Source organism: Phyllostomus hastatus, unplaced genomic scaffold, assembly GCF_019186645.2.
Source record: "Phyllostomus hastatus isolate PE091 unplaced genomic scaffold, TTU_PhHast_1.1 phas_scaffold_55, whole genome shotgun sequence".
Lineage (NCBI taxonomy): Eukaryota > Metazoa > Chordata > Mammalia > Chiroptera > Phyllostomidae > Phyllostomus > Phyllostomus hastatus.
In genome coordinates this window covers 14,035,161-14,177,383 of record NW_025334035.1, presented here as the reverse complement: position 1 = coordinate 14,177,383, position 142,223 = coordinate 14,035,161, and the positions used below count along the sequence as shown (strand labels likewise).

General features: G+C 50.4%; 3 protein-coding genes and 1 long non-coding RNA gene across 8 annotated transcripts; 2 read left to right on the top strand and 2 right to left on the bottom strand.

Moving 5' to 3' along the window:
- Window positions 1–34,584: 34,584 nt before the first annotated feature.
- On the top strand, window positions 34,585–46,392 carry MED9 (mediator complex subunit 9). Its single transcript, XM_045824091.1, has 2 exons — window positions 34,585–34,869; window positions 44,742–46,392. The coding sequence occupies exons 1-2, from the start codon at window positions 34,661–34,663 to the stop codon at window positions 44,956–44,958; spliced, it is 426 nt and encodes a 141-aa protein (XP_045680047.1). The 5' UTR covers window positions 34,585–34,660; the 3' UTR covers window positions 44,959–46,392.
- A 1,163-nt stretch (window positions 46,393–47,555) lies between these two features.
- Window positions 47,556–49,320, bottom strand: RASD1 (ras related dexamethasone induced 1). Of its 2 annotated transcripts, none has more exons than XM_045824084.1 (2): window positions 49,005–49,320; window positions 47,556–48,746 (listed from the first exon to the last, which is right to left on the bottom strand). In XM_045824084.1, the coding sequence occupies exons 1-2, from the start codon at window positions 49,288–49,290 to the stop codon at window positions 48,202–48,204; spliced, it is 831 nt and encodes a 276-aa protein (XP_045680040.1). In that variant the 5' UTR covers window positions 49,291–49,320; the 3' UTR covers window positions 47,556–48,201. The 2 variants fall into 2 exon arrangements, with proteins under 2 accessions (XP_045680040.1, XP_045680041.1); XM_045824085.1 differs by having other exon boundaries at window positions 48,590–48,672; window positions 49,005–49,298.
- A 205-nt stretch (window positions 49,321–49,525) lies between these two features.
- LOC123809188 lies at window positions 49,526–54,602 on the top strand. The gene is made up of 4 exons (XR_006783974.1): window positions 49,526–49,653; window positions 51,039–51,368; window positions 52,093–52,152; window positions 54,187–54,602. It is a non-coding gene; the product is annotated as an uncharacterized LOC123809188 (long non-coding RNA).
- Window positions 54,603–54,742: 140 nt separating this feature from the next.
- PEMT (phosphatidylethanolamine N-methyltransferase) lies at window positions 54,743–128,827 on the bottom strand. Of its 4 annotated transcripts, none has more exons than XM_045824086.1 (7): window positions 128,646–128,826; window positions 113,683–113,790; window positions 72,610–72,725; window positions 60,309–60,454; window positions 58,227–58,338; window positions 55,298–55,372; window positions 54,743–55,029 (listed from the first exon to the last, which is right to left on the bottom strand). In XM_045824086.1, exons 1-7 carry the CDS (start codon window positions 128,811–128,813, stop codon window positions 54,972–54,974), a joined length of 783 nt encoding a protein of 260 aa, XP_045680042.1. In that variant the 5' UTR covers window positions 128,814–128,826; the 3' UTR covers window positions 54,743–54,971. The 4 variants fall into 4 exon arrangements, with proteins under 4 accessions (XP_045680042.1, XP_045680045.1, XP_045680044.1 ...); XM_045824089.1 differs by lacking the exon at window positions 128,646–128,826 and adding an exon at window positions 128,303–128,325; XM_045824088.1 differs by lacking the exon at window positions 128,646–128,826 and adding an exon at window positions 120,282–120,433.
- Window positions 128,828–142,223: the final 13,396 nt, after the last annotated feature.

Below are 142,223 nucleotides of genomic sequence, written 5' to 3'. Positions count from 1 at the left end.
CCTCTAAGATTCTCAACTGCAGAAAAAAGATAAAAATCCTCAGAATAAAGATGTACCACAGGCTCACCCTAGAGTATGCCCATGCCCCTTCCTGCATATGAACTTTCTACTTCCCCCTACACTCTAAGTGTCCCCTGAAGACTTGCATCCGGGGGAGCAGAGGGCAGCGGCAGCTCAAATCAGACTAACCCCTTGATCCCTTCTCTAAGGCCCCTTTTCTCTGACTTCCCAGTGAGCTAAAGTAGTCCCACCTTGGCTCACTTCTTTCCTAGAACATTTCTAAGGAGCCAAAGCAGAGCACTGCTTAGGCTCTCCTGTTGCTGCTTCTACCCTAAGCCCTTCCTTTGTCTCACTGTCCCTGGCTTTGGCTTCAGGCTTTTCCAGTTCAGGGCCAGCCTAGGCCCTGGTCTCATGCTGTGAAATCTTTCCTGCACAAAGTCAAGAGCCCACACACTACAGGCCGGCCTGAGGCAGACCCGTTCCTGCTGCTACCTGTCTGGTAACACGGTGACTGCCATGACTGGCTCAGCCATGCTGCTGTGCATGGGCACTTGGTGATTCCAGTTTGAGCTCTGACAGATGAAAACACTCTTAGGAACATTCTTGGACCTGTCTTTTGGCACCCAAGTCGTACATCAATATCCTCTGCAGAAATGCCTTTTCCACTTAGCAGAGCTGGCTTGTGTTGCTTATAACCAAGGACTTCAATGGATACAGGGGAGGAAATTGAGGCTCAGAGAGGTTCAGCCCCTCATCCAAGGTCACATAACTAAGGAGCACTTGGCCCAGAGCCTGTCGTCACAGCCCCTAGTGTGAGGACACCTGTGCATCTTAACAGTCCTCTCAGGACTGCCACATGCTGGGCAGCAGTGAAATCTTAACCCCCATGCCCACTAGAAGCTGGCAAGGCTTGGAGTAAACAAGACAGGGAACTGCTGCCCCCATGCTGTCCTGGGCTCAGGTTCCTGGTGTGGGCTGGAGGCAGGCTTTCCAAGGATAGAACCTGCCCTCTCCTAGAGGGACACATGTATCTCCCTTCCAATGAGAGCAGAGTGGCACCGAGGTGGCCAATGGAGAAAGGGTGCCCCAGCCCTGACATTTACCCTCAACCTCTCATGAGACTCCTCAGGGTGGGAAGGACATTTCCTGTGGCTGGTGCACATGTCTGGAGTGCAGCCCAGTCCCACTCACCACCTGGCAGCCCTGGGCCAGGGAGTTGTCCCCACCCACTCTCCACCACATGGGGCAGGACAATGAATGGCGCAGGAGGAAGGGCCAGAGGTAGTGCTGCTGCAGAAGGCTTGAGTGACGGCCCAGCCCGTGTCAAGTAAGAGTGCGGGGTTCTTCTTTGCAGGGGGACGAGTGGGCCAGAGGCCAGACACAGAGGTCCCTCCTGGGGACTGGCTGCACGCCTTGCACTGGAGGCCTCTGTGAAGAGCGCTGGAGTCAGGTTCACTCCTCCAGACTTTGGGGGACCCAGTCAGTGTGTGGCAAGGTGTGCGCTGGGCTGTGTCCCTCCTGGGGCAGGGGCACCCACGTGGGGCTGCAGTTAGAAGGCACGATCTCTGAGCAGCAGCAGCAGCAGCAGCAGCAGCAGCAACAGCTGAGAACTTGCTAGAAATGCAAATGTTCAAGGTGTTAATGAGTCAGAAGCTCCGCAGGTGAGACTCAGCCCTTGGCATTTTAATGATAAGCTCCCAGTGGTTCTGAGGCACACTCCGGTCTGATGGCCACTGGCATGTGCAGCTGTGTGAAATGGACAGAAGTGTAATCAGTTCCATCCTACAGCCAAGGAAAAGGAGGCTCAGGAGGTTTGAGCCAGTGGCCTAAAGCTGCACAGTTACTAAGAGAGACTATATTAGTTAAGATTAGGTTCACCCATGACTAATAGAAATAAAATTCCCAAAGAACCACAAGCTAAACAAAATATTTTTTTCTTCATGGTCCAAGATTGCTGCTGGAGTCTCATCTAGTATGTTCACATCCCAGGCAGCAAAATTCAGATCAGGGAGGAGAGTCATGCCCTGCAATGTTATGTGGACTTCAACTTACATCCTGTTGGCCGTAACTCAGTAAACAGCTTCACTTAGACGAACATTCTGGGAAAAGGAAGTCTTTGTTCTGACCATGTCTGCAGGCAAAGCCTGGGACTCTGCCACCGCTGAAGAATACAACGCTGGGAAACCACTAGGCAGTGTCTGCACCATCAGTGCAGCTGGGAGCCAGGGCTGGAGCTGGTCACATCCCCGCCTAAAACTCCATCTCTGTTCACATATTGTCCTTCTCCGCCCCCTGGAGAAGTCCCCCAAATGCCAGATCTTGAAAGTCTTCTTGCCCCTGCTGTATCCCCAGTGCCAAGAACAATGCACAAGTAGCTGAAGATGGAAATTGTCACTGAATGTAAATTGTTAAAAGATTACATTAGATAATTTATGTACAAGAAACTCACTTGAGGTTTGGCACACAGTAGGGACTCAGCATGTAGTTGCTGCTATTTATTAAACACTGCTTTCCAGTCAAGCCCAGCTGCAGCCCTGTTGCCTGCTCTGCCACCCCCAGGTTTGTCTCTTAGACTCTAAGTCCTGCCGCCAACCTCACCTGCTTGCAGGGATTTGCACCAAGTCCCAGTTCCTCACCTTGGCACCCTTCCTTGGGCTTTTGAGACGATTGGCACTACTCGTCACTGGGTCTTGAGAACACTCCAGCCACAGCCCAGGTGAGCAATTGGATCCATAGAGAAAATTCAAGAGACCTTCCCTGTTGAAACCTGAAAGTGTGCCTTGAGAACAAAGCCAGGCTTCAGCTGTGGTGTGGGTCTGTCATCCTCCCCCATTTCCGGTCTGGGCTCTCCCATACATACAGGTTCCAGGAGCCTGGGGCCTCCACTTGCCGCACATTGGGTGCCTGCCCTGTGTTCCCTGTGGTTGGGTTTGCAGTTGCCCCTAGTTAGCCAAACTAGGTCAGGCTGGATGGAGCACACAAGAGCTGTTTGCACTGGCTGCTTTCCCTGCCAAGTGGAATCCATGAATGCAGCCCCAGAAACCCAATTCAGCACAAACCCTGACATCTGGATCAAGGCAAATGGGCCTCACTCAGATGCGTACAGCACGTCATGGGGCTGAGGAGCAAGCAGACAGTAGCCTGCACGTTGTTCGGTTGCAACCATCCTAATTACAGGAAAACACTAATTTCACAGGAGTTTTCAGAGGGGAAGCCAATCTTTAGAAAGAATTGTCCTCATTTTTTTCTATACAGACAGAGAAGTCTGTGCAGGCTCATTTTACTGATTGATAACGTGGACCCTGTAACTCCTGAATCTCATTTGCCCGACCTACCCACCTCCCAGCTCTCTTGTGGGAGCAAATAGAGATGAGATATCTGTGGAAGTCCTCTGTGAACAGCAAAGCACATGCCGCCCCACGGTATTCCTGTGCATCCCACCCTGGGCACCTGTGCTCAGCATTGTCTAAGTGCCCGGGGCAAGTGTTGTGGAGCAGTACCTGGGTTATTCGGAGTCCCTAAGGACCTGGTCACCTGGAGCAGTACCGAGAGTCCCTAGGTACCTGAATCGGGAGCTATGTGAGATTCTTTGTTGCCCAGGAAGCTTACAGACTGGTAGGAGGAACAACTAATTTGCTGTCGTCAAATAGTTGCCATTAATGTGTAAAGTGTCAAAGTAGTAGCTGGAGTTTAAAAACACAGGGAGGGCTCTAGGCGGACTGCGCAATGGTAGAAACAGTGGTCACACCTCTTCATAGGAGCAGGGCCCTGGTGGACCGTCCCTGTGCAGCAGCTTCCTCTGTCATCTCTGGGTGCACCCAGATCTGCTCTGTCTTTCCGACTCCATCAAGTCCACTCCTGGCCCTTGTGCTATGGCTGGCCTGGCTCCCACCGCAGCCCTCCACTCTTGGCCCAGCCTCAAGCTCCTCTCGGGGTGAGGATCTGCTTAGCCTCATCCTGGCCCACCTCTGCCGGGGCAGCGGGCCAGTGCCCATGCTGGACACAGCACCAGAAAGTGCTCTGCGAGGCCCAGCAGGAGCCCTGACAAGGGGAAGCAGAACTTGGACTGCTCCTTCATTTTATGAGTTTAAACCACTATTAAGATAGTCCCTTTGGATTTTCTCCATCTCATTCTCAGCAGTCCAATACTCCTGCTAGCTCTCTGGAAACCAGTTCCAGGATGCCAGCCTGGCTCACAAAACCACAAGCATGTCGTCTGCGAGGGCTGCCCTGACTGGTGTGTTCAAAGGAAGCTCTGAGCAGCAAATGGAAAAACCTGTCAAGTTACGTCCAAAGTTTAGTAAAATGTATTTATGTTGAGACCTATTGTTTTTTCAAAGTTCCTTTATGAGAAAAAAATTCCAATTTTAAAAATGAGAAGACTAGATGCACAGGGAGGGGTGCTGGCTGTGCGTGGCTTTTCATTGGGACAGGCTGTCAGCACCAGCAGGGAGGCTGGGCTCAGTTTGGTGAGGTTGGCACAGGAACCTGTTTGTTTTGTTTGTTTCTAAAACAACAACAACAAACAAACAAACAAACAAACCCCTCCCTCCAAAAACAGAGTCTATTCTCTCTCATATAATCAGTCCCCTTGGGCTTAATCCAGTCAGCACAACCACCCCTGAGGCTAAGGTGGGAGGAGCAAACTAGAGAAGAAAAGGACAGCAATGGAGCGAGGATGTCAACCATCCGAAAGTCTCTGGTCCTCAGAACTAGAGGGTGGATGACATGCAAGCCCGCCCTGGACTCTTTACCCAGTGTGCTCACCCAGCTGTGAGTCAGCTGCTCCGTGGAGCTGTCCCCCCTTTCCACAAGGCCTTGCCTTGGAAGGAGCAAGGGTGGGGCAGCAAGGGGCCTTCTCTCCCCCACAACACAGACATTAATAAGCCACTAGTGTGTCTCAGTCACTTCTGCTGCTCTTCCCTCTTCAGTGAAATTCTGAGTCATTAACGAGGCCAGAAATGGAAAATGAGGACAAAACAGAGAATTCACATCCTGCTCCCAGAACTGAGCCCTCGAGGGCAGTGCTCAGCAAATCCTCCTGTCCCGGGGCTGTGGTGGGTCCCTGCTGCTCAGCCCCCTGCCCCCCAAACACGGCCTCCATCCACAGAACAGGGGTTCAAAACCACTACCAGCTCAGCAGGTCATTGTGAGGGTCTTGGAGGTAAACTGCAGAGGGTTTTATGGAGGTGCGTCTAGGAGTCAGGCTTCCTTGGCGAGCAGTAAGGAAACCAGGTCTGCTCTGTGATTTCAAATTTGTAACACTGACCAACTCTAAAACAGACTGATCAATGAAACATAATTTAAAAAATAAAAATAATAAATAATAAAAAGAAAAATAATTTAAAATTTTTCCTCATATCAAAATAAAATAAAATAGATGGGATTCTGGGAGTCAACCTGCTGATTCACCAGGTGCCCAGGAAGGGGTAATTTCATTCAAGAATATTCAGAGACTATCTTTTCTCTTTTTCTTTTTACCATTTCCCCCCTCTTAGGACATCTGTTCTTTCTCTGCAGAGATGGACACGTTCATGGGTCTCTACTCTATGAGCCTCCAAGCCCCGAGACCTAGCAGCAATGCTCAAGAACTGTGGGACATCATTGCAGAAGTCAGGCCTGGACTGCTTGCTCAGTGGCCTCAGTGAGCTACAGAAGCTAAACTCGGGCTGGGGGAGGGGAGCTCAGGGCCCTGCAGTTGATTCTACAGATAATAAAAATTTCACAGAAGCCTTCCTGGACTAGGCCTTGGAAACTGGTTAGTCACATGCCCTCCATTTCCCAATGTAGAAACTGGCCCAGGGCATTACTCTTCATCACCATCATCACTGTAGAGTAAATGCCTGACAGAGAGTAAGCTTGTGATTGTAAGGCGGGCGCCTGACAGGGGCTTTTGGTTGTAAGGTGGGTGCCTGACAGGGGCTTTTGATTGTAAGGCAGGTGCCTGACAGTTTTTGACCACCGAGGCATCTATCTAAAAGACAGCCAACTCCAGGAAGCACATTGCCAGCTGTGTGATTCACTGACTAGCTACACAACTAGATAAAGTTCCCTTTAAGGAAGCTCTGGATGACCTAGGTAATTCTCACTCTTATGTTTTGTATTCGTCAATGAAGAGTGAACCTGTAACACACTGGGCACCCTACCTTCAACCCCAATAACAGCAGAACCCCAGGTTCTCTCTCTCCCCCCTCTACCTGTGACCTCGTTGTGTGGCGCTGGCACACCATGTACTCTCCAGAACCTGTGAGTAATAACCTTGTTTTTTTCAAAGTCCCCTGATGGCTGTTGCTGAGGGGTGTCTCGCCATCATAATAAGAACCACAATGGCAGTCTAGGCACAGTGATGACTCTGAAAGGGACTATGTCTGCGGGGGCTGCCACACGTGGCCCAGGCTCAGGTGAGCACCCAGAGTTCTGTTTGGCATCGCAATTGATAGGCTGACACTAACACAAGATAATCACCACAACCAACACCACTGTCAATCACCACACTCATTACTACCATCTCTACACCAGCATCCCCATCACGACCACTGCCAGCATTACCCCCTCCATCACCACTGTGCCCCTTACTGAGCACTCACTGCATGCGGGCACAGCACAACACCCCTTACACGGATTAATTCAATTAATCTTCACAAGCCCTCTGACATAAATGTGCTTATTGTTACCCCCAGTTCACTCTTGAGACAATGGATGTCATGTGTGTACCCAGGCCCCATAAGTGATGCAGCTGGGTTCTGAACCCAGCTGTCCAGCTTAAGGATCTGTGAGCATCTGGACAAGACATCACAATGAGAGGTAGCTGAGAGATTGGAGCAAACATTTTTGACCCAGTTTTCAGAAGGACTTTTTACTGCCCCACACTCAGCCTTGTGCAGCATGGCTCAGGGGAATGCTGGGCAGAGAGGGAGGGGCTGCCACTAGCCCGCTGTATGCTGCTGGCTGCTCGGCCAGAGCAGAAAACTTGGTGATATCAGACAAGAGTGGATTTTCTGTCCAGTTCAGTCCAGTTCTGTGGCTACCCAATGCATGGGGCTTCAGTTCTGCTATCAAAGGACAGAAACAGGACAGAAAAACAGAGTCACAGAAAGTCAGATATGGATATTCACTCCTCAGTAACCCTCCAGACTCAGACCATTAAATTTGGTTTGCCAGTTCTTTTTTCTCCAGCGAGAACACATAATGCTGTAGTGCACCATTTGAGGTTAAAACATACCACACATGCACACACATATACCCCTTTCTTTATGAAAAAGGCCATAAAACAGTACTAAAGAATTTCTTAAAAATAAAGAGTATCCCCACTACCACCACCAAATAACTATTTGGGGTTTGAATATGTATTACCTTTCAGTTTTCCATCCCCATAGCTGGAAGATTTTATGGGCAGAAATCTAGTCCCACTCCTTCATTTGACAAAGACTGGTCTTCAAAGAGAATTTTACATGGAGGGCGTGGAGGTGATACCTCAGCAGTGTCTCCCCGGCTTCAAGCAGCACCTTACATTTCACAGACGCAGTCCAGTCTCAGGGGGAATTTTGTTGTGTGGGCAACATCATCCAGGCACCAGCATGTAGCATTTTCTGTCATGTCCAGTCTGGTACCAGAGACCCCCTGGACCCCACTGGTATCCAGGGGGTCTCAGCCCAGCCAACAGGACAAGAAAGGAAGGAAGCATTGTAAAGATTAGGAAGCAAGAGACAAAACCATCATCAACTGCTGGCCATGAGGTTGACTATCCAGAAAATTCAAAAGAATGCACTAAAAACTCAGAAAATTAGATTTAAAACAATTTTACTTATTTATTTATTTGTTTTTAAAGTATATTTTATTGATTATGCTATTACAGTTTTTCCAATTTTCCCCCCTTTAACCCTCCCTCATCCCTGCAACCCCGCCCCCAGCCCTCCAGCATTCCCCTCCTTAGTTCATGTCCATGGGTTGTACATACAAGTTCTTTGAGTTCTCTGTTTCCTATACCATTTTTTGACCTCTCCTCAACTATTTTATGCCTACCAATTATCCTTCTTCTTCTCTATACCTTTCCCCCCATTCCTCCCTTCCCGCTTCCCACTGAACTCCCTCTGTGTGGTGTCCATTTCTCTGATTCTGTTCCTGTTCTAGTTGTTTGCTTAGTTTTTGTTTTCGTTGTTTTTTTTTTCTTTTTTTTTTTTAGGTTCAGTTGTTGATAGTTGTGAGTTTGTTATCATTTTACTGTTCATGTTTTTTTATCTTCTTTTTTTTCTTAGATAAGTCCCTTTAATATTTCATATAATAAATGCTTGGTGATGATGAACTCCTTTAACTTGACTTTATCTGGGAAGTACTTTATCTGCCCTTCCATTCTAAATGATAGCTGTGCTGGATAGAGCAATTTTGGATGTAGGTTTCATGACTTTGAATACTTTTTTCCAGCCCCTTCTTGTCTGCAAGGTTTCTTTTGAGAAATCAGCCAATAGCTTTATGGGGACTCCTTTGTAAATAACTCTCTCCTTTCCTCTTGCTGCTTTTAAGATTCTCTCTTTATATTTAATCTTGGGTAAATTAATGATGATGTGCCTTGGTGTGTTCCTCTTTGGGTCCAACTTCTTTGAGACTGTCTGAGCTTCCTGGACTTCCTAGAAGTCTATTTCCTTTGCCAGATTGGGGAAGTTTTCCTTCATTATTTGTTGAAATAAGTTTTCAGTTTCTTGCTGTTGTTCTCCTTCTGGCACCCTTAAATTGGGATACTGGAGCATTTCAGGTTGTCCCAGAGGTTGGTAAGTCTCTCTTCACTTTTTTGAATTCTGTTTCAGTTGAATGTTTATTTCTTCCTTTTGTTCCAAATCATTGGTCTGAGTCCTGGTTTCCTTCCTGTCACTGCTGGTTCCCTGAATATTTTGCTTTATTTCATCTTGGGTATCTTTCATTTATTCTTTCATTTTTCGACCAAGCTCAATCAGTTCTATGAGCATTTTGACTACCAGGGCTTTAAAGTCTCCATCAAATAGGTTGGCTATCTCCTCATTGCTTAGCTCTCCTTCTGAAGTTTTGCTCTGTTCTTTCATTTGGGCCATATTTCTTTGTCTTGGGCACGTGTTAAGTTGTAAGGGGGCAGGGTCTTAGCTATTCACCTGCACAGGGCAACACTTCTTGCTAAGCTGCAATGTTGCCCGTGGGGGAGGGGCCAGAGAGGGAACAGTGGGCTCACCTGCTCGGCTCTAGAGCACTTTCCAACAAACTCTCATGTGAGACTGGGAGTTTCTCCCACTGTGGGAACCACCATAGTTCACAGTCAGTTGTGAGTCTCAGTTTTCTGTTCAGCCAGCCCCCCTGCACTGTCCGGCCACCTCTCTGTGGTTTATCTCCATCTGCCTGCCTTACTGGACTGGTTGTTCTGTTTGACTGTTTCTTTAATTCCTTGGTTGTCAGAGTTCCATGAAGTTTGATTTTCTGGCACTTCTGGTTGTTTATTGATTTTAGATTGGTCGTCATCCTCTTTTTGGTTGTGCAAGGAAGCAAAGGGTTTCTACCTACACCTCCATCTTGTCCAGAAATCCAAACTTTCTCTAGGACAAAACAATTTAAAAGACTTACTGGCAATAATCAATTTTGAAAGCATGAAAACAGACCCAGCAATTATGTAATGGTCACAGACATCTGAGCAGTGGTGGTTCTTACCGGATGCAGTGTCCCTGTGCCATGCAGCCTAGGATCTGCACGTCAGCTGTGGTGGCTCTCTCAGCAGCTACCTGCACCTCATATCCTCCTTCCCACACCTGCTCTCTCCAAACTAGAAGACCTGGGAGAGCCTCCTTGCTCCTTGGAAGGTGGGCTGAGAGGAAAAGGGAAGACCCACGCAGACACACTCAGGGCCCCGTGGGCATAACAGGGTATTGTGCAGGCATCTCTTCCTACCTTAGGAGCACTAGATTCCCTGGGACAAAATCTGTGCTGCCAGATGGCAAAGCAAGTCTTTTGAGAGCAAGGATGTCAGCAGCAGAAACAGGGACACCTGGCCCCAGATGGCTGCTGGGACTGTAAGGGTACTAGGGTGAGGATAGTGACTCAGGACTTGTCCACGGAAACTGACTGTAAACAAGCAGAAGGGAATGAGGCTCTGTCTTTTATAACCTGCCAAAACTTCCCCTTCAGGAAAGCTGGCACAGAATGAGGGAAGAACCTCTTGGGAAAAGGGTTTTCTAAGACACCTGTTCCAGCTGCTGTTGCTAGAAACAAACCACTGCAAAGCTTAGTAATGCAAAGTAATCCTCCTGTGCTCATGGTTTGGGGGCAGGGGGTTGGGGGAGGGTGCGGGTCAGGCGCCAAGGCAGGCATAAGGGTATTGGCTCAGCTCTGCTCTACCATGGTGGGGCCTCAGCAGGAAGACACAGATTCTGAGTGACTTATCGTTGCCTTAACTCACCATCTGGTGGTTGATGCTTGTTAGTGGCTGGGTAGGACCTCAGCTGGGGCCTCTCCATGGGGTGTTTCCACCCTGGCCAGTCCGGGCTTCCTCACAACATGGCTGTAGGTCCCCAGGCTGTGTCCCAAGAGAACCAGACAGCAGCTATACTACCTTTTCAGTTTTTTAAATTCTGCTAAAAACACATAATGTAAAATTGACTATCTTAATTATTTTTAAATGTACAGGTCAATAGTGTTAAGCATATTCACATTATTGTTAAACAGAGTTCCAAAAATTTGTATCTTGTAAATCTGAAACTGTACCTATTAAACATCAGCTTGCCTTTCCCTGGACCCTCCAGCCTCTGGTCATCACCACTCTACTTTCTGTTGTAACAAATCTGACTTCTTTAGATGCCAGTGGTTCACGAGGATTCCAATTTCTGTACATCCTCACCCACATGTACATTCTGGGTTTTTTTTAAATAGTAGCCACCCTCGTGGGTATTTTGCTTTGCATTTCTCTGATGATTAGTGATGGTGAACATCTTTTCATGTGCTTATTGGCCATTCATATACATGTTTGTAAAAATGTCTATTCAAGCTCTCTGCCCATTTTTTAATTGGGGTATTTTTTTATTGTTGATTTGTAGGAATTCTTTATGTATTCTGATTTTAGTCCCTTATCAGATATATGATTTGTAACTATTTTCTCCCATTCAGTAGGTTACCTTTTCATCTGTTGACTGTGTCCTTTGATTCACAAAAAGTCTTGTTTTTTGTGATCCTATTTGTCTATTTTTGCTTTTGTTACCAGTGCTTCTCTTGTAATATCCAAGAAATCATTGCAAGTCCAATGTCATAAAGCTTCTGCTTCTCCTTTATGTTTTCTTCTAGGATTTTTATTGTTTTAGGTCATACCTTTAGGTCTCAATCCATTTTGAGTTAATTTTTGTATATGGTATAAGGTAGGGGTCCAGCTTTCTTCTTTTCCGTGGTGATATCCAATTTTCTCAACCATATTTGCTAAAGAAACTGTCTTTTCCCCTCTGAGTAGTATTGGCACCCTTGCCAAAGATCATTTGATCATATGCTTTATTTCTGGTGCTATATCAGCTTTTATGACAGACAGCCTTAGAAGACACATTGGCCTTACTCCCAAACCCACTCAGGCTCAAGGGAGAAAATATAGATCCCACCTCTTGATGGGAGAAGGGTCAGAGTCACAATAAGGAAGCCATGTGGGATGGGAGAGATTGTGGCAGCCATTTTTTGGAAATCACAAACTGCCATGACACCTTTCTCCTGTTACCTATCTCCAACCTGTCTTGTAAAAGGTTGTAGAAGGTAATACAAATACATACTCCCCAAATGGCTAACATGAAAAACAGTAATGTCAAGTGCTGATGAGGATCTGGAGCAACTAGAAACTCTCATGCTGCTCATGTAAGTCTAGAGTGGAATAACTAGCTTAGAAAAGTGGCAGTGTCTACTAATGCTGAACACATGCACACCTGTGGCCCAGTGACTATATTCCCAGACCTCAAAGGGGCACCAAAATCATATATAAGATTGTTAGTAGTAGCACTACCTGCAACAGTCCAAATCTTGAAACTTCTTAAATGCTCATCCATTGTAGAGTGGATAAATAGAGGGATAGTCACATAATAGGGCAATTTATATCAATGACAATGAATGAATTACAACTAGTCACTGGAAATGGGTTAATCTCACAAAAATAATGTTGAGCAAAAGCGGCCAGAAAAAAAGTAACTGCTCTAGCATTCATTTATTTAAAATTCAAAAGCAGCCAAAGTGGTGTTAGAAGTCAAGAGTGTGGCTCCTTGAGGAGAGCTGGGACCGGAAGGGAACACAAATGTGGCTCTTGGGATGCTCGTCACGCTCTGTTTCTTGATCTGGGTATTATGGGTATGTCTGTTGTGCACAAATTTACCAAGCTGTACCTTCATGTCTTATGAACCTGTCTGCATGTGTGTGATATTTCAAAATGAAAAACAGAAATATTGTGGGAGGGCCTGCATGCTCCACAAAGGGACAATGTCAGGTGTGAGGATCAAAGGATGTCATTTGTTCACTTAATGTTAATCAAGTCCCCACTGTGTATACATCTGTGCCATATACAATGGAACAAAACAGGATTTATGGGCTGGATGTGAATACCCATCAGAGAGGGAAAGTAGGAGTTAGAAGTATACATGGGCTGCCAGGGTTCTCAGAGGAAGCTTACTACAAACTACAAAACAACATACCAAGTGTTATTATTACAATTGTGTCCATATTAAAGTTCAAAGATTCACTTGAAACATTCTATATTCCCTTAACTCATGATACAAAGAAAGAGGAATTTACCTAAATCCTTTATGAATTAAAAAACTGTTTTCTTCTTGTGCCATCTCTTGGATTAAACTAGTGCAAGGAATTTCCTACCCACTCTGTTAAATAATATTTCTTTTGGTGTTTCATTAAATTATTTTATCTAAATTTCATTCAGCCTTGGCATTTACTGATTAAATCCCTTTTCCACACAGAAACTAGCTGCTTTAGATTTGCTCCTCCTGCCCCTCAAAGTGGTTGTCATTCCAAAAGCCTCTGTTTCAGCCCTCCTGCCGCAGGCTCCATCTCAGCCTTTCGGAGCCCTTCCTTCAGGCGGCCAGGAGGACTCCGTGCTCCAGAGGCAAACACACTGTGACAGAAAGATGGAAGAGCACTCTCCAAGTTGTTCCCAATGCCTGGCCTGACTATGTTCATCAATTTCTCACAGAGCTGCACATTCATCAGTTAATTGCACAACTCCTAAATAACTGTTAGCTTCTAGCGGTGAATATTATAGTTTACTTGAAGATTATGCATGAGACCATTTTAGAAGCTTTATGAAATATGTCTCAAGACCAAAGGAACATTAATCTGCAGATTCCAGTCACCTATTGTTCAAGGGTGGCTTCCCCTCCTGCATCTTCCACTTCTCCCACCCCCACTGAGGGCATCGCAGGCCTTCTGCTCTGCAGTGCCAGAGAGACTTGAGGTTCGAGGTTTGGAGTGAGAGGTGGTTGAAAAGGATCTGGGCTGCCAGGCTGCACCCGCTGGAAGGTGGTCAAAGCTTTCATCATGGCAGGCATAGAGTACAAGTGGGGCTGAGGAGACTTGCAGTACAGCACAAGAGGGGCCCGGATCTGCCCCTTGCTCTGCTTAGGCCCAGCTCAGTCCTCAGGTCCAGTCTATCTCTGAGTTTTCTACAGGGTGGCAGCAATAATCTCTAAAAAGAGATTAATAGCTCTTCGCACAAGAGCTACTCCTGCCCTGGCCAGGTTGCTCAGTTGGTTGAAGCATCGTCCAGTACACCAAAAGTTGGCAGGTTCGATCCCCAGTCAGGGCACATACCTAGGTGTGCATTCAATCCCCATTCAGAGAACATACAGGAGGCAACTAATCAATGTTTCTCTCTCACATCAGTGTTTCTCTGTCTGTTTCTCTCTCTCTCTCTTTCTCTCTCTCTCTCTCTCCCCATCCCTCCCTCCCTTTTTCTCTCTCTAGATTAAAAAAAAAGCTACCCCTGAAGCTGATCCTGATGCTATAACTGTCGGTTGGTCTGATGTCCAACCAAAGGGGTCTGAGTTCTTACGTCCCTTGCCCTCATTAGGTCATGGTTGCTGTCACTGCTTGTCCACCATTATCACTGGGCACTTAAGCATCAGAGCTGGCTCAATAGGTGCCTTGTTTCCAAACATAATCCTCTCTGTCCCCATTTTTGTGTCAGCTACTCTAGCTCCTCATAATAATCAGGATTGATTATCTCCAACCAACATACCAACTCCCTTCTCTGACAGCTGATCCATTGGCATTAAAAATTGAAAGTGCACAGGTGGTAGTCACAGATTTAAGTTCAATATAACCCTCATCATGGCCCCTAGTGTACACACCACTTTCCCACTCTCACCAGGAACCATGGCCTCCATTCCCACGGAGCCTAGGATTAGGAGGATGAGAAACACAGATGGAAATGTGGACTGACAGGCACTATGGTGAGAGGGCTGATTTTAGTTCCATCCATCAGGTGTCAGACATATATAAAGGCTCACCTTAGCAATAACACAGGCTTGGTTCCAGACCATTGTGATGAAGTGAGTCACCATCTTCTTGCTGGTGGAGGGTCTTGCCTTGAATTTGTAAAAAATGAAACAACTGTGAAGCACAATAAAGCAAAGTGCAATAAGATGAAGTATGCCTGTATTTTGACATTTGGAGACAAAGTACCGTATTCCACTGCACTATTGAGCCAAGTGCTTCTGGATAATGTAATATATGGTAAGGCCATGGCTCCCGTGTCCTGTGCCCATCCTGTTGCTGAACCTCCTCTGTCATAAGCATTTCCTGGCCTAAGGCACTATTGGATGGGACAGCACGCTGACAGGGAGATTAAGCACTCAATGGTCCTTCAAATAAGAGTGTGGCAGAAGCGCGGTGGTCATGCGGAGGGCAGCATAGAAAGTAGTCAGTGACATCACACTAACTACATGTGGGGCCAGGTGGGTACTGGGATTATCAGGGGACACTTTGAAAAGAATGTCTAACCACTATGCTGCACACTTGAAACTAATACTAAATAAAATGGAATGTAAACTGTAATTAAAATTTTTTTTAAAGAATTTAAAAAAAACCCCGCCCCAGCTGGTGTAGCTCAGTGGATTGAGCATGGGCTGCGAACCAAAGTGTCGCAGGTTTGATTCCCAGCCAGGGTACATGCTTGGGTTGCAGGCCATAACCCCCAGCAACCACACATTGATGTTTCTCTCTCTCTCTCTCTCTCTCTCTCTCTCTCTCTCTCTCTCTCTCTGTCTCCCTCCCTTCCCTCTCTAAAAGTGAATAAATAGAAAATCTAAAAAAAAAAAAGAATTAAAAAAAACCCCTCTGTATTTAGAGAAAGGAAACAGAACACTGGGGAATTGCCTCTCCCTCCAGACAGAAAGCTCTGCTCTCAGACAGTGGGCCTGGGTGCCTCCCGGGAGTGGCTCTTGGTCCTGAGCCCGCTGTGGGCCCTGTGCTGGCGGGCTGGCATTTGTCAGCCCTGGAGCCGAATCAGTTTTAGTGGCAGGGACCATGCCCAGTACCCACAGCAGCACCACGGTCTTCCCACCCATGGGCCAACTGCGTCACCCTGGGTGACGCTGGTGAAATCCCAGCTGACACGCACAGGCTGAGTGTCCCCTGTGTGCTTGCTGTCCCCTCTTCAGCAGACGCCCTCCGCTGGGCACCATGTGGGTCACAGAGACCCGTGTGAGTGGGAGCCACTCCCACAAATCTGACTCTGTCCCTCCTTCCCAGGCTTCCTGGTCTCCTGTCTTCCAATATTTTCCAGATAATCTCAAAATTTAAATTTCAGATGAACCCTGCCCACAGGGCCCCTCATCAAACAAGCAAGCCGTTTTCCACTGCTCAAAAGTCTATGTGTAACCTTAGAGATGACAGCCAGGCTTATGCTCAAGACTCCACCCACTGAAGGCCTTCCCTTTCCCACTGTCCTGCAAGGTCACTGCTGAATGTGACTCTAGCGAGTGGCTGCGCATTTTCAACTGGCACCAGCACAGCATACAGACCAATGTGCAAACATGGCTGGGGTTTTCTTCTGTCAGGTAGTCCTGAAGACCTCCTCCCTGCCACACCAGGAGGCTGTAGGTATGTACTGAAGGAGAGATAGGTGGAGGAGAGATTGCAACAGGTGGAGAGATAGGGTTCTGGTCACATATCCACATCATTTACTTGAGACCCTGTGACTGCTCAGTCCTAAACCTGAATTTAGCATTTTTAAGTATTTGATTGACCATTCTGCACCCACCTGAGATTAATGCCAAGCTCATGATGGTCATCTGGCCACAAAGTCTCTTAATGTCCCAGGTTCCAATGCTTCATCTCTACCATGGCCCAGAAAAACACCAGGAGCAGGCACCTGCTGGGGAACGAGTGTCCTTGTTTCCTGGGACTGTGTTGCAGCTCTCCTGTCTGTGCTTCCTGGAGACTCCACACAGCCCCTTTCCCACCACACTGTCTCTGGACTCTTGGGTCAGGGCTAGACTCGCTTTCTCCATAGCCTCGTTCTTCTGTAGAGCCTGTTCTTGCTCTGGGTTCCACTTGAAACTAGTAATTTCTCAATCACCCCAAAATGGATTGCAGCAGCATTCCCATGTTCAGGATGTCTGGCCTGCAGAAGTGAAAGGGTGGCACTGACTGAGACTCTCTGTGGGCAGGGGCAAGCGGGGCAGCAAGTTCTAGCCCTCACCTTAGGGTAACAGTCCTGAAGTGCCAGCCTGCTGGGCCTCTTCAAACTTCATCAACACGGCAGGACCCAATTCTTCAGTTTACCCAGCCCCCCCCCCAACCCCGGCACATTCATGTCCCACTGGGGAGTCCAGGGTAGCTGCCACCTTCCCAGGCCCAGGCAACACGGAGTCATCAGTGTGTGAGTCAGCATGATGCTCGTGGAATTTCAACATGATCAGCATCCCTGGAGACTGCAGTACAACAGGGAGAAGGGTTAATAATACAGGTAATGCAGTGAATGAACATACCTGGTGCTCTTCCCATGTGCAAGCTGACTGTATACCAATGCGGACTGAGAAGAATGTATTTACCAGGTTACGATGTCTACCAAGTGCTAGAGGCTGAGTTGATCTGTTCCAAGGTATGGTGGTTGAAACTGATTTGCTTACTGCTTGGTTAAATTTATTGGTGTCCATCATCATCCCCTGATCCCAGGATCCATCTGGTGTTTCAGGAGCAGACAGGTGAATTGGATGGAGATTTCCACACCTGCATCTTTGATGGGTGTATTAATCTCGGGAATTCCTCCTGGGAGGCAGGATTGCTTTGGATTACTGTCTTGGCAAGGCACCCTCCACCTGACCCTTTGAATTGCAGTGGCTCTTACTGCACAGAACAGGGGAACAATTTGATTTCTACCCATATCTAAGTATGTCTATGCAATTATGTAACCAGGAAGGGGAAAAAGGGGGTGCAGGGTGGTGACTAAATCCGCTGTGAGATGGACTTTGGCCAGACGTGGCTTCCTTTGGCCACCACTCCACCCAGAGGACTTCCCAGGGTTTCTGGGGCCCTAGTTTCAGTGTCAACTAGAACTTGACTCCAACAGCAACAAACCCGGGCAGGCCCCTTGGCCCCATACCGTCACCCCGGGAAATAGCTGAGGTGTTCTTCGGGCATTCTTGCAGACCCTTCCTCAGGACACCTGGCCTTCCTTCCCTTTCACAGGCTGTGACTCAGATCCAGAAACGGGTGAGGGACTGTCACTCCTACTGTGGCAGCTGCCTTCAGCTGTATGTCCACCAGTTCTTTATTTTTATTCATTCATTTTTTTAATTGAACAAGTCAAGTAACACCTGTGTGACTTCCACCACTCTCGGTCCTCAGAATGCCCTGCTCTCTTGGCCACCATCATGCATCCTGTCATCATCACAGGCTGAGGTGGTCAGGGTGACTTGGGGTGGTGAACACATGATCCAGTGCACAGATGGCGTGTTATCGAGTCGTACACTTGAAATATACATAATTTTATTAACTGATGTCACCTCGATAAATAAATAAATAAATGAATAATCCTTCTCAAGGCTTCAGGAATCTGCTGAGCCTGCCATGGAAAAGCTTGTGTGCTGCTGCTTGCAGAGGGATGTTACCTGGGTGCCCATCACACTGAGGTCCACAGGGGTTGTGGCCAGGCAGAGGGGGCCGTTACTTTTCTCTCCATAGTTTTTCAAAGGCAGTACTGTGTTACCCACGGATTTTTGAGACTTTGATAAAGCAATAGCAGAGGAGGTGTATGAAAGCAAGGATTGGCCTGTTCAATACTCAGTGGGACCACCAGTCCTCAGGCTGGGAGATAGCAGGGCTGGACTGTCATAGGGCGTGCCTTGCTCACCTGCTTGTCTGCCATCCCTGTGGCTGGGAGCCTGCGCCCAGTGGGTAAGCCATTACTAACTGGTGCAGAGCCATGCGCAACAGGGCAGCTCGGAGGTGTGGGTGTGTAGGCAGGCAGGTAGGTTTAAGATCTGATGCCTTCGCCCTTGGGCAGAAAGTGGTGCTGGGGGAGCAATAATAAACAATTTTCCTTTTTAAAAAGTTTAAAAGACTGAAATGAGATTTCAGGACAGCTTAAAAACTAGGAATCCGATTCAGACTTCCGGCAAGATGGAGGAATAGGTGGATGCACCGTACCTCCTTGCACAACCAAGATTAAAACAACAATAATTTACAACAATAATTTACAGATAGAGTGACACCCAGAACCGATCGAGGATTTATCTGAATGGAAGTCGGACAGCCAAGAAGTTGAAGTAGACCCGTTCATCCGGACTGGTAGGAGAAGACGAGCCAGGCAGGCGCGGGGCTGGCGCAGGTCGGTGGCACAAGGAGGTCGGGGGAAATTTGGCGTGAAATCGGCGCGACAGCCATCTGGGGCGCAAGAACGCAGCGGTGGTCCCTGAGTATGCAAGCTGCGGCTGGTGGACCCAGTGAGGCAGAGATTGTGAACCAGGGCAGAGCTTGCAGCCCAGGATCCCAGAGAAGGGTCTGAGCCCAGGAGAACGGAACTACCACCATTGTTCCCTCCCGTCCCTGCTCCCGCCCCCACCCCCACATATAACTTCACAATCTAGCAACTGGGGTGCCCAGCCCCGGTGAACACCTAAGGCTCCGCCCCCCACTGTAACAAGAGCGACCAGACTGAAAAAAAAAAAAAAAAGGAGAGACAGGGAAAGACATGTATCCAACAGAGCAGATCAGTCCCCCAGGACTCATCCTTTTGAGTGACTAAGAAATAGCCAATCTATTAGATGCACAGTTCAAAACACTGGTGATCAGAAAGCTCACGGAATTGGTTGATTTTGGGCGCAATTTAGATGAAAGGATGCAGGTTACCATAAAAGAGATGCAGGAAGATACGCGGAGGAGAGCCAATAGTGAAAGGAAGGAATCTGAGTCTCAAAACAATACAGTGGACCAGAAGGAAGATAGAATCAACCAAGCAGGAAAGCATGATGAAATAAGAATTCAAAAAATCAAGGAAAAGCTTAAGAGCATCCAGGACACCTTTAAACATTCCAACATCTGAATTATAGGAGTACCAGAAGGGGAGGAGCAACAAGTGGAAAAGTTATTTGAACAAATAATAAAGGAGAACTTCCCCAATCTGGCAAAGGGAAGAGTCTTCCGAGAAATCCAGGAAGCTCAGAGAGCCCCAAAAAAGTTGGACTCAAGAAGAAACACACCAAGGCACATCATAATTACATTAGCCAAGGTAAAAACGAAGGAGAGAATCCTAGAAGCAGCAAGAGATAAGGGGACAGTCACCTACAAAGGAGTTCCCATCAGACTGTCAGCTGATTTCTCCAAAGAGACCTTACAGGCAAGAAGGGGCTGGAAAGAAATATTCCAAGTCATGAAAGACAAGGACCTACATCCCAGATTGCTCTATCCAGCAAAGCTCTCATTTAGAATGGAAGGGCAGATAAAGCGCTTTTCAGATAAGGTCAAGTTAAAGGAGTTCATCATCACCAAGCCCTTATTTTATGAAATGCTAAAGGGACTTATCTAAGAAAAGAAGATAAAGAAAAAGACATGTATAGTAAAAGGACAGCAAACTCACAATTATTAACAACCACACCTAAAGCAAAACCAAAAGAAACTAAGCAAACAATTAGAACAGGAACAGAACCACAGAAATGGAGGGCACATGGAGGGTTAGCAGCAGGGGCGTGGGAGGAGGAGAGAGGGGGAAAAGGTATAGAGAATAAGTAGCATAGAATGTAGGTTGAAAATAGATAGGGAGAGGGCAAGAATAGTATGGGAAATGTAGAAGCTGAAGAACTCATAAGTATGACACATGGACATGAACTAAAGGGGGGAAACGTGGGTGGGAGAGGGGGTACAGTGTGGAGGGGAGAGAAGGGGGGAAATGGGACAACTGTAAAGCATAATCAATAAAATATATTAAAAAAAGAAAAAAAACTAGGAATCCCAGAGGAAGTGAAAATAGCCTCATTTCAACAAAAACAGTCCCCCAAATCCTGTGAGGCTTTGAAGGGTGTCTGGTCCCACAAATAACCCTTACTATTATTGACCTTTTGTAGGAATTTGCTGTTTTTTTCTCTTTGGTTTAGTTTTTCTTTTCCTACACATCCTTTTATTGAAAACCATGTTGTAAGTGGTTAATATTACCTTAAAGGAAAAGCTATTCAGGGCAAAGTGCTAAGAGGATTTAAAAAAGCAAATTATGAAACAATAGGATCCCAAATTTGTTTAAGAATACACATATGCATTTAAAATATAGAAGGCAGACAGTGAAATGTTAAGAATGAATATCTCTAAGTATGTGCAAACAAGTTTTTATTTTCTTTTATGTGCTTTTTTGCATCCCCCAAATTCCTCCATTAAGGGGAGTGGGCTGGGAGGGGATGAGACAGGCATGTGGCAGCCAAATGCACTGGGAGGCTGGGACCCAAAGCAGGATGACCTCACACCTCTCACATCACGACCTCCGCTCTTAATGCACCTGGAACCAAAGTCTACACTGAACTGGCAGCTCCTGCACCCTCCCTCTGCCCCATCCCACCTAGTGTTCTGGACAGATGCACACAGGCCTTGTCCAGCCCCCAAAACTCTTGTTTGGTCCCCACGGACTGGACAGCCACAGCCATCAAGACTGCTGGACAGACCAGATGGGCAGGTGAAAGGGCCTGGTGTGGCCTGGGGCAAACTGCTTGTGGAATTGGACAGTTTTTTTCACACATCATTGCTGCAGCAGTGAGAAGAAAAAGCAAATGTAAAATGATGTGTTAGTTTACAGGGTATATTTTTGATCTTCAATGAACTGATTCAGATGTTTTACCCAGTATTATCATGCCATGCTTTCAAACTCTGCTTAAGTTCAGCTGGCGTGTTCAGGCCGACAGTTAGCAACCCCATCATCCACGGGCAACGGGCCTCCAACTGCAGCCTGTGAGCTCCCTGTGTCCCCGCACCCTCCTCCCCCCTTTCTTGGACAGAATAAATTTGGTGGGTATTCTGTGACCACCATCTGCCCATGATGATACTGTTCTGTCATTTATGCACGTTGTTCTCATTAAAAAGTGACTCATACTAAAAAAAATTCCTTTGTTAAATATGTATTCTAGTTGAGATTCTAAAATAATATTATTTTATGTTAAAATTATGTAAGAAAAAATTGTGTTAAGGAAATTGTCACTAAGGATGTATTTGAGGGCAGGTAACAGAATGACCTCTCCTCCCCACCCAATAAGAACCGTGGAGGTTGGCCTGCACAACTGTATGCAATACTGTCAGAGACCCCAGCTCATTCTCTACTTGTGCCCTGCTGTTTTTGCCTGTGGAGACTCGTGGTCCCGATGTGGTTCCCCATCTCCAGGCAAACCAGCAACGACTTGCTCTCGAGTATGCATTACCTACTTATGAGCTGCTGCATTCATGCCCTCTCCTCGATATCAGCCCTTAATATTTCCAGAGCAGGAAAAACAGTGACAGTGTGCTTTTTCTGTGAATGTAAAACCAATTAAAGTGCTAGGGAGGTAGTATAAATAAGCTGCAAACTCCCTCATCAGGGAAAGCAGCTGTCCTCTTTGGTGTCTGATTTCTTCCTGATGCCAATATCACATACTTCTTTCTATTTCTATGGCTGGTTCTCCCACCAGCTAGTGTGCGACCTTAGGCAAGACATTCACCTTCCTTGGGCTCCTGCTTCTCATCTGCCATGAAGAGGCATAGGAGAAAAGCTACCATAGACAGTCAGTCAGAGCACGGGGAGTCTCCCACATTGGTCAGGAGGGCAGTGCAGGGCAGTTCTTACACACAGCGTGTGAAAAGCTAGAAAGATGAATGGATAGGATCTGAACACCCAAAAGCTAGAAAGATGAGAGCACGAGTGCCAAAAATCTACAAAGATTAATTGATAGGGCCAGAGTACCCAAAAGCTAGAAAGATGAATGGATAGAGAAAAAGTCTTCCCCTCTCTATACCTATAAGAACTGGTGACAGCCTTGCAGACGCCACCGCAGCCTCAGACCAACCCATGACCAGTCCAGGAATGGCAGGACCAGCCTGAAGAGCACCATTACCTACTGTGGCCAACTCTAATAACTTTGACTCATGTTTCACCTTAGCCACCAGACCATTCCTTCTGCAGCTCCGGAGAGCACCCCTTCACCCCCATCTGCTAGGAATGTTTTATAATCTTCATGCTTTTGATGCAGTTCATTGGGTTCCATGTTTTCCCTACCCCTTCCAAGTCTAGCTGGTTTGCAGAGTTAAGTTTACGGTTATGAAATAAAAACTAAACAACAATTGTCCGAAAGAGAGAAAGAGAGAAAGAGAGAAAGAGAGAAAGAAAGAAAGAAAGAAAGAAAGAAAGAAAGAAAGAAAGAAAGAAAGAAAGAAAGAAAGAAAGAAAGAACGAACAGGGGGCTAGTGCAGGGAAAGGGAGCTCGTCTTTGAAATGGAAGTCCACCATTCTCCCAGGTTGCATTGCACCTCAATAAAACCTCTTTCCTTTTGCACCAGCACCTGCTTCACAAGTCTGGCTTTTATTGTGGCGGGAAGTGGAACCTCAATTTTGTTTTCTTACAGTTTTTGCGACTCTGGTGGGATGGCATGGGCCTCAGTAAGTCCCAGAGGACCTAGGCTGCGTTCCTAACTGCCTGTAGCAGGCTGACCCCAAGAGAGGGACTGTGGGGACTTACCAGCAACTTCTGGGAACTTTTCTTAATACCCTTCCTAACACCCCTGTGCTCCATCTCAATGTGTCAGCCACCTGAAACACCTGGTGATGAAAGAAAACAGGTCTGAGGAGCAGATGGACTCCAAGACTGGGTAAGTTGAACTGGAGTGCAGCCTGGAGGTCCTCTATCCCTGCCACTCAGGCTGTGTGCCGTTTGGGTTAGGTTAGGGTCACTGTAGTACTGGTTGGCAGGAGATAATAATAGGGGACTCACAAGTTGGAAAATTTTTAGTAAATAGTTAATGAGCCTATGTGGTAATGCATAAGTTAAAGCTATTGTTTCAGGAACTACAGGTATGGCCCACCACTCCAGAGACAGACAGCACCTCCTGGGGCACAGCTGGAGAATTTTGGCAAAACAATTCCAATTGTATGATGGTGTGGTAATTTAGGGAACTAGTTACAGGCCAATTTTCTCCATATACTAAAGTATACATAGGGCAAGTATTGTTACAGTAGAAAATCAATTCCTTCTTTGTCATTAGACCATAGCTGTAAATGGACTAATCTGCTTAAATTTAGCCCAATGGGTTCCCTTAAGGAGTCAGAAGAGAACAACTGATGATGGCGTGGAAGTACAAACCCCAAATCATAACCATAACACAACCCCAGACAAAGTCTATCAGGGAGAGACAGAGACGGCTAACTGCCTGGGATGAGAATGCTGAAGTTTTTCATCTAATTTTCCCTGAATTTCAAACCCCTTCACTGCACCTTGTTCTCTGCTATAAAAAGGCTGGCTTGGAAGGAAATGTAAGATGGTCCATTATGGTATGAATCCGCCGTCTTCTCAGATCACCAGCCATTTGAATAAAGCGCCCATAAAGATTCAATCCCTGTCTCTATGTATTGGTTCAGTATGTGACAGGCAGCATGAATGCCAGCTTTTCCAGTTTCAGTAAGACACTAAGACTTGCTTGTGAGCACTCCTGTGAAATAATGGAGTTACGGATACGAGTTTTGTTTACATGTTCCCACTTTGTCTGAACTTGTGTTATGGTTACGGTTTGGTGTTTGTACTCTCACACCATCATCAGTTGTTCTCTTTTGACTCCTGAAGGGAACCCATTGGGCTAAATTTTAGCAGATTAGTCCATGTACAGCTATGATCTAATGACAAAGAAGGAATTGATTTTCTACTGTAACAATACTTGCCCTATGTATACTTTAGTATATGGAGAAAATTGGCCTGTAACTAGTTCTCTAAATTACCACACCATCATACAATTGGAATTGTTTAGCCAAAAGTCAGGAAAATGAGATGGAATCCCTTATGTCCAGGCATTTATGACTTTATACAATATGGATTTGGCAAAGAAAGGGACCAACTTAATGATGCAGAGAAGGAAATTGGCTTTAAAATCCCTCCCTAATAGTAAGACACAGGAAGAAAAGAAAAATAAGAAAATGAGTCTCTTTAATGCTCTGAACCCAGGGGATGCCAGATTAGCAGCAGCAAGATTTCTCCCACTGTTAGATATCTGTGAAATAGGGTCCAGAGGAGTGACATATCCACCTCTGTGTGAGGAGAAATGATGTCCCACTCAAAGGCCTGGCAGGGCACCCAACTTGGCCAGGGGGCATCTCATTCCAGAGCAAGACAATTCCATTTGTGGCAATAACACCTTATAGGTGGAATAAAGCCAGCTCACTGACTACTATTGGGCCCATACTCCATTCTCCACTTCAGAGTTCCTGAATTGGAAGAATTCCAGCTCCTCATATAGAGATGATCCTCAGAGAATGGCGGATCTTATCACCTCAATTTTAGCCACTCATCATCCAAACTGGGCAGATGTACAGGCTCTCCTTGACATCTGGCTAATGGCAGATGGAAGGTGGCTAGTTTTAAATAAAGATAATGAGGAGGCTCATTGCCTCCATCAATAGAATCCCAATGTGATCCCCCAACCAAATCAGGGCAATTGCCTTGATAGAGCCCAACTGAGACCCAAATAGCAGGGATCTAGCCTTCCTAGGCCATTGAATAAATGCATATTGGAAGGGGTTAAGAAAGGAGTGCCTAAACATAGGAATGCCTGAATATAATACATGCCATTCAACAGAAACCAAACAAAAACCCTTATGAATTTTTTGAGATGATCTATCAGGCCTATCAAAAGCACATTAATGCTGACCCACAGGCACCAGAAAATATCCAGATGGTGAATGTGACCTTTATTGGGCAAAGTGCCCTGGATATCAGAAGGAAACTCCAGTGTGTAGACAGGACATCGGGAATGAATCTCTCCCAGTGGGTAGACATAGTCTTTAAAGTTTACCATGCCCAAGAAACAAAGAAATTAAAACAGGCCATGGTTTTCTTAGAAACAGTGCGGGGAAATCAGAAGGAGAGGCAGGACCTGAAAGGAAAAGGGAAAGACCCACTAGGTGCCAATCAGTGTGCCTTCAGAAAAGAGGAGGGCCATTGGAGAAAGGATTACCCAGAACTCAAAAAGAACAATAAAAAGGACAGCCCCAACTGCTGTGGCTTAGTTGGTTGGGCGTCATCCCACAAAGCGAAAGGTCCCTGGTTCGATTCCTGGCCACGGCACATGCCTGGGTTGCAGGTTTGGTCCCCCAGTCCGGGCACATAGGAGAAGCAACCAATTAATGTTTCTCTCCCTCTTTTTCCCCTTCCTTCCCCTCTCTCTAAAAATAAACAAAATCTTAAAAAGAAGAAAGAAAAATAAAAAGGATAGAAACCATCGCCAAGAAATGTTAGAGAAGAATGATGAATCTAACAACAAATGAGGAGGCCCAGGGGCTTCCCTATACATCTCATAGATATGGGAGTTACATGCTCAGTGCGAAATACAAAACTAACCAAGAAAAGTTCAGCTGCAGCGGTGCCTACTGGAGTGACTGGACGATTACAGAAACAGGCTTTCCTTCAGCCTCTAGAATGCCAGCTTGGGGATCAAAAATGTAACCTTTTGAATGGACAAGAGACTGACACTTTGAAGGGAAAACTAGTTTCAGCTCCTGCATTAGGATTGCCCAGTTCACAGAAACCTTTCAAATTACACATTCATGAAAGGCAGAAACTGGACTTGGGCTACTAACACAGACCCTGGGAGCTACCCCTCACCCCATAGCCTGTCTGTCAAAGAAACTAGATCACATAACGAAAGGATGGCTGCATGCCTCCAGGCAGTGGCAGCCACCTGTGATACCTTAAAGGAAACAGGAAGTTCACTCTGGAACAGCCTGCTACAGTACTGGTATCACACCAGGCCCTAATCCTATTGGAACAGAAAGGAGAGTGAGAGGGTGCATGGGAAAGTACCAGACTGTTTTATTAGGTAAGCCAAATGTTAGCTTATAAACCACCACTACCTTAAATCTGGCCACCGTACTGCTGGATTCAGAGGGAAGCTTAGACCTCCAGCATGATTGCTTAGAAATCACTTGACAGTGTTTGTTCCAGACTGTATCTATTGGGCCAGCTGCTAACAGAACCTGACAGGGAATTATGTACAGACGAAAACAGCTTCCTGCAGAATGGTCAGCGACCAGGTACACGGTCATCACCATAGACAAGGTGATAGAAGCCCAGGCTCTTGCCATAGGAACCTCGGCTGACAAGGCTGAACCAACAGCCCTCACCAGAGCCTTAGAATTGCCCTAGGGGAAAAAGGTTAAATCTATACTGACTTTAAATATATCTTCATGCTAGCCCATACCCATGGGGCAATATGGAAAGAAAGAGGGCTCTTAACTTTGGGTAGTAAGGATATCAAGCATGCAAAAGAGATTTTAAAATGGCTAGAGGCAGTGAATCAACTGAGCCAGGTTGCCATAATGCACTGCCCAGGGCACCATAGGGAGCATTCACAAACTAGCCAGGGAAACCAAACTGCTGATAAAGCAGCAAGACGAGCTGCCTGAGGCTGCCACTTCTCGGAGCTTTAATTCTCCACCTGGACTTGTAGGAATTTAAACCTCATTACACAGAACAAGATGAGGCAGGGCCCACGAATGGGGATTCTGTAACACTCACCCTAATTCTGTGTGGAAGATCCATACCCACAGTCTGACCTTACTCCTGGGGCTCTAGTGTAGCCCAATCTCAAACACCTATGTGAAGGGACCCATTATGGAAGGGATATTTTAATGAACCTCATTAGACCACCTTTGAAGGTTCATCTACCTGTCTGATGAGCCCGTACACCCGTTCCTGCCAGGAGATGGAGTCTTACTGAAAAACCTGAAGACCGAAGGTCCTGACCAGGAGTTACCCATACAACGGACCAGTCCCCATGATGTCCTGCTGACAACACACCCTTCCTTGAAGCTCACAGGATTCAAGCCTTGGGTCCAACACACACAGATAAAGCAGGTGCTGCCTGCGGAGGACTCAGATCTTGCTGCTGGTGTTGATACTGAGAAGGACAGCTGGGCCCATGCTCCTGCAAGAGCTTTACAGTCCCTCTTTCAGAGAAGGGCAATGTCTCTCAAGGCCAAGTGACAACGTTACTTTTTATTTTATTCGGTACTTCCTTGGCAAGTTTATTCTGCTGTCAGGTGGGCCACCCAAAGCCCCGCTCAGGGTTAGATCATGGGGATCCTTTAGTCTCTCCAGTTTTTTGATTCACTACAATCCCCTTGCACCACCAGGCACACCCCCCACAAACACTTGCCTGTTTGTCTGCACAACAGGTCTCACTTTGGAAGCCCATGAGCAACACCATCTGCTGAAACATGAAGCAGTCCACCAGCTCTGCTCGTGCAGTAGCACCATCCTCTAGACACCATGTACAGCATCTTTTGAAGACAGCAATCCTTCTCCCTTGCAAAAGGCTTCCCTCCATTCCCAACCCTGCTCTCCAGTATGCCCCGATCAGGAATCGAACCGGCTACCTTTTGGTTTGTGGGACTACATACAACCCACCAAACCACACCAGTCAGGGCAGTTGCATAATCATTTTAAACAAAAGTTTGCAACTGGAGTTAGTAGTCAAGAGTCAAAAGATTTATAATAAATCTAATAAGGGAAACAAAGGAACTTCTGGAAAAGGGAGGAACTGAAGAGTGAGGAAATGAAAAAAGCCACCATGAGAAAAAGAGTTTTTCAGAAAAACAGAATTTTAAAAAATGGATTAACAGAAAGTGTTAAGGTTGAGGCTATTAGGGAGCAGCTGGTGGACAGAAAAAAAAACTTGGCTAACTAATAATTTGATTGAAATGACTTAGTAAAGAGATAAGAAAGAATATGGTTATCAGAACAATAATGAACCATTTTAAATAAAAACTAGTTCCTGAAATGCATTGCCTATCCATTTACTAAAAGCTGGTGGAGGTCTGGCAAAAAAGAATAAGAACAAGGAATAAGGACTACAGGGAAATACTTAAGGAGAAAATGTTGAGTCAGAAAAAAATATAGGCAAATGCTCATGCTGAAATGCTGCAAATGAGTGCTTCTCAGGAATGAAACCACCAAAAGAAGTGAGCTGCAGAACCGGGCACAATGGACTGTCTTAGAGTGAGAAGAGCATAGCTGAAAAGAAGAAAAAGAAAAAAATCCAGTAAAGTCCAGAGAGAGAAGAAAAGTGATCCACAGGGTACATCTGAAGAAAAGGCTTTTGTCTTGAGGTTGAGCAATGAATCGTGGCTTGAGTGAGCCTGTTCCTGGTGTATGTGGCACTCCATTTGGCCTGAACAATGATTGCTGCCCATATATATTTAGCTCACAAAAATCAAAGAAGCATGTAGCTTTTCATCCTGAGAGAGGCTCCAGGTAATGACAGAAAAGGATGAATCACAGGTAAGAATATAGCTTTGATGAGAAAACCCCCAGTCATTCAATGACACGATCGGTTTAATGATTCCCTTGCTGCTTGTCCAACAGAGCAGTAGCTATTTTTGGAACCCAGACAGCAGAAATGTGTCACAAACATATTCTTCAGTGTTTGTGGTGTAGGTCCACTCAGAGTATCTGAGAGTTCAGTTCTTAGATGTAGTCTGGTTTTTGTATTTGTTTTTTTGTAACACTTTGTTTCATAAAGAATAATTATGAGGGGTTTTTTGAGAAATGTTTTTAAAAGCAGTAGCAGTAGTTGCTACAGTTTAAACAATGTTTTTGCTACGTGGTAGGCATTGTTTGAAGCTGTACATTAACTCCTGTAACCCTTACAGCAGCTCTATTAGGTGGGTACTATTGATACTACTTTGCAGATGAGGAAACTGAGGCAAAGGACAGTTAAATGACTTGTCCAAGGTTACACAGCCAGAAAGGAGCAGAGCTTGGACTCTAATGTACCAAGCTCCCTTGTACCTCACCCAAATTTGGAAATTGTTTATATTTTTTCTATTTGCTTCAAGTCCACTTATATTATATAAAAATATATATGTATTTAAAATATGATGCTAGAAAGTCACAGTGCCTGTTGTATTCCCATCCCTGTCCCATGACTTTGAGTGTTTTGCATCTGTCTCAGCCTGTCCAGAGTGACGCCATCATCAGGATGCCTGGGACACGCCCCCCCCCAGGCCCACCCCTCTTATGGCAGTCTCCACAGAACCAACGTGGCTGGCCTGGCTCTTATAGTTCTGGAACCCAGGAGTCCTTATGATGTTAATTGAATTTAGTTTTAAATCCTAGCTCTAGAAGTCATATCTCTCTATATGTATCCCCCTCATAGATTTATTATTTCCCTGATAAGCAGAAACCCCCAAGGCAGCAGAAGACAATAGTTGGCAGGCTAAAGATAACATCTTGACCTAAATTATGTTTCAACACCTGAGCCCTCTTCACTGACCCCCTGGCTACTTTCCCTTCAGACCAGACAGAAGAACACAGGGCAGACCTCAGAGCTTAAGAAATTATCAATTACCCTTCCCTCACATCTGACAAATCAGTTCCCAGCACAATGATGGAACCCCCATACCCACAGTGTCTTGTGGCTTTGCCCTATATAATCTGTAACCTACACAGCCTCGAGGAGTCCGGTCTTCACAGCATTGGCTCCCCACACTCGGAATTGGTCAATTGTCCAATAAACCTTATTTCTATACTGCAAAGTCTTGCATATGCACTTCTCCTGAACCAGTGTGCCAGGCAGACAGATTCAAGTATTGGGGTCCTGGTAACATTAATTGCAAGACACACCTTAGCAATAGCCATCAGGGAACTTTGCAAAAACAAGGTTTATTATAACTCCTGAGGGCACACAGCATTTCCAGGGTCACAGGGAGACACAGAAAGAGAGAAGAGAGAGAGAGAAGACCTGGGATCTGTCTTTATTGGGGTGGAGAGTGCGGTGTCTAGATTTTCAGTGGTTCACTCTTATTTGTTGAATTTAAAACATAAGAGCAGGAATTAAAGCACAGGAAGGGAAAGCAAGTAGTCAAACTGTCAATCAATCTAGGTTGCCCAGGGCTTTCTAAAAGGGAGACTTCAGGGGGCTCTCTATCTAGTTGTGCCGCCTGCAGTCTGTCCTTGAAATGGATGCCACAGCAGTGAAAAGCTCACCATCAGGCACTGACACTGCAGTGAGGTATACCCTTCACTGTAATTCCTTTTAAAGGTATTGTTACATGTGCATCTTCTATCTATGGATGATATATAGTGTAATTTTGCTGTGTGAAACATTTCCCTGAGTAGTAATATACTCTTATTTTCTTTGTGCAACTTGCTTTTTTCCTCTCTTTGCTGAGACTGAGCTCTATGCTGGCATGTATTGACCCCTCAGACTGTACCATTCAGTCTTGTAGCTGCTGGCCACGTTTGGCTACTGAGCACCAGACCCATGGCTATTTGAATTGATATGGGCTGTAGGCGTAAAGTACAGCTGGGTTTCTAAGATGGTATGAAAAACAGTAAAATACTTTGAATAATTTTTATATAGATTATATGTTGGAATGATAGTATCTTGGGTATAGTGGGTTAAATAAAATATATTGAAATTAATTTTGCCTGTTTCTTGTGTTTTTTTTTAATGTAGCTACTAGAAAATTGAAAACGAAGTATGTGGTTTGATTTACAGCTCACATTGTTTATCTGTTTGAGAGCTTTGATCTAGATCCTCCCTCTTAATGCTGTCAGTTTGGGTTTTGTTAGTCAGGGAAGGAGGAAGCCTTCAGTCTGAGCAATAGGACCTGTTTACTGTTCACAGATACTTTTCTAAGTGACTTATCTATAATAACCTGTCCAGTCCGCTGGAAGGCTGCATGGTTGCACTAGGTGAGGTGGTTTTGCCCTATATAATCTGTAACCTACACAGCCTCGAGGAGTCCGGTCTTCACAGCATTGGCTCCCCACACTCGGAATTGGTCAATTGTCCAATAAACCTTATTTCTACACTGCAAAGTCTTGCATATGCACTTTGGTGGTGCAACATCATGCTGCTGCAGGCAGGGAGCTGGCTCTACGACGGCTGGACTTTGTGACTGCCACCTGGCCTGGAAAAGCTTGTGAGAAAATGTGAATCTGCCCAAGGAAGCAATGACAAACAGCTTAATCTAATGACGTCTCTAGCATTATACAGTCCTTACATATCAATAGAACATCTGCTTTTTTAGCTTTTAATAAAACAGTTATGAACAGACACATATTTTTTAAGCAATTTCAGCTTTAATGAAACCAGCAGGGTTTTTTTTTTTTTGGCATCTGCTTACAGTGTTATGAAATCAGCTTTACTCTTTGTCACTAATTATATTAACTATTTTTAGGGCAAATTGTCAATGCAAATAGTCTTATTCATGCCTCCTATGTTTCAACTGGTTTTCTTGAGCTATGTTTATTTATACCTAAAGTATTTTTTAATTTTTCTAAAAAAGAAGTTTCTTCATGTTTTGTCAACAATAAAAGTGAGGCTTGTAATTAAGTTATAAAACCACTGAAGGGAAAACATGACATGCAATTGCCATGGGGATATTATTTTTTTAATCCTCACCCAAAGATGTTTTTTATTGATTTGAGAGGGTGACAGAGAGAAAGGGAGAGAAATGTCGATGTGACAGAGAAACATCCACCAGTTGTCTCCCATATATACCCCAACCGGGGATTGAACCCACAACCTAGGTATGTGCCCTGACTGGGAATCAAACCCTTAACCTTTTAGTGTATGGGATGACACTGTAACTGTAACAGTGGAAAATCATAATAATGGAAAATTATAACCCACCCCATCATTCAGACATTGTTTCTGTAATTCTGACTCTAATATGTAGCTTGTGGATAAACAGCATATTTGTTTAAGAGTCCTAGGAACTAACTGCAAAAGATAGACTCCGACCTTCAGGCATCCCAGCTCCAGGAGATTTGCTGACTTTCAAATGTCGATCCAGGATGATGTGAAGTCAGGATGGTGTGAAACCAGGATGATGCACAGTCAGGATGGTGTGAAACCAGGATGATGCACTTTGCTTATCAGAATGGACCATATTCGTCTGCACATAGAGAACTTTGCAGCCCTCTCCCCTGACCTCTATTCTGTTCCTTCTCCCTCCTTATAAAAACCTCTGCCTGCACTGAGGCGTGAGATGGGCTTTGAGACGTGAGTGCCCCATCTTCCAAATGGTTGGCATCTGCAAAATAAACCACATTCCTTTACATCAGTATTTGCCTCTCAATTACTGGCTTTTGTAGGTGCAGGCAGCTGGACCCGCATTCAGTAACACAACCAACTGAGCTACCCAGCCAGGGTGCCATGGGTATATTACTGGTGAATGTTAGACTGCTTTTCGAATTCTGAGTAAAAATTTTACTTCTACATTTCAAATCACAAATTTACAGAACTGGTAGGGACCTGAGGTCTCCCATGTGTTGGTTAAGACGATAAGCTCAGTGTCAGGCAAGCTGTGTGACCCTGAGATTGGTATCTTAACCATTGTAAGCCTCAGGTTCCTCCTCTACAAAATGCAGAAAATAATTACCTGCTAGGGCTCTTTTGTGGATTAAATGAGATAATGATTGTGACTCTGTGCCTTGTACCTACTTTTATTCCATGGTGGTTGTGGCAATTACTATTATTATTATTACTATTATATCATCATTGTTTCCCCAGATGACTCCACGGGTACACAGCCTCTTCAAACATGCTTGGTCCTAACCCAACAGGACTTTCTCCTCCACTCTCAACCAGGACTCTTGAACTCTTCCTTCATGGAACAGTCTACAGTCTGTGGGAAGAAAACCCTTCAGCCTCTCCTTCCACCTGCTTTCCCACTGGGGGCCATGAGCAGTTCTTGCCAAAGAAAGCTGCATTGAGGCACGTTACTCGAGAGCCTCTACGGCACATCCTCCTACTTCTCTACCTCCTTCTGCAATCCAGCTTCCCTAGCCTCTGCCTCCAGAGACCTCTCCTGACTCAGCTAATGTTGGCATCCACTTTCCTTGGGACCATCCCTTGGCCTGGAGTGTGACTGCAACTCTTGCTACCAGAATGTGGACTTCCTGGCCTCTCTATAACGGCCTGTGATGGTAGCCTGAGGAAGAATGATGCTTTCCTAGCTCATGTCTTCTTCCACCCACTAGCTAGGCTTATGATGGGTGTCTCCATTGCCCAGAAATTATACTTGTTTTGAGGAACATACCTACAACCCCCCCAAAAGTTGCCCACTTTGGCCTTGAATCTTAGGGTGTCTTTAAACCAGACCTTTGGAGGTCAATCATGTATCTGAAGAGAGCAGTTTAGGCTCTGCCATGACCATGAACTAAAGCAGATTTTAGAGGTGAGGACACTGGGGCCTGGGGGCTTAAGAAACTGGCCCACACACATGGAGACATTGACTTTCTTCCCGGATATGTTATTCCTGACACCAATCCCCTTCTGCTTTGTATTAGGAAGCCTTCCCACGGCTCCTCCCACATCCAGCACAACATTAGAAGATGCATATTAAATGTTGAATTATTATTGCTTTCCCTCCCAGCCTTGAGGAACTCGGGGGGAGCAATCTCGAGGTCTCTCCGTTTCTGGAACTAGCACGGAGTCCTGCCCCGCCAGCTCGGCCAGGGGCTGCTCGCTCTCCTGGGGGCCTCTGCGCGGTGCAGGGCTGTGGGTCCTTCATCCCTGAGTTCTCAGCGCCGGTAGGCCCAGAGCTTCACAGAACAGGTGCTCGCAATTCAAGTTGCTGACGGTTATTTACCTCCAGGCTTTCTCTATGAGTGGCTTTTGGGCCCTCTTCGTCAAGTGAGTGAGAATAAATTGTTTTTCTGAAATAAATCTCCTATTCCTGAATGATAATTCAGCTATCTTCACCACCAAATTCAGGATACCCCACACCCGCTCACCGCCTGTTGCCTAGTAACAGCGAGCCCCGCCCCACCTCTCGCCCCGCCCCGCCCCGCCCCGCCCCCTAGCGCACAAGCCCCGGCCACCCTCCAGGTCCCGCCCCCACAGGCGTGCGGAAGTGACGTCAGGGGTCCCGCGACACTTTTGGCCGCTAGCCGCCTAAGTCCTGCTTCCTGACTGACCCGTCGACTGGCTGACTCGCGGAGTCCCGAGCGCCATGGCTTCCGCCGGATTGGCCACCGGGCGACAAGCCGAGGATGCGTTACCGCTGCCGGCCGAGCCACCGCTGCCCGAGACGAAGCCTCAGCCGCCGCCGCCGGTCGCCGCGCCGCAGCAGCCTTCGCCGGCGCCGAGGCCTCCCTCCCCTGCGGCCATGAAGGAGGAGACCTATTCCTTCTTACCTTTAGTCCACAACATCATCAAATGGTAAGGGCCGCGGTAGGACCGGCCACGGGCACGCACTCCTCGTCCCGTTGCAGAGCGGCAGGGACCTAGGCGCGCTCGGAGACGCCCCCATTCATAAAAGGCGAAGCCGAGACTCGTGGGAAGAGGCCTCGACCAGGCCGCACTGGGCTGTCCCTGAGGTAGCAGATGCTCGGAGCCTCAAGTGGCAGACCTGGTGATGGGCGCCCAGGTGTGCTCACCGGAACCGACCCTGCACTCCTAGGGCGAGCCCGGCTTCGAACCCCGGGCTTTCACCCGTGACACAGGGTGGTGCTCACTGCGCTTTGCTTTCAGCAGCTCTAACAGACATGCATAATTTCCCCAGGATGGCCCATTGCTGCGTGCGATGTGCACAGTAAAAAGGGCCGCTTCCACCCCCACATTTGCTCGCTCGCTGGGGCGCTCACTAGTGAGAGGGAAGAGGACACAATCGGGAATAACCCCTAGCTCAGGAGGTGCAGAGGGGGACCAAGAGAACCGTCAAAGCAAGCAGACACGAAGCTGCTCCGGAGTCGATCCCTGCAGGCCGGTCTCACACCGTCAGAGCAGAGGTTGCGGTCCTTGGGCCAGTCTGCAGGTTACCTGAGCTTTAAAACGGAGCCTGCTTACAGTGCAAAGGAAGCTAAAAATGCAGCCGAAAGCCTCGTGGATCCTGTGTTGGCTCAAGCTATTTTTACTGCTGTTATTTATATCCACACGATACTAAGTGTAAGTTGCTCAGCTTAACAGTTCTTACCCAACCATTGAAAACCAAAACAAAGTAAGTTAAAACAGGTTTACGGTTGCAGTGACACTCAAGGGAACATTTCTGTCCTCTTGGATGTTTGGCTGAAATGGAATTGCTCCTTACAACATCCAAGTGTTGGCTGTCATGGTCCAGCTTGTTCTGAGTTTAGCCAGACTGGGTTCACTTGAGATGGGACAGCCTGACCCTTCGCTTTTCAAACAACTGCAAGGCCTTGTTCTCACAGTGCACCCCAGCTTCCTTCGGTTTCACTTGGTGTGACCATACTGTTCATAGGGCGGAGTACACTGTGTTCTCTTCTCATGAATTCACCTCTGATCATCAGGTGGCTCTTCTGGCTGCAGTGAGATCGCAAACACAAATGCAGATGCAGCCCCTGCAGCCCCAGGGCAGAGCTGGATCACAAATATACTGGTTTTAATAGAAATATGGAGAAATGAAAACACAATGGACACGGTCCCAGAGATAGTTCTTATGCCCCTGGGAGTACGTTCTTGAGCCCCAGTAGAGCAGTCATGTCGGGCTGCCCTTAAATGGGGTTATGAGGTACACTGAGTAAACATGGGCTTCCAGGGCAGAGCCTTGGATTTGGATCTCATGCTGAGGCTTGCTTGCCATGTGCTCTTGGTGAATACATAGCCTTTTTAAGGCCTTAATTTTTTTTCATCTCTAATACGTGAATAACAATAATGGGCCTCAAACAATGGATTTGAACTATAATTTTATAATGTACTGACGAGGTGACCATGGTTTAACAACTTAGCTTCTCTGAGCCTCTTTTTCTCTTGTGAAATGGGACTAATAATACTTGAATCATAAGATTGTTGTGAGGCGTACTCAAGAGCAGTCTGGTGAAGATGTTGATGGGTTGGTTATATGTGTTTGTCTTCTCTAAAAGGACAAGGAAAAGTTGTGTGTTTTTTGTTTTTTAATCCTCACCTGAGGATAAGTTTATTGATTTGAGAGAGAGAGAGAGAGGAAAGTAGAGGAGGGGAGAAATACCGATGTGAGAGAGGAACATTGGTCAGTTGTGAGGTACGCACCTTAGCGGGGTGTTGAACCTGCAACCTAGGTCTGTGTGTAGACCAGGGATTGAGCACACAACCTTTTGGTATATGGGGCATGCTCCAATCAGCTAAGCCTCCCAGCCAGGGCTGTTTGGTTTGGTTTGGTTTTTAACACAAAACAAAAAAGAAACAGGAGAGGAGATAATTGACACAAAGCAGATAGCCAAGGGCTAACCCACTCTCAGCCCCAAGAAGCAGCCAGAAGCAGCTGCTTTTGACCATGGCCTCCCCCTAAATCTCAGGAAGAGACCTGTGGAAATAGAGAGGGAGTGGGACCGAGAACAGGAGGATTACTTAAAAGTTAATTTAAGAAGGAGATCCCCATAGTTCTCTCCCCCAAGTGTAAGCAGACAGGTAACCACCCCTCTTTCAGTTTGGAAGACAAAGGGTTGCTCTTTCCTAAGATTTATTCTCAGGAGAGAATGAGTCAGAGAGTATCTGGACTGCAGAGACACTAGGCACTTTGCTGGAGTTTGAGGGGAGGGAACCATTCTGAAAATAGGGTTTAAGACAAGGTTCACACACTGAATAATACTAAGACCCCACCCTTGCCTTCCGCCACCTGTCTTCTCCACTGGCAGCCAAAAGAAATAGAGGTACCTTCTTGTGAGTGTCTGACCAGCCCAAGGGAAAAGTCACTGAGGGTCCCCCAGGAAAGAACCTAGTTGGTTCATATGACTGGTTAACCAAGGCCACTAAGCATTTGAAGAAAACCCCTAGGAAGAAAGGACGAAAGAGGAACACAAAAAGCCACTTGGTTGACATAGTAGGCACAAAGAGACGGAGAGATATGGTAACCATGAAAAAAGGCTAGGATCCGATTTTAAAATATGTCTAAGCATGTATGTGAGTTTCTAGTCTAAGGAGGGAAGAAGATGGGGCAGTGATGGGAGAGGAGACCTCGTGACACATGGAGGAGTCAGAAGGCTTACGAAGGGGTGAACCAATGATGAATCTTAAATTATGAGAGGGAGGATGGGGGTGGGACACCAAGAAATAGCATCAACTCATGCAGGTCCATTCACTTTGGTGGGGCTGGAACACAAATCCAAGGTGGAAAGGGAGTGCTAGAAAGGTGGAAAAAACCAGGATGCTGACGACTGTGTGTCCCCCTGAGGAAGTGAGATTTTGTCCTTTGAGGGAGCTAGTGAAGCTTTTGGACCCCAGGGTGGCTTAGTCAGATTTGTGTTCACATCAGGTGGATGTGATATCTCAGCATACAGGCTGGGAAGCCAGGTAGGAAGGACATGGTCCTAGCAGGCCTGGGGGAAGGAAATACAGGCCAGGACCACCTCGTTCACCTGGTCTCTTCCTCTTCTGTAGCTTTTTTATTTGTTTACTCCTTGCCTAGGGAGTGAATGAGGAAGTAAAAGCTGAAATGAGTTTAATCTCTTGTTCTGGTGAAAATTTAGAGTACTACGTCATTAGGTTAATGAAAACATTTCATTAAAAAAATTAAAATTGCAAATTCAGAAAGATGTAAAATGAAAAAAGGATTTCTTTTTCTAAGTTTCTTGTGTTACTACTTGAAGAGTCCTCATCAATAGGATTTGTGAATTTAAAATTTTGATCACTATTAGTAAATTCCTAAAGAATGTACCAATTTATGCCTCAACAACAGTATATTTGTATCTTTCCCAACCACCTTCCATCACCATTAACTTTTTAATCTTGGCTAATCTAATAGGTCAGAAATGATACATGGTATCAATCTGTGTCTTATGATATGAGGTAAATCATTTTTTCATATGCAACTTTATATGTCATTTGTTATTTTCTTCCCTATAAACTGCCCGTTTTTCTATTAGGTTATTCCTCTTTTATGGGCTCTCTGTACAGTAAGGAAGTATGCCTTTGTCAAGTGTATTTTAAATATTTTCCTGGAGCTGTTGCTTTTCTTTTGACTTGAGGGGGTTTGTTGTTGTTCAGAAGCGCATCATTTTATGAGGCAGATTGATTAAGATCTTCCTTTATGGCTTCTGAGTTCTGGTCCTAGGTAGAAGGCCTACTTTAATAGTATCATAGATGTTGATCCTTTTTTCTAGGACTCTTATGGTTTCATTTTTTATTTTTAATTCTTTGATGCTTCTAGGTTTATTTTGATGGAAAGAGTAAGGGAGAGGCCCAGGTTTCCCTCCAGTTAGCCATATCTTCCCACTGCTGTTACTGAATATTTATGATTTTCTCTGCTTGAGCTGTTGCCCTATCATACACAGAGTTCCCATGTTCCTGATCAAATTCTGGAAATTGTATTCTTCTCCAGTACCAAACTGTTTTCATTGTCAAATCTTCATGGTACGTTGCATTTTTTCTTTCTTTCTTTCTTTAAATAAACACACTTGATTTATTTTGTATAAAAGGGTTAAGTTTACAACTAAACATTTATAAAAAGTTTAGCATAAAGTACATCATTACACTTTGTATGCAGAACTACTGAATTGTCTTTCAAGGCAAATCTCTCTGTCCTCTTTCTTGTCAGGATTCACCAGGGGCATCTCTACCTTTCCCAGCCCATTTCCTAGGAACAGGTCTGAGACACCTTATGCTTTGGTTAGTAGAACAGTTAGGCTTTAGTCTGCTGTTCTATTTCCAGTGGGCCTGTAGACACCACTAATGGTCCAGGTTTTCTAACCTCATTTTTGGATCTTATAATCATTTTTTAATTTGTCTCTTTACCTTCATCCTCTTATCTCTCTAGTTCGTCCTGTGTATGTTAACGGGTTACTTTTTCTCTGCTCAAAAAATCTTTCCAAGTTGTTTTTGCCAATGTTTAGTCCTCCATTCAGAGATCTCTGCAGAGCATCTTCAAATCTCCTGCCTGAACTATGTAACAAAGCCCCACGTGAGTCACTCTCATGCGAGTGCCCTGTGGGTAGATGGAGTCATCAGACTTGTGCACACTCCAGAACCTCTGCTGGCGTGCCTGCTGCCCCCTCTTTGCCCAGGGAAATGCCACATATTTTTGGCTGAAGTGCACCGGCCTGGGGTTGGAGAGGAGTTCCACAGCCCAGAGCACTTTCATCCTTCCTGGTGTCTTGTCTGTGGCTAAATGAAAAGTCCAAACTAACATTTATGTCATTTTCAAAGAATGAGGAAAGGGAAAAGAAAAACCTCATTTTTATGCCTGTAAGAAATTTTATAGATCCCAACTGTCTGAGACCTTTTCTAGTATGCATAAAAGCCATGGTATAGAAGTACATATATAATAAAGAAGAAATAAAATGAGGCCTCTTGGACCAGGGAAAGTTATAATTTTTGTTTCCTTCAAAGTTGCTAAATCTAATCTGAGTCTAGAATTAAGGTGTCCCAGCCTAGGAATTGTGAATTGTAGTTGTTACTGCCTTGCCTGATGGCTTTGGCTCACCTAGTAAAAATATTTTTGTCAAAATGGGTACTTAGACATTTTTTAATTTAATTTTTCAGTAATTTTTTAGGTAGCTGGGTAAGTAGAGGGGAGCTTTCATCTTCGATACTGTGGAGATATTTCAAGTGGTGAACACACTACTTTGTCCTAGAACTTTTAAGCTGGAGCTGTATTGCTTAAAACAAGTTCACTTGTTGTTGAGGCAGGTCAACAAGACCTCAGAGCCCTGTAAGACTTCTTTCATGGGACCAGGGTGTTACCGACCTGCCCCTCCCCACACAAGTATCTGTTTTAATCTGACTGGCCTTCCACGCCAGCTGAGGCCCATCCTTGGGTTGTAGAGGAAGTAGTGTCCACCTTAGCAGAGTCTACAAGATGACCCACCGGTTCCACAGGGCTTGTCTGCACTCATGTTACTGCAGCGTCTCTGCTGCTCACTTTCTTCTCCTTCAGCCAAGTCCCAGGTGAAAAGGGTGAGCCCCCAGACAGGGGACATTTGTAGCCTGTTTGGAAGAATTATTTCTAGGCCTGCTTACAAGCCTGTTCTTTCCCTCTCCTGTGCCACTTCATCTTTGTTCATGCAAGATAACCTACCAAGCACCTCTTGGGACGCAGGCTCTGTAAAGGCAGCCACATGGGTTTGAAGTTACTTAGTGCAACATGAGTAATGCTAACGGTGGAACATTCATCCTGGGTCTTGGGAAGAATGGGATGTTGAGAGATTGGAGGCTCCATGTGTGTGGGCCTGGGTAGCTCCCTTTGCAGGGAACCTGCCGGCAGGTGTTGTCTGGAAGTGGGGAAATCATCTGAAGTTTTTTAGCATAGACTTGAGTTTTGTTGAGGTTGGTGGGGAAAAGGGGATTAGGAGAGGGAGAGGACCTGGGTCTGTAGGAAACTGGTGACAGAACGAGGAGGAGGCCAGGGGACCTGAGGGGTACATAGGAAGTGACGTTGGCAGGACTGGCAGCTGAGTAAACAGTGGGGCACAAAGCTCGTGCTTCTAGCTCACTGTAGTTGTGTGAACGGGGCACCCTTCACCTGAATTTGAGTGTGCTAAGGAGGCAGTGAGTTTCCTTTGGCTTTGCAAGTCTCCAAGGAGAAAATTCTTGGTAACTGTTGGGACAAGGAAGCTGAATTTCAGAAAGGAGGGCTGGGCAGCACTCTCAGCATCTGAAGACAGAAGAGCAGACAAACACGTTCTGGACTGTTTTGTAGAGCAGTGTTTGGGGGGGGCGGGGTTTCAGACTTCTTTTAACAAAACATCTTGTTATTCCTCCCTAAAAAGTTTTTTTTTCACATGTAAGTCAGAAATAGATAAAAGCAAGGGTAAGAGTGGGATTCAGAGACTCTCTCCCACAGTTCCCTTACATGCAGGCAGAACTGGGGCAGGGAAGTACAGCTGACCACAAGTAAGTAATGGCCAGTGTTGTCGAGAGTGGGAGGAGAGCAGTGTTGTGTCCACAGTCACTGGGCATTTGGAGGGCATTTGGTAACCTGTCAGAATTTTTAATATATCCATAAACTTTGATCCCAAAATCCCACTTCTGGAAAATTATCTTACCAAGATACTCGCACGAATACATACAGATATAGGTATAAAATGTCTGATGTTACTCTAATTGTAAATGATAAACCACGAATATCCAAAGACCCATCAACAGCCAGATAATTTAGCTGTGTTATATGTGTTAACAGGAAAAGACATCCAAAGGGGGAAAGCAGAGTCAGAACCATGTGTGTAGTGTGGCCACAGTGAAAACGTGCGTATTTGTGTGTTACTGTGTATTTTGAAGCAATGGGAAACAGCAGAGACCACATATTAACAGAGGTTGTCTCTGGGACACAACATCAGAGGGACTTTTCTAAGCCTTGGTATCTGTCATTTTAATTTTGCTACTCCAGTACCTATTGCTGTCGTAATAAATAATAACAGCAACAACAAAGACACTAGCTTAAGAAGATGCCAGCCACTGAAGTTAGTGTGGGAGGCAGAGAGGGTGAGAGGGACCAGTCCCAGGATGGTCCAGCTAGGACACTAGGGGCAGGAGGCTGAAGGGGATGGAGGTTTTGAGGAGAAGGAAATGGGAAACTGAGTCAGATGTCACCAAGAGGTCACAAGAAGTGACAGGTTTTGGAGGCGGTTGGCTTCAGTGATCTGGTAGGTTCCTTATACTTCTAAGCTACTTGTGGGCATGCTTTGGCTCGGTCGTTGCCAGTCTGCATTTTCGAGTCCCAAAGCACTTACATTAAAAACCAAGCTGTGCCGTACGTACTAACACCCATGCTAAACACTGTTCTTGGATGCACCCACCTAAACCTGTGATGTTTGCCCTGAACTCTGGTGACACAAATTCAGGATGTCTGTGTCCATTGCTGAAATGATACTCAGTGTTAACCAGATGTGCACAAAAGACTGTCAGGAAATGGCCTGTCAGTCAAGCCATAGGAGTGATATTTTGTCCACCTTTTAAAAACTACAGTAGGTGGGACCAAAGTACCCTCACCTTGCTCTGTTGGTACGACGTTGGCACTTCCTGGCCTGGCCTAGTCTCCTCCTTTCTGTCTAAAGTTAGATGGTGACTAACATCGGACACAAAGGCAGGCTCATCTGGGGCTTTCTGCTTTTATTCACTCAGTGTTTGGGCCTCTTTTCTCTTGGCTTAAGCATCACACAGTCATCCTGGCCTAGCAGGTTTCCACTCAGTGAGAGCTGGTTCCTGAATAGAGTGTTTTTCTCATCCCAGGAGTTCCATGCTGTTTACCTCCGCAACTAGGGCAGGCTGAGGGGTGTGCAGAGGGGCCTTGCTGTGGTCAGCGTGACCCCATTCCAGCTCAGCTGCCTTTCAGGTGACCCTTTCCTGTGGCTCTTTGTCTGTTGCCTGACGACGATGATGCCCTCCACTGAAAGTTCACCTGGGAAAGAACGGGCAGCCCTTGGGATCTGGGGGCTTTCAGAAATGAACATCTTAAACATGGTCTACATTTTACTTTCAGATTTAAAAATTCTTTGGGGTCAGGTAATATTTGCCTCCAGAACTGGGTTATCCTAACTTCCTTCCACACTTTCATGTATTTTTGTTTGTTTTTACTATGTCCTTTCAGACTTATGTGACGTTAATCAGTTTTCTTAAAACTGTAATTTCAAAAGTCCCTCAGAGCTTAAATCCATAACTGTTAACAAATGTGCCATCCAAGTATAATGATTTCAGGAGTATAGGTGGTTTCCATCCAGAGTCGAGGATCAGAGCTGAGACCCAAAAGTACTAAAGTAAACCATGCTCCTGATTTGTTTCCTTACAGCTCTCAAGAATACTGCTCCTGCCCTGACAGGTGTGGCTCAGTGGGCTGGGCGTTGTCCGGCAAACTGAAAGGTGGCAGTTCGACTCCTGGTCAGGGCACGTGCCTGGGTTTCAGGCCAGGTCCCTGGTTGGGGGGGTGCGGGAGGTGATTGATCAATGTTTCTCTCCCTCTCTTTCTCCCTCCCTTTCCCTCTCTCTATAAGTCAATAAATCTTAAAAAAAGAAGAAGAAAGAAAGAATACTCCTCCCTAGAAACTGAGGGAAGATACACCATTAAGTGTGGACATATATAAATTGGGGGCCTCAGATGACAATAAGAAATGTCTGGCCATTAATTCCTGAGAATGAGTGATCGATGTGCCATACCCTGTCTCTGAGTTGAGAGTATTAGTAAGTAGTGAGCAGGCCCTAGCGGCCATTCATTTGCCAGGTATGAGCTGTGACCGAAGGATTACCAGGAAAGATGGACATTCTGTCTGCACAATCAGGGAAGTGATGAATGATAAATATGAATTAGCACTGTCTGGGTTGAAATTTCCCACTAGGGGGGAATGTTTATTTTTAAGAAATAATCATTGACAGTTTTCCCTTCTTAGGCCTCAATGGATTATGACCTATAGAACCACCTACTGAACTATGACAGGGTAGCATGGATCTCCGGGCAACTAATAATAGCTGAAGTGAATGATCCCACCTTTAAGATGAACTTGACCTGAAGGCAGGGAGTTTACATAACTATGATAGGGGAGAGCTCATACCTGCAGAAAATTTTTCAATAGTTTGTAACTAATTTCAATTTTATGAATAGCTTTGTAGAAATAAGTTTTTCTGTTAACAGATTCAAGATCAAAAGGTCAGCTAAAATTAGCTGCTGTTAGCTTATAGTCTCTCCATTGGCCTGGAAATGGCTCAAATAAGAAGAAATGTGGTGTTTCAGCAAGTTTTGCTTGCCATTTGTCACCTGATATTGGTAATGGTTTGTTCATCCAACAGACATTTATAAACTTATTTGTTGAAAGTACTCATTCTTTCAGCAAATGCTACTGGAGTGCCCAAGTGCCTAAGCACTGGGGATACAGCTGTCAGTGGGCAGACAGGGGTCCTGCCCTCTCAGCTAGTTGATGTAAGCATCTAGTTTTGCAAGCAGATGTAAGAGGGGCTGTACGGGCACTGCTGGGCACTGGGGCGCTTTTACTGAGCAGCTGTCACATGCCTGCCATAAGGCTGCATGACAGAGAACCAGTCCGTATTCTCTGGGTTCACACAGCCAAGTAAGGGGACAGACAGAAAGCAAGAGTTCTGTGGGTGCAGAGGAGGGAAGCCCAGGGTTGTCTTGATCTGAGCTGTGAACGCTAATGACTTCCCTCTGACCTCTGCAGCATGGACAAGGACAGCCCAGATGTCCACCAGGACCTGAACGCTCTCAAAACCAAGTTCCAGGAGATGCGGAAGGTCATCAGCACCATGCCTGGCATCCACCTGAGCCCCGAGCAGCAGCAGCAGCAGCTGCACAGCCTCCGGGAGCAAGTCAGGACCAAGAACGAGCTTCTGCAGAAGTACAAGAGCCTCTGCATGTTCGAGATCCCCAAGGAGTAGACGAGGCGGGCTCTCAGGGATGCCTATGAGAGAGCCGAGGCTGGTGTGGGTCAGTGCCAACTCTGGACTCTGTAGCTGACTGGGGTGGGGGCCACTCTACTGCTTCCTTAGCTGAGCTTGGCATTGACTGTGAGAGGAGCCCACCTGGGAGCTTGGTTTTGTGAGAGCTTCCATGTATGTGTTTGTGTTTGTGTGTGTGAATATGTATCTATGTGTATATATGTGTAATGAATGTTCCTAGAGGCTCCACGCCTACCTCTGGGGGGCATCTGCTCTGTGTTCCAGCTCCACTGGCATATCTAAAGAGCAGAGTAGGAAAGGAGGCCTCTCCTCCTCCCCTGGACATAATCATTGTGTACCAGATACATATTGTTCTGTAACAGCAGTGCCACTCAACATCTGCATAGAATCCTCTAGACAGATGAGGCCTTGTGCTCACATGGCATGGGTTTCAAGTGGCAAAGGAAGGCTGCAAGAGGGCATTGTTTTGAAAGGCTACAGGGTGGCTTTTTCTCCCAAAACAGTTTGTTTCTTTTTATGTTTGAGCCAGTGTAACTGTCCATGCGGATGTCAGCCAGAACCCTGCCAGGTGGTTCCTTCTCCAGGTTCTCTGCCACCTACATGTTCTTGTTACTTTTAGCTCTTGCTTCCTTAGTTTCCTGTCATTGTCAGGCATCCCGTTTAGCCATTAGTGCCCAAGAGTGGCCACACCACCTCAAACCTAACACAGGGCCGGAGGGCACGGTTGTTTCAACGCAGACTCAGACAGCTTCCAGGTAAACGGGTGTGACCAAGCAGTTCTGATTCGGTTCTGAAGGGTGGCGTGAGCTATACCTGGAAGCTACGCAGCCAACTTCTGGTTTATAAAATGTTTACAAACACCCCTAATTTCTTGCAGGTAAGATGTTTTATTTGCCCCTTAAGGATAAGGTGAGAATAGTAACCGAATACTGTTTAAATGTAGGAATGAGCGAATAACCTGTGCTGACCAGTTCAGGGGCTTAATGGATGCCTGCTGACTGACCGAAGGCATCCGTTAGCTGGCAGGTTGGCTGAAGATGTTTTAGCAGGGGTTCTGTTCCTGTGGCCCTCCAGCCACCTGTCAGATGGCAGGGATGTTGGGAACTCATATGTGTGAAGGGGGATATCAAGTTTCAGTGGCTTTGGACAGAAAAGCAGGCTCTGAATTTAAGTGGATAGTCACCTATAATAGACTTCTACCCTGGGACCATTATTTAACTGAATCAGTTATTTTCTTGAAATTTCACAGTAGTGTGTGGGCCAGTTTTAAGGCTCTGACCAAATACCATGAAACAAGAATCACATAGAATACAGGACCACTGGGGCCTTCCTGCAAGGCTGAAATGTCAGTGTTAATGGCTTGTGACATTTTTCAAGAGTATAATTAAATGAACTGGTGCTCTGCTCTCAGGACATCTTGGATTTTGTTCTGAGAAATTCATAGTAGGATGTTTCTTGGGTATGTTCACTTTGCTGAGAGAAGACAGAACAAATTGTGACAACCTCCACTGCACACCCCCTCCAAGCCCCCCCTCCCCCAGCACTCACCTCACATGGCTAAACTAACGTAAAAACAGGAACTCCTCTCAGGAGCTGGCATCTGTTCCCAGGGGCTCAGTGGCCTGGTGGGTGGTCATCCCTCATTCCAGAGGTGGGTGTAGCCCTGGTGGGAGCAGCCCTCCCCAGAGCGCAGCTGAAACCTCTACCTGGGGCAACATTGAGGGGCCCTCAAGGGGCTGAGCACCCTCTTGAGGCCAGTGGTTTGCATTATTGGGTGGCAGGCACTTGTGCTGAGTAGTTTTGAATGATCACATGTAATGACCTTCTTGTGTTTTCCTTGTAAAGAATATGAGACTTGGCAGGTGTCACTTGCCCCAAGCTTGCACTATTAAGAGTGGCAGAGAACTGGGTCCTGAACTGGGGGCAGGTGCCCTTCCCTGCTGACAAAAGGAGCACACAGAGAAGGGTGCAAGATCCCTATCTGGAGCAGAACGTACTTCCTGCAGCTAGAGGGGCATGGGGGGGCGGGGGGGGGTGCTGGTTGGTTCTGTCTCCACACAGACATGGGGCCAGGCTGAGGAGTCAGGCACCAGCCCCACAGCAGAACGGTCTTCCTGGGCCCTACTTCCCTATTTGTGACTGCTGGCTGAGTGGCATCTCACTCCCCCAGGGAGTTTCAGGTCTGACCACTGCTGTCGCCCTAGGCCTGCACTGAGTAGAGGACAAAAAGGTTGGAACACAGCCCCAGGGACCTTTGTGGCTGGCCACCGGGGACCTAAGGTAAATAGCCACAAAGATGCATCTCTGGGAATGACCCTGAAGTCCTCTATTTTTGTCCCTGACTCCTCAGGAACTGTTCCCCAAATAGGGCCTCAGCCCAGTCACCTGGAGCTTTTTGCGGGGGCGGGGGGCGGGGGTCGTGGAGAGGGTTGCTTTTCTTCCAGGAGAACTGAAGGTGTTTTTAGAATGCCAGGGTTATTTGCCAGCTCTGGGGAAGGTAAGCCTAATTCCACTGAAGTAGAAACCCGTCCCCTCCCTTTCCCCTCCTGCCACATCTAGAAGCAAAGAAAGCATGGTTTTTCATTTTAAATTATTTTATATTTTAAAAAACAATAAAGACTGTCTTACAGTATAAACATCTGGATGAGATTTTGTTCATGACAACAACAGAACTACTGTTAAAGTGCAAGTTTTGTTTTTCCTTTGCGCAGTTTCACACACGCATGTAAACAAGTCACTTGGCTGATTTGACCCACACCCCTTAGTTTCAAGAGGGCAAAGGCTTTTGCCAGCTGTCATGGCAACCCGGAATCACAGACAAGATAACTCCATTCCTCCTAACCCTCCAGCGGGGGCGGGTTTCTCCAAGACTAAGAGTGGCTGATTAACACATACACCCTCCCAATTCTTGGGTCTTTGTGACAAACCAGACAAATTCACCCCCTGCTGGCCCTTTGTCCCCCAGGTAGTGAGGGTGGTGGGCGCCAACGGGCAATCAGATGGGAGGGGTCCCAGTATCACCCAGGTCTTCCTTCCAGAGCAGGTGGCCGGGCCTTTTCACCTCCCCAGTTAGTGGGGCCCCAAGTCTGGGGAGGGGGGAAGCCACTACACACTCGAGCACGTGGCACAGGGCACACAGGGCTGGACCGGACACAGGATTGGACTTCCGAACAACGGTACTCCTTAGGCTCTGTCCTCTGCGTGGGCTGGGGGTAGGGGGTTCTAGCTGATTACACAGCGCTCCTTGTCCTTGGCCTGGCCACCGCCCGCCTTCTGGCGCACGTACATGAGGTCGCTGTGCACGCTGGGCCTGCGCGCAAAGGGCGCCACGATGCCAAAGGCGTCTGTCTGGTCGCCGCCCCCAGCTCGCAGCAGCTTCTTGCTCCCCAGCGCCTTCTTGTGCAGTACCTCGCAGTATTGCACCGACACCTTGCGGTGCAGGTCCGGGCTCATTTCTCTGGGCAGCTTGGCCATGGTGAAGAGTGCCCGGAACATCTGGTCCAGGCTGCTGTTCTTTTTGGCCGAGATCTCGAAGTAGGCGCAGCGCTGGGGGTCGTTGCCCACCAGCTGCTCTATCTCGGACTGCTCCACCTCTCGATAGAAGTCCCGGTCACCCTTGTTGCCACAGATGACCAGGGGCACGTCCACGTTTTCCTTTGTTTTGTTCTTGAGGCAAGACTTGGTATCGAGGATCTGCTGCTTGAGCCTCTGCACCTCCTCGAAGGAGTCGCGGTTGTCCAGGCTGAACACAAGGATGAAAACATCTCCTATGGGAGAAGAGCAGAAGAGGGGAAGGTGAGGGGGCTGCCAAGGGGACAACTTAAGTTGGTCTTAATTTCGGGGTCACCCAGGCGGTGGGGCTCCAGCAGCCGCGCACCAGGTAACTCAGACTTCTCCACGTGCAAACTTGGCGCGTGGCGGTGGACCCGCTGACCGCCCCTCTAGGTCACAATCTCGCCGGCGCCAGCCCTCCTGGTGGCACAGCTCCATCCCCCCACCGCTGCCCGGCCGCGTGCTCAGCTCACCAGTGAGGATGGAGAGGCGCCTCATGGCGGGGAACGGGTGATTGCCTGACGTGTCAAGAATGTCAAGCTGGTAAACTTCGCCGCGGATGGAATAGAACTTGCGGTGGAAGTCCTCGATAGTGGGAGTGTAGGCGTCCTCGAAGCGACCCGTGAGGAATCGCGACACGATGGCTGTCTTTCCCACCTTGGACGAGCCGAGAATGACCATGCGGTAGCAATTCTTGGCCGGTATACTCAGCTCCGAATCGCTCGGGCTCATCTTCTTGATCATCGCGGCCAGTTTCATTGAGCAGAAGGGTCGCGGGCTGACGAGGGTCTGAGAGAGTCGCAGAGTGGCTCGGGGGATCTGCTTGACTGTGGCTGGGTTCGGGCTTGGCTCCTGAAGCTGCTCCGATTCTTGGACACAGTCGCTCGCTTGCTCGCTCCCTCTGCTCTCTGCGCCCAGCGTCTGCCTTTATAAGCAGCCAGGGGGCAGCCCCGCCCGCCCGCTCGCTCGCCACAGTGCGTCACGCCCGCAGCCTCCCGCTACCCCCTCCCTCGATCGCCTTGGGCAGCAAGCTGCTGCTCCCCGCTGGGGTCGGTTAGGAAACAGCTGAGGATCCAGCTAAGGCTAAGGACGAGCCGACCCTGTGCTCTTCCACCGCACACGGTAAGCGGCCGCAAGGGCGTCATAGTTGTGGTCCCGCAGGTGCCTCTGACCTCTGACTTCCGGCACACACCCCGTCCACAACATGCACACTTTCTTGGGGCATTTTTCCCAGAGGATAACAGTAGTGATACGGTCATCGCAGCAGCGTAACAGCAGGTACTTACCAGGTGCTGGGCACCATGCCAGTGCTCTGCTCACCTTACCTCTTACAGGCCTGAAAACAGCCCACCGTGCCAGCCAGGTTCCCGTCACTTGGCGGTTGCTCGGTCCTGGGCCACGCGCTCCGGCCGCCAGAAGGCAGCAGAGGGCGCCACACTCAGAGCTGCAGTGGGCACTGAGCTGCAAGTTTGGGGTCTGGGAAGGTGCGGGTCTGGGCCTTGGGGTGGCAGGCCGCACTCAGCAGGAGCCATCCCTCGCCCCGTCTGTTTTTCCCACCACATGCGCACTGGGGCCTGGCAGAGGAGTCCAGTAGGGGTTTTGCCCCTTCTTTTCCTGTCTTCAGCCCAAAAAGGACTAGAAACTTGCCCTTTCTTGGTCAGGCAGAGGCCAACGTCCTCTCCCCTTTCCTCCATAGCGGTGTGTGTGCGTGTGTGCGTGTGTGCGCGTGTGCGCGCGCGCACGCCTTTAGAGTCCCTTGGGTGAACATTTCCATTTTATAGGGGAGCTGGGTCTCTCAGCCACAGAATGAACTGAGGAAGGTCCTAGGCTTGCCACACATCTCTTGCCTTCTCTGGGCCTCAGAGTGCTTTCTGGAAGATGGTGGTTCTGGTTCTGTGATTGTGGGTGAGACAGTGCAAACAGTTTAGAAGGCAGGACCTGGTAATTACAATAGTACGTGACTCGTGAGGCTGCAGGACTGGGCAGGTGGCTGGGGGGGGGGGGGGTCAGGAGCAAATGAGGAGGGCAGTAGGTTGATCAGTAACCAGGGGTGGGCTGATACTCCTGAAGAGCCTAGAAATAGGCTGTCTGGAGCTGGTTTGCTCGAGCTTGGAGCTCCTGGAAAGGCCATTGCTCCTCGAGCGACAGATGAGGCTGTGCTGTGTTTTGCTTTGTGTCTGACCTGGAGGAATACAGCAAGGGAGCCATTAGCTGGTGCCACCCCCACCCCATCCTTACCCCCACCCCCATGGGCCAGGGTGCCCTGGGCCATCCTGGGGGTGCCAGCCCACACCCTTCCGCTGTTTGCATAGGGCCTGTGGAATCTCAGCTGCCTGGGAAGGCATTCTCCAAGGTCATCTCTTCAGCCTCTCTGTGACAAGATTCAGTGAAATCTCACACTCTCCACAGGGGGATGCCAGGAGAGGGTTTATTCCAGGCCAGGTGCTATTCTAAAGTCTTCCTCATAGCGACCTTTAAGGGCTGAGAGCTATTACTGTGTGTTGCAGGTGGAGAAGCTGAGGCAGAGAGAAGCAACTTGCCAGGGTCCACAGCTTGGAACTGGAGGGCTGGGCTCCAGCCCCTGGGCGCTTAGACACCTGCTGTCCTCTGCCTGTGCCCCTTCCAGGAGCCACTTCTCAGAGCACCCTGCCCCCTCCAGTTGTCCCCGTGAGGTCGTTTCAAAGGCACACAGCACATGGGGAGCCACCTGGATCTGAACTGTCCACAGTTCCAGCCAGCCTGGATTCTTGCCGCCACTTACAGAGGCAGTGTCTGGAAGACCACTCTTGTCCCTGTTGAGGCTGACCTCCCCTGCCCTCCCCATCTTCGCTGAGCAGGTGAGCATGTGGCATCCACAGGGCCAGCCGAGGATGTGAGCAGGGACAGCCACGCCTGGCCGACATCATCCAGGAAGAGGGGCCTTCCGTGAAGACACCAGGCAGAGGGGCCCTGCGACAGGGCGGCTGTGGCCCCTTCCTAACTGCCCATGTCTGGAGCTGGAGTAACGATGGCTCTTAGGCAACCACGCCTCTGTGGCCTCCAGTTCAAGGGCCACTTTAGGGAACAGAGGCCAGAGGGCAGCAGGGTCAAGATTCTGACCCCAGCTCAGCCCTAGGACACCTAGTGGGCTGTTCCCGCTAGGGAACTAGCTGGGAGTGTTGCACTGCCACACAGGCACCAGATTGTAAGGCTTGTTCTCCCGGGTCAGCTAGGTCCATTGAGCCTGATGAAGGCCCCAAAGCCTGTGTGCCCCACCTCTGCGAGAGCGGCCAGGACCCTTGCTCCTCAGGAAGTGGGCAGAGGTGCCACTTAGCTTGGGCTGCCTCATTTCTGCTTTTTTTAAAGGCATATCTCTTGATTTAAAAATACATGTTCATGTTTTTAAAACATTCACATTCAGAAAGGAACGGAGTGAAAGGAATTGGAAGCAAGAACCCCCCTACCCCACCCCATGGGAGTGAGGCTCACCCTGGGGAGGCACTCACTCCCACGCACCGAAGGCCCCTCAAAGCTGCCCACCACCCACCTCTGTCCACTGAGCTCGCTTTTCTGTTCTTACAGAGTGGCCCTTGCGCCTGCACCAGGCTCCACCCAGGCTGAGTCCCAGTGTATCTTCAACAGGTGAGTGCCCCTCCTCTGTCCCCTGGTCAGCCAGGCAGAGACAAGCGGCCATTCCTCATAACCACCAGCCTGCCATCCTGGCTCTGGCTAGATGCTCCTGCTTCCCAGCACTCCCACCCGCCTCGTCCTTCCAGCTACAGGATTATTTTTATGTTGTCTGGGTTTGTAATTGTTACACATGACTTTGTTTCCTGTATTTGGCAACAAGCAGCATTTTTAAGGCTGAACCTGCCTGTAAATATCATGACTTGCAGTGTAGCAGTTTCCCTGCTGGGAGTGGGACTGAGCTCCTAAAAATATCTGAGATGTTGGGAATGCGTTGGGGTGGACAACTGGGCCCCAAGGAGGGAATATCTGCCACAGCCTGGTCTGGTGGCACTGAGGCTTGAGAAGGTTCTTGAAAGCTGAGCGTGAGGGGAGTCAGGCTGGCCCCCTCGTGGGGTCGAGGCATGTGGGAACCGCCAGCAAGCACCCGCATGTCCATGCAGCGTCACGCCAGCTGGAGCAGCTCCTGGCATGGACAGCCCTGGCCCTGCCTGTCCTGTCACCCAGGACACAGCCAGTGCCTGGAGGAGAGAAAAGGGGCCCCATCATCAACCCCGACAAAACAAAACATACACCTGCCAAGAGGACCCAGTTCATCACCAGAGGCTAGCAGCCATTGTCCACAGAGGCCTGCTGCAGAAGTCACTCTCAGGAAAGCCACAGTGTGGGCTGCCCCCTGCTGGGCTGTGCTCCACTCCTGCAGCCCAGCCCCCCGGGCAGGACTGAGGGAGACCTTCCCCAGGCAGGTGGAGCTGTACAGCTATGCCCGCATTGGCACTTTTACTGACCAGACCAGCTCATGTCGGCCAATTGTAACAGTATAGTCGGGACCAGTGAAACCACATGAATTTGGAGCCCTTGTTTGAACGAGGGTGGAAACTTCCTCAGTACAAGCCACCCCCCCATCTCAGTGGGGCGCACTTCCAGCTTCTCCTGCAGACTGTTTCCCTGGTTTGTTGTTTCACTACATCAGGTTTCCCCCCTCCCCCCACCCCACTGGGGCCTCCCACAGGCACCGGATTGGTGTCGGGGCCTTTTGTTGACACAGCAGGTCTGGCTTTCCCTCTGACAGGCTCCCCACATCACAGTCTGGCCATCTATCTCCTCCTGGCCCTGAGCTCTGTTCCCCACAGCAGAGCCAGGTCAGGCCACAGTTGTGCATGACCCCTGGGTCCAGATGCCTGGAACTCCCAGGCCTGCACTGAGCGAGGCGTGGCCCAGGCAGACGGGCAGGGATTGAAGCATGAAATGCAGCTTGTGCCTCTCAGGCTCTGTGACAGGAGCCACAGAGAAAGCCTGGAGGAGTTCCAAGGGTGACAGCCAGCACTACCTGAGCACCTGCTATATACACAAGCAGGCATGACTACAGTGGTCATTGTACAGGTGAGAGACTGAGGCCCATGGAGCCATGTGCACAGGTGGAGCCCAGCTCGAATGGGGAGAAGGCCGAGGCTGTGTCCTTGGCAGGGCTGCCCTGTCCACAGGGCTGTGGTCAGGCTCAGTGAACAGGCCCAAATGGTCATATGACCTGCTCCCTGAGGCAACACGAGGCCCAAGAGGGGCCAGGAGAAAGGCAGCAGTAGCTGGAGATGCCAAGTTCAGCCAGGGGCTCAGGGCTGAGCCGGAAGTGCCCCGGCCCCGTGTGGCAAGCCCTCCCTGAGAGGGAGAGGGGGCGTGGGCTCAGGGTGGGCCTGACATGGGTTCCAGTTCACGTGCTGTCACTCACTCGTGTGTCCCCTGGGATGAGCCACCCAGCCTCTCTGAGCCCCTCATCCTCTGCTACCAAAATGGGGTGACCCAGTCCCTACAGACCTCATGTGACACAGCCTGGCCAGAGTCAGTGCAGGCCAGGTGTCCGTGGTCCGGCCCCTTCCCCCACAGCCTCGGCTCAAATGTCACCTCCTCAGAAAGGCCTGGCCCCTGACCACCATATCAACCATGGGCTCCCACGTCTACCAGGTACGTTCATGTCACTTTTTAAATTTTCAGCATGGTCCTGGCCGGGCAGCTCGGTTGGTTAGAGCATCATCCCAATACGCCAAAGTTGTGAGTGTGATACCGGTCAGGGTACCTACAGGAATCAACCAACGAATGCATCAATAAGTGGAACAACAAATCAATGTTTCTCTCTCTCTCTGAAAAAAAAAAAACAGTATAAATGAATTAAGTAAATAAACAGAACAACATGTACAATTTAAAAAATTTTTTCAGCATATGTTTTACTCTTTGATCACTTTCCCTGGATACCAGCGCTCACAGGGGCTGGGAGCCCCTTGGCACACGGGGGTGCTGGGCTGCTAGCCAGTGTGATGAAATGCCTGCCCCCAAGTCAGGCTGGCTCCCTGAAGGGAAGGTGCAGAGGAGGGGATGCTGGGTCAGGGTCGAGGCAGGCCCCAGTGTGTGGGGAAGTCCCCTCCAACCACACAGGGACAGTGGGACCACCTCAGGGAGGGGTAGGGCTGTGCCAGCCTGGCCTGGAGCTGGGGTAACAGCAGCTCCAGGAAATTCCTTCCCACCTAGACAGACAGAGACCCAGACGGGAAGCTGGGGTAGGGGGATCTTTATTGGTGCATTAAAACATGGAGGGGGCAGCAGGGCAGGGGCTCAGTGGCCACCCAGCAGCATGTCCACGGTCCCCAAGGCAGCAGTTCCCAAGGCACTGGGGTGGCCCTGGCCAGGCAGGCACTGAGCAGTGGCCGGGCACTGCGCCCTCCTGGACTAGGCATGTGGGTGGACAGGCCAGCCAGGAGGAGCAGACCCTTAGTATGGCCTGGTCAGCTCCTCTTGTCAGGCTGGGAAGCTTTCTGCCGGTAGATCTCAGCGGTGAAGGGCCTGCAGAGGCAGGGGAGGCTCTGGTCAGCTGGTCTGGGGTGCGACACTGACACTCCTAGGCCCTGCCCCCCTGGGGCATGGACAGAGTGACTGTCTTTCTGGGCCCTGGGCCCCCACTGTGCATACTCTGAGCTTCATATCTGCCCTTTGCCAGTGGCCGGGCATGGCCTGGCTGACCCAGCCTGTCCTGGTCCTGAGAACCAGCTAGCTGGCCACAGTGACGTCAGGCAGCAACCCTAGCCCCAGGCCCACAACAGTGCCTACTCACTCCTCATACAGGATGGCGACCACATAGGTGAGGGCCACAACTGCCGTCAGCAGCAGGCCGGCAGGGCTGGCGTGCCTAGGGAGAGGACATGCCTAGTTAGTGGGCAGGCCTGGCCCTGGGCCCCCTGCCTACCATGTTGGATCCTGCACCTCATGAGCTAGCCGGGTGGCCAGGGCGTCCCCCACCCCTGTCTGCGGTCTGACCAGTGGACCAGCACCCTGCCTGTCTAGGCTGCCTCAGGCAGGGTCCCTTTGGTCAGGTTTCCAGCTCCCAGCCAAGAGCTCAGAGTGTCGCAGGAGTGGATCAGGGAAGGAAGGAACGACTGTCCTCTCAGCATCTCCCAAGTGGTCAAGTGCATCCTGTTCTGGATGGGCGGGTGTTCCAGGAGACAGAATATGCTACCACTGCCCACCAGTAACGATACCCTGTTTTCTAGAAATGGGACCGAGGCTCCCAAGGCGAAGCACAGTGTCCCCAGGCCCCATATGGGCACTGGTGACGGCTGCGTGCCAGAGCCCGTGAGCCTGCTGTTGGACTGTCCTCATCTTCTTTGTAGTCCTCTGGGTCCCAGGGACTCTGCAGGGGCTGGGTCACCACTTGAGACAGCCAGGGAGGAGAGAGGAAGGGCGGCGGGGAGAATGGCCGGTTGGCTCTGCATCCCCAGCACTGCCTCCTTCGCAGGGGGGCCCAGGTGCCCGGCCCCAGGACAGCGGCTGGAGGACACTCTGCCCTGCTGCCGTGGCCTCCTGCTGTCTTTCTGTCAGGCAGTCCCAGGAAGACTGAGCGTGCCTCATGCTTCCCCTTCTGCCCTGTGGCTCTACCTTCACAGGCAGAAGCTGAGGCCAAACCGAGACAAAGGCTGCCCTCCTGGAGCTTCGTCCCTGGGCCCAGCGTGCTTCCCTGGAACAAGCACTGCCTCCAGGGGGGAGGCGGTAATGACAGGCTGGACCTCGCCCCCCTCCATCCGGGGCCCACCCGCAGGCAGGGCTCAGGGGCCAGCTCTGGTGGAGCCCAGGTGCTGGCTCCACAGCCACGGGGTCCCTAAGATGGATGACCTGGGCAGCCACGTTAACTAGGGGCCCTGGAGACCAGGAAGGAACGTGGTCCCTGCCGCCAGCCTCAGCCAGGCCCCGGCCAGGCTCACACTGGACCCCAGAACATGAGCTGCACCAGCTTCTTGTTTCCGTTATATCTACGTCCAGCGCTCCTGCCTCCCCATGCTGCCATGTTCTTGTCTAGCACCCTGGCAGTCTTGTGTGGAAGTGGCCATGCGACTGCAGATGAGGAAATGGGGCCCAGCCCTGGCACTAAGCCTGGGGAGGTGGCAGGGTTGGTCCTAGCGACCCAGCAGTGAGCCTTGGGCCTGGGGGCTGTGTGAGGCCCTGGTGCCCTGCCCTGGCCTCACCCGGTGGCCTGGGAGTCCTGTGCCCAGGCCTACCAGGGCTCATATACTCCGGTTGCTCGGACCCTGGGAAGTCCTACCTACAGGGCCCCAGAAGGGAGACAGATGGGCTACAAAAGTCCTAGAAGCGGCCTTGTCGAGTCAGCGTCTGGAAGCCCCTTTAATGGTTTATCTCTGATGAGCTGTCAGGTGGAAGATGGATGGAGGGCTCCCTCCCCCAGCACAGCTGAGGCCCCACCACCTGGCTGTGTGCTGAGGTCCTCTTTGAGGGGCCTGCAGGTACTGACAGCCCTGGGGTGGGGCTCGGGGGGTGGGCAGTGATCTCTCATTCCAGGATTCCAGGCTCTGGCTGGGTACAGAGGTGGCCCATGTGTGGGCTCTGTCCTTAAAAGGCCCCATCTGAGCATGGATGAGGTACCCATGGTGGGAGGGGGGCGCAGGTCAGGGAGGGTTTCCTAGAGGAGAGGACACCTCAAACTGAGTTTGAAAGGACAGACTGAAGGTGGAAGTGGGAAGGAACAGCCTGCATGCTGGTAGGGAGGGGGAGGGCCCATCCTCTCGGTCCCGGTGGGAGGTGCTCTGTGGAGCAGGCAAGCCTGAGGCCCCCAGGAGCCCATCTTACACATCTGGGCAAGAGGGCCCAGGGGCTTCCCAGTCTAGAAGTGGAACTGGGGTGTGTGGGGCGGGTCCCGGCCAAGCCCACAAGCCCTTCTATAGCTGCTCCTCACTCAAAAGCCCAGTGCTCTCGGATCTGGGGTGGGGGCGGGGCATAGGGCAGAATATCTCAGTCCTGATGTTCTACCATTTGAGATTCATTCCTTTGTGTTCTGTAACCTGCCTGGCCTCTGGGAACACCTGTGACCTAGGCAGGTGGTCTTCGGGTGTTAAGTAGAGGCAGCACACTCTCCACAAGCAAGAACTGCTCTGGAAAGGCACGCTCTGCCTGGCCTGGCGGAGGCTGGAGCTGGACTGCTCGCCAGGCAGCGCTGAGTCCTGTGGCCCGCAGGTTCCTGTGGGCACTGGGACTCTGTCCTGCTGCAGGGTGAGTTCTGCAACCCCGTTTCATGCACAGATGCAGGCCCTGCTGGTGCCAGGGCCCCTGAGGTCTGCAGCAGTCCCGGGAGCTGCTGCTGCCCACCCCGGTGCCCTAGCACAGGGGCCCATAGGCCAAGATGGTGTGTACTTCTTTACTGGTTAAAAGAGAATCAAAAGAACAATATTTTGTGACATCTGAAAATCATAGGAGACTCAAATGTCAGTGAGCACAATGACACCCAGTCATACCAGCTCATTCAGAACCCACGGGCACAGACCCTCTCTCCTGCCTTGGGTTCACAAGCCTCCCTCCTCTCTGACCCTGCGAGGGACAGTCTGCCGACCCCTGTTCTAGGTGTTGTTTGTATCCACAAAGCAGTTATCCCAAAGGACACAGCTGGCTGGCGCCCTCGGCTGTACAAGGGGTTTGAGGCTGCTGTCTTCCCGGTGGGGACAGCCAGTGGGGGGACGGGCAGGAGGCCCACTACTCACACAACGGCCCAGCCCAGGTAGTTGGCCGTGCTGCCCCAGTACATGGGGTTGTCCAGGATGCTAAATGGGAATGTGGTCACTCTGGACTCCTTGAGGATCCCGAAGTAATCACCTGTGGACAAGGCAGGGCAGGTCAAAGGCTCACACCCTGGCCACACCATCCCTAAGAGAGGGGTTGGCCTGTAGGGCCTACCCTCCAGGAGGCTCCAAACTGTGGGGGAGCAGGTCTATCAGCATACAAGTCAGGGACCCCCGGGGGCAGGCTTGCTTAGGCCACGGGCACACAGACCTCTCGGAGGGCAGCGGCCCTTGTGGCTGAGGGGCTGAGGCAGGTACAGGGGGCCCCACTGCCCTGGAGTCAGGGGTTCCTCTTCCCAGAAATCCCTTGGACCTTCATCTGAAGCAGAAGTAGGACAGCCACAGGCGGGAGGAACCTGCAGAATCTGCGTCACCTACCCATTGTCTGGGGACAAAGGGCTCGGGCCCAGGGAGAGCTGGGGCGGCTTTCTCTCCAGGAGGCCGGTGGGTCTGGAGGTGGTGGCACAGAAACCCGCTTGGGGCTGTTGCACAGCAGGGAGGTGGCTGCCTGACCCACATGCAGCACAGCAGCCCTCCAAGATTTAGGCCGGTCCCTCTGGGCCTGCAGTGGTCGGTGTCATCAGGTCCCTTCCCTCACCCCGCCCACCCTGACTCACCCCTCCCACTGAGCCTCACCAAGCAGCTCTGACCATGCACTGCTGCCACACTGCCCTGGGTGGTGGGGGCCATGCCAGCCCCTTCCTGGCTCTGTGTCTACCCTGCAGCAGTGCCTGAGCACTGGAGGGCTGTGCACACCAGGTCTCCAGAGGACGCAGCTGGCCAGCACAGTGCCCTCCTCCCTCCCACCAGCCTGGCCACGCCCATACCACAATCACTGCCCCTCCCTGGCCCCCCCTCAACCCCTACCCTAGCCAACAACTTCACCAGGACAATCATTGCCGAAAGAGGGTTTTTCCAACTCCTGCCATTGCCCCTTCCTCCCTGGGAGTGAAGTCAGTCCCCTGCATGGCCTTTGGGGACCCGAGTGATGTGGCCTTGCCCAACCTCGAGGCGGCCCCCACTGGCCCTGTATACCAGCCGACCTGCTTGCCTCTCCAGCATGCCATCCGCCACTCTCCCTCGAGCTCAAGTTTGCTCCTGGGCCTGTCCTTCCCACCCAGCCCACCAGCCAGAACCAGGTGCTCTCAACTTCCCTTCTTCCCCGGTTCCCTGCTGTGCTCCTCTTTCAGCCCCAGACTCTCTGTGGTGCCTACCAGAACCTGAGGCACTGCCAGGCCTTGCCCCAGGGCTGAGAGGAGAGCCTCTCTCCCCATGGTACCACATGCTCCTGGGGGATTCTGGGGCCCCTGCTGCAGCCTGCAGTGCCCAGCCCAGAGCCCCGCAGATAGCATGGTGAACAGAGGTGCCCAGACAAGCTAGGCACCAGATGCCACCCAGGCACTGGGGAAAACTGAGGCAGGGATGAGAGGGGGAGGGAGCCAGGCCCCTGACCCAGCCCATCAGGCAGCCAGGCACCTGCCCTTGCCACCTGCTTGCTGGGAGGAGCTCCCCCTCAAGCAGTGGCCACCTCCTGTTTTCCTTCCCTGTCCCAATGTCACCCTTGCCCCTGCTGCCATTCCCTGTGGCTTTCCTTCCCAGGCTTCCAAGTTGCTGGAAGTCACTGATGTCATGAGGACTTCCAGCCAGGCCCGAACTGAGCCCCCAGCCCGAAGTCACCAGGGCTGTGGGCCAAAAAGGGATGGTGTCCCCCCGACCCCGCCCCACACTCTAGTCCTAGTCCTGCTCCAGCCTTGGCTCGTGGTCCAGACACAGCAGACAGATATCCTGCCTGGCCTGGCAGCCAAGCAGCAGGATGAGAAGTGAGAGCCCCACTTCCTAAGCTGAACAGGGATAAGCTGAGGCCTGGAAGAGGGAAGGTGCCCCAAGCCCCATGCAGCTGTCACAGATGGCAGGGCAGTCAGCCACCCCGCTCCTCCCCAGACCCCAAACAGGTCAGCTCCAGCCCCTCCCCAGCCCCCAGCTCTTGGGCTCTTGGGGTCTTACCTAGGAAGGTCCCAGTGAAGCCCAGCGCAAAGAAGCTGGAGAGCACCAGCACGCTGCCAACACCCAGGAGCAGCAGGCCTGCCAGGAGGGCCACGGGGCTGTCCAGGCTGTCCATCCTGGGCTGGCTCAGCATGGCCTGGGTGAAGCTGCAGGTAGGGGACATGGGGATATGGGGTAACTACCCTGAAGAGGAGGCTGCCACTCCTGCCGACCCCTGTCCCCCAAGTTGCCCCCCAGAGGAGCCAGTCCAAGGGCCTCCAACTCAGTGCCTATCCGGGCTAGGCAGGTGATAAAGTGGCTGCAGGGGGCAGGGTGCCAGGGGAGCACTGGCCCACCCAGGGGGCTGTCCCAGGCACGAACGCCCTGTTGCCCTGAGGGAATAGCACCAAGGGGGCCCAGGCCTGCTAGGTTTTTGGTTTTCCAAGAGAAGTCAGAAATCCTGACTTGTATATGAAGTATCCTGATTAAAGACAGACAAACAAAAAATAGGTGATTAATGAAAACTGTTTTGGATTCTGTGCATGTCAGCAGGCCAGATGCAGCCCAAAGACCACCAGTTTGCACACTCCTACCCTGTCCAGCGAGGCACTGGTACTGTAGAGGAAAGTGAACCTCAGAAAGTTAAAGGCACATGCCCCAGGTTGTGCCCCAGGCCATCCTGGTGTCCACGGGCCTCCGCATCTGGCATGCATCCCACGTGGTCCTCGTGTCCCACTCCCCTAGTGGACTTGGTGCCCTGAAGCCTTGGGCAAGCTCTGCCCTTGCCCCAGCCTCCTCAGCACCTGCGCAGGACTGCCACATCCCAGCAGGCACCTCAGAGACCCCATCTGAGTCTTCCACACCTGAAGAGCTCCCAGCTGTTCCCTTTGGAGCCAAGCCATGTGAGGCCTGTTAAAAGGCAAGTGGGTTGACCAAAAGGGGTGACTATACTTGTGGGTTTTGAAATTCAGGTTTTCCTATTGGCTCCTGAGGACTGGAAGGCCTGGTATAGCGAGGACGAAGGGACTGGGCTCACAGTAATGCACAGGAGCAGGACTCAGGGTCTGCCTCTGTAGGGAGGGACCCTCTCCAAAGAAAGGATGTGTGTGGGAGCAAGTGCGTGCATGTGCCGCAAGCATTCATTTCCCACTCCCGGGACTCAAGATCTGCCTCACGAGGGACAACTCCCTGCACTCACTTTGTACCACGTACTCCTAGCAGGGCAGCTCGCTATCCACTCACCCACCCATCCTTCCATCTATTAGTCTGTCCTGTGTCCGTCCATTCATCCATCCATCCATCCATCCATCCTCCATCATCATAAGATACCTGTCTGCCAGGCTCTTGCAAGCAGCACAGACTCATCACCTTCACTCACCCCGCTTGTAAACTCACATCGACATAACACTATCCTTATTCTAAGCCAAGAGCTGCCTTCCTAGAACTTTCATCTGGCTGCTTTCAGCTTAGAAAACACAGGCTGCTTCTCCTTCCCCTGAGCATCCCCTGGCACCTGGCACACTCCAGGCAGAGCAGGTCACAGTTCACAGTCACCAGGAGCAGGAAAAGCAGCAGCCCCTGCCCTCCTTCTCCCACTCCTTCCAGAGGGGAGAGAGTCTGTGAACAAACAGCCAACAGAGGCCAACACAGTGACCTGTCAAATGGAGGCACCCCTGTGTCAGGGTACACCTGGCCACTGGTCACCCTGCCCACACCCCCGCTCTCCACCCCCATTGCTCTCCCTCCTGCTGCTGCGCTCAGGGTCATCCTGCAGCTGCAGGCCAGGACTCTCGGGCTGGCTCAGGGTCACATATGCCCAGCGCTGTGCCCGGTCACCACACCATGCCACGCTCCTCCAGGCCCTCACCTGATCTGGTGAACTTGCAGCCAGGCACCCTATCACCCTGCCAGACCCAGCAGCTGAGGCCATGGTGGAACAAGGGGCATGGAGAGGGTGTGGATCCTGGCAAGGCTAGCTGCCCTACTCAGGGCTGGCTCACCTGCAGGCCCTGGATCCTGGGCTACCCTGCATTAAGGACCATGCCACAGAGAGAGAGGACAAGAGGGCTGGGGTAACTCCCCAATGCCCAGCCCCCACTGGTACCTATCCCTCCCTGCCTGGGCTGACTCCCACCCCCAAACCCAGGCCAACGAAGCCTGCTGGGCCACAGTGAGGCCTAAGCTGAGGTGTAGTAGAAGAAATTCACCAGAAGGGGGTAGGCAGGGAGATCATTCCAGAAAAAAAAAACAAAAACAGATGGACCCATGAGGAAGCCTGCAGAGAAGGCCGCCAGGCCTGTGGTAATAAGCCAGGAATGCTTCTCCATGGGTGGAAGGAGCCAAGTGGGGAGACCAGTCAAGGCCCAGACTGGGTCAGATCAGGGCCCAGGGTGGGGCCAGCTCTAGCTTTTCTACCAGAGTTCATCTGCACCTTCCAGGTAGCAGGTCCGCTTCCTGGCCCAGTGCCAGCAGCAGGGCCAATGAAAGGGGAGCTCTCACTCTGCCATGATGCACCTGAAGCAGCCCACCAGGGGACAACTCCCACCCAGGGGACATCTCCCACCCGGGGACGGCTCCACAGGAAAAGCCATCAGGCTGGGAGCAGTAGAGATCCCTGAGAAAGGGCAGACCTAGGGCCAGTGGTGGAGGCGCAGCAGCCCTGAAGCAGCCATATGGCTGCCCAAGACCAGACCCAGGGCCTTCCTGGTTCCACCTGCAGCTCCATTCCATCCCTTGCCATGGGAAGAGAGGGTCCCGGGGGAGCACCTCCCTGGGCTCCCTCAGCACCTTGGAGTCCAGCTCCCTGCTGAGCACCCCTGGTGCTCACCCAGCTTCTCAGCAGAGGAGCTGGGCCGGGCCCCTCCCAGCTCTGGCCAGGCGCCCTTGAACACATGGCTCTATACTCTGTGGCAGGTTTAAAGAGGTGGCGTGACTGGCCCTTGTCGAGTGACCTGTGACATTCCACCCCCTCCATTAAGTCAGGAAAGCACATTCCATCCCCCACAGAAAATTCACTAAGGAACTGGTGGCTCTGAGGGCCACATGCTCTAGAACAGAAGAGTCACAAATAGGAAGCAATTTCCTTTAGAAATACTCTATGCTGGGGGTGGGAGTGGAGAGACTCCTTTGACTGTCTCCAGTTCTATTTTTAAAACTTAAATTGAGCTTTCGGTCACCCATGTGACTTCAGGCTGTCCGCACCCTGCTCCCCTGAAATCCTGAAACCTGGGTGGAGGCAGGTTAGGGGGCCACAGCCCGCTGTGTCCTGGCGGCACACCAGGCACCTGGCTCAGCCTCTGGCTCCAGCCTCCTTCTGGATCCCTCCTCTAACCAAGGCCCTTCCTGCAAGGGAGGCATCTCCCCAAGGGCCCCCATGGCCTGTGGACCTGCTCGACCCGGGCTCGGCCCAGAGCCCAGGCCCCGCCAACACCAGGTACATCTCAACCGACTCAGGGCAAGGTCAGGGTGTTTCAGGGGTGTGAGGAAGGTCCACAGTCAGTAGACCCAAGTTAACTGAAAAGAACATCATGGGGGACCCCAGGGGTTTTCACTGAGAGAAGAGGTCAGAGAGAAATCAGAGACACCCCTGCCTACACCAGCCTGGATGAAGCCTGCTGCCATGCTGGGAAGGGCGACCTACTGGGCAGCAGGCAGACTCGACTCTGGGAGCTGAGCTGTGCCCGCACTGGTGAGGCGCTGGGAGGCCTTGGGAGAACACCGTGCCCTCGCTCCTTCGGGACTGTGCCCTGTGAACAGTGCTGCCAGGCCCTGGTGAAGTGATAACTGGCACACGGGGGGCCACTGGGAGGATAGCCACACATACACTGATGTAGCGCCGATATGACCAGTCCCTGCGCAGTGTGCACATGCCCCAAGCCCTGGCAAACAGAGTGGGGAGGGAGGTCTGTCCCCACCCCAGCCACACCCCTGCTCCTGCTGAATGGGCCCCCCCCCCCAAACCTGCAGGCCCATTCGCACAAGGCCCTGTGTGGTTCCATGGCAAACTGGCACACAGCGCCACCAACTAACTGGTGATGGGCACAGGGCTCCCGGCACCCTGCACACCTCTGTGTACCGTCCGAGGCTGCCATCCTGTCCATGAGGAGGGTGCAGTGCCCATCCTGCCAAGTCCAGGCCTGCCTGGCTGTGCTCACGGTGCCCCCCCAACAGGCTCAATGTTAGGTGGTGGCCCCAGGCTGCTGGCTCCAGCTGAGGCTGGCTCTGTGCAGGGTGTGCCCCGCCTATCAGGCTGCCCCCCTCTGCACACTTACCCTTCCCAGACAGAGCAGACAGGTCTGTAATAAGGCCCCCAGAGAGAGAGCCAGTTCACCCTGCAGGCCCCAGAGGACCACCTCAGGCTGCCTGGCCCTGCCCGTTGGTGACCACCAGGCCCTGACCCCATGCTGGGCAGGCCTACTGCCCAGTGCTCTCGGATGGCTTCTGCCCCTCCCCACATAGAGTGCTCAGCTTATAGAAAGCACAGACACGCTGCAATAGTCCAGAACAGGTAAACCCATAGGGACTGAAAGCAGATTAGTATTTTCCAAGGGCTGGGGGAGGGGGCAGAGCAGGTACAGGTAACTCCTTTATGAGTTAGGAGTTTCTATTTGAGGCAAAAAGTGGCTGCACTAGACAAAAGTGGCTGCACAACATCGTGAGTGTATTGAATGCCACTTAACTATGTAGTTTTAAAATAGTAGTTCTGTTATGTGTATTTTCCTGCAAAATAACAAAACACATCTAGGAATCAAATGAAGTGATGTGTGTGAAGGCATGCTGAGGAAATGGAGGGGGAGGGATTACAGGCAGGAGCTAGTAGTGCTGACAGGGTTCTCACGAGCCCTTCCCCAAAGCCCCTGCCCACCTGTCCAACATCCCTGGTGAGGAGAGAGAAGAGCCCACTGTCACCAGTGAGTGCAGCCCAGCCAGGGAGCAGGCCTGGGGCTCCTGCTCCTGTTCACAGACAGGAGGCCAAGACTCAGAAGGGCTGCTCAGTAGCCTGTTCAAGGTCAAGCCCTTTCAAGAGCAGAGCTGAGACTGACCAGGGCACTTGCCCCTTCCTCAGGCTGCTCTGACACACATTCCAGATATTGGCCACTAGATGTACCTGGATGTCCGATGGCAGCAACAGAACCTTCCTTTCCTGGAGAGTGGGGGCTGGCAACCCACAACCAGTGGCCGCTATACTCACTTCTGTGCCATCTCCAGCAGAGTGAAGTGGTTATGTGGCCCCACAGCGCCCAGGAGACTAACTAGTAGAAGATTTTATAGAAAAAGTTTGCTGGCAGCTGATGAAGATGACCCAAATTACGGGTTTGACTGAGCTAGTCGAGGGTCCACAAACTTCTTCTCAGAGGCATATAGTAAATATTTTAGGCTCTGCAGGTCAAGGATATCATACATACATAACTATCTCAAATGTAGTCAAGCACGCGACTACCTGATTAAAAAGTGGACAAAGGACTTGAACAGGACAACAAGCACATGAAAAGATGCTCAGCAGCACTGACTAGGGAAATGCAAATCAAAGCCACAGTGTGACACCCACCCTCTCACACTTGTCGGGATGGCTGTGGTTAAAAAGAACACTAATGACGAGAACTGCCTGGGATGTAGAGACATTACATCCCTTGGGCACTGCTGGTAGGAATGTAAAAGGGTGCAGCCGCCATGGAGAATGGTATGGAAGACCTTCAAAGAATTAAGCAGAGAACGACCATGTGACCCAGGAACCCCATTCCTGGGTGTCCACTCCCAAGAACCAAAAGCAGGGAGGCACCCAGACCCTCATGCTCTACTCACATCAGCCGGAAATTGGGGACGGCCCCAGTGTCTGGTGGGTGAACGGGTGAGCAGTGTGCCCTCCGCCCCACCTCCCCCCCACACACAGGGGAAATTATTCAGCCTTAAAAAGGAGGTGAAATCTATTCTAATAATTTTTTCAAAGTGCTTTTATTTTATTTGAGCAGTTCTATTGCAACATAACTGGCACAGAGTGTTGGGTGAGTGCAGGTGCACAGTGACGATTGGTGCATGTGTGTGCTGTGACACGGTCACCCAGCACGGTCATGTCACAGCCACCCTCAAGTTCACAAGGCAGGATTGTTACCTATGGTCGCTAGGCTGTGCCTGAACCAGAATTTACTCCTCTTGTACCTGGGAGTTTGTGCCCTCTGCCTACCTTCACCTGCCACGGTGCCTCCTGCCCCCACCCTGGTGACCACCACTCGACTATTTCTGTGACTGGTGTTTTAGATCCCACATGTAAGTGGAAGCACACAGTATTTGTCCTCCTGTGACTGGCTTATTTCACTGAGCATGAGGTCCTCAAGGTTCATCCACATCACCAATGGCAGCACTATGAAGGAAGGAAACCCTGACACATGCTAGCACATGGGCAGACCCTGAGGATGCTGTGCTGAGTAAGACAGGCCAGACATGAAAAGACAAATACTGAGTGATTCCACTTAGGTGCGGGGTCTCAAAAAGCCACACTCACAGAAACAGAGGGCAGAGTGACGGTTGCCAGGGCTGCAGGGAGCAACATGGAGCTAGTGTTTAAGGGGGACAGAGCCTCAGTTTGGGAAGGTGAAAAGGTTCTGGAGGTGGGCAGTGGTGATGGCTGCAAACAGTGTGAACATGCTCAGTGCCACTGGATTATACATGTGCAGATGGTTAATGCAATAACATTTTACCTTGTGTACATTCCACCACAGTACAAAATGCACAATAACGAAGGGCAATGTGTGGTCCAGGCAGAGGGACGGAGGGTGCGAGCATCCTCTAGCACCAATCCTATTAACACGAGACCTGGTATCCGTAAGGACAGGAGGACACCTGCAGTGGGAAGAGGGCCCACCACACGCCCCTGCCCACCTCACTCAGAGCTTGAAGGTCCTCAGCACCTCGAGGCTGGCGCCTGCCACCAGAAGACCAGCAAGTAAGGGCCACGCCTAGCGCCCCCTGCTTCTCCTGCCAGTCAGCTGGGGAATTCGGAGCCGGGAGGCTGCAGCAGCCGAAGGTGGGACAGAAGCAGGCCTGTCTGGGCCAGGGCCCCGTCCCCAGAACCCCAGACAGCCACTTCCTCAGGGAGAGCAAGGTGGGAGGGAGAGGCAGACACCGCTGTCAGCTGGCACTGAAGTCACAGCTGGGGCAAGGCCTGGGCAGAGAAGGGCAGGGCAAGGAATGAACCTCCTGTTTACATGTCTCGAGCACTTGCCATTTTTTTAACTTTTATTTTTTAAATAATTTTTCAATTAGAGTTAACATACATTATTATATGAGTTTCAGGTGTATACCTCAGTGATTAGGCATGACATAACTAAGTAATTATCCTGATAAATCTCCTACCCGCCTGACACCATGCACAGTTATTACACTATTACTGGCTGGATTCCCTGTGCTGGACTTTACATCCCTGTGACTGTCCTGTATGTAACCACCTCAATCCCTTCACCTTTGTCACCCAGCCCCCGCCCCTACTCCTGCCATCTGACAACCTTCAAAACGTTCTCTGTATTTGTGAGTCTGTTTCTGTTCTGCTTGTTCATTTATTTTGGTTTTTCTTAGATTCAGTTGTTGTTAGATATGTATTTTTGCCATTTTATTGTTCATATTTTTGATACATGTTTTTCTTCTTAAAGAGGCCCTTTAACATTTCATCAATTCTGGTTTGGTGGTGATGAACTCTGGCTTTTTCTTGTCTGGGAAGCACTTTATCTGCCCTTTGATTCTGAATAATAATGTGGCTTGGTAGAGTAATCTTGGTTGTACATCCTTGGTTTTTGTCACTTTGAATATTTCTTACAAGTATCTTCTGGTCTAAAATGTTCCTGTTGAGAAGCCAGCTGACAGTCTTATGGGAGCTCCCTTGTAGGTAACTGTTTTCTCTTGTTGCTTTTAAGAGTCTCTCTTTGTCTCTAACCTTTTGCATTTTAATTATGCTGTGTCTTGGAGTGGGCCTCTTTGGGTTCATCTGGCTGGGACTCTGTGTTCCTGGGCTTGCACATCTATTTCCTTCACCAAATTGGGAAAGCTTTCTGTCATTATTTTTTCAAATATGTTTTTAATCTCTTGCTCTCTCTTCTCCTTCTGGCATCCCCATGATGTGAGTGCTGGTATACCTGAAGTTGTCTCAGAGACTCCTTACACTATCCCCATTTTTTTTATTCTTTTTTTTCCTTCTCTGAATGGGTGCTCCTTATATTCCAAATTGCTGATTTGATTCTAGGCTTCATCCACTCTACTGTTGATACCCTGTAAATATTCTTCATTTCATTTCAGTTAGTGTATCCTTCATTTCTGACTGGTCCTTTTTTTATGCTGTTGACGTTCTATGTTCACTGAGCATCCTTATAACCAGTGTTTTGAATTCTGCATCTAGTAGATTGCTTTTGGTTCTATTTTGTTTAGTTCTGTTTCTGGAGTTTTGTTCAGTTCTTTCATGTTTCTTTGCCTCATTTTGGCTGCCTTCTTGGGTATGTTTTTATGTATTAGTAGAGCTGCTGCATCTCCCAGGCTTGGTAGTGTGGCCTAATGTACCAGGTGTCCAGTAGGGTCCAGTGGTACAGCCTCCCGATCACCCAGGCTGGGGACTTGAGGGATGCATCGCCCCCACCCCCCATATGGGGTGTGTACATCCTGTTGTTGTATTTGAGCCTTGATTGCTATGTCAATGGGAGAAATTGCCCCCAGGCTGAATGGCTGCAAGGCCTGGCTGTGACCACCAACCACCGAGGAGAATCAGCTGAGCAGGGGCTCATGCTACAGAACAGAAATTACTTCAGTGGCACTCTTGTGCCTGCTGTGTTTGCCCCAATTGTATCACTTGTGGAGGTAGTTGGGCAGTGCTTCAATATGGTCAGAGGCTGTCTACTGGGTGTGCTAACACTGGGTCCTCCTGGGAGGTGCAGGCCAAAGTTGGCCCTGCCTGTGTTTTGCCTGGGGTCATCCAGCATGAGCTATAAAGTGATCCGCAGATGGCTACCACTTGTGTGGGCTTGGAGGTGCCCAGGTAAAACCAAGCTGTGAACCAAGGCTGGCTACTGTTAGTGCCAGGTCTGGGGCCACTTAGTGAGAGGTATGGGGCTCACTGAGGCCAGATGCTGTTTGTTTGAGAGATTTTAGGAAAATCAGGAACATGAGCCAAGATAGGCCTTTCATGTGGAAAAGCCACTGGAAACAGCCTGAGTGGGCCCACAAGCTGGGTGGTTCTGGGTCTCAGGGTCACCAGGTGAGGGCAAACAGTGTGAGCCAGGTTGATGGAGTCTCTGAAATGGTGCCTGCCTGCCAGCTCTGTGGGGGAGGGCTCAGCAGAGAAGCAGTGGCCCGTCAGGACTTCTGTCTGGGAGAAAGCTGTCCCCGCAGATCTTGCCCTGATGCCAGACAGTCCAGTTCCTTCCCATATGTCTTTGGTGCCTTTTAAGCTGCTGCCCAGCATTTGAGCTTAGAGGGAGTAAGTCTGAGTAAGTCCATGTGCAGGCCCTTTAAGAGGAACTGCCTGGGACTCCAGAAGCCCTCCTTCTCAGCCTCAACTGTTGGTTTTTATAGCCAGAAGTTAGGACAACTTCTCTTCTTAGCACTGGAACCCTGGGCTGGGGGCCTATTGTATGGCTGGGACCCCTTGCTCCCCAGGGGGGACATGTGCAGCTGAGCTATCCCTTCCAATTTCTGTCTGCCACACATGGGTGCGGGACCAGTCCTTTCCACCCCTTCTATCAGTCTTGATGTGACTGCTTCTTCAATTCCCTAACTGTAGGACTTCCATTCAGCTCAATTTCTGGAGGTTCTGAATAATAGCTGTTCTGTAGTTTAGTTGTAATTTTGATGTGGTTGTGTGAGGAGGTGAGCACCACATTTACCTACGCCACCATCTTGACTGGAAGTCTTGCCAGTTTTTAGAGATCATGTTGGAGTCTTCCAGCCATGCCATGACCTCTCTCCAAGGTTGTGGGTCAGCTGGACTCCCAGTGCAGGCCCAGTCCACTCTGAATTTATCCTGAGTACTCACTGATCACTGCTGAGGCAGGGTCAGCATTCCACTCTGGGGATAACGTGGCTCACGAGACCCACACAGTAGTGACCCTCATGGAGCTTGCAGTCCACCGATATAGACAAAGGCACCGTGGGCTTCTTGCACACAGGATATAGTCAGCAGGGCTCCCTGGGGGGCACCATGGATGCTGAGAGCTAATGCAGCAGGGGAAGCCAGACCCTAGAGATGTGGGAGGGAGAGCTGGGGCAGAGGCCCTGCTGTGGGAATGCAGGAGAACACCAGAGCTGAATTACCCAGGCCATGGATGATCTGCATGTTATTTTTACTGCAATGGGAAGCCAGGGGCCAGGGGCCAGGCAGGGATGACTTGGTTTGACTCTCACTCTGACAAGATTTCCACGACGCTGTGCAGAGGAAGGCCACTGTGCACAGTACAGAGACAGGAGGGCAAAGGGGGCCGACCCAGGCTGTGTGTGCTACTGGACTGCACAGGGAGATGGCAGTGCTAGGGAGGACAGGTAGTAAACTAAGGCAGAGAGGAGCAGGCAGCTATGCCTCACCCACTGACTTAGTGGTCCTGAGCCTGGTCCAGTAAGATTGCCGGGGGTTCTGAACATCACAAGCAGGGATAGTGCAAGTAGAGAGGGGAGTTGAGACTCTGTGCTGGGAAAGGGAGCCTCTGTAGCAGTTTCACCAAGACAAAGGGCCTTTACTAACAGAGAAGGAAAGTCTTTATAGCTGTACCTTATTCCCAAGGTATAGAAGGGGAAGAAGGAGGGGGAACCTAGAAGCTGACTAAGGTATATAACCCCTGAACCCCAATAGTTGGCACACTCAATTAGCTGAGTGCCCACTTGTAGCCTCGACTCAAGTGTATAGAACAAACTTACTAACAACTTTATTTCCCTATACATGGGGCATTCAGATTAGTCAAAGTCTACCTGTAGTTTTGCACCTGTGTGTTTCATAAATAAGCTTGCTATCTCATTTGCACTATACGTGTTTGTCTCTTGCTTGAATCAATTTCTTGTAGGCGAGGCAGAACTGAGGAACAAGCTCGGGGCAGGAAGTAGCGGGGAACTTGGGTCTCTCCCTGGTAACATCAGGATACAATCAAAAATGCCTCCTAGGTTTCTGGCTTGTCCAAGTGGGAAGAGGGAGACTGCATTACTGAGCTAGGGATGGGCAGGGAAACCAGAACTCGGCACTAAGATAGCAAGAAGCTTCCTGGAAAGGGCCAGGATGGTTGGTCAGGACAGCTGGGTTGGTTTCTTGGTTCAGCCACTCACCAGCCTCGGCACCCCTGTGATGCCTAGGCTCAAATGCCCAAACCTGGATAGCTGCGGCGATTACAGGGTACCAAAGGTAGGAGGCAGCATGGCTGCCCATGCCCATATTCTTGCCTCAGGACATAGACTGGCACCTCTGGACAGTCACCTGGCCCAGACTGCATGCTCAGGCTGAGATGTGAGCGCTGTCCTGGCTGTGCACAGGCCCTAAGGGTGCCGGGCACCCCTAGGGGTCAGGCTCTCTCCAGCCCTCTGCCCTCCCCTAGCCTCACCACTCCTATGTGCTGCCCCTCATGCACCAGGGCTCTTTTTTCCCTCCCAGACAGACCATGTGCACTCCATGAGCTAGCACGCTGCTGCTGTGGGTCTCACAGAAGCCCAGGAGGTGAGAACCAGGCTCGGGGACAGGCCATGCTGGACGTGGCCACATCTGAGCACTGCTACCACTCCACCTCTCCACAGCCTCATCCCACCCCAGAAACCCATCTTGCATCTGGGCAGCAGCATTTGCTCCCATGTCCCGAGCGTAGGTTGTGCTTCATTATATGGAACAAGCTTGCCCACTCTGGCCTCTGTCTTTGAAGGCAGGAAGATAATACATCCCAGGTCCTGAAGGGGACTCAGTAATACCAGCCCGGGTCTGGGTGAGGCCCACCTCCTCAGGGACACTGGTCAGCCTCCTGCCTGGAACTCACCAGAAGGGACTCTGACAGTGGCTTTGTCTACAAACTGGAAGCCAGGGATGCAAGCTTGGGGGCCAGACAGGCCTTGTCCTCTGTGCCTGAATCCCAGGGAGGTGGTGCCATCCCTTTCCGAGGTCACAAGGACTCCTCTGCTGATAGGAGTTTGATGGCCCTGACAGGGAAGGGATGGCAGGTTGTGGCATGGGGCCTTAGCAGAATTCCATGTGCGTTCAGACACAAGTCTCCAGAGTCTTAACAGACCCCAGCAACCCCTGCACTGGCCACCCCTGCACCACAGCAGCCCCGGGCTCTTACAGCGAGCTGACTGGTAGGCAGCACAGCCTGGGTGGGCTTACCAGTGTGAGCGCAGGACGTTTAGGAGCAAGATGACCCCACCTAGCACGTAGCAGGCCAGGTAGGGGGAGCCCATGGCTTGGCTCAGCTTTCGGGTTTTCTGTTCCCATCTTGCAACCTGAATGGGGAAGAGAAGAAGGCATGTGAGGTGTGTGTTGGGAGAAACCTGAAGTGAGGGGGGCAGTGCTCCCAGGCCCTGAGGCTCTGAGGCTGAGGAGGGAACAGGACAGGGAGCACCTGCCCTGTGGACCCATTCAGCTCTGCGGGGATCCCCACATGTCCTCAGTCCTGTCTGGGTAGACCACGCTGCACCCTCTTCCAGCAGACACACCCCAAGCACGTCATGAAGCAGAAAGAGACCTGGCAGCACAGGAGGTGCCCTAAGCCAGCAAAGGTGCCCCTCTGAGGGAGGGCCACAGCGTACAGCCCCAACACCTGCAGTGGACTCAAGGGAGGAGTAGGGGTGCAGCAGGGTAGAGGCTGCTGAGAACAGATGGAAGGCTCTGTCGAAGGAGCCTGAGGACCACCCAGCCCCGAGCCCTGAGCCCAGCTCGAGGGCTGCTCTTGCACAATGTCCCCCTACCAGGGCAGGGCCAAGAAGGGGTGGCCCACATCCTCACGCCTGCTTCCCCAGTGCCTCCAAGGCACAGACTTTCAAGCTCTCAATTTTAGTTTAATTTCATAATCATAAACTTAACTCTGCAAAACAGTTAGACTTGGAAGGGGTAAGGAAAACACGGAACTCAATGAACTGCATTGAGAGCATGAAGATTATAGAACATTCCTAGCAGATGGGGGTGAAGGGGTGCTCTCTGGAGCTGCAGAAGGAATGGTCTGGTGGCTAAGATGAAACACGAGTCAAAGTTATTAGAGTTGTCCACAGTCAATAATGATGATCTTCTGGCTGGTCCTGCCATTGCTGGACCTGTAGCACTCCATGGCTGGTACAACCTCTGTGTGTCCTTCACCTGGCAGAAGACCACACGCTTGCCGCCCAGCCCCTCGGTCTTGGCTGTGCAGATGAAACACTGGGAACCGTCTGTGCTGGGTCCGGCATTAGCCATGGACAAGATGCCAGGACCTGTGCACTTCAGGACGAAATTCTCATCACATTTCTCCCCATAGATGGACTTGCCCCTGTGTCATTGTGGCATGTGAAGTCACCAGCCTGGCACATAAGTCCTGAAATAATTCTGTGAAAGCAGTAGCCTTTATAACCACATCCTTTCTCCCCAGTGCTCAGAGCATGAAAGTTTTCTGCTGTCTCTGGAACTTTGCTGCAAACAGCTCGAAGGAGACACAGCCCAAGGGCTCACTGTTCGGCAGCGATGTTGAAGAACACAGAGGGGTTGGCCATGGCTGGGCGCTGGAAGGTCTGAGGCAACGGCAAGCGGCAGTGGCAGAGGCATCTGTGAGGTGGGTCATTTTTTAGTTTATTTTTAAACTAATCACACCTACAGTAAACCTTCAACAGCTAACAGTGAAGTGAAGTAAACAGACAGCTTTAATGAAGGCCCCTCCTGCCTCTGCTCATCTCTAACACCCCCACTGCCAGGCACCCAGGTCACTGCCAGTCTGCACCATGCACACTGGTGAATGACCAAGGAGAGACGGAGTGGGCGCATGAGGAGGGGCTGGAGAGAACACGGCTGGTAGACAAGGTAGCTGTGCTCTGTCCAGTACCCTTTTTCCTGGGTCACTACAGGAGGCCTGGATCTGGGGTCTATGTGCCTCCATCATGGCCTCAGCACCAATTCTGCCAGCTACCTGCTTGGCTTCCCCAATGCACCTGCCTTGCTCCTTCAATCAGCGGGAGAGCAATTAGCAGCTCCAGGTTAGCCCATGATTTTGCCCCAGAGGCAGCTCTGGCGCCTGTCCTCAGATTTCCCGGTATGTGACAGGTGGGGAGAGGTTTCCAGGCTGAAGGTGTCCAGGAGAAGTGAGTGAGGTGATCCTGGGCCTTGGCCCGGCTACCCAATTCCCCAGAAGGTAAATAAGTCCTTGGTTTGCGGGCTGTGGCATCTGCTCACCCTGTGGGCAGCTCGGGACTCACTCTGAGAGGGCAGGCTGAGGGCTCCAGGGCCCAGTGACCTCCAGGGCACACTGCAGGACCCAGGGTCACAGCCTTCATATTCTGGCCACTATGTTTTGTTTTTTAATTTTGAAATAAAATTTCAAAGTAGTGTTTAGCTGTATAACCACTACTATGGTCTAATCCAGAACATTTCCATCACGCCACATGGAAACCCTGGCCTGTCAGCTTCCACCCTCCAGCCCCTAATCCACTTTCTGTCTCTGTGGATCCACCTGTTCTGCAGGTTTCATGTAAACAGAAGCACACAATATGTGACTTTTGACTTTGGCTTCTTTTAACAGAATTTTTTTGAGGTTCGTCTGTGTTGTAGCACGTGTCAGCATTTCATTCCTTTTTATGACCGAGTAATAGTCCCTTGCATTAAAATAAGAAATTTTGTTTATCCACCCAGAAGTGGACAGACACTGCGGATGTTCTCCCTTTGGGCCGTCAGAAATGGTGCTGTGGTGCCCGCCCACGCGCAAGTGTCTGTGTGCTTCTCTGGGGAGCGTGTCTATCTCACCTACCACAGCACCGTCAGGCCGTTTCCCACTGCGGCCACACTGTTTTACGCTCCCATCAGCAGTGTGTGTAGGCACTGCGATCTCTCCATGCCCCGCCAACACTTGTTATTTTTCCATTTTCAAAAAATGCAGCCATTCTAGTGTGTGTAAAGTGTCAAGTCATGGCTTGGCTTCGCATTTCCCTCCTGACCAATGATGACACTGAACATCTTTGCATATACCTATTGCACATTCGAATATCTCCTTTAGAGAAAAATCTATTCAAGTCTTTTGCTCATTTTTGAAATTGTGTTGATTATCTTTTTGTTCTTTATATGTTCTGTAGATATTTATTGGATTTATGATTTACAAATTTTACTACTCTTATTCTGTGAGTAGTCTTTTCCCATTCTTTTTATTGTCCCTTGATGACAAAAGTTTTTTATTTTGGTGGGCCACGTTGTTTCAACCCAACTCAGCCAATCTTCCTCCAGGGCCTGCTGGTGTGGGCTTGGCACCGTGGGAGGTGCTCCAGAAATGGGCACACAGCCAGGTCTGCCTTCAGGGAGCTCAGAGTCTACCAGGACAACACGTGGAGCTGAGTTCCCATCTGTGTCCCCATGGCACACAAACCGGCCAAGCTGATCTGCATTAAATCAGGAGGGCGACTGGGTGGTCGCATTGCAGGATGGGCAGTACGGCCTGTGCAGGATTCCCCTTGAAGGTCCCCTGGGAGATGCAGCCACCCTCCAAAGCAGCTGAGCAGAGGAGTGAAGAGAGGCCCTTTCAGCAATCAGTGGGTCCAAGAAGAAGTCCAAAGAAAAATCAAAAGATACCTCGAGACAAAGGAAAATGGAAATACAACCATCAACATGTATGGAATTCAGCAAAAACAGTTGTGAGAGGGAAGTTCATAGCAATACAGGCCTACCTTAATTGACAAGGAAAACCTCAAACAAACAACCTAACTTTATACCTCAAGGAACTATTAAAAGAAGAACAAATAAAGTCTCAAGTTAGTAGAAGGAAGAAAATAAAAAAGATCAGAGCAAAATAATGAAATAGAGGTTAAGAGGACAATATGAAAGAACAGTGTTGGGGAGGAGTGGGTGGAGGTGGAAGAGGGAATAAGGGGAGTAAATGGAAATGGAAAACATACAATGCAAAATAAATCTTAAAAATGAAACAAAAAATCAATGACAGTACGAATTAGTTTTTGGAAAGGTAAACAAAATTGACAAACCTTTTGTTAGACTGATCAAGAAAAATAGAGGAGTTAAGTAAATAAAATAAAAATTAAAAGATGTTACATATCATACCACAGAAACACAAAGGATCATAAAAGACTACTATGAAATCTTATACGCCAACAGTTGTATGACCTAGAAGAAATGGATAAATTCCAAGAAACATACTACCTATCAACACTAAATCATGAAGAAATAGAAATCAGTAATAAAAAAAATTCAATTAACAAAAGTCCAGGACTAGATGGCTTCATTGGTAAATTCTACCAGATATTTAAATAATTAACACCAATCCTTCTCAAACTCTTCCAAAAAATAGAAGAGAAAGGAACCCTTCCAAACTAGTGTTACAAGGTCAACATACCAAAACCAGACAAGGAAACCACAAGAAAAGAAAATTTCAGGCCAATACCCCTGACTACCCTAGATGAGGAAATCCTGAACAAAGCACTAGCAAACAGGATTCAACTAAAGAAAATGGGGGGGGGGGGGAGCAATGCATCAGCTAAAGAAAATGTGGGTGGGGGGGCCTGTACATACACATAACATACACACATGTACAATGGAATATTATTCATCATAAAAAGATTGAATGCTGACATTTGTAACAACGTGAATGAAGCTTGAGGGCATGATGCTAAGTGAAATAATTTAGACAGAGAAAGACAAACACCTATGGCTTTACTCACATGTGGAATGTAACAACAGCAAAAAAAAAGGTTCATGGACACCGAGAGTAGGCTGGTGGTTGCCAGAGGCAGGGGGTTGTGGGAATGGGTGAAGGGGTCAGAAGGAACAACCTTCCAGTCATAAAATAAGTAAGTCCAGGCACTATACTGTATAGCACGGTGACTAAAGTTAATAAGACTATTGCATATTTCAATGTTGCTAAAAGAATAAATATTAAATGTTGTCATCATAAGGAAAAAGTTTCTGTAACTGTGTATGGTGATGAATGTTAACAAGATTTATTGTGGCGATCACTTCACAATATACCCAAATATTGAATCATTATGTTATATACCTGAAACTATAATGTTGTATGTCAATTATACCTCAACAACAAATTAATTTTTAAAAACCCAATACAATATAAGGATGGCACACCATAACCAAGTGGGACTGCTCCCAGGGATGCACGGGTAGGTCGACACCTGCAAACCAGTCGCTGTGCCACACCACACTCACAGAGGGAGGGGTAAAAAATCACTTGATCATCTCCACAGATGCAGAAAAAGCACTTGATAAAATTCAGCATCAATCTGTGGTAAAAACCTCAATGAAGGGGGTATAGAAAAACGTACCTCAACGTAACAAAGGCCATATGTGACAAATCTACAGCTCATGTCATACTCAGTGGTGAGAAGTTGAGAGCTTTTCCTCCAAGGCCAGAACAAGACAAAGGCACCCACTGTCTTCATTCTCATTCCATGTAACATGGGAGCCCTAGCTGGAGCAATCAGGCAGGAAAAAGGAATAGAAGGCATCCAAATCAGAAAGGAAGAAGCAAAACTCTCACTATTTGCAGATGACAAGATATTATATATAGAAAACCCTAAAGACTACACACACACACACACACACAAAACAAACAAACAAAAAAACTCTGTTAGAACTAATAATCCAATTCAGTAAACTTGCAGGGTACAGGATCAATAATACCAATATGCAAAATCCAGTGCACCCCTGTGCACTAATAATGAACTATGAGAAAGAGAAATGACAGATGCACTTTTGGAGCAATCTAATGACAGGTGATGGGGCCTGGGCACAGGCCCCATGGGAAAGGAAAAAGACAAGAGGGTATCCCACGGATAACTACTATTGTTAGAGGTACAAAATTTGTGGGCCAAACTGGCCTTTCTTCTGAAGCGTCGGGAGTGTGAGCCCTATACCTGTAACACTCTGCCTTCTGCATTGCCTGTGTGCATCAGGCTGTGATTTCAAGGCAATCAGCCTGTGGCCTCGCTGGATCCAAGATGAATTTCCTTCTCTGCTTGGGGCTGCCTCCTCCCTTCCCCAAGTGCCCAGCTGTACACTTGACCCAGGCAGGGCCAGGCGCAGGCTGAAGAGCACAGCTACAGGGGCTGGCTGCCAGGGGCCAGCTGTGGGATGATGTAGGTCACCGTCCTACAGGCTGTGTGCACATGTGGCAGGAGGCAGAATGACACGATGCTCTGCTGTCACTGCTCCAGGCTTTGTGTATCTTCTAGATTTCCAAAATCCCCAAATGGAGATAAACTTGCCCCACCCTCTCCTATCCCATGCCCAATTCCCTCTTGTTAGGGTGCCAGATAAATATCGGTCCCCCAGGTAAATATGAATTTCAGATTAACAACAAATGAAATTTTGATATAAGTTGTCCCAAATTTTGCATTTGTTGTTTGCCTGGGATCCAAATTGAACTGGGACCTTGTGTTGTTTTTGCCACATTGCAACCCTGCCTCTCCCACACCCCCAACCAGGTTCACCCAGCTCGGCTCTGCAGCAGGCAGTCCTCTTCTTCCACAATGTCGATTCCTTTTTTTTTTTTTTAAGCAAATCTCTCCCACAGCCTCTATGCTAGGGCGGAAGAGACAGGGCAGAGGCTGGTGGAGCAGGAGGGAAACAAATGGGATGGAAATCCAGGGACCTCATTCCAGCCTCGAGGGTCCGCAACCAGCTCTGTGTCTGTAGGCAAACCGCTTCATTCTGTGTATGCTGCCTCACCAAGGAAGCAGTGAAATACGAAAAATAGCCCTTACTCCCTATTCACCTTCCAGGCTGGCAGGAAGGCTGGTAATGGGTAGAAAGATGTCGGCACTCGCACCTCACCACGCCAGAGACCATCACTGCCCTCAGGCTCTCGGCTCCCAGAGCCAGTACTGAGTTTTTTGACTTCTCAGACCCATGCAACACCTGGGGAAGCCCTGTGGCCATCCTTTAAGGGCAGACTACTGCTGGTGCTGGGTCTGCCCTTAAAGGAGGCAACTCCACAGTCTATCCCCAGAGGTGAGCACCTACAGCCCTTACCAGGGTCTTTCTCGCACTTTGCAGGGCTCTGTTCTTGGCACCCTTGGGACTGCATCCTTGGGTTCAGACAGATCACAACTGGTAGCCCAAGATGGGTGTTGGTCAAACTCATAGCACTTCACAAATATTTGATCTAACAATTCAAGATTCATAGTTTTCACATTAAAACCTAGGCATCCAGTTAGCAATGAAAAATCTGGACAATGAGACCACAGTAGGCCTGCTACCCTGTATGGAGACTCTGGGCTGCAGCAGTGAGTGCAGCCCACCCTCCTAGGGCGGGCAGGAGCAGGCAGCCCTGCCATGGCAGGTGCGTGTGCTTGTGCTAGCTGAGGCTCCTGGAGGCCTGTGCACCCGTGGCTACTGTGGGAGGGGTCAGAGGCACCCTCCCAGGAGCTGTGTGCATGTTGCCCACATGCCAGGACTGTTCACTTAGCCTCAGCAGCCACTGCATAAGGAATTCACATGTCAGGCCTCCAGCACGTCTCTGCTGCATGCCATGTGCCCCCAAGATGGGCAGCCCCATTAGCCAGAAAAATAACGCTCCTCAGTGTCTCCAGGGAAACATAAATCTGATTTTGGTAAGTCTCCGAAACAATGTGACATGTTGGAACCAGAAGCTATCAACATCACATGGCGATGTCTCTGCCACTGAGACCCGTGGCCAGCTGGCTGTGAAGCCCAGGGCCACAGGCATAAGCCAGAGTGTGTGACTGGTTACATTGGTGACTTCTTGACCTGGGACAACTGTGTGTAAACCAGTGCAGGCCCAGGCTTGGGTTCTGGCCCGTCTTTACAGACTGCATGCCTTGGGCCATCTCCTCCACTCCAAACAGCAACACGGACCCGAGGGAGAGCTGCTAGGGGTGGTGCAGCGTCTGCACGGTGTGCTCAGCCCGGCGCCAGGGAACAGTCAGTGTCGTGCACGGGAGACTTCACTCAGAGATGCTGACAACCCAGGGCACTATTAGACCCAGGACCTTCTAAGCAGCCTGCAACTGAGCATCTCACTGGGGACACAGCAAGGGTGGGTGACAGCAACTGAGAGATGGGAGGCATGTGGGTAAGCACCAGTGAGAGAGAGATGGCGATCTGGGATGTCTTTTCAATGCCTACAGTTCAAAGACCAGAGAAAGTCTCCAGTTTTGGAAGGCTAGGAGAAGTATCTTTTTATTCAATCCATTAGTCCATCCACCCACCCAGCCCCCATCCCTTATATATCCACCTACCTATCCATCCATCCATCCATCTACCCATTCACCCAACATTTGTTGGGGGATCTACTACAGGTCAGGTATTGTGCTAGACAGCAGAATGTTTTGAAAAGAAGGGGGGAGCCATAGAAAGTCATTCATAACAAGGGTACTTGTTTTTATGTAATATACACAATTTAATAAGGATAATTAAAGCCAAGGATGCCTCATGCACTGACAACACCAGCACCAGCCCCTTCCTCTGTGTCAATAGGACAAAAGCCAGACCCATCAGAATAGACCAGTGGAGCCTGTGCAGAGGCCTGGATAGCACCTCCCCCAAAGTGAGGCCCCTTTCCGAAAATACCTTCCTTATTGCAGTTTAAATTTCCAATATATCCTTGAAGTGAGGGCCAATGAAGGTGGATTTTTCAAATGCTGCATTTGAAGTGAGGCAGAGGCTCCTTCATTTCATGTTTATTAAATTACTAATTGTTGAGCATCTACCCTGGCACCCAGCAGGACAGCTTGCTGGACAAGAGTATGGGGTTCTAGGTTTAAACACCAGCTCCTCTACTTACTAGCTCTGTAACCTTGAATGGATTGTTTCCTCTCTCTGTGCCTCAGTTTTCTGACCTGTAAAATGGAGCTAATAATGCCCTACCTCACCATGTTGCTGTGAGGATAAGTTAATGCACACGAAATGTTCAGAGCATGTGTGAGAAACGCTATGGGTGCATGTGTGGAGCGTGGCACTTGGAGACGCCAAGGGCGCTGCTTGTTTTCTTTCTAGTGCAGGCCAGAGGGTGGGAGTTGAGGCATAGAGAAGGCCTGACTGTTAGCCTGAGAGGCTACTGCAATGCAGATGAAGAAAGTCGGAGGTGGACCAGCGTCCCCAGGAGAGGACAGACATACCCTGGATCACAATGTGCACCAGGCCAGATCAGCTGCCATCCATCCCCGCCCTGGCCAGCCCTCTTCCTCTTGCTTTCGTAGCTAAACCTACTCAAAGCACAGCTACAGCCCCAGCATCTCCAAATTCATCAGCCAAGTCATGCCCCCCGCAAGCTAGTCTAAGAGCTCAGTGAACATCCTAAAACTGAAGCAAAGAGTAAAGGGCTTTTGTGTTGTAACTTCTGCAAAAGAGGAACTATTACAGGGTGCAGCCAAGAGGGGGGACCCCAAATGGGCATTTAAAATGGGGTCCAGAACTTAAGGTGTCCAGAAGATTTTTGGATGTCCTCCCTCCCACCCCCCAGGTGTGGGCTGGGGGGACACATGGAGCAGGGCCTTTGAAAGCTGTTTCTCATAGCAACAGCCTTGCAGCTAACCTCTGGCATGGTCATTTGACATATCTATAGCCTTTGGCTGGTCGCTTAGATATGTTAAATAGCTGTGGCCATGCTCAGAGCCAAGGGAATGGAAGTAACTTCCCCACCAAGACATAACTGGGGGGCAGGTCCCCCAAATTACAGTGCCTGCGTGGGAGCTTGGAGATGGTTGGCTCCAGGACTTGGGGCCACACCTGCCCAGACTCATGATGGCAGTCCAGTAAAGCTGGAAGGGTATGAGTTCTGGCATGTGAAGCCGAGTGTGGGAGGAATCGGAAATGGGGCTGTAGCGGAAGAATGGCGCGGGGATTTAAACCAAGATGCAGCAGCCATTGGAGGGAGAACCACACAGCTTTAGCAGAGTGAAGACTCCCGCGGCCCTGAGGGGAAGAACCACATGACCTTGACAGAGTGGAGACTCCCGCAGCCCTGTGAGGGAGAACCACGCAGCTCTGACAGAGTGGGGACTCCTGTGGCCCGGGGAGAGAGCACCACGTACCTTTGCCAGAGTGGGGACCCCTGCAGCTTTAGAAGGGGGAACCACCGCCTGGTTTTAGCAGAGATCCTAGCAACTCAGCTGAGGGTGCCGGGAACCCAGGGAGGTCTCCCAGTCGAGATGGAGTACTAACTGGGAATAACCAGAGGACCGCCTGAGCCATGGACTTCTATTTCCTTTCCTGAGATACGGTAGTCTGGACTGGGCAAAGGGGGAAGGAAGGAAGGACTGTGTCTGTTTGTGGGTGTTTTAAGGGACTTTAGGATTTTTTGAGAAAGACATTAGGTCACCACTTCAAGTTTGTATAGCATTAAATAAACATTTCCTTTCCTTTTCATGAATCTCTGGCATTGAGAGACGTCTTTCCTCTGGTGGCGGACATAACGGACCTGGGGGCTTCTTTCAGTAATAGTATATCTTCCCAGGCCCCCCTTGTTGTGCTCTGTAACAGAACCACAGTTTCTATGAGCTTTTCATAGGGGCCCATAGACCCAAAGGTGAGAATTGCTGATGTGGTCCTCTCCCCCTCCTCCTGTTCAGGCAACATGGTCCATGTCCCACCCAGACACATGCTGGCTCCCCTGCTATCTTTCTGCCACCCTGCGCATGCCTCCAACTCCACCACCTGCAATAGGCCCCACCCACACAGGACTCCACCCACTTCCAACCTGAGCGGGCTCTAGATCACAGGAGCCACACCCAGGACCTTCTTGCTTCTCAACTCCTGTCATGCACTCACTTGAGGAATTCTTGACCTGGCTCACAGTTCAAATGACATCCCCCCTCTGTCTGCACTCAGTGTTGCATCTGTCACTGAGCTGCTCTGGAGGGAGAGTCCAAGGCACACTCGCCTGCATGAACAAGTGAACATGTGAACACGTGAATGCACAGCCGCCCGGAGGGCTCCCACCAAACACGCCTGGTGAGTCACTTCTCTGGCCTCTCCTCTGTTTCCACCTACCTGCAGGGGGTTCCATTTAAAAGTGAGCAAAGGCTCAGAGAGGCCAGGAGAGGTGGGGAGCCACTGACCTGAAGCTCCTGGGAGCCAGGGAGGTCCAAGAAGAAGGGAGGGGTCCCAAGGCCTTAGGAAAAGGAAAGGTGTGAGTCAGAGCCAGGGCTGCCCACACCCTCTGAGCCCTGGGCCAGAGAGCGAGAGAAGCTGCAGGCCAATTCATACCTCCACTTCCCTGCCACCCTGTCCCTCCAGATCCTTTGAGAGCGCCGTTGCAGTCCTCAGAGCACTAAACCTGCTCTGCATACCCATCCAGAAATGTGGAACCAGCAGCACAGGGCAGTGTCCAGTAGCTTCCCACAGCTGCACTGCCCTTTCACTACTGTCCACACCTACTCACTTGATACCTTCTACCAGCTTGTCAAGTAAATAGTCAGTTTTGAGATGCACCCAAGACTTCCCCTTTCAGTGAATTCACTCCTGGACTTGATTTCCTGGAAGAGGGTCCCCAGACAGAGGTCAGGGCACACAGCCTTTTGTAAACCTGGCAGCGGCTGCCCACCCCGACAACCTGGAGGTTCCAGCACAGCAGCATGACCTCATGACCTCACATCATACCCGAGGAAACTGAATGAAATTGATAACACACCATATCAAAATCTACTAAAGCACTACTTAGGGGAAATATCCATCATTGAGCACCTACCTATATTAGAAAATGAGGAAAGGTCTCAAATCAATGGTCTGAGCATCCATCAGACCATTGATTGGTCTGAGCATCCATCAGACCAATGGTACTCAGACCATTGAGCAACCAATGGTCTGAGTACCTAAAAATTAGGTACTTTTGGCCAAAACGGAGGCATAGGTAGACTGTGTCTACCTCCTCACACAACAAAATGAAGGGCAACAAATTTAAAAACAAAAAACAGCCAGAACTGACAGAAAATCAAACTGTATGGAAGTCCAACAACCAGAAAGTTAAAGAAGAAACATTCATCCAGTCCAGTAAGAGGGGCGGAAACTGGCAACCAGGTGGAGAGGACTCATAGCAAGGCGGTGGCTGGTGGACCTGGCTAGGCGGGGTATTGTGGACTGGGTGGGTCCCACATTCACATGCAGATAAACAGGAAGGAATAACTGAGGAGTAAGACAGAACGCACAACCCAGGGTTCCAGTGAGGGTAAATAAAGCCTCAAACCTCTGAAAACACCTATGGGGGGTTGAGGCAGCAGGAGAAATTCCCAGCCTCACAGGAGAGTTCACTGGAGAGACCCACAGGGTCCTAGAATGTATACAAGCCCACCCACCCAGGAATCAGCACCAGAAGGGCCTAGTTTGCTTGTGGGGAGCGGGGGAGGTGACTGGGAACCAGCAGAGAGCACCACTGTTCCCTCTGACCCCTCCCCCACATACAGTGTCACAACACAGCAACATGGGTTACCCCACCCAGGTGAATACCTAAGGCTCTGCTCCTTACTACATAACAGGCACGCTGAGACAAAAAAAAAAAAAAAAATGGCCCAAATGAAAGAACAGATCAAAGCTCCAGAAAAAATACAACTAAGCAGTGAAGAGATAGCCAACCTATTAGATGCACAGTTCCAAACACTGGTAATCAGGATGCTCACAGAACTGGTTGAATATAGTTGCAAATTAGATGAAAAAATGAAGGCTATGCTAAGTGAAATAAAGGAAAATGTACAGGGAACCAACAGTGACAGGAAAGAAACTGGGACTCAAATCAACGGTGTGGACCAGAAGGAAGAAAGAAACATTCAACCAGAACAGAATGAAGAAATAAGAATTTAAAAAAATGAGGACACTTAGGAACTTCCAGGACAACTTTAAACGTTCCAACTTGAAATGTTCCAACATCTGAATCAGAGGGGTACCAGAAGGAGAAGAGGAAGACCAAGAAATTGAAAGTTTATTTGAACAAATAATGAAGGAGAACTTCCCCAATCCAGTAAAGGAAATAGACTTCCAGGAATCCAGGAAGCTCAGATAGTCCCAAAGAAGTTGGACCCAAGGAGGAACACACCAAGGCACATCATAACTACATTATCCAAGATTAAAGATAAGAAGAAAATCTTAAAAGTGCAAGAGAAAAGGGAGACAGTTACCTACAAAGGAGCTCCCCCATAAGACTGTCAGCTGATTTCTCAAAAGAGACCTTACAGGCAAGAAGGGGCTGGAAAGAAGTATTCCACGTCATGAAAGGCAAGGACCTACATCCAAGATTACTCTATCCAGCAAAGCTTTCATTTAGAATGGAAGGGCAGATAAAGTGCTTCCCAGATAATGTCAAGTTAAAGGAGTTCATCATGACCAAGCCCTTATTATATGAAATGTTAAAGGAACTTATCTAAGAAAAAGAAGATTAAAAATATGAATAGTAAAATGACAACAAACTCATAGTTATTAACCACCAAACCTAAAACAAAAACAAAAATAAAAACAAACTAAGCAAACAACTAGAACAGGAACAGAATCACAGAACTGGAGATCACATGGAGGGTTATCAGTGGGGGAGTGGGTGGGGAGAGAGGGGGAGAAGGTACAGGGATAAGCAGCATAGATGGTAGGTAGAAGAAAGATAGGGGGAGGTTAAGAATAGTATAGGAAATGGAGAAGCTGAAGAACTTATATGTATGACCCATGGACATGAACTAAAGGGAGGGAATGCTGGTAGGAGGGGGTGTGCAGGGCAGAGGGGAATAACCGGGGGAAAATGGGACAACTGTAATAGCATAATCAATAAAATATATTCTAAAAAGAAGGAAAAATGAAACCCATGTAAGTACAAGAAAATTTGGAGTGGAATCAATGAAGTAGAAAATAGAAAAACAATAGGGCAAAATTGATAAAACCAAGAGCTGGTTCTCTAAGAAGAGATAGAGAAAATCTCTATCCATCAAGAAAAAAGATACAAATTCTCAATGTCCAGAATGAAAGATGTCACTATGAAGTCTGTATAGACATTAAAAAGGAAATGAGGGAATATGTGAACAACTTTATACCAAGAAATTGATAGCTTAGTCCAGGTCCAGACAGCTTTACTGGTGAGTTCTACCTAACACTTCAGGGAGAAATAATACCAATTATGTACAAAGTCTTCCAAAAAATTGAAAAATTCAACTTATTCAATGCAGCCAGCATTAACTGATACCAAAGTCAAACACATTACAAGAAAACTAGAGACAAAAATCCTTTCTGAACACAGACGCCAAAATTCTGGACAAAATGTTAGCCAATTAGCTAATGGAATCCCACAACATATTAAAAGAATAATACATCATGACCAAGTGGGTTTCAACCCAGGAGTGAAAAGGTGGTTTCACATTTGAAAACCTATCAATGTGATTCACCATACAAACAAACTAAAGAAAGAAAACATTACCAACACCTTAATAAACACAAAAGAGCATTTGACAAAATCTAACATACCTTCTTGATACAAACTCAGCACACTAGGGACACAGAAAACTTCCTCACCCCAACATAGAGCGTCTATGAAAACCTACAGCTCACACCACGCTGAGGCAAGCCTACCTACCCCACCACCCGCTCACCATTGCAAAATGGCGAGGAGAGAAGGAAAATGTCTTTGATCATAGACACATGACCTCCTATGGGGAAAATCTGATGGAATCTACACATATGTGCAAGGCTGGCACACTGAAAACTGAAGCATTGCTGAAAAAATTTCAGGAGACCTAAGTAAATGAGCAGATACTCAATGTCCCCAGGTCTGAAGACTCAGTACAGATAGTTTCCAACTAACAATGGTTCAACTTAAGACTTTTTGACTTTACAATGGCTCAAAAGTGATGTGCATTCAGTGGAAACTGTACTTAGAATTTTGAATTTTGATCTTTTCCTGGGCTATTCAATATGGCTGCCATGCAGCACTCTCATGACGCGGGGAGCCACAGCTCCCAGCGGGACGCTCAAGCGCTCGGCAGCGGGCAGCGCTGTGCAGGGTTCACTCTCGACTTACGGTATTTTCAACTCAGGATGGGTTCATGGGGACGTAACCCGATCTGATCATGTGCTCAGGATAATCTGTTTTATGAAGGTATCAACTCTCCCCGGTTGGTCTGGCAATTTAATACAATCCAAATTAAAATCCCAACAGGCTTTTTGTTGCAAATTGACAAGCTGATTCTAATATTCATAGGGAAATGCAAAGAACTTAGAATAGTCAAAACAACCCTGAAAAAGAACAGATTTAGGCTCATACAACCAGATGGTACACTGTGTTATGATGCAACAGTAGTCAGGGCAGTGTGGTGCTGGTGCAATGACAAACAGACAGATCCTTGGGGCAGAAAAGGGAGACCAGAAATAAACCCGTAAACGTAAGGTCAATCGATCTACAATAAACTACAAAGGCAATTCAGTGGAGAAAAGATAGTTTTCCAACAAATGGCACTGGATGTCACATACAAAAAAAAGTTAACTTCAATCCATACCTCAGACCATATACAAAAATGAACTTAAATTGATTATAAATTTAAATATAAAACCTAAAGCTATGTCCTGGCTGGTGTGGCTCAGTGGACTGAGTGCCAGCCTGCGATCCAAAGGGCCATGGGTTCAATCCTGGTCAGGACACACACACCTGGGCTGTGAGCCAGATCCCCAGTGGGGGACACTCAAGAGGCGACCACACATTGATGTTTGTCTCCCTCTCTTTTTCCCTCCCTTCCTCTCTCTAAAAATAAATAAAATATTTTTTTTAAAAAAACTAAATTTTATAGCTTTAAAACTTTTAGAGGAAAACATACTAGAAAATCTTTATGACTTTGAATTATGCAATGATTTCTTAGATACAGCACACAAAGCATGATTCATAAGAGAAAAAAATCGATAACTTGAACCTTAAGAGAAGGGTTCCTCGTCCAAGTATCACGCCCTTCCCTTGGGTTCTGAGGGATCTTGGTATGGGTGTCCGGTTGAGTAACTGGAGTGGCTATGGGTCCTGCAATTCTCTTTGCATATGGCCGAGGCCTCTAGGACACAATGTCCTCATGCGGAGTGAGGGTCTTGCAGAATAACAACCACAGCTCTCCCAGTGGCAGTTCACGCATGCCCAGTGCTCTGCTGTACGCTCTGCCACTTGATCAGCACCACTCTATGAGGGATGTGCAGTGGCAGGCCTGTTTCAAGGGGTGACCTGCCATGGGCACATGGTGAGCAAGGGATGCTCACCCAGGCGCAGAGGATCTGCCCCGACCCCTCCCTGCTACCCTGACCCAGGAGCGTGGGCGTCCCTCAGCACCTTCTTGGCTTCTCCTTGCCTATAAAGACCCCTCCACAAGGGGCCTGGCAGGGGCCTCACTCGGGCAGCCACCTCATCAGCATCATGCCATTGCCCAGCTGGCCATGGTGTAGGGCCTTCTCAGAAGAAGTGAGGATGAGCGAGGATGACAAACCCAAGACTGACCTTCCCAGCTCCCGCTCCACCCTACCCAGATCCTGAGCCTCTGGCCTTGACTTCACCCAACCACTAAAGCCAAGTCCAAAGGCCTCCTTTACCCACCCAGGGTTGCCTGGAGAGGACCAGTGTCTCTGGTCCCAAAGCACACCAGGCAGCTTCCAGACCTTTCTCCCAGGGGCAGGGGGTCTGGAGACACTTGTCACCCTCTGTCAAGAACTTATACTCCATTGGCATGCCCTGCTCAAGGCTGGGCGTGGGAGGCATACAAGGAAGAACAGACTGGATAGGGTGAGTTTACCAAAATGTAGCTCCTGTTGGTTTAGGCAGGACCATAATTGTGTGGAATGCTCCCTGCCCCCATGTAAGGGGTGGTCATATGGCGCCTCTGGGTGAGGCTTATCAGCATGCCCCTGAAGTGGGAGGTGGTCTGGCCAAACGGGAGACTGGAGCTCACCAGGCAGGATCAGCTATCCTTCCAAGCTGCCCTCATGCATGGAGCCAATGGTCCATCTGAGCCCAAGTGGGAGGCACAAGGCCTATATCCCAAACCCATGGGAAATCTGCCTGCAGTGGGAACAGAAACCAGGCCCTTGCGGCAGGGAGTGGGTGGTCTGGCTCTGCAGGTGAGACCTGCCTTAGAGGCCCGTGCAGGTCAGGGCGCAGACCAGAGTGCCTGGGAGAGATGCAGGCTGAACAACGACCACATTTGGCTCCTTTTCCTGTGCCCATACGAGCTTCAAACCGCACTCTGAGCCCGTTTACAAAGATGGCATGTCCTGAGTGCCAGGTCAGTGCTGCCCTGGAAAGAAGAAGGGGAAACAATAAAAAAACCTAACAACCCAACTCAAAAATGGACAAAGGGTTTGAAGACATTTCCCCAAAGATCATATAGGAATAGCCGACAAGTACATGAAAAGGCGCTAACATCACTAACCAAACAAGACACCAAACCACTGCAACACCCATTAAGATGGTTCTCGTCAAAGAGCCGGAAAACAACAAGTGCCGGCAAGGACGTGGAGACCCGGGGACCCTGCGCACTGCGGGTGGGACTGTAAATGGTGTCATGTAGCCACAGTGGAAAATGGTACTGAAGTTTTGCAAAACGTTAAAAATAGAATTACTATATGATCCCAAAGTCCCACTGCTGGGTATATATTCAATAGAATTAAAAACATGGTCTCAAAAAAAGAGAGACAATTGTAATGGCACAATCAATAAAATATATTTTTAAAAATTAAAAACATGGCCTCAAGGAGATATCTGTACACCCAGTGCAGCAGTATTAATAATAGCTAGGACATGGAAAGAACCCAAGTGTCCATCGATGATAAAAATGGATACACAAGACGTGGTACGTACATACAATAGAATATTATTCAGCCTTTAAAAAGAAGGTGATTCTAACACCTGCTCCAACCTCGAGGACATTATGCCAAGTGAAATTAGCCAGTCACAGAAGGACAAGTATTATGTGACCCCACTCACAGGAGGTCCCTAGAATGACCAAACCCACAGAGAGAGAAGGCAGAGAGGCGGTCTCTGGGAATGGGGGATGAGATGGACACAGAGTTTTAGTTTCACAAGGTGGAAAGAGTTCTAGAGAGGGTAGCACAAGGTGAGTGCACTTAACACCACTCAAAATTGAATATATACCCAGGGACCCTGGCAGGGACAGAGACACTGCTCAGGTGACCCCAGGTGGGCTGCTCACCTCACTATGGCCCAGATGGCCTCTCAGCCTCCCACCAACACAGCCTCCAACAACCCACTCCGGGTGCCTGTGGGGTTAGGGGGAGGCGGGTGGCACCCGCATCCCAGGGCTCATCTGCCAGAAGCAGGGCAGAGTCCCTGTGTTTCGATGGGAAAGAGTCCAGTCTGGCCCTTGTGGCCACGACAGCATCCCACTTCTGGCACTCACATCGCCTCTTGGGCTTCCGAGGCTGGGTTGTAGCCACCCTGGGTCTGACCCTCTAACCAGACCTGTGAGGGGGCAGAGACAGCCTGAGCCAAGGCTGAGCAGGGCCAGGCCCGTGGGCTCTCCATGCTGCCCTACAGAGCACGGCTGCCCCGCATGCCGTCGACAGGGTACAGGGCCCGAGGCCACCAGGGCCACTCTATAGGACAAGAGGACCCTGCTTCCATTCCTCAGAGATGCTGCCTGGTCTGGGGCACCCGGACACTGCTCTGCTCCACAGCGAGGCCCCCAGACCAGCAGCAGGGGCATCCCCTGGGAGCCGGTTAGAAGTGCAGACTCAGGCCCTGCTGGACCAGACACCAGACGAGTCAGAGTCTGGCACTAATCCAGCCCCAAGGGTTGCCAGGGAGGGCTGTGATGTTCCACACCATTTTGATGGCCCTCAAAAGCCCACCCAAGTACCGATGGAATCACTGCCGGAAAGCTCGCCTGAGGAGGGCCAGCGTGGCCCTTCTTTCTGTCGCTACCCCACAAGTTACTCTCCCTCCTCTGATTGCCCTAGGCAGGTGTCGGGAGTGGAAGCTTTATTTCCACGGTGCAAATGAGTCCCCCTGAGAGTCGTAACAGATTCAGGACCTGGCCAGCTCGTTGCCCTCCACCCGGCCCGAGCCCTAGGAAAGGACCACCCGACACTCTGCCTCTGGAGGTGACTGCCCCATGGAGCAGTCCCTGAGGGCGGCACACATCCCCTTGATGGGGCCCAGGGCCCCAACCAGAGCATGGCTGCAGCAGCCTCTCAGAAATGCCTCGAGACTGGCGTGAGGCAGAAGGCAAAATCCAGCCATACCCTTTCTAAAACAGCTTGACCATGAGCCTGATTCACCAGAAGTGACCCTAGTGACTGCCAGTTACTTATAACAACATAAAGCTTTGTCACCATGCAGGAGGACAGAGTCCAAGACACAGCCTTGAGAAGCCTCGGCAACACAGCCTTGTTGGGAGATGTCTCAGGGCCTCTCGTAGGAAGCAGCCCAGAGAGCAGCAGAGCTGGGCTGGGGGAGACACAACGGGCTCAGGAAAGCTGAGCACCTACCATGCAGCCCATGTCCAGAGGCCGTCTGAGTCCTCCCCGCCTCGAGGAAAGCACTTCACTGCACACACAAGGGCAGAGGGAGGTCAAGCAGCTTGCCCAATGCCACACAGCTAAGTAGGGAAGCCTACCTGTGTTTCTAGCCACTAAGCTCACCCTCCTTCTGGCTGACAGGCTGGGACTGACCATACCCAGGGGCAGGAGATGCTATCTAACAGCCCCACCCACTCCAACATCCTGGTGTTCCAAGAAGAGCGGCAAGTGGGGCTGCTTCCTCCACATCCTGGCCAGTAGACCTGGGTCCCAAGCACACTTTCCCACCAGACTGGAGCTTTACCCAGTGAGAGACTGGGACAGAGGCACGGGCAGTGTGGGCCGCTCTACTGCAGCTTCTGGCACTCCCCTCGGGGGGATCTAGACTTGTGCTCTGAAGGAAGGAGAAAGCTCCTAGCTAGGTGACAGGAGGTGGCCATTCCTGGACTTTGTCCTGAGTAAGCCTGCCTTGGTCCAGGTCCTCATCAACTCCCTAGAGCATTTCCCATTCCAAGGGCCACTGGCATCCTCTGCTTCCCACAGGGCACTCGCAGTGGGGCTGTCTGGCCTGCCAGACCCTCAGCACCTCACCAGGACATACCTGACCTCTCCTGGGCATGCTAGGTAGGACAGCAGGAGCCTGAGAGATGCCCATGCTGCGGTGTCACAGGGCAGGCCACTGGAGCCTGCTATTCATCTACAACATTCTGAGAACCTCACCCACCCACACAAGTCAGCCTTGAAAGGTCAAACACAAACCAGCCACCACTGTGAAGCCTCACACTGGCAGGCATCCCGGCCCAGGTCCATTGCACACCCCGGTCTGCCCTGGTGCACCCCGCCAGGCGCTGTACACCTCTTCCCAGCACATTCATTCCTCCATTCTTCATACTGTTCTTGCCACCTGGAGAACCTGTCCCCTGCCTTTTATCTGTCAACCTCACGCCTGTGCTGGCAGGCCACGCTGAAGACCCTCCTCTTGTGAGGCCCTCTCCAGTGGGGGCAGGCCCCAGAGCCATCGCCACAGGCCTGAGCAGCAGCCTCATCTGTCCTGTGCCCTGGGTCTCGGCCTCATCTCTCCAACTACATTGCAACAACAAGACACAGCCCACCCCCCTCATCACCTCTCAGGGCTGCACAGTGGCTCATTCCTTCATTCCTTTCCAGAACAAGCCCTACTCTTGCCTGCTTCCAAACTTTTGCTCAAAATGTTCTCTCTTGTAATAAGGAAGCTGTGCTGAGGTAGGAAATGTCCTTAGTTCTAGAAACGCTACCATTCAGCAAATAAGACAAGATGTTCTGGAAACTATTTGATAGTGTGGGAGGTTCATTCTCTGCTTTTCTGTATGCTTGAAATATACAGAAAATTATGTTTCATACCTTTAATTTCACACCTTTAATTTCATACCTGAAATTAAAATTCTTTAATTTCATACCTTTATGCTTTTACCCATTAAAAAAAGTTCCCTCTGCCTGAGAAACCTCTTTCTCTCCTGCTAGTCTCTTCCTGCAAAAGTCTGTCTCCTCCAGGGGGCCTAAGCCTCAAGTCTGCTCTGCCCCGTCCCCTCTCTCAGCCCCTGAGCCTCCTTGCCTGCACCTTGCTCATGGGAAGGCATCTTCTGGGCCAAAGCATTTTCTGCACCCACCTTCCCTCCTCAAGCAGCCTATGAACAGCCCAGAAGAGGGCACCACACCTGGTTCCTCTGCACCTCCCAGGGGTCCTGCACTCAGACACATGGGCCAAATCACCAACATGCTAAGCGAGCATATCCAGTGTCACTTCTGCATGGGCAGCGGCCCAAGCAGAGCCACGGGGGAAGAAACAAAGTAACAGTGTCAGGGAGAATAGCATGTGCCACAGCTAAGCTGTGAGCCAGAACCTGCTGGACACCACTGCCACCTGCGTGGCCAACCCATGCAGGGTCCACTGTGTTCCCTTGGCCACAAGCCAGGTCACCCCTCAGCCCTCCCCCTGGCATGGAAGACTCTCCCCAGGGTCCTGGGGCCGGCCCCACAGCCCTGAGCCCACCACATTCTGGGCTCCCTCAAGGATGCGGCCGGGCTTCCCTAGGACATCTGCAGCAGCAGGCTGCAAGCTGGTGCTGACCTCATGTGGCCGGGCCAGGGGCTGTTGGGCTTGCTAGGATTTAAACAACCAGGAGAATTTCTGACATTTGCCAAACCTGCTCAGGGCACAGAAAGAGAAGAACAGGGTGCAGAGATGGTGTCTGCTGGTCTATAGGCTGCAGTCCATGGGCACCTTGTCACACGTACCCCCACATGCCCCACCTTCCCCATCCAGACCACCAGGCCTGTCGCTGGCTCACGGAGGCAGCACAAAGATGCTCCAAAGCCAGCCTGTGCCCAGCCCCAGGGGAGCCTCACTATTCATCCTGGGGGATGGTGGGTACAGCTGCCTTTGCACCACTGCTAGAGGGTCTGGGTGTAGGAGGAGCAGCTCTCATGCCAGGGGGAGGGCTGAAGTGTGACCTGGCTTGTGGCCAAGGGAACACAGTGGACTCTTGGTAGTCCAAGAAGGGCTCGCAATCTGGAGGCAGGCCACAAAATCCCAGTGAGCTCCTGATGATTACCAAGTCTATATGCCAATGAAGGCCGCCTCCTCATCTTCACAGCTACCATCAAAGATGAGCTGGGATCATTCCGTTTGACGCATGCTGACACAGCACTCTGCCCACTGGGCTTAGTCTTCTTTCCTTCCCTTTTAAAGGGAAGGACAGCGATGGCCAGGGGCTGGGCCTCCACGCAAGGCTGAGGGCTGGATGAAGCCCAGTAACCAGCTAGAGAGGTTCGGGGGGCCTGCGCCTTTCTCAAGGGCCCGAGCTAAAGGCCATTCTCCTGTGCCCGGGGTGCTTGCAGCCAACTCGGAGGTAATTCCACAGGAAACAGTTCAGCAGGCCAGGAGCACTGCAGCACTATTTCACACCTGCAGAGGCCAAGTGCAGTGTTTACAAACCAGCCCGAGCTCCACTGCTGGCAGACGCCAGGTGCAGGTGTCAGGGGCCGTAGGGCTGCTTTTTGGGAAGCCAGGGCGCATCTGCCAAGTGCCAGGCCCTGGACGCTAAGAACAGGCCAGACATGGCCCTCCGCCCTTAGGAGGCCTCGCATGTGGGACTGACGTGCCAGAGATATGGTCGCCAAAGAACCAGGGCTTGGAGAGAGAATAACTTGGTGGGGTGGAGGGAGAGTCAGGGAGGCCTCTATAAGGTCTGAGGGGTGAAAAGGAGACACCACATCAGGCACAGAAAGAAGGGTCATCTGGGCAGAAAAACAGGGCCTGCAAAAGTGCCCAGTCTCCTGCCCAGATTGGCCCACTTCCCACGTGCTCCCCTGGGACTGCGGGTGTGTCAGCGCTGGGCCAGGCTCTCCCTGCAGGCCTCATGCCCACCTCTTACCTGGATCCTGGGCAGCACGAGTGCCTGGCTCACTGGGACACCAGGGACAGGGGTTCAGAAAGAGAGGGGAACTGAGCAGGCTCCAGGGCTTTGTTTTTAGCCTAGGACTTGGTTGGTATTGAGTAAGGTAAGGTGTCTGCACATGATGGAAGCCAGAGGCACAAGGGACACAGGAAATCTCAACTACACTACTGAGCTTTGGGGGAAATAACTCCAACACCGTGACAAGGGAGATCAGATACAGGGGGTGGCGAGAGCAGGACAAGGGAGTTAAGAGAAGGAAGAGGGAATCTGGAATTCCAGAGTTGTCAGATCAGGACCACCAACATCCAGGCCTACCCAAAGAAGCCTAGTGGGTGACGGCACAGTGCGTTGGCTAGTACCCACCGCCCCCCCCACATCCTGAGGGGAAAGAGCGCCTCCCCCATCCCCACAAGAGCCCTTAGAGGTAAGCCCGGGCCTGCAGCCCACAGACAGCAGGCTCAGGAGTCTGTGGGCTGCACACTCGGCCTCCCACAAGGGCTGTCCATGCCTAGCAGGTCGTGGAGAAGAAGGGCAGGAGCAGGGAGAAGGATTTTGAGTGACGTTGAGTAGGACTAGGGTTCATCTGGCCTAAGCCCTCAGGGAACCCAGAGGATCCATGACCTGTGGTCTGACTTGTCCCAGAGCCCCTGGGCCATGGGGCTTGGAGCTGGGAAGCAGCCCACCAGGCAGCAAGAGGCAGAGGCACACAGGCCTCCACTCAGTGACTTCTCCGGCAGTCTTGCTGGCCAGGCCCTCGGACAGACCCTCTGCAGTGACAAGTGGCCATGGCCTTTTAGAGATAAACTTTTATTTTGGAATACTCCTAGATTTCCAGGAAAACTGCAAAGACATCCAGGGAGTCTTCAAGCCTGTGGCCAACCCCACTGAGGCTGGAGCCTCCAGGACCTGGGGCCCATTAATCACAGCTGCAGCTGAGAGAGCTCACCCTTTCCATGGGCAGAAGCAGTGCTTTTCTGTTGGGTCTGAGGACTCATCGGCTCTGGACCTCAGCAGACAGGGAGGAGGCACACCCTCCTACAGCCACTCAGTCCCCTCATACCCACTTGGTCCCCTTGCACCTATGCCATGCTCGCATGCTCCCGGGGACAGAGCAAGGAAAGGAAGGGGGACTTGTTTTCCCAGCAGCAGGGAGGAACATAAAAGTCAGCGTCCTGACTGAAACTCAATCCCCTTCACAGAGTGGTGCAACTGTCCCTGAAACAGGCCCCACCTGCCGAGGAGCCAGAGAGCTGGGCATGAGGACTCTCCTATCCTAGCTGGGTACAGTCTGGGCTCCAAATACCATGTTCAGTGCTAATCCCCCCACCCGCTGGAACATTCCCCGTGACCTCTGAGGACAGGGACACTGATGGTGCTCTGCCACCCAAGGAAGGGACAAAACAGAACAGCACAGTCTCTGCCTGCCGCAGGGCAGTCTCTACAGATGAGCTTGCATGGCTTGCCTGTGGCCCTGACCGGTCTGGGCGTCTGGTGCCTTTGCAGACGCAAGGCTGGGACAGGGCTCAGGGGATCAAAAGTCACATGCACAAGCCACACCAGGCAGTCCAATTTAGGACACAGGGTACTGGGCCTCCCTGACAGTCTTGGTCACAGTCACACCCACACTGGCTCTCGACCTGCCACTCCAGCCCAGAAGCAGACCCCAGGCATACTGCCCATGTGTCCACACACACAGCGTAAGGGTGTTCACTTTAAAAGCCTGAAATAAAGTAAATGTCTATCCGCGAGAGAACAGTGAATAACTCACAGCACATCCATGCGACAGAACACCAAGTAGTGACTGAAAAGAATGCGTAGATCTATGGACGGGAAAGCAAACAATCTCTGAAACCCACTGAGAACCCCTTACAGGGTTATCTAGAACGAGGCCCAGCACTCAGGAAACACAACTGTTAGTGACCACAGTTGTCCTAAGATCAGCATCCTCTGCTTTTCTGAAGGGGAAGATGTGGGCCGTGCGGAGGCTGCCATGCGGCAGAAGAGGGAATTGAAGTGCACAGAGGCACCTGTGCCCACAGAACATCTTGGGAGGGTCCTGGAAAACTGGCAAGGGGGCACAGGGGAAAGGGGCCAGGGACACATTTTCACTAGATGCCTTTGGTCCTGTTTGAATTTCTATTATGCATGTGTATTACCTACTTTAACACTTGCAATTGTAAGCATAAGCACTACAGAGACACTACAAACAACGCAACACTGAGCCCAGGCATGAGAGGCAGGTGGCTGCATTAGGAAGGCAGGGACCGGAGGCAGCCACTGGGACTGATCACTGACCTTCACGGTGAGGGAGGTGATGCAGCGTTTCAGGGGTCTCGGCTCCAGGGCTGGGGTGTCTCAGGCCAACACGCCTGACTGTGGGGGGAGGGGCAGACCAGGAGGGAGCGGGACAGGTGCACTACGGGCAGAGACGACAGCTGACGAGAAGCCAGAAATACTGGAGCAAGGGTAGGGTCCTGAAAATGCAGCATCCGGGGCCACAGAGGCAGGGACGTGGGCCCACACTGCAGCAGTCTGAGAGGCACTCGGGCCCACGTCTGTGCTGCTGGGGGCAAGGCCACCTACGTGTGACGTTAGGAAGAACATGTGTGTGTGATTTAAAAGATGGGACAAAAATAACTCGGGGCATTTACGTTTCACTGAAAACTGGAAAGTTCACTGATGAGAAACTTCTGGGTCTCCCCCAAAAGGTCTGGACAACGGTCATCTCATCTGCCCAGTTACTCTCTCATGTGCCTGGTCTTCTGTCCCTTGGGGCAGAAGCCACCGCCTGCAAAGGAAGTGCAGCCCGCATCCCTGGGAGAACTGAGCAGCTCAGTGAGGGCACGCTCCAGGCTGGCACGGGGGTGGCCACAACGCCTGCCCCAGATGTGTCCCTCTCCTGCGGAGAGGGACCTAGCTCACCATTAACAAGCGATCCAGGTCAGGCTGCTGTTGCTCTTGTTTCTTCCTAATGATCCCACTGCTGTCTCCATACAGAGACCCAAAGTCTAAAATCAGGCCAAGGTGTCTGCTGGGAATACGAGGGAGAACACCTTATAAGGTGCATGGCTGTCCAACAGCTGTGTTGTATGCTTGAAACTAACAAAATCATACTGAATAGAAACTGTAATTTTTAAAAAAATTTTAAAAAGGAAAACCTAAAATCCGTCCCTGGTATCTAAATCTATAAAAATAAATATAAATAAATAAATATTTAAAAGCATAAAATTAGGCCACTGGATCTCACACCTGACTTTCCAGGCTCCCAAGGAGGAGGTGTCTCGGCCCAGATGGTAGAAGGTGTCAAACCCACACCCAGGGAACAGTGTCTTCTGAACAGGCTGCTCCTGCCAGCCTGGCCAAGGACCGCCTGTTCCTCTGTGGGCCTGGGGGGCTGCAGGGCCCAGCCCTGCACTCACCACCTCCAGAAACCAGTCTTTAGAAACTGCAGGTTTCCATTCGGGTGTGAGGACGACTGGTAGGCTGAGGCTTAGCAAGGCTGTGAGGTTCCCACGCTGTGCTCTGGGGATCAAGCTCTCAGGGTCCCCAGTGGCCACCTTCCGTACAAGCCACAGGTCAGATCTACAGCCAGACAGCAAGGGGTCAGGGGTGCAGGAGTGCTCTGACCTTCCGCTCTCCGCCTGCACTCACCCTTCTTTCCCAGAGAGGTGGTGTGCCATTGCTTCTGAGACTGAGCAGAAGCAATGGCACACCACATACCGGGATCATCTTTTCTGACTGCCACCCAGGTTTTGTTTCAGAGATGACCCCTGAAATCGTGCTCCGGGCTGCCTCACCCTTGGAGTGCCCCTAATTCTGCATCCTTTAAGCCCACAGATGCTCAGGCCAGGAAAGCCCTTCCCCTGCCCTCCCCTCTCATCACGTGGCCTCCTCCGGGAAGAACCACCTCCAAGACCCTCCACAGCATCCTTCATAGCCAGCAACTCAGCGAATTGAGGTTCACAACCCCATTCAGCTCTATACTTCTACTTGGGAAGTCTAGCAAAATCTAGACACTTCTCATATGGATCCCTTTGTATTTTCCTTTGCCTGTCTTGAAAAATGCCATCTTCCAGCCACAGCAACTGATGGGAAGCATTTGGGAACTGATTGTTCTCTCTCCTGCTGCCCAAAACACACCCGGCCAAGGCCAGGGCTGCTCCAGGCTGGAGAGCCAGAATCTTCTGTGGGAGGGGGCACTTGACCTGTACCCCGGGAGGCAGTCTGAGGCTGAGCCAGGAGGCCTTGGGGCAGGATCCTGCAAGGCAAGAGGTGCCTCCAACATCTCTTGTCTGTTTCTCCTGCAGATGCAGCTCATGCAGAGGTGTTTAGCTTTAAATACAGGGAGACAGCATGAGATCTGGACTCCTTTACCATCAACCACGGTGTGAGGCCAGGGCCTTTGTCCATCAGTAGATGGGTGACTTGCGTGACAGTCAGTAAAGAGGCTGAGAGATGCAAACACCTGCCACCGCCTGAGACCCAGCCCGGCAGGCACGGTGCCCTGCTGGCAGGCTTGCAGGGACTCAGCAAATGGAGCCCTTCCATCAGTGTCAATCAGTGTCATTCGGCAGATTTTTTTTAAAGAGAACTCAGCACAGAAGTGAAAGGAGGGGCATGATATCTATTCAGTCATTTATTCAACCAATACTTACAGAGTGCACACAGCCTCTCTGCTGTCTGGGAGGGGGCCCAGAGCAGCCACAGCACATGTCTGCATGAGCACTAATAGCCAAGTGCAGGCCAAGTCACTGGATTCTCACAAGGACCCTGCAGCCCCTCACTGGCCCCCTGCCACCCCCAGCAGCAGGTGCCAACTCCTCAGAAGACCCACAAAGCCACTCTTCTACCTTCAACTCCCACCGCCATCCCCAACCATCCTGGAACTTCCCTGTAACCAGCTGGCCCTTCCCCTGGGCCATGAATCCCGGGTCTGGCCTAGCATATGCCAGGGACCCGGTGGCCAATGTGCAGTGTGACCAGTGAAGGCCAGAAGACGTGCATACCCTCTCCTGTCTCTCCCCTTTCTCTACCACCTCCCCTGCCCCTTCCTCAGGACCACAAGGTCAGATCACACAAACAGCAAGACCAGCAGGCAGCCTAGTCACCACGGGTCCAGGCAGGACCTGGAAGACAAGGGCTCACACTTCTCCAGCTGAGACTCAGCGCCTGGCACCGCTCTGCATGTCATTCATTAATGTCACCACAACCCTGGGATGGATGCCTCAGTGAACTCGTCTCATAAAGGAGGAGACTGAAGCCTTGCGCTTAGGTGAGGACCTTGCCTGAGGTGGCATGGTCAGTGGCTCCCCACAACTCAGACCCAGGTGGTTGGATCCCAAGCTGGGCGCCAAGGCCTGCTGCCCCGCCTGAGCCCACTCTGAAGGACTAAAGCCACAGGGCAGTTCCACGGCAGAAACCCCAAGCAGATTGGCCACAGAAACAGCCACAGAGAGCTGACAGCGAGTGCTGGGAGAGAGAAGCGAGAAAGGATGGGTGTGGCAGGTGCTGTGCCAGCTCCGGCACTGTTCTGCCCGTGACCTTCTCCAAGGAGGCCCCAACGCTGGGCTAACATTACAGATGAGAAAGCGGAGGCTCAGAAGTCTGTGATCGTCCCCAGGGCCCTCGTCGAGGGGGCACCATGGACAGGACAGCTCACCTGCTCAGAGGCCCATGCCCGCTCCCCTGGCCCAGTGAGATGGGCAGGGAGGACTGGCTGCGGGGGACAAGGGGGAGGCCTCAGGGGCAGGGCAGCACGGGGCTACCACCACCGTACCCAACCATCCTGGAACTGCCCTGTAACCAGCTGGCCCTTCCCTTGGGCCATGAATCCCGGGTCTGGCCTAGCATATGCCAGGGACTACATGGGGCTCCTGGGACTAGGCAGGACAAGGACAGGCCTCAAGACACCTGCGTCTACCCTCCCCCAAGAGCGGTATCCCTTCTGGGCGGCTGCCCCTCGTGGCAGGCCCACGTGAGGCCCTGCCCATAGGAAGTCCACGTGCAGCCATAATATTGACTCAGAAAGGGCAAACACTGGCCAGGAAGCCAGGCCATCAGGAAGTCAGTGCAGGGTGCACACGAGCGCACTAGGCTCCGGGGGAGAGGACCAAGAGGCCAGATCCCAACAGGTGCTCCAAGGGCCTCTTCTGCTGGCAGATCCCTGCATTCTGCCCCATCTGCACCAAGCCATGCTGCCATTTAGGGCTATGTTTGCACCAGGCAAACCTTCCTGGGGGTGGGCTGGGGGGTGGACAATGCACAGGAGTGGGTGCGCTAGCTGCCAGGCTCACCTAGGCACTCCTAGCTGTGTGACCTCAGCGGGTCAAGGAACCTCTCTGGTCCTCCGCTGCTGCTGCTGCTGCTGCTGCTGAACAATCTGGGGCTGACCTCTGCAGGTCCTGCCAAACTGAACCCACCCAGTGGTAGTGGCGATGACAACATGATGCTCACTCATGACAGTCAGTGCTGAGGGTGCCCTCCCTAGAAGTCACTGCTCCTACCAGGGCTCTTCTGTCTGTTCCCTACGGCTAAAATCCCTCGGTCCGGCCTCCAAGGCTGCTGGGGAGATGGGCTGAGAACATACCAATGCCACCGCCCCCACCCCCCGAGCAGGGACAGGGTCTGAACAGGACAGCCCCCCCCACCACATCTCTCTCAGCACCCCTTTCTCCAGGGCTCTCCAGGCTGAGGGAAGGGACCTCGCCAGGTGCTGGTGCCTCTGATACCTGGCACAGGAGCACCTGGCCTGTCTCAGAGCAAGAGGGGATAAGCGGGGATGGTGCTGCAGACAGGAGGCCACAGTGAGCAGCAAGTGGGGCGGGCGTCCACACTCCACACAGGGAGAGCCCCCTCTACCCTAGCAGGTGGACAGGTTCCAGGGGCAGCCCGGGTGGTCCCCTGGGAGAGAACAGCTCAGAGGCCCAGCCCTTGTGCAGGTGTTCAGGTGGCAGGTGAGTGCTACTTCCGAGGGCTCTCCAGGGCCCTGAGCATGGACGGATCCAATGCTAGCACTACTGGGACAGCTCCCAAGGGCCCAGACAACTTCCCCCACCTCAGGCAAATACAGAGCACTCTGCTGGGGCCCTGGAGCATCCTGTGCCACCTGAGTCAGCATGCAAGTGGGCAGCCAGCCTCCCAAGGGAAAGTGGGTGCAGTCAGGTGAGCAGACGCCTCAGTCCCTGGGGGTGTCACTATGGTATAAGCCCTCCTGCCTGTGCGGGGCAAACCCTCCCACCAAGTTCACCACCCTTATGGGATGTGACCTCCTCGGGCTCCATTGCTCGCCGAGCTCTCCACCAAAACTGGGTGAGAAGTACCGGGATTTTGGAGAGACAGGCATAGGACACACTTCAGGAAAAGGGCAAGTTTAGGCCCAAGGTAGAGGCCTGACCCAAAAGGCAATTAAAACTGCACGAGCAAATAAAATTAATAGTAACAGAACCCCCAATGTGTATGTTTCCTGACATCACCAAGCAATCCCCTCAATTCTGATACCATCCACCTTGAGAGAGCATCTGATCCCACAGGTTAAGGGCTCAGTCTTTCAAAACCGCCCCCACCCATGTCAGATACCCAGGGGTCCCCGCATCCTTCCTCGGGTTTGATTGATTTGCCCGAGTGCTTAATGGAATTCGGACAAACGTTTTAGTTACCAGACCACCAGCGCACGACAAAGGATGTACTTCGGAGGCGGCCAAATGGAAGAGACACTCCGGGTGAGATCTGGGGGAAGGGCCGGCAGCCCCCATGCCCTCACTGGGTGCCGCTGCCCCACCTCCCACACCCACTCCATCCTTTGGCTTCATTACCATAGGTGTGATGAATTAACTCATTTTCCACTGGCAATTAAACTCACCTTCAGCCCCTCCGCCCAATGTTCTGGAGGTCCCAGAGGGCACAAAAAGTTCCAGCACTCTGACTGGCATACAGCTCCCCGCTGAGGAGACCTAGGGGCTGTCCAGAGTCACCTCATTAACAGAACAAGAGACACTTTGATCCCTCTTATCACTTAGGAAATTCCAAGGATCTTAGAACTCAGCCAGTAACTGGGAGGGAGACCAAATACATGCCACTTATAAATCACGTATCATGTAACCCCTCCTACAGTACTGAGATTCATTGCTCAATCCCCGTCTGCCTGTTCTCATTCGGTGCCCATGCTGTGCTGGGGGGTAGAAGGGCACGATAATTGACGCCCAGCGTGTGCCCGAGCACTCCACTCACTTCCCACTCTGTGCTCCTTTTCTAAGCTGAGGGACGCCCTGAGGCAGGGTAACCCATCCAGTCCTAGGGCCACCCTTGCTGTAGCGGGGCCCTCACCACAGGCCCCTCCCACTGTGAGCTCACCCTGGGAGGCTGGACCTGGGTGCACCTGCTGTGTGTGCCCTTGGTGGCTCCCTAGGGTCAGTCTGGTGGCCACACTGCAGTGACAGGGAGGCTGGTGTGTGCTCCTCGCTCACTGGTCTGCACCCCGCAGGGGCTGTCTCCCCAGCGGCACAAGTGGGCTCACCCAGAGCATTTTCAGTAAGGGGCGATGGGATGAAGCAAAAAGGGGCGCACAGGTGTTGGCTGGCAGGTGTCCACCTGCACACAGGCACAGCCGTGTCCTGGTGCACAAAGCCTGGCCTCTGAGGCTAGGCCAGAGCCCCAGATGGTGGACACTTGAGTCTGGAAACCACAACTGAGAAACTTTTGCAGGTGCAGCCTCCCACCCTCTCCTAATTTCTATTTTCCATCATGCAGCCTGATTCTCCATCCGTCTCTGCACAGGCCCCCTTGGCTGAGTCCAGTCCTTCTTCCCGATCCCCAGCCCCTGTGCAGCGTACACCTTGGCACCCCCAGCCATGCCCCCTGGGCCCCAAACCCCTGGGAGCCTAGGCCCCCAGGCCTGCACCACCATGCTCTCTTCTGTGTCAACTAGATTTGTCATTGTAGGACAGGCACCCACACAAATGCTGGAGCCTTCCCTAGGGTCTCCAGAACCTGGCTGAGCCCCACACTGGGGACTGGGGACAAAGGTGGCAGGAATGGGGCTGCCTCTTGGGCCACTGGCAACCCAGAACCCCACAGCCCAGCAACAGCACCCAGGATACTGGAGGGCCCAACAGCACTGGACAGCACAGGGCCCATGGCACCAGGCAGCAACACGTACCCGCTCCATCTCCTGAGTCTCCCAGGCTCTCCCGGGCTGATTCCTGATCGCTGGCTTCGAGGAAGGGGCCAACCACTGCAGAAATACACTCCAAGATGGTTTCTAAAGCCGCAGATGTTTGCTGGGTGTGAGATTCTGGGAGGAGCGACAGCACTTGGCCCACAGCTGGGCACAAAGCTGGGAAGTTTCCAGTGACACAAGACCTCTCTGGGCACGCTGCTGCCAGGCAGCCCTCGTGGGTGCCTCTCCTTAGAGCTGGATATGGCACTGGGCACTTAAGCTTCCAAAGCTTCTCACACTCATTCCCTGCCCAACAATCTCACTGCCACGTCATGAGGAAAGCGGAACAAAGGCTGTTACTCTAGACCTAAGACAAAACGATGGAGGGACAGGGAAGTTAAGGGACTTGCCAGGTCACAGAGCAAGTTAGCAGTGAAATGAGATAAAGACCCTAGCCTTGGATATTCCCCATGTTCCTCACCTGGACCCAAAAGAAGACCCAGGGAAGGGCGAAGACAGCAGCCCTACCAGGCCGGCTCCCAGGGGCACCTCATTTATTCATTCGTGGGGCTGACGGAGGACCTACAGCCCCTCACAGATGGAGACAGGAAGGCACTGCCTTACCTGGCCCCCCAGGGCTCACCAACCAGGGAGGAGGGACACCTTTGCAACCACCCCTCCCAACACTGGCTGGTCTCAGCTCAGCTATGGCTGCTCAGGGAAGGCTGGCTACAGGGCCAGCAAAGGCCCATGCAGGGAATAGGAGGCAGCCAGGTAGAGAGTGCAGAGGCCCTTCCAGAAAAAGGGAGCAGACTGCACGAGGGCAGGGGTCAGAGGAAGGCTGGCATCTACAGAGCAGGAGGGTGGGAGATAGGGCAGGAGGTTGCAGGAGATGTGCCCTGTGGAGGTAGGTAGGTGGGTCCAGGTCATGAAAAGCCTCCCAAGCACTTGCCTGGCCTGGAGTCCACAGGATCTGCAAGGATGTCTAAGTAGGAGGGCCCCACCTGCTAGGAATACCCAGGAAAAGGTGGGGCAACCCAAACCTGTCCCACTGCCCTGCTTGGGAAGGATCCCAGACCACCAACACCAAACCACTCACCCAGGAGCGTGATCCACAGGGCCCCAATCACCTGGATGCCTCACACACGTGGCGCTGCAGAGGCCAGGACCAAAACCCAGCCCCTGCGGGAGCCCCACACAGCATGGGCTTCCTGAGGAAGCTTAAAGCCCACCTCTAGAATATCAAAAGCTGAAGGAAGGGTGAGCTCATGGAAGAGACCTGCTCCGCCAGGATGAGCCCAGGACCCGGACTTGGATGGGGAGAGCCTCCTCCCGCTTCCCTCCCTTCTGTCCATAACCGTGTCACTCTGAGTGATCCCAGCAGAGACCAGGAGCTGACCCAGTTCAAAGTGCCACAGACACATTATCGGCATGGTGCTGGGACACTGAGATTCTAAAGTTCTTTCTGGCCAATGGCACGAGTCTCCCCTGGCCAGCCACTCATAGCAGCCCTGCAAAGCGATGCTGCTGTCCAGGAAGGTTCTCCATTCAGAGACGGACAGGGCCATGGGGCCAGGTGGGCAGGCAAGGCTGCTTCTGGCCCAAATGCCAGTCTACACCCTGGCTCAGAAGAGAACACCACACAGATGCCAAAGAACATCTTGTACTTGAGCCAATATCAAGGCCGGGGGAGGGAGCATGGGTCCCTGGCGACAAGGAGCAGACTGTCCACAACCATGGAGCCAAGGCCAGTGACACCATTAGTTCTTCAGGAACCCAGCTGAGCACAGCCGGGCAGGGGCTTGGGGCTGGAGGAGACCCAGGGGGCTGCAGTGGCCTAGGTGACATTAGTCGGGAGGGACAAGTAGCTAGCCGCTAAAAGGGTCCTGTGCTCTCAGCACCAAGAACCCACCAGCCAGCTCTGCTCAGAGAAAACGCTTACAGGTTATGCCCGTTGCCCAGCTCAGCATTCCTACAAATGCCGGACTTGCCTGGCTGAGGGAGATTCGTCCTGGTCCAGAAACAGCGGCTTGGAGCCCGGTGGGTATGTGGCCAGGCCCTGGGAGCCAGGTTTCTGAACCAGATAAGAGCAAGGGTCTCAGACAGCCTGGTCCACGCCCCCATCCCAGGTCCCCTGTGTGTGTCTGAGGGAGTCACACAGGCACACTCGCACGTGCCTGCCCGTACTCACACTTCCACACATACCCACACACACACTGGCATACTCACACTCACTGCCAGACTCCAGCGGACAATCAGAGGTGCAGGCCAGTGTGTGGGACCCTCCCTTGGGACCCTTCTCTCCCAACACATCTCCCTCCGTTGGGCTCCTTGACCCTGGCCCCTGCCTCCTGCCCCGGGCGCTCCTCCAGAAAGCCTAGCCATCACCCCAGCAGAGCCTGTGCCACCCTCGAACTGGGAGCCACACACCCCCGTCTCAGGGCTGTTTTCTGGGTGGGGTCTCTAACAGATAGCTTCACTTTCATCAGATCCCAGTTCAAGGGGGGCAGCTGATACACTTGGTACCCTGCACAGGGCCACCCCAGAGTGGGACTTGGTAGTGAGTAGGTCCCAGCATTTCTAAGCCAGATAGGACCTCAGCTGTTGTCCTCACCCATGGCTGGAGAAACACAGGCCCAGAGGGTAGGGTGGACACAGGGCATGGACCTGGCCCCTCCTGGTAGCAGGCCAGCTCCCTCATTCCAGCGTGAAAGCAGAAGCTGAGGCAGCACAGCCAGTGTGCACTAGAGGACTCAGGCAGGGCAGAGGGCAGCAAGGGGCAGGACAGGCTGCAGAGCACACCCTTCTGCCCAGCCCTCACCGTCACCTCCTTGAGCCTGGGAGAGACCAGGAATCCCTCACCTTGCCCACAGTGCCACCTGCTGTCCTGCTGCCCTGGCTCCCTCCACAGCCCACAATCAAGAGCTCAGACCACCAGCCCAGGGGGCCACAGAACTTTGAAGGATAAAGGTCACTCTGCCAAGGAACCCTCCACACCCACCAGGCGGTGAGAGGAAGAGCTGCCTGCTCCCATTCTCACCCTCTGGGAGAGGCGTCCTCTCCCTTGTCACTCCCTAGGGTAACCAGCCAGGATGGAGGGACTCCAGGGCTGCACCTAGGAAAGCCCAGGGCCAAGGGGCAGGCAGGCAATTGTGCTGCAGATGTGGGACCAGCACACACCAGCAGGGCCCAGCTGGAGCTTTGGCTAGTCTGGTTGGGAAGGCCAATCGTGATATGTCTCAGCACTCCACCCACTAAATACATTCACTCTGTGAGCACATGTGAAGGAGTGCAGACCCCAGCAATGGATCCTGCTCTCAGATATGGGGGTCTGGGGCTCAGCTGTGGGGCAGTGGCAAAGACGGCAGTGTCCTGGGGGCTGCACACTAGCCCTTAAAGGGCGGCAGATCTCAGGCTTGGGCGTGAGTGGGAGTTCTGGGGGGGTGGGGGGCAGAGCAATCTGGGGCTGGGGGCTTGGAAGAGCACAACCTCAGAAGCACACCTTCAATGCTGAAGAACCCCGAGTGCCAGGCCAGTCCCCACCTACACGTGTGGTCCTGGCAGGGTTATTAGTCCCAAGAATCCCTACATAGAAGATTAACTATATGGTCACTGTCTACAAACCCGCCGGGTTTACCAGGGCATCCAAATGTGCCTCAGTCAGCTCTGGTGCCCATGACAAGCAGTTTGCCTTCAACACCAAAGTATGTGAACAATTTCTCCTGAAAAGAACAGGGGAGAGCTCCAGTCTGTGCGGTGCTAACACGGGCTCGCTTGCCCGAGTCCTGACAGAGGGCATCCCAGGAGCTGCCATGCACAGGCTGCCACCAGCCCCATGACGGGGCCCAGGAGAGGGAAACCCCCACAGTCCCCCTTCTTCACAGTCAGGCCCATGCAAACATCACAGAGGGGGCGGCCCTACCCCACCAGGGGCCACGGCAGAAAACTGGGAAGAGCCCAGTTCAGGAACCAGCCAACACTGTCTGCAGGCCCATTGTGAGGTGGTGCTGGGTGCGAGCCCGCGGTGAGGCCAATGCTCTGCCCTCCGAGCAGCACCTGGCATGTGCCGGGCTGGGCACATGGGGACAATGCAGGCACCACGTCAGCACTCTCAGCACTCTGGCTAAGAAGGCTGAGGGCCAAGCAGTGGTGCGCAGGGCATACAGGCATGAGCAGTGGGCACCAAGGGCTGCCTCACTGAGAGCAACAGGAGCAACTGAGGCCCTCAGGGGACCCTGGTAATGTCTGGAGACATGTGAGACTATCAGGACTCAAGACCAACACCAACGCCTGGCTGGTGGAGACCCAGACATGGTCAGACATCCTGCAGTGTGCAGGACAGCCCCAGACAGCTCCACCACCACGGTCGGTCGGCAACCCTGGCTGAGAGGGTGGGGCTGGGGAGGGCATTGTGAGGGGTAGGGACAACAGCACAGGCGTATGGGGCCCTGGGCAATAGGCCTAATCAGCAGGGAAAGGAGGGAACCCACGGTGACCAAGGGTGCAGAGGAGCGGATGCTGCCAGAGCAGCACCTCACAGGCTGGGTGAAAGGGTTCACACTGTCTGCTAGACATAGAACACCTCTGAGGGCACTGGATGGGGGTCAACCCCTGGCCCTGTGTTTATGATGTGTGCGTGAGCGAGTGTGCATGTGGGGAGGGCCAGGGAGAGGCAGGGAGAGGCAGGCAGCGCCGGCTGCCTGCCCCATGGTGGTGGTGGCCCCATGTTGAGTGGGTGAACCTGTAAGGGCTGTCTTGGGGGTATGGGCGCGAGAAATCAGGGAAAGTTAGCCCAGGCGCTCTGCGCTGGGCCCCTGGACAGGGCTCCTCTTTCTTGGGGATGGCAGAGGAGAACCGCTGAGGAAGTCTTGTCTGGGGCCCAAAGAGCCAGCTCCCTTTTGGGTCTGACACGCCCAGGTGGGGCGTCAACACCTGGCCACAAGCTCCTGGAACTCTGAGATGATTCTGGGCCAGAGGCTGAGACACAGATGCAGGGAAAAGCCCCAGTTAGTCCCCACGTAGCACCTCATCTTCTCAGTATAAGCCGGTTTGCAGCCTCTGAGAACAGAGATGGCACAGTGTGCCCCCTGGCTCCCAGCGGCTCCCATGGGGCACGGCACACAGTGGTTCTCCATGAACCTCTGCCAAGAGAGTGACTGACTGACAGAAAGAGGACTTTCACACAAATCCGAAGACTCTGAGCTGGAAAAACAGGTAGGGCACAGAAAAGGAGGTGTCCACCAAGAGAGAGGGCCAGTGATATTAGAGTTTCCCCAGGGAACGAAGAAGAGGAAGGCAGAAAGCCTCCTTTGGACAGAGCAGCACAGAGCGTGAGGCTTAGGGGGCAGGGTGCTGCCAGTGGAGACTCACACACTGGCTGCTGGGGGGTTGTGGGAAGAGGAAAGAGATGGGCTACAGTGCTGGAGGGAGAGGGGTGGAGGGCACCAACACTCGGGCAGACCACTCCAGCTAACAACCCGGAGCACTGCCAAGAGTGTTGTCACAGGGAGGTGGACAGGGGGCCCTGCACAGCAGGCAGGTCTGGATCCAAGGCCAGATTCAGCGCTGGGCAGCCACGCCCCAGTGCTTCCACATCATCTCCGGCCCCAAACACTCCCTTCAGTTCCAGACTCACATGGGCTCCATTGCCACCCGGAATCTCAGGGACATCAAAAATCCAACAGGGCAGGAACTGCGCTCTCATCCTCCACAACCTCGCCTCCCTCACGGTCCCATCTCCGCCGATGGCCACACCCTCTACCATTCTGCCCCCAGATTTTTTTCCTATACACCCAAGCAATTCTCTGACAACAGCTGGGTGTCCCACAATTCAACTCAGTTCCGACACTGTCTGCCCAGCTCACAGAATTCAGGAAGCCAGATCACACACTGGATTTTTACAAAGGATGTTAAAGAATACAAAATAACAGCCAGACAGAAGAGACACATGGAGCAGAGTCTAAGGAAAGGACTTCCGTGCCCTGGGTGCCCTACTGTCCCCACTTCTCCACGTGGTCACCAACCTGGATGTTCTCCAAAGCCAGTTCTTCTGGATTTTCATTGTACTCAGCCCTTAGGAGACCACATGCACATTTCTTACTAATAAGTCACTCGGGTCCCAACCTGGACCTAGATTTGCCTCTGCTTCTGTGCTTACCAACCAGATCCTATGAATCTAGGGGACCCTTCCTCAGGCCAGGTTCAGCATCTGATGATTCCTCCCACCTTGCAGGGGCTGCCTGCCCATGTGTTGGGCCCCCATAGCTGTGACAGCCCCCAGTTCTGCCCCTGCCCTCGTGTGTTCTCACCAAAGCCCACATCAACCTTGAAGACCAAGGTCAAGCCGGGCGACTCATCCCATAGCTGCCCACTCCAAGCCCGGAGTCCTAGCCGCTGTCCCAGCCTCTCTTTGCCCTGCCCTCCATGACCCCCACCCCAGTGGACTCTATACAGATGCTGTTCCTTGAAGTTGTTCAGGACTTCTGCACCTGCTATCCCCTCTTCTCCTGATACCCAAGGGTTCCCTCCCCTCAGAGGAGCAGCTTTCTGCTAGAAGGCCACCCCTGCCCAGCCCTCCCTGCTCTCCCGACCCTTCTCCTGCTTGTGTGTGTCCATGTACTGTCCCCTCCTAGAAGTGCAGCTCCCCGAGGCCCAGACCAAGCACTCCGGTGTTCAGGACAACGCCTGACTGAAATGAGCGACATTCCTCAAGCCCTGTTTCCAAAGGGGAGAAGAACAGCCTTTGCTGCCACGATGTCCCGAAATGCTACGGGAAATGCACCCGGCACACACAGCAAGTCCTGCCGAGTACTGCAGTAGCTGTGAGGAGGGCTGAGTCAGGGTCACTGAGTATCTCCCAGGCTCGGCCTCTCACTGCACCGCAGAGCTGGGGTCCAGCATGCTGGCCTGCTGGTGGCCGTCTGCTGCTCTCTTGGGCAGTGGCAGCTCAAGAAACTGAAACGTGTTTCCAGAACTTCTCTCATTCTAAAATGACTTTGAAGAGCTCTCTCTCTCCCACAAATAACCAATGAATACTTTTTTTTCAAAAGTAAGGCAAATCAAAAACTTTTGACAAAAGAAAAAAAGCCTTTTACAAATGCACACACCTGAACAAACTTAAAGGACACATGGTCATAGACTAAGGGGAGGGTGGTAATGGGAGGGAAGTGGGGAGGGTGGGAGGGGGGACTGGATTGGGAGTAAAAAGGAGAAAACTGTATATGAACAATGATTAAAAAAATAATAATTAAAAAAAAACAAAACAAATGCACACACCTGAGCTGCCCGACTTCCAAATCTTATACACCTTACCCACATGGCTATTAGGAGTACTGCCATAGGCCACCACACAGCTTCAAAATGAACTCACAAAAACACATGGTTGGAAGGGCCAGCAGGAAGTAGCTAAGGGGCCTGTGCGTGAGGAAGTGTCCCCAGGACCGACCATATGCTTGCCAAGCCACACCCACAGCACTGGGAGAACCGGCATGACCGCTGGTCAAGGCCAGGCTCATAGGGAAAAAGCCTGTGGACTAGAAAGACCGGCGCACACTCCCAGCAGACCCTGGTGTCTGCCGGAAGAGATCAACAGCCTTTTAATACCCTGTATTCGTTTCCTGCAGCTGCTGTAACAAATGATCACAAGATGGGTGGTTCACAGCAAAAGGACTATCTCCTCTCACAGTTCTAGAGGCCAGAGGTCCAGAATCAGCATCACTGGCCACCATCAAGTTGTGGTCGGGCCTCACTCCCGCCATAGGCCCTGGGGGAGAATCCATTCCTTACCTCTTCTACCTTCTGGGGGCTGTAGCCATCCTCAGCTCATGGCCGTACCCCATACCTCCCTTTGCTCCCCCCTCACAGGATACACCTGACTCTAGTTAGGAGCACTCCAATAATCCAGGAGAATCTCCCCATCTCAAGATCCTGTACTTCATCACACCTGCCAAGCCTCGCTGCCCTTTTGCCATACACAGTAACCCTCCCAGGTCCCAAGGATTGGCTGTGGAGATCTCTGGGGCCATCTTTCAGCCTGCCACAGCCTCTCCCCCTTCACTGTCTGCTGCTGCAGTTGCTGAAGGGTTGGGTGGGGTGGAGGATGCACGGGCTCAGGGAGAGCAGCCTCGAGCAAGGAGGGCTGAGGGGCTCCACAGCACTGCGCCCCTATGCCAGCTCTTATGGGGAGGCCTGCGTCAGGACAGGCCCAGCATGCTGAGGACAGGAGGGACGGCCATTTGCAACGCCACCTCTTTGAGAGGAGCAGCCTCACCATCATTCCCAATCTCCCCAGATGGATGAAAGACCTAAGTCATAAACCAGATGAAAAACATCCTGTTCTGCTCCGGGGACCAAGGGGTCACCTGAAATGAAAACAGCCTGGAACAAGGTGTTGCTATCACTGAACTTGGCCTTATTCCTTTGGCTACATGCAAGGGCGATCACAGGGTGTCAGGGGCTCTGCCCCAGCAAACCCAGGCACGTGGCCCCAGGGCCACCGGCCCAGCTCCCAGAGTGCCTGCCACCCTGTCCCTCCCCCAGGGCGGTGACATGGGACAGCCTGACTGGCAACTCCAAGATCACAGGGTGGGTGGTGCCGTCTCAGGGACAGGCTGTGGCAGGAGGACCTGTCCTCCCTCCCAGGCCTCCTTCAGGGCCTAGGCCACTTCCCACGCAGCCTGTCGCCACCCCAGCTCTCGTCCTGCCAGTGCCCTCTGCCCCCACAGAGAACAGGCTGAGCTGTCTCCTATATCCACCCCTCACAGGCTTGTTCTTGCCGCCCAGCATACCTCAGGCCAGTGGCATGCAAACCATTCTGCAGAAGCCTTGTTTAGGAAAAATAACCATGTTCATGCAGCTCATGTGAGGACGTGGCTCCACTGACTAGCACAGCAGAGAGGAAAGGAAGCCCCAACCTGAGACAGTCTATGTCGCCAACAAGAAAATGAGTGAGACTGCCGGGCACAGTTGGGCCGCCCCATCTGGTCAGCCCTTCGGCCCCGGCCATCCCAGCATGAGCCTGGGGCCCCCTGCCCACACCAGGACACCGTGGGCTTCCCTGGTCAGCATCCCATACCCGGTGCCAGCAAAAGAGATGACTCCGTGCTGGCCATAGGAAGACAGAGGGAAGGGAGGGAAGAACCACTCAGCCCCTCTCTTCCCCTGTCTGCACAGCTGTCCAGCGGCACTCACCACATTCCAGAAGAGCGGGTTGAAAATGATGGTGAAGACAGCAGCCACGAAGCAGGGGTCTGAGGGGTCCACGTAGCCCAGCAGCCAGGTCATAACGCAGAGGTCTGCCTGCAGAGACAGAGCCAGTGTCAGCAGGAGACCCCCCCCCCAGCTCCCTCCTGGCCCCACCCAGCCCCCCACATAGGGTAGCCCAAGGAACGACAAGCCCCCAGAACTCAGAAGTTACCCTCTGGGAACACGCTGGGAGGCTCAGACACATCCAAGTCCAGCAAAGGTTACTACAGTGTAATCTCATAAAACTGAAGATGAAGAGCCAAAACCCAGTCAGCTGTGTTGTGCCTTGTTGGGAGCCAGGAGAGCTGCAAAGCAGTGTGCAGGGATGCCGGACGAGGAAATCAGTGGTTCAGAGGATGAGTGTCCAGCACACTGATGGGAAGTGACCCCACTGGGCCTGACACCTGCATCACCAGAGTGCCATGATGGGGACCCTGCCAAGATGGTCAGAGACCACAGAGCAAACCTGAGGGACCAACATCATGTGCAGAGATGCAAAACTTCACCAGCAACCAAGTAAACCAAGCTAAGCAACACTGATGTGCCTCTTTTCCACCACCTGAATGGCACGCAGTCCTGTGTGTTGAGTGTTGATGAGGCTGTGAGCTGAACCGGTGGACTCCCATGTAGCCACAGTTCCACTCCCAGGCATCTGCCCCAGAGAAACTCACATGTGTGCCAAATGCATGTGCAAAGGCCTCCCTCTCTGCAAACCTGCAATGCTAATGTGTCCATCTAAGCAGTGGCAATGAGAGTAACAGCTTTCTAGAGCCCTCCAGCGCGTCATGCCCACTTCTTTCATTATTGTCACCACGACTGGAATGGGAAACTGAGTCCCAGAGCACACTACCCGTGGAATCAGTTGAGTTTCTCCCTGGGCTGCCCACCCAGGGCCTGCAGAGCGCTGTGCCCAGTAGTCAGTCAGCCTGCGTGAGGGCAGCTCTGCCCTCTCCAGCCTGTCTCTGGAACTGAAAATGTTACGGACTTTTTACGATTTTCGGGGTTTCATCACATCATTTTGTGTAATGGTGAAAAATAACCAGTGGCCATGATAGGGGCCTGGCAAGGTAAACAGAGGCACGGCCCACTGGAGTGAATGCTTTGAGGGTCTGTCCTGGCAGAAGAGCTGGCCGGGGCACTTACAGCATGCATCTGTGCAGCCCCTTTGGAGAACAGATATGCCTCCCCTCCTGGGTGCATACCCTGGAGAAATGCTTGCACATGTACACAACAGGGTTCATAGCAGCCTTGTCTGGAATAATACTAAACTGGAAACATCCCATTTATCTATCAACAGGAGAATGGAATTTTTACATGACAGTATGTTCACAGTATGCAACATTAAATAACAGGAGGAAATGAATGCATTACAATTACAAGGATGAATATCAGAGACATGAGGAGTAAAAAAGTCAAGTCTTGGAAGACAAATGAACTACACAACAGCAGTAGGCCAAACTGAGTATGTAGCAGGCCACCTCTCGGAGCCAGGGACAGGAGGTATCTTCTGCCTATCAGAGTGAAGTTTTCAAAGATTAAAGTTTTCAAAGCAGACGTCAAGAACCCAGCTGTTTGTGTTGGGGAGGCAGGGATGTGGGAGAGGGAGGAAACAGGGGTATGGATTTCTAGTAAGGGTTTGCTCTTCAATTTAAAGAGAGAGAAAACATCCGTCCTAGAAAGGAGAGAAAAATACAGTGCAGCCTATCCCTAAAGCAGGTGAGCTATAGAGTTGCAAACCAACTGCACTCCTGCACCAGCGGGCGGCATTCTAAGCACATACCGACCGGACGGGGTGTGCTGCAGAGTCTCTACAGCATGCATCACATGTTTACAGAGCAACACCCAACCACGTGGACTAAATATTCTTTCCCTGTGTGTTTAAACAAAGACCGACGTGCAACACACTGAGTTCATGGTATCTGGAGTATGGCCACTCGTCCTCCACAGTGTGGACCAGGGCACTGGTCACAGTGGCGGGCTGCCCCTGCACGGTGCAGTGCTCAGCAGCACCCCGGCCCCCACCAACTCCATTCAGACAGCTTCCCCCAGTAGCAACAACTAAAACTGTCTCCAGACGTGCCCGAATGCCCCAAGGGACAGAAGTGCCCACAGCTGAGAGACCAGAGGGGAGAACAGCTGAACTCTTTCAGCATTGATTTCTTTCTTTAAAAGCTAAGACACCTGCCCCAGTTCAAGGTGTAAGTCTGTCCCCAGTCCCTGCATTACCCTTTGCACTTCTCTTTTTCTTGTTAGAGAGAGTGTTAGAGGCCCAGAGCACTGAAAGCATTCTGGTTACTCTCCATATGCAACTCAAGGAAAATAAATCTAAGTCTGTCAGAGTTCTCATCTTCCCCACAATGTCTATTTTCATGGTGCTTTGGTTCTGTTGCTTGAGGACCCAGTGTCTTCTTCCCCAAGCATCTGTCTCCCACTCAGAGGGGAGGGGGTGGGACGAAGCCCCTGACCAGGTCTACCCCACAGCCCTGAGCCAGGGAACAAACAGCAGCCTCCACACCATGTGCTCCACCAGGACCTTCTCCTGGCCTAACTCAGCCTGCCCTCCAGACAATGCTGCTGGGTGTGACAGTAGTAAGATTCCAGAAAGCCACTGAGTGTGGAGGATGTGGCCTGGCATGTCCTTCACTTATGTGGGCCTCCTCTCCCATCAGCCTGTGTTTCTCAAGAGCAAACCTTTACCTGACTGTGGCCAAGGGTGGAGCTACGCAGAATGAAGCCCTCAGATTCAGACCAACCTAACAGCATGTGAGGAATGAATGAACTGACAAAAGCACGGAACGTGCACCATTAGCGCGAAATGACTGAGGGAACGTGACCTCAGAAGCACTGAGTGCATTAATGAATGAATGACAAAAGAACCACTCAGCCTACAGTGAGGAGGGGTGCTGGGTGCACAGCCTTGCCTCAGGCTGACCTCGGCCTCTGGACCCACTGTGGGCATTGCCAATGCCTACTGGGCAGGCCTGCAAGCCACACTGGGCCTTCCAGCTCCTTCTGTCTCATCCCAGCTGTACCCTGGCCTCCGTCAGAACTGCGGACACTTGGCAGCTCTCAGAGCAGGGCCTCACCAAGCCCAGGACCATGGCAGGAAGCTTCAGGTTCCCCTAGAAACACACCAGGCAGGGTGCAGCCACTCGTGAGGACAAGCAACTGGAACAGGCCTCAGAACTGAGCTAGAGGCATCTGCACCCCAACCCCAAGCCTCGAGACCCCGGGGCTGAACCAATGGACGTTCTGGCTTCTGTCTAATAAGACACATTTTTTAAACATGTCTGACGGCAAGGCCCTGTCCATAGGAAGGACCTTTGAGGAGGAAAGCCAGCCTAGGGGACCACACAGAGCCCTGCTCTGGTCCTGCTCAGCCACTCCAGAGGAGTGAACAGCTGACCCTCCCCAGTGGGCAGTCACACTCAACTCTGCCCCTTCTACTTGGTGCCCATAGCAACCCTCAGCCCAAACCCACCTTGCCGCTGCCCCTACCCCATCCACAGGTTCAGTCTGTGTGATGATCCCACAGTTCCCCTGTTTGACACACCAGCATATCCACTGGCCCTCAGGACAATGCCCACAGAGCCCCACTTGCTGCCATGTCCAGCACACACCTCCTCACCAACCCAGGGCTCACAGCTCTCAGCGCTCACTGACAGATGAGGATTCACCACCCCACCTGCCAGCCTTCCTGCCCTTCCTCTTCACCCATACACAGAATGCTGCACCTTTCCCAATGGCTTATGCACATGTCTAAAATAACTTCTCTCCCTCTGTAACTTCCCCCAGCAAACCAGCCTTCACCCTTCAAGACTCAGCGGGAGCATCTCCTCCACCCCTTACCCATGGCACCCTCCTTTGTCTCCTAGTGCACATCCCGTTACAAATATCTCATTATCTGTCCCTATCCTGCAACTGCTCTCTGGGCAAGGGGCCATTCCTCCCCCACCTTTTGTGTCTTCTGCCTGACATGAAGAGGAAATGTTTGCTGAGCCAACAGGGATCCTCATTCAATCATCAGTAAAACTCAGGAGCAAAAGGCATGTCTCTGAGGGGCCCTCTAGCTTGGCCACCTGTGCTCCTGGGACTGCGGTCCCCTCCCTCTGGCTGTCCACAGGAGGCAGGGAACTGTCCAGGGGCCACTGTGAGCATTCTGCAGGTGAGCAGCTGAGAACAACAGCAGATCCCACTGGACTCAGGAGGCGTGGTCAGAGTCACCAGCTGCCCAGACACTGTGCTTCACAAATATTTGTTTTTATGGCATCTTTAAAGCTGAAAGATCCAGCAATGTTCACAAGCATTGACAGGAGGTGGGATGGCCAGACTAAGGAGAGGGTAGGGCCCCCGCAGGTCCTTAGAAACCCCAGGCCTGGAATCTATTGAAGGCAGGTCACCCCGGTTGAGACCTGCCTGTCCCTGGGGTGTGCATCTAGGTGCACGGTATATACGGATGACCCCAGCCCACACTCAGACACCATTACCCCCATTCCTCAACTCCGGAACCCAGGAGTCCCCGCCAACCGGCTCCCTGGCCACTGGCAGCTCCCCACAAAGGGTCTGAGGGCCTGGGTGTATCCCCTGAGTCTCAGGGCCAGCAACCTGGAGCATAACATGAGCTTCCTGCCACTTGCTAACTCTGTACTGAGAGTCCCATGGGGTTTACATGGCAATTCCATGGACAAGGACTTCACTTTTGGCCAGACACCCCCTTCAAGGAGAGTCCTGGCAGGGTGCCATTCTGCTAAGCCCGACTCCTCTGTTCCCCATCCTCCTGCCCTTGAACACAATCAAGCAGCTGAGTTCAGATGATGAAAACTCCCCCTGCAGTTGGAGTGTACAGCTGGCTGTGGTCCAGTTCTCACCAAGCAGAGAGGAGTAAAACACCCTCTCCTGCCACTGCCCACCAACCCTGTGCGCTACAGTTCAAGTCCTCAGCACCTCATGCAGCGAAACAGCATTGGAGGCCCAGGTTCACAGCCCTGAGGGCCTGTTCTCCAGGCCCACTGATGTCCCACAGCCTATACTATCTCGGGGTTCTCTGGTCTTTACCATGCCTCCCTGGGTCCTGGTGGGGGCCAGGGCTGGCTCAGGGCATGTACACCTGCTCAAGGACCCAGGCAAACCCTGTGTGCCCTCAGCTCTGGGCCTCTACACAAGAGGAGGGAGGGTCAAGTGTGAGGGGCAGACAGAGTCCCATCCAGCTGGGTAGAGGGTGCAGATGGTGGCCTGCTGGGAACCCAGTCCTGTGAATAGAAGCAGGAAGGAGAGAACTGGGCAAATGGCCAGTTCTCAGGGGGTTCTAAGGAGGAGCAGCTCCCCAACAGTGGCTGCCCACTGACTGCAAGGGCACAGGGGCCTCTCTGGGGTGACGAAGCCTGGGCAGCCAGGGTGCTCATTTGTCAGGCCTCCCCCAGGGGGCACAGAGGACTGTGCCTTCGCCAGGTGTGGATCACACCTCGGGAACAGAGCGCCAGCACCCAGCAACCCTGGGAGCTGGGGGTGCTATCCCCTGTCTTGCCACCGGGCCCTTGGGGTAAACACTATCCTCTCAAATGCTTAAGATAGTTTCAAGAATTCAATTCAGTGTTATTCAACAGATGTTGAGCCTGCCAGTTCACAAGACCAGTGAGCATTCATTTAAAGTTCCAAGTTCACATACCTCATCTCCAGAAGTCTTCCCAACCACCCAGGAAGAAAAGCACTATTGTTCCATTTACTTTGCAGATAAGAAGGCCAGGGGCTGGGAGAAGCCCTAGATCCAGGCTGAGAGCAGCGCCCGCCTGGCTAGCTCAGCCCTTCCAGATTCCTGATAGAAACTGGGCTTTCGGTCAGGACTTAGAGCCACTGCTGCCAAAGGGACAAGGATAAAAGTCCCAAGGAGACCAGGCAAATGAGAAAGAAGAAATGTGCTCCTTTCATCTTTTTGTGGGAGCAGAGGTAGAGGAGGGAAACCAATCACCAACAGGTTGACCAGCTGGTATTGTCTGAAGCCAGCAGCCACCAACATCCGGGCAGGCCTCTCAATTAGGGCTGAGTGGGTCAAAACTGAAACCTTGCCTCCTGGCCACTGGGGTCCCAGTGCCCTGGGGTTAACCCGCCTTGGTGGGAGGAAAGTATCAGGTACTCCAGTCACCCTGGACAGCGGCAGGGATTCCTGTTGCCCGGAGAGGCCTGCTCAGAAAAATAGAATGAGTCCCAGTCCACAGAAGATTCCAAGCAGCAGAGGTGAGCCCTTGTAGACCTCCCCCTCCAGATAAAACCCACCTCAAAGGGTAGACCTCCCTGCTGTAACTGGACTGGCAGAAGAGAACCCACCACAGGGTCAGACGGGAGCAAAGCAGGGGGTCCCTCAGCTACCCTGCAGGCCTGTGAGCCACCATCACCAAGGGAAGTGCCCCCCCAACCCCCTCTCCACGCCAACCTTATTAAAGTAACAGAGGCCCTGGCTTTCTCCTGCCCCATAACTCTAGGAAGAGAACTCCCTCTGAGGCCATAGACTACAGAGCTCTCCAGGCCGGAATCGGAGAGGCACTACCTACCACAGCCCGGAAGGGCTCCCCGTGGTCCGGCAGACAGGCCCAGCTATCGCAGCCCCATGGATTGGTAAGGAAGTGGCTCGAGGCAGGTTCACTTTACTGAGGGATTTGAGAACACTCCAGGAAGTGACCTCCACAGGTCAGCAGCACCCAGGGTCACATTGTGACATCCAAATAAACAGCAGGGGCATGGAGAGTCATCACATTGATCACAAGTAAGATCCACATACCAGATAGACCGGTGGCAGGAGGAAGGGCAGGAGGAAGGGTGGCGGTGGGAGCCCAAGAGGACAAGGTCATCCAGCAGGATGCTCCGTCGCTGCAAGAGATATCTTTGGAACTACAGCCCCCGGCCTCTCCCAGGGAACCTGACATGCACTGGCACTCTTAGCTGATTCGGACAACAGGCACTGGCCAACTTTTGGTTAGGAGCCCTGTGCCTGGACCAGACTAAGAGTAAATGTGTCAAAATCTTCTTCCTTGAAGAAGTTTCATCCTAAGGCAGCTCCCTGATCTCATTGTTCCTGCTCTGCTTTGGGGTGGGGGAGCACTGACTCCACAGAAGGTTGCCGGCCAGCCCCCACACGGGCTGGGATCAGGGTATTCCGCCCTCTAAGAAAGACACAGGCAGGCCTCTCCTGACCAGTTGCAGCCCAGGGTGACAAGACTGTCCCCCCAAGGTCACGTTCTGGACAGAGGGGAAAACAGGTGTGAAAGTACAAGGTCCAGAGGGTGCTTCTAGGGCCCAGGCTGTTGTGTCCCCTCCCTCTGTTTACTTAATCAGACAGACATCTCACTGCTCCTTCTGGAAGGGCCCCCAGGAATACATGCAACCTCAGGAAAAGCCAGAGACAGGACACTGACCCAGGCAGCGTGGGCCCGTGCCAGAGGTGAAGGTCGGACATGCCCTGCAAACCCCGTTCGGGCAGGAGGCTTGTTGAGATGTCGCAATGTCACAGTGACCCACCGCAGGCACTTTCTGGAAAAACAGAGCTTCGGAGTATCCCTAAATCCCACAATGAAAAGAAATGGCCAGCAGCTGCTCCAATCCCCTAAATCCACAACTCCCTTCAGGACAGGGAAGGTTGTTTCCTTATTCTTCCTCACTCAACAGCTATGTCCAGGGCTACGGGCAAAAGGCTCTGAGGACCCATGCTCCCCAAGCAATGGGGCCCAAGCGGGCTGCCTCCCTGGGAGTGGAGGCTGTGGCTTGGTCCTGTGCTTCTCAAAGTCCCCGTCTTCCCCTCCGGGTTCCCCTCTCCCTTCTCCCCCGCAGGATTGTGAACTGCAGAGCCTTCCCTTCCAGGCACCCTCAAGGGCCCCGACAAGCCCACTAGGTCAGCACCGCTATGTTTACTTAAATACACATTATGAGTTAAAGGCAATAATAACAATAAGCCAGCTGACCTTCACTGGAAAGTTACTGGGCGTCCAGTCCTACAAGGGCTTTAATGAGGCAGGGCAGAGGACGGTCCTGGAACAAAGTCTGCCCCAGACTGCCCGTGCTTGACACTCTTTGTAAGCTTAGGCACATCACATGTCCTCTGTAAGCTTTGAACAACAGTGGCACTTCCTTCACGGGACTCTCAGGATTAAATGAGATCATACAGGGAAAGCACTCAGAAAAGCATCTGGCACCAGAGGAGCCTGGGACATGTTAGCTATTAGGACAATGATTCAGTCCATGCAGCAATCCCGGGAGGCATGCCCACTTCTTAGGTTAAAGAACTGAGGTTAACACCTGACACAAAAACTGACAGAACTAAAATGTGAAACAGATGAATTCACAATTACAGTCAGACACCTTGACACTCCTCTCTCAGTGACTGACAGAGTGAAAGGCAAAACATTGGTATTGGCCTAATCACCAAGCACATGGACCAACTGACGCTGACAGAATGCCCACGACAAGAGTAGAGGGCACATTCTTCTCAGATGCACACAGAACTTTCACCGAGAGAGGCACATTCTGGGCCAAAACAAGTATTGCATTTAAATATTAAAGATTAAGAGCATAAAAGTATGTTATTAAACCATAACAAAATTACACTATAAATCAATAACAGGACTTCCAGCCAAGATGGAGATGTAGGTAAATAAACTTTGCTTCCTCCCACAACCAAAGGAAGGACAACAAATTAAAAAAAAAAACAGAACTGCCAGAAAATCAAACTGTATGGAAGTCTGACAACCAAGGAGTTAAAGAAGAAAACTTCATCCAGACTGAGAGGAGGGGCAGAGATGGGCAGCCGGGGTAGAGACGACCCGCGGCAAGTTGGTAGCTGGAGGAGTGACTGGCCCCACATTTGTGTGCAAATAAACCAGGTGGAACAACTGGGGAGAGAAACAGACCATGCCACCCGGTGTTCCAGCACAGGGAAATAAAGCCGCAAAACCTCTGGCTGTAAAAAGCTATGGGGGTTGCAGCAGCGGGAGAAACTCCTGGCCTCACAGAAGTATTTGTCGGAGAGACTCACCGGGTCCTAGAACGTATACAAACCCACCCACCAGGAATCAGCATCAGAAGGGCCCAATGTGCTTGTGGGTAGCAGAGGCAGTGACTGAAAGCTAGCCGAAAGGGGCCTTCTTTCCTCTCGGACCCCTCCCCCAAGACATACAGCACCACAGCACCACAATGAAAAGACATGGGTTTCCCCACCCTGGCAAATATCTAAGCTCCAAGCCCCTTACTATATAACAGGTGAGCCAAGACAAAAAATTTTATATGGCCCAAATGAAAGAACAGATCAAAGCTCCAGAAAAAAAAATACAACTAAGCAATGAAGAGATAGCCAACCTATCAGATGCACAGTTCAAAACACTGGTAATTAGGATGCTCACAGAAATGGTTGAGTATGGTCACAAAATAGAGAAAAAAGTGAAGGTTATGAAAAGTGAATTAAAGGAAAATGTACATGGGAACCAACAGTGAAGGGAAGGAAACCAGGACTCAAATCAATAGTTTGGAGCAGAAGGAAGAAATAACCATTCAATCAAAACAGAATGAAGAAACAAGAATTCAAAAATATGAGGAGAGGCTTAGGAACCTCTGGGGCAACTTTAAACATTCCAACATCCAAATCATAGGGGTGCCAGAAGGAAAAGAGGAAGAACAAGAAATTGAAAACTTATTTGAACAAATAATGAAGAACTTCCCCAATCTGGCAAAAGAAATAGATTTCTAGGAAGTCCAGGAAGCTCAGACAGTCCCAAAGAATTGGGACACAAGGAAGAACACTCCAAGGCACATCATAATTACATTATCCAAGATTAAAGATAAAGAAAGAATTTTAAAAGCAGCAAGAGAAAAGGAGTTACCTACAAAGGAGTTCCCATCAGACTGTCAGCTGATTTCTCAAAAGAAACCTTACAGTCAAGATGGGCTGGAAAGGAGTATTCCAAGTCATGAAAGGCAAGGACCTACATCCAAGATTACTCTATCCAGCAAAGCTTTCATTTAGAATGAAAGGGCAGATAAAGTGCTTCCCAGATAAGCTCAAGTTAAACAAGTTTGTCATCACCAGCCCTTATTACACAAAATGTTAAAGGGACTTACCTAAGAAAAAGAAGAAGATCAAAAATACGAATAGTAAAATGATAACAAACTGACAGCTATCAACAAATGAACCTAAAAAAAACAAAAACTAAGCAAACAACTAGAACAGGAACAGAAATAGAGACCACATGGAGGGTTATCAGCGGGGAGGGGGAAGGGGGAGAATGGAGGAAAAGGTACAGGGAATAAGAAGCATAAATGGCAGGTACAAAACAGACAGGGGGAGGTTAAGAATAGCATGGGAAATGGAGAAGCCAAAGAACTGATCTATACAACCCATGGACATGAACTAAGGTGGGAGAATGCAGGTGGGAGGTAGGTACAGGGCAGATGGGAATAAAGGGAGAAAAATAAATGGGATAACTGCAATAGCATAATCAATAAAATATATGAAATGTTTTTAAAAAGAAATCAATAACAGAAAGATACTTGTTAAAGTATAATAATCCATGGACCAAGAGGAAGTCTAAAGGGAAATTTTAAAGTATTTTGAACTGAATGAAATGAAAATACAACATATCAGAAATTGTGGGATACAAGGTTAAGAGGGAAATGTATAGCTTACATTAATGAAGAAGAAAAGTGTCAAATCGGTAACATAAGCTTTGTCCTTAAGAAATTAAGAAATTGAGGAGAAAAATAAACTCAAAGCAAGCAGAAAGAAAAAAAGATCCAAAATCAATCAAATTGAAAAGAGAAAACTAGAGGGGAAAAAAATCAAACTCAAAACTTGTTCTTTGGGAAAAAATAAAGTCAATAAACCTCTAGCCATACTGACCAAGGAGAAATAAGACACAAGTTACCAATTCCAGGATTAAAAGTGGAGCCTCCCCACCACCTCTCGGACGTCGTGGGGCAAGGAGGAAACACTAAGAACCAGCTGACGCCCACAGTTCAACAGCTCTGACGAAATGGCCCAATCCTGGAAAGACACGAGTTACCAAAATTTATTCAAGAAGATATAGTCATATATCTATTAAAGGAACTCAACTCACGGGCCCTAGAGGTTTCATTAGATGAATTCTACCTAATACCTAAAGAGGAGCTAACACCAGTTCTACAAAATCTCTCTCAGAATACAGAAGAGGGCCCACCACCCAACTTACATTAAGAGGCCAGCATTACCTTAATACTAAAACCAGACAAAGACACTATAAGAAAACTATAAACTTTACTCCTCATGAACATAGCCACCAAAACCCTCAACACAGTAACAGTAAATCAAATCCAGTAATGCATCCACAGGATAACATGTCAGGACACAATGGGTATCATCCCAGGAATGCAGAGCTGGTCTGACAACCAAAACATCAATGTCATTCACCATCTTCACAGACAACTAAGGACAAGCCAGGATGGGCTGAGCAGAGCCAGAAGAGACTGAGGCTGCAGGAGCTGAAGGGACTGTCCCCAAGGTTAGGCAGAGGGGAGCCCTGCCCTGCTATCTGGACTCTAGTCCAAGAAATACTGAAGACAAAAATGATGTCCTTGAGAACCTCACAAAATGAGTCATCCAATACAATGGCCTATATTTATTTCACCTAAAGTAATAACACCAAAAGATTTTTAAAAACAGCCCTGATAGTGTGGCTCAGTGGACTGAATGCTGGCCTGCAAACCAGAGTCACCAGTTTGATTCCCAGTCAGGGCACATGCCTGGGTTGTGGTCCAGGTCCCCAGTAGGGCCCATGTGAGAGACAACCGCACATTGACGTTTCTCTCCCTCTTTCTCCCTCCTTTCCCCTCTCTCTAAAAATAAATAAATAAAATCTAAAAAAAAATCTTTTAAAAACAATTTGTCCAGTCAACAAACATCTTGGACCAAAAGGCAATCGAGATATCCCATATCTGCCTCCAACATTGTGCTTCCAATGCTTTATTCAACCTCCCACATCACAAATGACCTCGAAGCTTCCTGAATACAGGGACACTACCTTCTAAAGACCACCATCAGGTGGGATGCATTTTACAATTCATAAAGCTCCTCTACATCCTCATCTCATTTTGATCCTCATCACAGCCCCACTCCTATCCCCGTTTTACAGATGAAGAAACTGTAGTGTACCTCTTGACACCTACAATGACTGACACCACCCATCTGCTCACAAGACCAGTTGAGTCCACATGGAAGAGGAACCTAATGATACATGTGCATAAAGGAGACCCACCTTGACTGTGTCCTGCCAGCCTGGGTTCTTTAAGAAACCAGCACCCCTCAGCCCCTCTGGAGTCATCTTCTGAGTACTGGAGGGGCTCCTGACTATGCATAGCAGGTTGGCAGTCCCTGCTCCTACCCACCCATCAGTCAGCTTGTTTCATGCTGCTGTCAAGCTGAGGAACAAGGGTCTGGAATTCCACGGTGGTGAGGGAAAGAAAAGCCTTGGTCAACGAGGCTACAGCAGGTGTACTCAGCACCCCAACAGGTGATTTTGTTAAGTTAAAAACAAAACTAAGATTCTGTACCAAATGGAACAAGTCCAGAAGATAGCTGGTTAAGGATACTGCACCCAACAGCTGCACTGTTCGGTACAACATGGTAGCCACTCGCCACATGTGGTCACTGAATACTCAGAGTGCCACATGATGAAATGGTATTTTTGATACTCTGGGTTAAATAAAATGTGTTAAAAGTAACCTCACCAATTTCTTTTTACTTTTTAAAATGTGGCTACTAGATAAGTTTAAGTTATAAATGTGACACATTGTATTGCTCTTAGATAGCTCTGGACTGGCACACTGAGATCCTGCAGCTCAGCTGCCCACAGAGTGAAGAAGAACCTCAAAGATCACTCAGGCCAGCAGCTGACATCCTTTAAAACCAGAGATTTTCACTGAGAAGGGAGGCGAGCTACCACATAAAACAAATACATAATGCTGTGTGTTGTTGTTTTACTTTTTTGAAGGGAAATCCCTTGGCAACAGGAAGCTTAACTGTACCAACAAGGGCAGCAGTGGAAAAAATGAAACATTAGTCAACTAAGGTCACAGTGGTCTGTCCCAGGTCTCCCCAGCTGCACAGGCCCATCGGGCCCCGGAGAAAAGGGCAAAGAAGCAAACACCAAGTTAATCTTCCCCTTCCGGTGGCTGACCCTCACCGCCCTCTTCTAAGTCTGGAACACAGGCTTTGCTCAGACACCCAGAGGCAGGGCCCTAATGCCCCACCAGGCCTGCCGGGGGCCCCTGGCTCCTGCATTCCCCTGGTGGCTGGAAGGCATCCCCACCTCAGATTAATGGGGAGCCCCTCTTCCACATGGGAGTCACTTGTCCACGAAGTGCCCACCCGAGCCAGGCAATGCCAAAGGTCCCTCTTCAGCATTCCAAGTGCCCTTTGCATCTGAGATTTACTGGTGTGGAAACATGAATCACAGTCCCACTGCTGACCATGCACATCCAGAGGTTCTCTAACGGCCATTTACAATTTAAGATGCTAGGAATGTCATCAATACAATCGTTCCCCCAGGGCAGCTCCCTGCAGGTGGTGATGATACAACTTGATCACCGTGCTCATCCATGGGAAGGTTCGTTCACCTTGTGATATGCCTGAGCTGTACCCATGTGATCTCTCACTCATCTGATTGCATATTATCCCTAAGGAAGAGTTTACTAAATAATAATAATAATAATAATAATAATAATAATAATAGACATCTTCCTCTCTTCTGCTTCCCACCCATCCACTTCCACCAGACCTGACCCCCTCCAGCCCTGAGCTCGCCTTCTCTTCATGCCAGAACAGTACTTCCCACCCTGAGCCCCTGCCCAGCTGACCTGCACCCAGAGCCTGTGGTCCCACTGGCTGGATCATCAGGAAGGTCTCAGACCACCCCTCACAGACAGGAAACCACTATCAGGGGATTTTAATCCCACCTCCCACCAGCTACTCCCTAAAACATGGACCAGTTTTATCTCCTTCAGAAAATGTCCTGTTTCCAGCTGCTTGTCTCCCTCACTAACATGAAGCTTAATGACAGCTGGCCCCAACTGTCCCCCAACTGTCCCCCAACTAGGTTCTCAGTAAGGATCAGTTGTATAAATGAATGAGGAGAGGGAACCTAGTTAGATTAAAGGCTGCTTCGGACAGAGATACGTCTTAGGGGTCCATGGAGAGTGGATGATTGACGAAAAATGTAAATGCAAAATCTAAGAGAAAATGCAGGAAGGAGGAAACCATTGGAATCGGGAGCCAGGGGAGAGACGCCATGAAAAGGCAAACTCTGCGGCCTACGACTTGCAAAAAGGCCGCCACCTCAGCCGACTAGATCTCCAGAAATGCGCTCCGCCCGGCCCCACCGAGCCAGATGCTTCCCCGACCCGCCCGCCAAGGAAACAAGCCATATTCCACAGCACAGCGCAAGCTTCCTGCCTAGTGGGTTAAATGGCAGCGGGGACCCTCCCAGGTCCCACATCAGCATGCTCCCACCATCCACACTCCCAAACACGCATGCCTGCTTCACTCTCACATATGTACATTTCACAGGGTGTGCTGGTCATCACAATCGCAGGCAGATTCCCGAACCCGCTCTCAGAGCAGCTCCAGCCACACACTCTCAGAGACTCACAATCTCAGGGACTCGCATCGAAACCCCTGACTATGAGACCTCACACACGCAGTCCCAGTGGCTCACTAGCAGACACACGCGCACGCTAGCCCTCGCACCAGCAGTCACACCGCCGCACTACGCCCCGCCCCCGTTGCCTAGTGACAATGGACCCGCCCACCAGGCGTTGGGGGCGGTGCCCGCAGGCCCGCAGGTACTCCGGCGCTCTGGAACCCTCTCTCTGTACTCCCGGTGGTCTAATGCGCTCAGTACCTTCCTGAACTCGATATTGTCCAGGCCTCCGCAGCAGTCGGGCCCTGCCAGGGAGCTGCTCATTGGCTCTGCTCCCGGGCCCCCAGATCCTGTCAACCAGGGGAACACCTCTGGCCAGACCACGCGGGGGCCTCGCGGCAGACACTGGCCCCCCAGGACCGGCCCCATAGCGCACGGAAAGTGCCGCCTGCCGGGACGCTTTCCCTGTGACCCCAACTTCTCCCCGCCTTCTGGGAAATGTAGTTCTTCATCCCCACGACACGCCACTTTCCTGGAGCTTGCGGGCCGGCCTCTCGAGGAACCAAGAACTACAAGTCCCAGAATCATATGCAGTAGCGACTGCGGATTCCGAGGAGGGCTCGCGGCAGTGTCCTCTTGGATTCGGTGTTCCCCCTTTTCTCTTTGGTCCCCCGCTGCTAGGGCACCCGGCCTGCCAACCGACCTGACGTCCATGTCTTTAGCCGGCGCCAGCAGGGCCAGCGGCTGCAGCTCCTAGGTGTAAACAGCTTCCGGCGCAGCCCCCTGCAGCCTTGGCCCAGGCTCCAGTCCCCCCACCCCACCCTGTCTGAGATTTTCGTTTTCCCGGCTACTCCTGGGGACTCGGGGCCCCGCGCTCGCGGCTTCCACGGTTTTTATCCCAGCCAGAAACACCTCCTGCACTTTCATTCACTCACCAGGTGTTTGCTGACTTGAATACAGTAGCCAACAACACAAGATCCAGGCCCTTACTGTCTCCTAACGGAAGTAATGAGACAAAACATGAATAAAGGATTATAACTTGTATAAATACTAGAGTGGAAAAAACTGGGGGCTAGGTTAGATGATACCAAGGGAGAGGTGCCAGACCGCAAGGTGTGGGGGCAGGGCAGACTTGAAAAAGGGACTGCTGGTGCAAAGACCAGGATACAGGGCAGAATTAGGGGCACTTCAGGAATCCAGGAAAGGCTGGTGAGCCGTGGAGGAGGGGCAGCGAGAGGGAAGGATTTAGGGGAAGTAGGAGGAATTTTAGTTGGTTGGGTGCCAGGAGAGTCCCTTTTGCAGCCAGGTGTTAAATACGTATATAGGGGAATAGACTCAAGAGATTCCCATATTTTGCCAAGTCACCCAGGCAGCTGGGAATCCAGACTTATGGGATGCCTGCAGCTTCCTGATTCAGGCTGCTTACTGCACTCCACTTTGGCGCTGGGCATCGGCCAGTCTCCAGCATGTACAGAGCAAGCCTCTAGATGCTCCGTTGTGCTGCCTGCTGTTACAGACAGGCCCAACCTTTACAATAGCCCTAGGATGGGATGTGCCCATCAAAGAGACAGGAAGGACCCTGGCTTTGGAGCATGCACTAACTCTGTTGACTTTCAGTTGTTTAAGTAAAAGGACAATACATATTGGTAAAAATCAACACACAGGACTGAATTCACCACACAGTGCTGTGGGAACTGCTTAAATAACCACTTGATGTGACAGGGCTGAGTACACAACAGGTGCTCAAGGGCTGGTTTGCCCACTGCAGCATTGTTATAAGTGTTAGGAGATGCCCTCTGGGGGTCCAGGCAGGGCCTGCTGGAACTAGAGCCAATTCTGAGTAGCCCACCAAGGGGGAGGGCTCTTACAGAGAATTCCCCAGATGTATTTCACAGAAGCCCCAGTTTTCTCCTGACCTACCTGACTGCCTCTCTTGTTTTATTGAGCCAGGAAAATGAGTTTTTGTGTGTTTGGTTTATTTGAGAACAAAGAAGGTAAATATCAAGAGGTCACACCAGAGCTGGTGCAACTGGAGGAATCTACTCCTCCACCCCAACCTGCCCACTGCCACTTCACAAAAAGAAAACTCCCAAACATGCAGAAACCAGACTACAGCTTCAAATGTGATCGGGATTGTTAAGATCAAAAGCCTCCTGCTGAAGATATTTTGGGGGCAGAATTCTTTGCCTGGCCTTTTGAAAACTCCCTGGTCTGAGAGCCTGCAGGGAAATAATTACCCAGGCCAACCTCTTTCACTAAAATATACCCCCCACTTTTTTTTTTTTGGTATCCTTGGCAAATAAGAAAGTCAGTTGTGTCTACTTACCACAAGTGATGGAAGGTTCACCACTCCATAAGGTAGCCTCCTCCACTGTTGCAGGGGATGTTCATTCGTAATACAGTCACAAAGTGACCCTTCCTGAAGCTTTAATAAATGGGCAGCTGACACCTTGTCCCAGGCTATCAAAGTTGTCTCTCTTTGCCCCTTGATAGCTCTTCAGTTATGGAAAGCCACTTTCACATCTCCAAGTTGGCTCTAGGGCAGACAATTCCAGATGACCTCTCTGGCCAAGAGTTTGACACTTGCAATGAGGGGATCAAAGCTAAAAGCCATTTCTGCCTTTCATCATTGCCTTCTTCCTTTTTCCTACCTCCCCCAGTGGCGCTGGGTCTGGCTGCATGACTCCCTGCAATCACTGAAGTGGGCTTTTATTGCTAAAATTAACATTTGTTATTGGGTTGCTTTGAGTTAAACCCAAACCTTTCCTGATTCTGAATTTGCTTTCTGTTCATAAAATAGGTATAGTAAGCCTGGCTGGTGTGGCTCAGTGGACTGAATGCCAGCCTGCAAACCAAAGGGTTGCAGGTTTGTTTCCCAGTCGGGGCACATGCCTGGTCGAGGCCAGGTCCCAGCTGGGGGTATGCTAAAGGCAACCACACATTGATGTTTCTCTCCCTCTCTTCCTTCCTTTCCCTCTCTCTAAAATAAATAAATAAAATATTTTTTAAAAAATAGGTATAATAATATCTCTTGAGCACAACCATAAGGATTGGAGGTAGTTATGTTACCAGACAGGGGCCTGGCCCAGAGTGGGTCTGCCTAGGGCCAGCTGTAGTGTGTGGGTTCTTGTAGTGTGTGGCTCCTTGCTTTCCTACTTCATGTAGGAAAGATTTCACAACATGAGTCCAGGTGACTATGAGGATGCGTTTATTAAAGCTGAGCACAGTGAAACAAGGAAGGGTTTAGTATAAAAGAAGTAATAGGAGAGCCTAGGCTGGGCTGCCTGAGCTCACTGGGAAGTCAGAGAAAAGGGGGTCTTCAGGACAGATTCAGGGGATCAGCATGGGACAACCTGCCAGCTGCCTATTGCCCTAGAGTTTAGGAGATGCATACCTGTGAAGAAAAAAGTGGGGAAGGTAGGTCAGGGAGAAAGAGAATGATACAGACTGCTGCCCGGAGGGAGAGCACACTGCACTGGTTCCTTTGTCTTCAGGCTTTTATGTCTCTCTTGCAGGCAGGAATCCTAGGGGAGGTCTCAGGGGAGGGTTTCAGCAGAATATTAATCAGTTCTCCAGGGTCCTGGTCTCCACTGATTGGTCAGTGCCAGAGCACGGGGTCTTTAGTCATTGCATTTGGTTCTGGCATTGCCCACCTGGTTTTGCTACTTTTCTGGGCCTGGAGCTCAAATACAACTGAGGCCTAGATGTCATCTCCATGGAGGAAAGGCCAGGGAGAAGAGGTTACCTTGAGGGTGATGTCCTTGTTTTCCATTTTTGCCCCCTGCCAGGCCTTCCTCCCGTGACTGTCTGTACCTTGCTCAACCATTGTGTTCAATCATCTGTCTCAGTTTCCCTACCCCATTGGCCAAGGAATTTTCCTGATTTCTTACTATCCTGTCTCATTCCCCCCTCAGAGACTTTCATCCCTAAAATCTTTTAGGGGTGACGGAGGGAGGAGGGTTTCTTTCTCTTCAGTAACTGCTTCCTGATGATAAGGATGTGGTCCCTGTCTGTGTAGGGTATGGAAGTCTCTCCCTGTCTGATCTAAGGAGACAAAGGGATAGGATCTGAGATTGGTACAGAAAGGCTATTAGCTAATTCTTCCAAAGTAGTGGTAGGCTGGAATCCCCAAAGCATCATGAGATGGAATTGTTTCCAATTCAATCATCTAGTCCTGACAACAAGTCATTTCAGCCAAACCATTGAGTCTCATTTCAGGAAGTTCAGGCAATGCAGATGGACTTCTAAAGTGTGGCCCATACTGTGTAAACATGCAACGGGATAAATAAGGTCATAGTATACACTATATGAAAACAGAACACAGCAAATCAAAAACCAGTTTCTGAGTCTTCAAGACTGTCAGTTGAGAAGACTTCCAAATGCAAGCATTTTGCTGGAATGAAATTAAGAATTTACAATCTGATACAACTTCTTTTTCTGCAGTTTAAATAATTCTGGTGATGTCATCAGGTGCTCAGGTAAATTCTGTGTGGCTTATCATACAGAAGCTCTGCATCAGGAGCTCTCAATAATTCCAAGTCAAGGGATGAAAGAAAAAATGAAACATTCATTTGAAAGAAAACTAGAAAAATTCAGAATCGAATTCAGGATACAATTCAGTTTGTAGGTGAAAAATAAAACTTTAACTACAGTCCAATATTTACTATTGGGCATTGTGATTTCCACTGAAACACAATTTCTTTCCATAAAATAACCCTCATTTTTCATCAACCAGACTAAAGTCTAGTTTCTATTTGGCCTGGATATTTGCATGAACACAACAAGAATAGTAATTAATCATATAGGCTCTTTCAATTTTGCTTTTTTGGAATTTTACAAGGAACCTTCAGATTGAGCTTTAGTCAGCCTCTAGGGGCAAAAAAGCCAGCCACACAGTTGTTATCTGACTTTGCCTGCAATACCTGTAGGTTTGGGTGTATTTCTCAAGTTCTTGAGGTCCCCAAATGTCTTGAGGCTCTTTCCTTGCCATCTTTCAGGAAAGCAACCTTCATTCCTTATCTGGAAAGGCTATCATGAACCATGTGATTCATGGCCATTTCTCCAAGGGGCTCTATTGGCTTCAAAGTCTATCTTAATTCCTTAAGGCTTTCTGGTGACATCTGGAGTCCAGGAATGACTCTTTCAGACATGACATTCCAGACAAAGACTTGGCTAATAAAACCACATTTGGAAACTGGTACTGCTATAGACAGAACAGATTCTTATTGGATTTATGCAAACAAACATATCGCCATGAAAATAATACTCGTTAAGAGTTGCCAAATTTTGGAAGGTGAGAAAAATATAAATTCTTCAGTGTTACTTATGTGGGTATAATTTATCATATTGCTCTAGGGGAACAAAACAAGTTTCCTTATATCTGGAAAACAAGATTTCAAGTTATCAATATTTTGAACAAAGTCATAAGAATAATAATTATCTTCAGTTCATTAGGTCCCATATAACCAATTTTGTCTTGATTATTTGTCAGTATTGCCATGAATCTAGTTAATCTAGTGAATCCTTAGGGTTCTATTCATCTTTTTAAAAAATATTTATTTTATTTTTAGAGAGGGGAAGGGAGGGAGAAAGAGAGAGAAATATCAGTGTGTGGTTGCCTCTCGAGTGGCCCCTACCGGGGACCTGGCCCACAGCCAGGCATGTGCCCTAACTGGGAATCGAACTGGGGACCCTGTGGTTCGCAGGCTTGCACACAATCCATTGAGCCACACCACCTAGGGCAGGGTTCTATTAATCTCCATTTACTTCAAAGGTATGACCTGCATAGATACCTGGAATTTAAAGTAAGTCAGAGTTCTTTTCATAAACTTTTCCAAAGACCTAATATATTTACAAATGCATTAGAGTAAAACAACGACTGTTCATCAATGGCAGAACTTAAAATGACATGGTTATAGATTTGACTAAAATGCAATTGATAAAGAACTTTGCTCCTTTGTAAGATATAACATTCCAAGATAACAATTCTTGGTAAATAATTACTATGAAATGACATAAAAGAACAACACAAAGCCCAATTTTCCAATTCAACACACAATCTCAATATATATAAAGACCAAACAATATGCAAGGTTTTAAAATGTTGTACATGACTTATCGGAAGTGTGCACTGAACACCGGAAACAACTCATAAATTCCCAACACATGGGTTACAACACCTAAGGAATCATTGCTTGATGTCCCCATGGGAACCATCACCTTTGGCTGGTCTGGTGTCACTGACAGGTCACCTGCTACCCCGAGAGCTTCCTGAATCTTTGCAAGTTCCTCCCTGGGCAGGATGAAATTTCTAGAACATCTATTTTGATAAAAAATACATGTATACAAATAGAACATAGTTACTATTATTCTGTTTGGCAAAGCTTTGAGCATATTAAATAGGACTAACTAGTTAAAAAACTTTTATAAGAGAACAAATCTTTGAGTTATTCCAAGCTCATTTGAATAACTCAAAGTCATTTCTCAGTTGAAAGTCTCTTAAATTTGAAACTTGGGAAGGTTATCAAACATGCTTGACCAAAAATCATCACACAAACTTTTTGTAAACCTGGATATATTAAACATTGTACATTTTATGGTAATAACTCTAATAGACATTAATCAAACTTAAAACTGGTTTTCATATCAAGTATTTTGTCCAGATCACAGGATCCTGCTAATTTATATAAGTACTTAATATCTTTAGGCCAATAAAATATTATACCCTAGTTATTCCATAAACATACCACATGTAATACACAGACTAACATACCGCATACAGACCATACACATGAAGACTGAACACAAAGACCATACATATGAATTGAATCACTAGTTTTTATAGAGAAAGCACAAGATTTTTCTCGTTTGCTTCTGACAACTTTTCAGAAGACTGGAAAAGAGGATGGAAGGTCCTAAATACCAAGCAGGAAGACCTGTTGACTCTTAGTGAAGGTTTCAAGGACTGTGAATGAACAATGGAAATAAAGAAAGTCTTGGCTTCAATTCAAGGAATCACCAGCAAGGAAGAGCCTGGGTGAGGCTGCTTTGGCCCGGAAAGTTCAGGAACCCAGTGACAGAAGATATATGCTCCAGATGGAGGACCAGGAGTTACAGTCCACACCAGCAGAAAAATACAAGGAGATGGATGTGTTTGCCCTGTGCCCTGAGGGTGGCCTCACCAATAATGAGAGCACCAGTCAGAAGCCCTGGGAATGAATTTAACCCACGCAGACAGGGGACTCAATAGAAAGCCCATTTGAGGGAGCCACACAGGCAGAGAGAGAGAGAGAGAAAGCATCTTTGAGAGAGAAAGCCCATTTACCCATGCCCTGAGGGTGGCCTTACCAATGACCAGGGCACCAGCCAGATGCCCTGGGAATGGATTTAACCCACTTAGACAGGGGACTCAATATCACACTGAAAGAAAAAACAAAAAGCCCTTTTGAGAGAGAAAGCTCATTTGACCTTTGTGCTCAGCTCCATGCTGACCAAACAAAAGAGACAGAAAGCATGTTTAGAAGCCCTGGGAATGGATGTACCCCACTCAGACAAGGGACTCAACTCCATACCTGCCCACGGATGTGTTTACCCCGTGCCCTGACGGTGGCCTTACCAATGACCAGAGAACCAAACAAAGTGGAAGGAAGGGGTACCTTTGGACATCAGGAGTGATCAGTTCCTGACTTATCCAACCCCATGTTCCAGGTATCACTTGGGGACAGTCATGTAGGGTGACTCTGTGTCCAGAGGGCAGCTGTATCTTCTATCTCAGCGTTGACGAGATGGATTTACTCTGCAGCTGACAAGAAGGTTTCCCACCCTGACAAGAGCAAGAGAAAGTGCAATGAAAATTCCAGAGCACCAGTCTTTGATGACTCAGGTACCACCAGAGTCATCAAAGAATGTCACCAGAGAGAAATTAGATGGAGGAAGGGGTACTAGAGCCTGACTGAGGTTTCTTTCTTTGCAAATTTAAAACTTTTGCATATTTCTGTAACTTTCACAACCTTCTATAAACCTTTCTATAACTTTCACAAACTTTCTTAACCATTCAGAAATAACTATCTTTAGCATAACTCATTTTCTATCTTTGTCCTTCAAAATTTCATCTCCATGACTTATGCCTTCTATTACTAAAGCCATACAATTTCTTTACAACTTAATTTGAACTTTCAACTTTTAGAAACCTCTGTTCCCAACAATGACCAAAAAGTAAGCAACCAGCATTCCCTATATTGACTTTTATGAACACGCTTCATGACCTTTAGAAACACAGGTTCCTCTGCTGGCAAACTCACTTTCATGAAACACAGCCCCAAGAAAGCACAAGACATTTATCTATAGCTCCAAATCCACTTTACAGCCTCTTTGTAATAAAAATCCAAAAACAGATGAACTGAAGACTCATCCAGCAATTAATGTGTCGATATCTCATGTTATTTCATAATATCTAGATAGTCAATAACTTTTATCAGAATCTACTAATTTGGAAATGAATAGCTGAAATAAAATCAATTAATTTGCTTATATATAGTTAAGGTTTTCCCCCTTTGGATAAGAATTATCTCCCCCAAATTTGTATTTTAAAAGATGGCCCAGACAAGCATCCTTGGAGAAGATCAGGTATTTGCATTTCAAAAAAATGCAAAGAAAGGAAAGCAAGTTTCTCCTAGAAGGACTTTGGTTTTATAAAGTCAATTACCTATATGTTTTTAAGAATGAACAGAAGTCTTGAGAAGATGAGAGGATTTGCAGGCTTTAATGTTTTGGAGCCACACCTCCAGCCCTGTGAATACTTCATTTTTAAGACAGAGACAGTCATTTTGAATACCTCCATATTTGGGTCGCCACTCAGATGTTTGTAAAGGACTGAAAAGTCCATTCATCCATTTTTGAAGTGTTATTTCCACCTGGGTACATTTTTCCAGTATACAGAGGCCATATAGCTTAGGGTCACCTCTGAGAGCCATAAAGACTTAAATATATGGAAACTTTGTCTATTTTCCCTGGAAATAGTAAACAGGTCCAGCTGCAAGATTGTATTAAAATTAATGGTGCCATTGACTGGCCAAACCTTCTTGCCCACTTTATACTGGGACAAAGATTAGTCTTTTTCTTGACAGACATAGGGTCAAATTTCTCCTAGTTGGCAAGTATGTATCCCAAAAGCGGACTCTCGAGGCACTGTGGACTGGTTTCCCATCGTGGAGGGACAGGTATGTAGCAAGTCAAGAGTCAGAGGCCCTCCTTAGGACTCTGGGCTGTTTGGGGCCATCCTGAGTAGAGCAGGTGCCCTGTGAAGCTGACCCTGAGGCGCTCGTGGACATTAATGATGAAGAAAGATGGTTAGCAAACATTCAGTCAGTCTCAAGATTTAGTTTCTTCTTGGGAGGTTCCTTTAAAATCATGATTTTCCCATTTGGTCAAGTAACAAGTTTATTTAGTTCTAAATACATTTCACCCTTCTGAAAAAAAAAAGACATTTTGGCATCATTGCTTTCAAAACTCTCATGCTATTATGTGAGTCAGGGCCAATTTGGTTTGTAAAAATATGTGTTGCCCCATAACATTTTCTAGTTGGAAGGAAATAAGTTCTAATTTAAAAATAGACATTGTATAATTATCCATACCATTGGTATAGAAGCTTACTCTGAGGGAGGGTGACACTGTGTTGGGCAGGTTTAAGAACAGACAGAGTAGAATAAATGAGAAAACAAAGCGGAAATATACAGAGATCAGACTGATAGTTGCCGAGGAGGGGAGGATCAGGAGAGGAGGGTTAAGAATCCAAAATCGGTAGTCATGAAAGTGACAAGGATATAAAATGCAGCATAAGGAACATAATAATATAATAACTATGGATGGTGTTAGGTGAGTACTTGAAATATTGTGGGTATTGGTTTATAAAATATATGACTGTCCAACCACTATGCTACATACCTGAGACTAATATAAAATAATGTTGAATATAAACTATAATTTTAAAAAAGAACAGGTAAGTATGTATAAGGGCCTTAGAAGTTTCCCCCTCCATGACAACTTCAACCCCTCCAAAACCATCAGCCAGGAGAAAAGGAATCTCTCCCAAGCAACCCCACCCATACCTGCCTTCTCTTTGCAAATCCCACTTCAGCCTCCTACAGTTCCCCCCAGGTGACCTGGCTTTTTGCAATAGAAACAGACTTCTCCACAAGAGCTTCCCGGCAAACCCTATTTGGTAATTCTGTTGGATTAGACATTAAGTTCAACAAGCAGGGAAGCAAAACCAGACAGTGACCTTGCTTCCTCAGGAAGCCACAGCACTTCATGAATTAGGAAACCACAGCATGCACAGGTTTATTCATACACTGTGGGAGGCTGCCATGTCCCCTGCACTTGGGACTTATTCCTGCAGCAGACAGGAAGCATTTTCCTGAGGCTAAAGGAGGCCACACACCAGGACTATGGAAAGAAGAGGAAGAGTCGGAAAAAACCTGTCTGCTGGGTACACCTACACCAGAAACCAGACAATGCAGCAGAGCCCCAGAAGCATGCACAGCAGTAGCCAAAATAGCAACACGAAGGGACAGAGCTCGACCCAGGAAAACCAAGAAAAAGGACTGGGTACAGATCCCCAGCAGGTCCAGGAAGGGACCTGCCAGGGGAAAGGCTCAAACCAGGCCTGGAAGAACCAGGAAGCAGGTGGGCCACCCAAACAATAGCCTGCCTGTCGCCAAGACCCCAGACTCAGGGGCAGCCACAGCCAGAGCTTGCCCTGAAAACTGATCTTTCTTGCTTTCTGTTAGTGTGTTCATTGACCTGTGTTCCTCCTAGGGGCTTCTAATTTGCGATCAAAATAAGCTTTCCATTTTTTTGTTCAGTTTTAGAGCTGGCGTTACTGATTTTGCATGCAAAATTAATTTAAGCATTAATAGATACATTTTGGCCATGTTAAGTTCTTTGCTTCTAGTTACATCTTCCAGTTTCTGTAGTAATTGCAAGTAAGTAAAGGTTTCCTAGTAATTGTGCATCTACATTTCAAACCCTCTCACATATCTCTGCCTCCCATTCACCTCAGCTGCCTAACAATGTCAGAGATGAGCCAGAGGGAGTAAGAGCCCCACATCTTCAAAGCAGATTGAGTCTAGACTTTTATTTATCCAGCAAAGGTTTTGTTAAGACCAACAGAAAGCAACTTCAACTGAAAGCCAACATTAAAAATTAACCATCCATTTTTCTCCTCCTGTCCTGCCTCAGCATGGCTCCTTCTCAAACCTTAGCCTCTACCTCTACCTCAAGGATTTCAGAAAACACAGATCAAAGATATTTAGCCTCTTACCTTATACCAACAGGGATGTCCAGAATTCCAAGGGAATTCACCCAAGCTCACCCCATGCAAGTGGAGGAGCAGCTGGGCAAAATGGGCCTCTGCTGGTACTTAGCATGGTACTGGTATGCAAGGTGGTCCTGGGTGGTCTCGTCTCTGCAGTCCCACTATTCTACCCACAGTGAGACAGTCCAAGTCACAGCAAGTGAGCTAGCTTGGCTGCATAAGATCAAGAAGGAACGTCCCATTTGGGTTGCCATATTATGTTACCAGGCAGGGGCCTAGACCTGAGGGGGTGTGCCTAGGGCCAGCTGTAGTGTGTGGGTTCTTGTAGTGTGTGGCTCCTTGCTTTCCTACTTCATGTAGGAAAGATTTCACAACATGAGTCCAGGTGACTATGAGGATGTGTTTATTAAAGCTGAGCACAGTGAAACAAGGAAGGGCTTAGTATAAAAGAAGTAATAGGAGAGCCTAGGCTGGGCTGCCTGAGCTCACTGGGAAGTCAGAGAAAAGGGGGTCTTCAGGACAGATTCAGGGGATCAGCATGGGACAACCTGCCAGCTGCCTATTGCCCTAGAGTTTAGGAGATGCATACCTGTGAAGAAAAAAGTGGGGAAGGTAGGTTAGGGAGAAAGAGAATGATACAGACTGCTGCCCGGAGGGAGAGCACACTGCACTGGTTCCTTTGTCTTCAGGCTTTTATGTCTCTCTTGCAGGCAGGAATCCTAGGGGAGGTCTCAGGGGAGGGTTTCAGCAGAATATTAATCAGTTCTCCAGGGTCCTGGTCTCCACTGATTGGTCAGTGCCAGAGCACGGGGTCTTTAGTCATTGCATTTGGTTCTGGCATTGCCCACCTGGTTTTGCTACTTTTCTGGGCCTGGAGCTCAAACACAACTGAGGCTTAGATGTTGTCTTCAGGGAGGAAAGGCTACCCTGGGGTTCTTATTTCCCTAGTATGTCCCCTGCCAGGTGCTGAAGGCCTTCCCCCCTGGTGACCATCTGCACCTGGCTGTGAATTGCTCAGCCATTGTGTTCAAACTGTTGTCTCAGTTTCCCTAGCCCACTGGCCAAAGAATTTTCCTAGTTTTATATTATGCTGTCTCAACAGTATGCACAAACACGCTCAGTACACAGGGAGTTCTCAATAACCGTTTGTCTCCTTGCTTCCTATAAAGCTGAGACTCAACTGTTAAGATCACATGCATGACACTCATGGACTCACTGGGGTTTAGGACCAGCCTAGCACCAGGGCCCAGGAGAGCTGGGTGGCAGGCAGCTCAGGGGCCCTGCCAAGTTTCCAGAAAGCATGGAGTGAGGAGCCTGGTTAGGTAGCCAGAGCTGCTCTCCAGACAGCCTTCCCTGTATCACCCAAAACCATATCATCAGGAGTTCTTTAAAACCAGGAAGATGCCCACAATGCCCAGCGCCCCACTCCTAGATTTAGGTTTGATTGTCCCTACCCTGCCTGTGGGGGGGGTCCAGGAACCAGAAAGTGGCAGGTTCAGCAGGAGCCCAGGTGGGAGCTGGGGCAGGGCAGCACAGTTGTGATGAGCCAATCCCCCCTGTAGGAAGGAGCCCCCGTGGCCTCCTATTGTGGGGAAAAGGCTCAGGAGTAGACTCACCTGGAGCCAGTAGTCCAAGGCACAGTAAACACAAGGTAGGATATTGGTGCTGGTGGGGCCTCCCCGTCCCTTCAGTGTCCACCACACACACCATCCCTGCCTTCCTGCTGACCTCTTGGCTCTTCCTGAAATACCCCAGGCACACCATTACCTCAGGGCCTTTGAGAAAGCTGTGCCCTCTGCCTGGAATGCTGTTCTCTCAGATGTCGAATTCCCCCTCCAGTCTCTACCCCCTTTCCAGCTTTATTTCTCTGGCCCGCCTTGATTGCCATCTAACAAATTTACTTAGCTCACTTGTTTTGCATAGTGTCAGTATCCCCCTAGTAGAACAGAGCTTCTTAAGGGAAGGGATTTTTATCCTTTTATACACAACTCTCTCTCTGGCCCCTGGATTGTGCCTGGCACAAAGTGGCACTCAATAATGAACTAATGAAAGAAGGAAGGAAGGGGGAATAGTTCTGTCAGCCCCAAATTTTGGGATTCCTTAGAGCAGGGAACACTTCTCTGGGCCTCAGTGACGCTGTCCATGGGACAGGTGGGATGGAGAGAGTGATAGGATCTATGAATAGGAAGTCAACACAACCAAGTGAGACTTGAAGTCCCCCACCACTTCCTGGCTGTGTGACCTGAGGTAAGTAACTTACCCTCTCTGGCTCTCATTAGAAGAAATCTTAACCATAAAAACAATAGCTAGGGTGCTTGAGCTCTTACAAAGCTATAGGTTACACACTGGGCACTGTTTTCTTGAAGCCTCAGACCAGCCCTGGGAGGTAAGGCATGTTACACTGACTTTCCAGATTAGGTGGCAGGGTGGGGCCCAGAGTCACACAGCTGCCAGTCATGTGGGCTCAACTGCTGCCTGCCCAAAGCTAGGCCTGGCCTTTTTAACACTACTCAGCCTGCCTCCCG

Excerpts from the sequence above, each read along its gene's own strand:
- MED9 (XM_045824091.1), top strand. The coding sequence starts at position 34,661 with ATGGCTTCCGCCGGATTGGCCACCGGGCGACAAGCCGAGGATGCGTTA. Across the intron at positions 34,870-44,741 it reads GTCCACAACATCATCAAATG|CATGGACAAGGACAGCCCAG; the intron begins GTAAGGGCCGCG and ends TGACCTCTGCAG.
- RASD1 (XM_045824084.1), bottom strand. The coding sequence starts at position 49,290 with ATGAAACTGGCCGCGATGATCAAGAAGATGAGCCCGAGCGATTCGGAG. Across the intron at positions 48,747-49,004 it reads GCGCCTCTCCATCCTCACTG|GAGATGTTTTCATCCTTGTG; the intron begins GTGAGCTGAGCA and ends CTTCTCCCATAG.
- PEMT (XM_045824086.1), bottom strand. The coding sequence starts at position 128,813 with ATGGGGCCGGTCCTGGGGGGCCAGTGTCTGCCGCGAGGCCCCCGCGTG. Across the intron at positions 72,726-113,682 it reads ACCCGCTCTTCTGGAATGTG|GTTGCAAGATGGGAACAGAA; the intron begins GTGAGTGCCGCT and ends TTCCCCATTCAG. Across the intron at positions 55,373-58,226 it reads TACCTGGGCTGGGCCGTTGT|GCACGCCAGCCCTGCCGGCC; the intron begins GTGAGTAGTGGG and ends TCCTCTCCCTAG.